This window comes from Chrysemys picta, chromosome 1 (assembly GCF_011386835.1).
Source record: "Chrysemys picta bellii isolate R12L10 chromosome 1, ASM1138683v2, whole genome shotgun sequence".
In the NCBI taxonomy this organism is placed as follows: Eukaryota; Metazoa; Chordata; order Testudines; family Emydidae; genus Chrysemys; species Chrysemys picta.
The window spans coordinates 65,537,144-65,653,231 of NC_088791.1; the positions used below are offsets into that span (position 1 = coordinate 65,537,144).

Here is a 116,088-nt window from a genome sequence, read left to right on the forward strand (position 1 = left end):
AGAGGCAGGGGCGGGGCTGGAAGATGCAGGGTGGGAAGGAGCAGGGGTGGGGGCGGGGTCTGAAGGGCAGAGCAGGGGGTCAAGAACCCTCTGGGGAAAGGACAAAGTCGACGCCTCTGCAGATAGATAAAGACAATTAGAGACCTAAAAACATGTCCAGTGAGCTGTTGAGTAAATTTAGAGGCTAGCAGCATTATATATGACCATAGATAAAAATGACAAATTGAGATCTGCAGTTGCATGAGCCATATTGGAATAAAATTACTCAGCAGTGTCGCAGTGACATATTCTCATCTTAAAATATGTGATGACCAAGTAGCAGGGGCAAAGTGAAGGATTTGCCACATTATGTTTTAAGAAGCCTTTGAGGTATTAAGATTCAAATGCACTGAAGTAATTTCTTTTTGTTTGATCATGAGCTGGTCTAATACCTGATATTTCATATAAAGAAATAGGTGCAGCACTTCAACTCTTTTTAACACTTTTGCCCATCTGGCCAAATTGGAGAGACTGAAGAGGTAGAGAAAATATACCATTTGCTGCACTAATGAATTGACAAGAATTCTTCACAGATGCTGTGATTATGTTTAGTGAAGCATTTTAGATACATTTTGGCATTTTAAGAATTTTATGTACAGTATCAATTTTAATGGTATTTGACTTGAAGAGCAGGGAAATAAATGTGACTGGGAAAGGCATTCTGCTCTCCTCAGGAACCTGGCCCAGAGCCTCAAATGTATTTAGGTGTTGTTCCACTCAGCATTGTAACACCCAACACCAAGGAGGCCCGCCACCTAGTGGAATCTTCAGCCCCAAGCTGGGCACCCAGGCTCCCCATACAAGGAATGGGGAGAGTTAGGTGCCTAGGAAAGAGATCCTCAGAAGCCAGCAAGCTGAATGGGGAGCAGCCAAACGAGCCCACGTGAAATTCTGAGGAGAAAGAGGAGAGGGTATAGACTCCTAGGCAGCTTGCCTGGTGCACTTGGCTGATAGGCCAAAAATAGGCACCTCCGTCCACTCAGGATCCTCAGCTGCAAACCCTCTCCTGCAAACCCTCTCCAAGTCAGGCTGGCCCTTGCCCTAGTAATCAAAACCATCTCTTTCTTAGTCTCCTGCTCAGTACTTCTCTCATGCTTGTCCTATGTTTTCCTGTGCTCCCAGCTCAGCCTTTTGTGCAAGTGCTGTGCTATCCCCCCATGTAATGGTGGCCTACATTCCTCCTGCTGCAGGATTTTGACAGGCATCAGGTCTTAGGCTTGGTCAGAGCATGCCTATGGGATCAGGTCCCACTGGCAAAATAGACAATCCTCTGGCTAGTTTGAGAATCCCGCTTAGGGACCTCCTGGGCTTTAGCATGAGCTAATGGTTGGAGCTGTTCATTACTGTGGGATGGTGTCAGGACTTAGGTGACAGCAAATGCCGACTGGCAGAAACTTAGGCTCCTAGGAGACTGAGGCACCTATGGGGTTAGGCGGCAGCTGAGTGGTGGTTTTGAAAATGTTAGTGGTGCCTAAACAGTGGGCTTAGGCTCCTAAGGAGACAGATAGGCACCTAAATACTTTTGAGCAGGGCCACCCAGAGGATTCAGGGGGCCTGGGGCAAAGCGGGGGAGCTGCGGCGCTTGTACTCACCCAGCGGCGGTCCGGGTCTTCAGCGGCATTTCAGCGGCAGGGAGGCCCTTCAGTCACTCCGCATCTTCAGCAGCACTGAAGGACCCGCCGCCAAAATGCCGCCAAAGACCCAGACCGCTGCCAGACCAGGGCTCACGGGGCCCCTGCGGGGCCCAGGGCCTGGGGCAAATTGCCCCACTTGCCCCCCGCTCTGGGCAGCCCTGCTTTTGAGGATCTGTGCCCTTCTGATTGACAGCTGCCACAGTAGCAACTGGAGAGCCCTGAAGGGGGTCTTTGAAGAGTCAGGGAAATGGATCTCAATTCCTTTGGCCTGTGACATAACAAAAATGGCTTAATAAGGCTCTCAGAACCCATCATGCTGTGTTTTTATATTCAAGAGAATTTCTCTCTTTGTAATCTTGTAAACCTTTCAAAATTGTTCTAATGATTAGGCTTACTGCATATAATAGGTATATAGTATGTGTTATACTTGTTTTTATTCTTGTATAAATAACATTAGGTTGAAAGTTCATACTGTAAATTTACTTAATGTGAAAGACTCTACATATTATGCAAGTTGATCTGTTTATTTCCTGCTGCATTCTAAGTTGTTTTCATTAGTAGACATTGTGAAGATTTCTTCTGATTTCTCGAGGTGAGCAATAGCTTTGTAATCAACAATTTTTATTCCTTAAAAGGTTTCTGGTGCTGCTGTGATTTATTATCTTTAAGTGGGACAACTAAATAGTTGATCCATTTGAGTGAAATTTTAGTCTTTGTGATTTATATGGATCATAATAATTTAGACCATATGTTCCTCTCCAACAAAAAGTAGTGCAAAAGGCTTAGAGAGAAGGTGAGATGCAACAGAAACTCTGATGGCATAAAGAAAGGAAACTTATGCCGCAACATGCCATGGGATAGGAGCCTTTAAAGCCATTGTCTGGCTAGTGAAAGATGTAGAATGTGAAATAGTATGGGTGGAAAAATGCCACATAATTGTATCCAACAGCACCATTCTTATCTACACATAAAAACTCATACCACTAAAACTCTGGACCATCTTAACTTGACCTCCTCAGCAGCTTCTCCTTGGCTCCCTCTATTTTGGTGATGTGTGTTGCACGCTGATGTGACTGAGTAGGCCTTTTCCCTCTTCTGCTATGCTTCTTTCACACACAAAACTTGTAAAGTTAGTTCTACTGTTCTCATGATTTTCCTGGAGGATCATACAACATATGTCTCCTTGTGACAGACTCCTCCACACTGGTTTCTTATCATGCCCCTTTTTTTAATAGTGTGGGACCCATGAGCACATCTTCCTACATTGTTTCTCCAGATAAGACTATGCCCTATAGGCATTTGCAACCCCCACAGGGAGATTGCTGCCTCTTTTTCAAATAATTTACTACAGATGTCTTTATTCCACAGCACACACCAATGAGATCATGTGCCTCATTAATAGCATGTGTGTGGTACAACCAAATATACCAATTTTTTGCAACCATCTTTTGTTACTTCACCTCTACCCTGATATAACACTGTCCTCGGGAGCCAAAAAATCTTACCGCGTTATAGGTGAAACCGCGTTATATCGAACTTGCTTTGATCCAGAGTGCGCAGCCCTGTTCCCCCCCCCCCCCCCCCCCCCGGAGCACTGCTTTACTGCGTTATATCCGAATTTGTGTTATATCAGGTCGCGTTATATCGGGATAGAGGTGTACATCCATTTTTAAAGAAATTAATATGAAGCTCATGTAGCTCTTCATAAATTGATAATTAGTCAATATGTGTGCAGCATTAATCCTCATACACCGCTGTGGTGCAGGTAAGTATTATTAAGCTCATGTTTTCTAGAGTTGGAAACTGAGGCCCAGAGAGATAAACTGATTTTCGCAAGGCAACAAAGTCAGTTAGTGGCCTGCCTTTGGACTAGAACTCAGGTATTCCTGGTTGCTAATCAGCAATTGCATGCCATCAATTTTTAGTCAGGAAAGTTTTAAAAGTTACATATTTCACTGACCTGATAAAAATTCAGAGCCCCTGTGCACACTATATTTGGAGTGGTGCTGAAACCTGTGGATCTAGTCAGGGAAGGTGCAGGGAAGTGGCTCCCCTGCATGTTCTCCAATTCTCCTCAGCCCCATAGAAGATTCTCCAAAGGTAGGGAAAAGGTGGGCAACGGGTGTTCTGTTCCACATGGCATATTCCCTCCTCAAAACTTGTTTGCCCTGTGAGAGCGAATGACTGCTGAAAACTAACCTGTTGCTTGCATGGGTTGCTCTTCTGCCCACTATGGAATATCCCCTCAACCCCGTTGAGGAGGTTCAAGTACAGCAACAGTCAGTCAGAGGAACCCCTGGTAGCAAATCTCCTTGGAGAAGCAGGAAGGCTGGCAGAGTATAAGCCAGGGGCCTCTATATGAAAGTTCCTTGCCTCGCACAGATCCACAGGGATTCATTGATTTGCTAGAAATGGAGCAAATCTGAATATAATCCTCATCTTGAATATAACAACACATCACCAGGGGTTCTGAGAGCCTCATTAACCAGCTCTTATTATCTCCCAGGCCAAAGGAAAGGAGATCTTACTCTTCAAAGACCCCTTTCAGGGCCTTCCAATGGCTATTATGGCAGCTGTCAGCCAGAAAGCTCCTGAAGGGAACAGAATGCCTTTCCCATTCATGCTTATTTATTTTCCCACTCTTCTACTCAAATATTTTTAAAGGTATTACTTGATTTCAATGAGGGTAACTGAATCAGCCCTCAGTAGGGCAGGATTTCAGGGCTCCTCCTTGCTATCAAGTGGATGGACTCCTATCTCACTGTGGATCCATTCAGGATCCTCTGATGCTAAAGGTGTGACATTTTCATTATTGTACCAGCCAGAAAAACCTCCTCACTATTTGCATTTGCCACAATAACATTTCCCTTATCTAGACTGTAGACCTCTCTGTTCCACTTGAACACTTTTCCTAATGTGTGGATAGCTTTGAGGATTCTGCTGCCGGTCACAGTCATGAATGGTGAGCGCAGCTTTTCGAAGCTCAGACTCATTAAAACATATCTTCGATCTACGATGGCCAATGAGAGACTGACATCTCTAGCTATTTTATCACTTGAAAATGCAATTGGCCAGTCTTTGGATCTCTGACTCTGTGCTTTAGTTTGCGAGGACAGAGGCAAGAAAAGTCCCTTGTGAACTAAAGGACCAGGGTTAAAATTCTAAGGCTGTCACCTACTGTAACACTATTTAATACTGCTCCACCCAATGCTGGTGCACAGTTCAATTTCTTGATGTTAGTAGATCTCAGTTATTCTTAAAATTAAAAAGTTTCTATAAGCTTAGAGGAAAATAATTTTTTATTTGCTTATATATGGCATGAATAAATACAGATTTACAGATCCTAGCATGCGAATGTATTGTCTTATATAACATGGATAAATCATGCATGCAAATCGTGCATCAAAGTAATGAAATAGGCTACAAATGCAAAAAAGAAGGTATTCAAAAGTTTAACAAATGGAGGGAGAGGGTGCCAAAGACGCTCCTCACCTGGGGTGCCATTTGGTCTAGGGCTGGCCCTAGATCCATCCCATCTTCCATTCCTTGAAGGCTTTCTGCTTTCTCTTCATAACCTGGTTGAGATGCTTGCTTATCAGATGTATTAGTAACTTTTGGTCATTATTAACCTTAGTCTAACTGGAACTAGCACTGTATAGGTGAAAGACGTCATTTCCTACTTCTAGTAACTTGAGCCATCCCCCATATGGTCACTTATAACAGATGAGCCTCATTCAGATCTCAATTTTGAAACTCCAAATATAAAAAATGTTTTGATATCTGGGATTTTGGTCATGCACATCTCTAATTACATCACAATGGATAAGCAGAATTAAAAACTGAGATCAGGAAGGAAAAGCTCTTACATTAACATTTGTAATAAGCTTTGGAATTCAAAGAGTCACAATTTGATCTCTGATTCTCTTTTGCTCCCGGGGGAGATTCACTATGGCAGTCCTTTACCTGGTACAGCTGAGTTCACGGCATGTGGGGAAGACAGAGTTAAGGCTCCATCCTTTCCTTGCCATGGCCACCCGCTTGCCTCCCTCTATAATATTATTTGTATTATGGGAATACCTATAGGCTGGAACCATTATTGTGCTACACACTGTATATGCACATAGTCCCGTACAGTTCCTACCACAATGAGATTTTAATCTACAAGACTGAGTAAAGGTGGGAAAGGAAACAGGCTCAGAGATTTCCCAAGGTCATGCTGTAGGTCAGTTGCAGAACCAGCAATAGAACCAAGATCTCCTGAGTTCTAGTCCAGTGCCCCATTTATTTTTCATGGTCCACATGCCACCTTTGATGTTTACCTCTCACTGCACTATGACTCAGAATGCAGGTAGCCCACCAAATGAGAGGGAAAAATCTTACTGCCCTCTCCCTTAGTCCATTGCCTAGGCATGCACCATGGGTCACAATTGGATCCTCAGTTATTAAGTTTGTTATGGTATGAGGGTTTCTCTTTAAAGACAGCAAAAGTGGGTGTCTTGGCCAAGCCTAAATGGTATATAAACTTAGAACCTATATAATGAGCTTGCTCTCTCCATGTTGTTTTTCATTAAGATATATGCCCTATATAATGAATTCTTTTTGTTTAAGGCTATTCTCTTGGAATGCTTCAGAATCACCTTCATTTGTCCAAACGGAACTCATGTTCTATACTCATGTTTTTAACTATTAATTGGAAGACAGGTGTTTTACTTTCTTACCAGAGGATAGTTGGTTATTTTAGGACTAATTAACACTGAGACATAGATAGACCAGAAAGTAGATACTAAAGTATAATTCTGAATCCGTTTCAGTCCTAGTTCATTTTGCAATATGGACAATACATGAAATTAAGTAATCATTATTACTTTGAACGTCTATAGTACTTTTAATCTGAGATTACATACTTTAGAATGATACATTAATTTATTGTCACAACATCCTTCTAAAGTAGGTAAATATCATTATTCTCATTTTAAACAATAGGCGAAGTTTTTAACCTATCATTTTCAAAAGTGTATACTAATGTTGGGTGCCCAGCATGAGACATCCAGGACCTGATTTGCTGAAATGTTGAACTCATCTACAACATCAGATGAAGATAATGGGAGCCATTTTAGCTTTGCAGCTATGAAAATCAGGGTCAAGATGCTCATCCAGAAATGCAGATACCTCAAATTAGTGGACACTTTTGAAAGTTTTAGGTCTTGTTCTATTGTTCACTCTAGTCAGATGATAGTAGGTACTGGAGAAAACAGTGTCCATCCTTCTTTGGCCTGAAGTATGGTCTGAGGGTGCCAAGACTAAAGCTAAAATGGCAGAAATTCCAAGGGATACTTGGAAGAGATTTGGAAGAACAACTGGATGAATGAAAATAATATCCTACAATTTAACTATTCAGAGATGTAAACATGAACCTGCCTGTTCCATGTATGTATAATCATATACAGCACATGCTAATTCCACATACAACACAGTCATGATACAGTAGAATGAGCAAATATAGAATAAAAGGGACAGAAATGGCCTACTAGATCAAATTTATTTCCCTATTATGGTACAACATAGTCACACATAGAGGACATATCAGATATTCATCTGAACCTTAACTTTATTTTAGCCAAAAGACAGAGAAAAAAATATGCACAATTGTAATCCTTTTTTTTTTTTAACATTGGAATAAATTATTTTATCAGGACTGTGGTGGCCATTTTATATCCTACAGAACAAAGCAAATATATTTCATGGGCAATGGATAGATTTTGTTGAAAAATATATATATGCCTTATTTAGGTGAGCTTTATCATTTTGTTTCTTTGACATTATGTAATGGAAAATTGCAGAACATAAATTAAACAAATGTACAGTAATAATGAAAGCCCTAAAACCAGAACTGCGTACTTCTGACTTTGTGGAGAACAGAACATAACTATCTTTAAACAATTATCTCACAGTAAGTTACCACAACGTACTGGATATTATTGTAACCTTACTTTCTGCCCTTCTCTGAAAAGCAGTATAATACTATATATTAAAAGACAAAGCTAAGATTTTTCATTTATCTTGGCTAGTCATTTTGCAGTGAAGAAAAAATCCAGACATAAAGGAAGAAGGAGCACACGAGAAAGATGAGAAACCAGCAAAGCACCTTCAGAAAATGTCAGTTTTGTCAACCCCAAAGAAAACATCTATACTGGATGTTTCTATGGAAACTAATGAAGAATGATCATGCAAAACTCTTTCAAGAGATTTTCCCCCATAGCAGGAACATCAACATCACTATATGTTGGCACATATAATAAATTATATTTTCTGCCCAAACTCTAAGCATAAGGATCTCTAAGCGTTGAGGCCTGATCCTACAGGCCTTACTTATTGACCTCAGTAGGACTATTCACATGGGTAAGAGGTCCAGGTCAGGTCCTTACTTGGAAATATATGCATCAACATTATTACTGAATACTACCACAGGATAGTTTCGGTTACCCACAGGTCCCTCTAAATGCTTTAGGCCAAATTCAGTTTTGTGTAACTCACTGGAGTTGCACTCACAAAGATCAATTTATTCCATAACAACATTATAATTAGGGCCCTACCAAATTCACAGCCATGAGAAATGAGTCATGGACCATGACATCTGGTCTTGTGTGTTTTTACTCTATACTACAGAGATTTCACAGGCAGGTGTGAAAGTAAGTTAGGCCACTTACCGGTATGGGCTGGAGGGGGGGGGGGCCCTCTGGCCCCCAGAAGGGGCAGGGCCTCAGGCAGAAGGGGCGGAGCTGGGGGTCAGCATCCGCCAACCAGCCCTTTCAGGCCGCCTGGTCCACACCACCCGGGGCTCCCGTGTTGATTTAAAGGGCCTGGGGCTCCGGACACATAGCAGTGGTGTCTGGAGCCCCGGGCCCTTTTAAATCGCTGCCCCAGGGCAACTGCTCCCTTTGCCCTACCTGTCGGAGGCTGCAGGGGAGGAGGGACAATGGGGCAGGGACATTAAAGCACTGCAGGGCCCTTTGCCGTGGCAGCGCTTTAACGTTGCTGTGCCCATCACCGACCGGGGGGGGGGCAAAAATGTTAAAGCGCTGCCATGGCAAAGGACCATCCTTAAAGCGCTGCTGCAGCAGTGCTTTAATGTCCTTGCTCCTCCCATCCCACCCCCCGTCGGCGGCCCTGCCGGTACGGACCCTACTGGCAGGGCTGCCTGGGCTGGATATGGGCTGGTCTGGGTTCTTACCGGTACAGAGTACCGGCCCGTACCGGCTCACTTTCACCCCTGTTCACAGGTGAGACCAGTGTTTCTCAAACTGGGGGTGCTGAACCAAAAGAGAGTTGCAGAGTGGTCAGAAGGTTATTTTAGGGGGGTCACGATATTGCCACCCTTACTTCTGTGCTGCCTTCAAAGCTGGGCAGCCAGAGAGCAGCAGCTGTTGGCCGGGCGCCCAGCTCTGAAGGCAGCACCCCATCAGTAGCAGTGCAGCGGTAAGGGTGGCAATACCATACCATGCCATCCTTTCTTCTGCGCTGCTGCTGGCGGCGGCTCTGCCTTCAGAGCTGGGTTCCTGGCCAGCAGCCACTGCTCTCCAGCTGCCCAGCTCTGAAGGCAGCACTGTCACCAACAGCAGCACAGAAGTAAGGGTAGCAGTACCACAAACACCCCTACAAAAACCTTGTGACCCCCCCCCAACTCCTTTTTGGGTCAGGACCATCTTAAAAGGGAAATAGCATCCTCCGAGGCCTTGACCCTCTAGCCAGGTCAGAGAAAAAATAGGGTTGCCAACCTTCTACCTGCACAAAACCGAACATCCTTGCCCCACCCCTCCTCTGAGCCCCTGCCCCGTTCCTTCTCCAAGGCTCCACCCCTGCTCACTCCATCTCCCCCTCCCTCTGTCGCTCGATCTCCCCACCCTCACTCACTCACTCATTTTCACTGGGCTGGTTCAAGGGGTTGGGGTACGGGAGGGGGTGAGGGCTCCAGCTGGTGGTGCAGGCTCTGGGGTGGGACCAGAAATAAGGAGTTTAGGGTGTATTGAGGGGTCTCCGGGCTGAGACAGTGGGTTGGGATGCGAGAGGGGGTGAGGGCTCTGGGTGGGGGTACAGGCTCTGGGGTGGGGCCAGGGATGAAGGATTTGGGGTGCAGGAGGGACCTCGGGGCTGGAGGTGGAGCCGAGGGGTTCAGATTATGGGGGGGGCTCTGGACTGAGGCACTGGTTTGGGGTGTGGGAGGGGGTACAGGTTCTGGGATGGGGGTGCAGGTTCCAAGGTGGGGTCAGAAATGAGGGGTTCAGGGTGCAGAAGGGGGCTCTGGGCTGGGGCAGGGGATTGGGGTGTGGGGGTGAGGGCTCTTGCTGGGGGTGCAGGCTCTGGTGTGGGATGGGGATGAGGGATTTAGGGTGCAGGAGGGGGCTCCAGGCTGGGGTTGAGGGGTTCAGAGGGTGGGAGAGGGATCAGGGCTGGGGCAGGGGGTTGGGGCGCAGGAGTGGGTCCGGGGTGCAGGCTCTAGGTGGTGCTTACCTCAAGCAGCTCCCGGAAGCAGCGGCATGTCCCCACTCTGGCTCCTACATGTAGGCACGGCCAGACAGGAGGCGCTGCCCCTGCCGCTCCCATTGGCCGCAGTTCCCAGCCAATGGGAGCTGCAGAGCCAGCACTTGGGGTGGGGTCTGCGTGTGGAGCCCCCTGGCTGTCCCTACCTGTAGGAACCAGAGAGGGGACCTGCCGCTGCTTCCAGGAGCCGCGCGGAGCCACAGCAGGCAGGGATTCTGCCTTAGCCCCGCTGCAACGTCAACCGGACTTTTAATAGCCCAGTTAGTGGTGCTGACCAGAGCCACCAGGGTCCCTTTTTGACCAGGAGTTCTGGTAAAAACTGGAGATCTGGCAACCCTAAGCACCAAACAGTCTCTCGCCTAATGTCCTAACTCAGGTAGACGGCAGACAAATGCAGGCCTCTTGGCCTAAAGTGGGGAGCTGCCACCCCAAGCATGGGCTTGATGGCAGGGGTACTTGGGCTCACCCTATTCCACTGGGTCCCAGTCCAGGCCCTAACTGTGGTGGAGGGCTCTGCCACTCGGTCAGCGGGGATCTCACCACAACACACTAACCAGTATTCTGTCCACAACACCGGGCTATTGTCTGGTGTCCCCAGGCTACTTCCTATGATCCCCTCACTGGGTACCTTCACGTCATGGGTATCCACCATCTCCCTGGGGTACACAGCAGCATTCCCAGCAGCTCCTTGGTGCCCTTGTTGGCTGGCAGCTCTGGCAATCCCTTTGGGTCAGGGGTGCTGGAACAATGTGTATAGAAGTGGTGCTGAGAGCCATTAAACCAAACTGTAAACCCTGTATACAATGGAAACCACTGCAATCCAAGTTCCAGCACCTATGCTTTGGGTCCTCGGTGCTGCAGAAATCCCTCTTGGGAACAAGCCCCAGCAGCAGGCTAGAGGCGTCTGCCTCCTTCAGCAGCTCCAACCCAACTGAGCTGCAGGGCCTGCCTTTTATACTTCCTGTTGCACCTGTTAGTTCCAGTTTAATCTTGCCAAATTATTAATGTAAATATAGTTAAAATAAGTTCTGTAAATCAAAGGCCATCTTGGTCTAGTGAAAGAACAAGGTAGCCTCCATTTTGTGTTGGGTTCTTGTTCCTCTATACCAAAAAAAGGGCGGGAAAATAGGAAGAACGGGAATCTGACCTAGCCCGGCAACAGCTTCCTATAAAGACAGATGAGGGGAGGAGCCAGGGGGCTCTTGAACTTTTGAGTTGTCAGAGGTTCAAGTGTCCAGCTCTCTCTCGTAGTGCGGTACAATCTTGGCACTGACTATTGACCTGCATTAGTTACTTATTAATTAAGTTGGGGTTGTTGGTTGTTTGTTATTTTGGGAAAGCAAACTTCCACACATGAACCTAGTCCGATTAGTTAGCTCAATCGTGCACCCAGGACGACGCAAAGCGGGTTAAGGTGGGAGTTAAGATAGGGATACGTACCTCTCTATTTCATCTGTCATCCACGGTCAGTGTTCATCGCTGGCTTCGGTCATCTGGATTCTGCAGCCTCTTCATCGCTGACGTCTGTAAAGGTAGAATAACATTTTGTATTATAGAGTGCATGTGTGTGTGCCTTTGTGTTATCCCGAATCTCCAGAATCATTAATCCATTCCCCTTTCCCTTCCTTCCTTTCCCCTTAGCAAATAAAGTGGTGGTGTTTATTTTATATTTGTGTGTGTGTGGAGTTCATTGGAGTCAGCTCTTATAGATGGGCTAAAAAGGGGGACTCATCGGAGGATAAATTGTAAGGCTCCCCGAGATCTTCTGATCAGATCAGCCTAGAGAAAAATAAATCCTTACACACGCATCTGCTTCCAGCAGGGCGGGCCTGGCTGCGCTCACCAGTGGTTGGGCGGTGATTCCTCCCCATCAGGCCCGAAGGGTGACCACGCCCTCTTACTACAGGGGCTTATGCTGACTTAAGATCACTTTTGTACACTCTTGTGCTTGGGCTGCTCTGGAAGCTGCAGAGGCCCCAGATCTAACTTAGCCCCAGGGGCCTGTGTAAGTTACAGCAGCCTCCTGGGTGTTCTTTGGGCTACAGAGCTTCCCAGAATCTCCACAGCACTGGGTGCCAAGGCCCCACTCAGGTTCATGCCCCAAGCCCCAACCCTGATATGCTTTCTATGCCAGACCTTGCAAGGGGATCCTTAGAGGGCAGCCTTATGGATATCTCCACAGTGCCTACACCAGGGGAATCCTCCCCATGCTGGAACCAGGGCGTTTAGGGCCCCTTTACAGTGCTTTGCTTTTTAAAGGTAAAAGGTAAGTGATGGGGAGGACCTCTCCCTCAGTCTGTCTCTCCTATCACACTCAGAACATGTTTAGTCAGCGTCCTGAATCTTCTTGTCACTTTTTACTTGTGGTAAAGGGGCAAGCCAGGAGAAGATGAGTGCTGAAATGTACTTGTTTGCACCACTGATCTAGCATACGGGCATAAAACTACCCACAGTCTCTAGCACCATTTTTCTAGCACAGTTCTAGCATGCCCTGCCCACACCAAACAGAGAGAAGTTCGGTCAACAAGCATGTTTAAACCAATGTTGTTGGCCCAATTCCAGCCATTCTGTCAACAAAACCTGGATAAGGTACCTTATGTAATACTATACATAAGGGACTCTATGTATGTTATCATCCAAGGCACCACAGACATTGCCATTTATTAAAAAACATTGCCATATAAAATAACTAAAGCAAATAACAAAGCAAAATAAAGTGTATTTTATTAACAGTAAAGAGGTTTCCTTTCTCCAAATGAAAGAAATTAAGGATAGTTTCCCTTAAAACTATCCTTAGTAACCCTTTGAAACATACTCTGATCAAAATTATAATATTGGCACTGTCTAGCTACTTAAGACATATGAATGCAGAACTATCCCAGAGGAAATTTTATTTAAGTAGAAATGTCATATTTATATTATGATCTTTATTATTTTATCATTTTGCTCAGTTTTTATTTATAACTAGGGGACTCTATGACTCAGGGGATAAGTAATGGTTTTCCAGGGCCTTTCACCTCCAGATTTACAGTTCTAATCAAGGCTAGATTGGCAATGTCTATAAATTGTTACCATCTGATGTCTGTTTGGTCACCTATGTTAATAGAGTTGGTGATTTCGGTCAGTTTTCTAGCAGATGGATGGATGTCTGTCTCACAGCTGGCACCTGTGAGCAAAGAGGTCAAGGATACATGAGCAGTGCCTGTCCCATAGATAGATGAGGCACTTTAATTTAAGGCTCTGTCAGGGGATTGAAGTCTGAACCAGGCAACACCACCCAGTGGTAGGAGTCGATGGTTGGGGTAGGGGAACCCAGGCCCTCCCTGTTCTACCGGGTTCTGACCCTGGACCATGTGAGTAATAGTTTAACTGTGCAGCCAGGTGGGTGGCTGCCCCCATGCCTGCTCCCTGGGCCATTTCCTACCCTGGCTTCAGATCCTCCACTGGCGCCACTGGACTGCATTTGGATTCCCCCTGGAGTCCTCTCTGTTCATGCTCTGGAGGGTTTTCCTCTATCAGTCACAGCCTGTCAGTCCTGGCCCCCAGGGGTGAAGGGCCTGTGGCTGCTGGGCAGTGGGACCTGGTCCCAACCATGTGGAGACCTGGCAGTTTCTCTGCAGAAGCTTGCAGCACACAACTGCTCCACTACCCTGAGCTGCTCCCTTTTGAGCTCAGCCTCCAATGTGAGCATGCCCAGCAGGGGTGACTGGACAGGGCCTTCTGGACCCAAAGCTGCTCATTAACCCATAGTTCACCAGTGTGGAGCTCATGCACCCCATCACAGGCTCTCAATATGATGCTTTTCATGGCATTCACATTTTTTAAAAGATTCTTCTTATTGCCTAATCTTTGTAGTTATTTGCCCTGCATGACAGGCATTGTCCAGGGTACCTACATGACTCAGTACGCTTTGTCTGAAAGTAAATGCTTGGCTTGATTTAATTGTAAGTGTAGTGTAGAAAGGTCCTTAGGTGGAACATGAGATCAAGGAGAATGGATTTGGTAACAGTGCTGGATTATTTTATGCTAGTACTACACTAGATGGCACTATCATTTAAGCAAAATGAACCAAACCATCTGAATTGCCCATTAAAACTTGATGCAGCAAATACTCCTTACAGGCCAGTGCGGGGTGGATGCCCCATCACACTCTCCTTCTATTCTTATAACTCTGTGGGTATATTTAACTCTGTGAAGTGTTTGGGGGTACAGTTTGTATGAAAGGCATTATACAAAATAAGAGTCTAATCTTGCTGCCCTTACCCATATGAGTAGGCCCCCACTGGCTAATAACTTCCCATTCAGTGGGTATATTCCAGACAACTGTTACAATAAGCTCTACATAAGCTTGTGAGAAAACTTTCCCAGTCTTTGCGACCTTGAGTTAGATGCCTGCAAACTAACTACCCCGCTTCTTATCTCTATTATTTCTGCTAGTGTGAGTGAAACTGCAGCCATCTGCTAGAAAGCTGACATTACATTTCTGCTTCAGCCTACTTCAGAGCATGTAAGCAGTTAGCATAGAAGTAGGTGAGAGTTCCCAAGATGGAGTCACTGTGGTTCACAGACCCAGAGCAAAAGAGCTTCATCGGCACTTGTGGCCTTCCACTCTCCCGAGTTACCTGGTAGCTATGCCTAGTGGACCCCAACAATCCCTCCTTTGAGAACACTCAACAAACCTTTGTCAGAGTTTTCTCATACTCTAAAGACAAAATGCGATTAAGCTCCATGCAATCAGGATTATCAATGAGAGGGTATAAGGGAACTTCTGGGGTATGGGAGGTACAAATCTTACGTATGAGCACTTTACAGCAAATGAGCAAAAGAACAAGAACAAAACATACCACAACACCTGTGAGCAAAATGCGAACAATGTTTCCCCCTATATCCCCTAGTTCTCCTAAACCAGGTATCCAACCCCAAAGGGAATCCAAAATAGTGGGTTCTCCTTCCTGGGCCTTCCACTGGTTAAAGGCCCGTTCAGCTGACAAGATGTGCTTGTTAATGTCCTGTGAAAACTCTGGGACATAGGTACAACACTCTTCTCCAATAAGGGCACATACAATTACAACAACCCAAATGCCCAGAAGATAAGAAGAATTGTTGACACTAAACAAGTCAAAAAATAACAAGACCAAATACATAGGCCAGGTCGGCCTTCTGTGAGAAAATAAAACCAATGCTCAGGGTTCTCGCGGGGAGTATGCTGTGACTGTTCAGAAAGATCACAACGCATTCCCAGCGACCCTTACTGTCTTTTGAATAACAGCTTAAGTCCCAAATCGTCGTTAGCAGTCTTCTCCGCAGACTGGACAGTCCACTGTTTAGGAGTGGGCACTGCTTTCAGTCGAGAGTGATGAATCCAGTTCTTGTGTCCTTCGACCTTTGCCGCTGTATGGGTGACAAGCAGGACTGTGTGGGGTCCCTTCCACTTCTCTTGGAGAGGCTCGTCCTTCCAGGTTCGCACGAGAACGGAGTCACCAGGCTGCAGGGAGTGGACCGGAGTATCCAGCAGAAGAGGTTGTGAATCTTTGGTATACCTGTGAAGAGAAGAAAGAACAGCAGACAGAGAGCACATGTACTGAGACAAGAAACCACACCCCATTTCCCATTCCCCTGCCAGAACAGGGGTACCATTCATAGGCCATGCTCTTCCAAACATAATCTCGAAGGGACTAAGCCCTATCCTACCCTTAGGGAGAGCACGAATGCGAAGTAACACAAGGGGCAAGGCATCAGGCCACTTAAGAGAGGCCTCCTGACAGACCTTTGAGAGATGTCGCTTGAGTGTCTGATTTGTGCGTTCCACTACTCCACTGACTTGTGGTCGCCAGGGTGTGTGGAGCTTCCAGGGGATTTGCAGAGCACTTGATATCTTTTGAACAATTTGAGATGTGAAGTGTGTTCCATTATCAGATTCCATCCACTGAGGAAGGCCGAAGCGAGGAATGATCTCCTTGACAAACTTAAGAGCCACTGTCTTGGCAGTGTTGTTGCGACATGGGAAGGCCTCAGGCCATCCGCTGAATCGATCCACTAAGACGAGAAGGTACCTGTACCCTTGGGTTCTGGGAAACTCAGTAAAGTCTATTTGCCACACTAATCCTGGGCCTGGGGTAGGTTCCAGGGTGGCTGGTGGCACTGCTACTCCTGGTCGAGGGTTATTCTTTTGGCAGATTAAACATTCAGCTTGTACCTTTGATGCTAGGGGTTTAAGTCCGGAGGTTAGAAAATATTTATTCATGAGCTGGGTAAGAGCCTCTCTGCCTGCGTGTGTGGTTTGATGCAGTTTCTGCAACACTGGTCGAAGCAAGCCCTTGGGCAGGAGGATTTTTCCCTCTGTGGAATAAAGCCATCCCTCTTTTTCCTGGAGACCGAGACTGTCAGCCAGGTTTCTGTCCTCTTGGGAGTACTGAGGGGCTGCAAGCTCACCCACTGATGGGATGAGGGCATGCATTTGGGCATTCTCCTCAGTTGCTGATTTCAGGGTAGCAGCTCGTTTAGCTTCCCTGTCTGCTCTGGCATTACCCTTGGTTACATCTTGATCTTCCCTTTGATGGGCTTTGCAATGCACCACTGCTACTGCTGAGGGGAGTTGTACTGCTTCTAACAGCCGGAGAATTTGAGACCCATGCTTGACCGGGGAGCCTTGGGCTGTTAGCATCCCCCTTTGCTTCCACAAACCAGCGTGAGCATGCAATACCCCAAAAGCATACTTTGAGTCAGTAAAGATATTAACCCGTTTGTCTTTTGCCAGCTCGAGTGCACGAGTCAGGGCCACTAGTTCAGCAAGCTGGGCAGATGTTCCTGCCGGTAAACTCTCAGCTTCCACGGTATCATGAAGAGACACAATAGCATAACCAGCCCTCCTTTGCCCATCTACAACGGCACTACTGCCATCCGTATACCATTCCAAGTCAGCATTTGGGAGTGGCTGATCTTTTATATCTGGGCGGCTAGAATACTGAACATCTATGATTTCTAAACAGTCATGTTCCTGCTTTTCTGTCTCTGGTAGCAGTGTAGCTGGATTAAGGGAGGGACAGGTCTGCAGGGTGACTTCAGGATTCTCTAACAGCTTCGCCTGGTACCGAGCAACCTGAGCCTGTGTGAGCCAAAGACCACCCTTAGTGTCCAGCAAGGCTCGGACCATATGGGGAACATACACTTGCACAGTTCCTCCCAGTGTCAGCTTTTCAGCTTCCCCAAGCACTAGAGCAGTAGCTGCGACCGCCCTCAAACAGGCTGGCCATCCCTTTGAAACTTGATCCAGTTGTTTAGAAAAGTATGCCACAGGACGTTTCCAGGCACCTAAATAGCTGGGTAAGCATTCCCAAAGCTACCCCTTTTCGTTCATGCACATACAGTTGGAACGGCTTAGATATATCGGGCAAACCCAGGGCTGGAGCTTCCATTAGCTTCCTTTTCAAGATTTTAAATGCCCTGTCCGCTTCTGGGGACCAGTGAAAGGGGTCATGATCCGCTCCCTTAACACATTCATACAGAGGTTTAGCCCACAGTCCAAACTCTGGAATCCATATTCTGCAAAAACCTGCCATGCCCAGGAATGCCCTAAGCCGTTTACGGTTGCTGGGGATGGGAACTTGGCAGATAGCCTCCTTCCTTTCGTTTGAGAGCTGTCTCTCTCCCTGCCTGATGTGAAATCCCAGATATTGAACCTCTGAAAGAGCAATTTGGGCTTTGCCTTGAGATACCCTGTATCCTCGCAGTCCAATAAAGTTTAGGAGACTCACAGTAGCTCTGAGATAAGGGATTAGACCCACAGCAGCAATTAACAAGTCATCTACATATTGCAGCAGGAGGGCTCTGTCTGAATTATCCCACTCCTCCAAGTCTCTGGCCAAAGCCTGTCCAAACAGAGTGGGGGAATTTTTAAATCCTTGAGCCAATACTGTCCAACAAAGCTGCTTTTTAACCCTTCGTTTGTCTTCCTTATGCCTTGCAGTATTTTGCAGATCTCACAGTTGCTTGGGCACATTCAGGCCCCCCTTTCTCTTGGTTGTCAGCCAAGTCTTGGCTGTGAACAATGTCCTTGGATGGCCTGCTAGCTGTATTTTCCTCTCAGTTAACTCATTCTGTTCTCTTTCCTTCTCCCTTTCTCGGCTTCTTCTAACTTCCAAAGGAACCTTCCACTCTTCACTCATACACCTCTTCTCCAACCATTAACACATACTCATTGCCATCATACACCTTTCCAGTAACATAACTTCTGTACAGAGCTTTGAAGCAACAAACCAGGACGAGCACACTCACTTCTGAGGATTCCACTCTGTACAACTTCTGGTGTCCAATAGCTTTCCCTTTAAACCTTAAATGCCTTCTCTGTCTTCATCCTTAGCCTTAGCTATAAACTGATTCCACTCCACTTCAGACAACAGGGTTCTCATAAGTATATTACAATCATCCCAGTCAGGCTTATGACTAGCTAGACATCCTTCAAAGATAGAAATGAACTTGCTTGGATTCGTTGAGAATTCTCCTGCCTCTGCCTTAAAAGCAGCTAGATGTACAGGGTTAAAAGGTACATGCGAGTAGACAGATACTATCTGAACTGGCCGTTCCTGAGTTCCTGGACGGGCTACCACACTCTCAGTAATCAACGGATACAATCCCACGGGGGGGGGGGGGGTACTCTCTGAAGCCTGTGGGGGTGGAGGAGCCGAAGGGGACACCGATTCTGGCATTACAACAGTGGGAGGGTTCTGGGGTTTAGCAGCCGTTACTACCGAGCCTGTCGGAGTCAAATGGCACTTGAGCAAAATATCAGTCCTATTTCTTAACACCATAAACGTATACGCATAGAGATGTTCATTCCATTTACCGGTTCTCTGACAAAACAAAAGCAATTGAAGGATCGTGTTGTAATTAAGTGATCCTTCCGGTGGCCACCTTTCTTGGCACTCTAGCTGGTACTGAGGCCAATCAACTGTACAGAACCTTTTCAATTTACTTTTAATCAACTGATCAGATCCAAACACCTTCCAGTTCACCAGAATGCATTCTAAAGGTGTACACTGTACCCTGCCGGCTGTACTCTGTCCCTGCCCCATACCAAGGGAGACTCTGGGCGTCCCCAGGTCACAACAGACAAGTCCCCACTGGACTGTTCCTACCTTATCCAAGGGTCTTGTTCTGCACCGTCACCGTCGCCCTATCAACGGGACCGGTTCCCCACCGTCGCCCGCAGCTGCTTCTCCACTGTCTGTGTGCGTTGCACCGTTGTGCCCTCCGGGGTCGAGCAAACCACGTCTCCGCCGAGGCCCCCGATGAAGTCACCGGTGCGCGCTGGGCGTCGGTCGTTGCTGTAATCCGTCGGCCACCAGGAGGGATCCGGGCAAGGCTAAATTTCAGCCTCGAGCCCACCCAGGGACGCCAAAACTGTTGCCTGCCCTGGGGGCTCGAGGGGACAACAATGGTCCGTCGCCCGGTGTGCTTGGCACCAGTAAAGACACCGAGGGGAGAAAGCAAGCCAAGTTTATTTCAGAGCTCTGAAATGGCACTAGGAGACCAGCATGTCTCAAATCAAGTGCCACAAATACAAACAAATTTTACCTTTTATACTCCAAACTGTTTACATACATCTCTTTGTCTGGCTGTCCCCCTTACCCCTCCCTTCCAGACAACTGTTACAATAAGCTCTACATAAGCTTGTGAGAAAACTTTCCCAGTCTTTGCGACCTTGAGTTAGATGCCTGCAAACTAACTACCCCGCTTCTTACCTCTATTATTTCTGCTAGTGTGAGTGAAACTGCAGCCATCTGCTAGAAAGCTGACATTACATTTCTGCTTCAGCCTACTTCAGAGCATGTAAGCAGTTAGCATAGAAGTAGGTGAGAGTTCCCAAGATGGAGTCACTGTGGTTCACAGACCCAGAGCAAAAGAGCTTCATCGGCACTTGTGGCCTTCCACTCTCCCGAGTTACCTGGTAGCTATGCCTAGTGGACCCCAACAAAGGTGTAGATTATACAACTACCCTAACATCCAAATTGTAGCCTCCTAGCCCAGCCTCCAGTCACACACTCAGCAAGCAGCTTCCCTGGACTAGCAGAGCTGACCATGTGGTGACTAGTCTCACCTAGGGGGCTGGAGGTGAACCCAGCCTGGCTGGGGAAATTTCTCAGCAAACGCTACCAATTGGGACTCATCCGTGGGGAAAGAAAACCCAGGTGAGGGATCAGCTGTCAGGTTCCTAGAGGTCAGTTCTCAAGGGAAACCCTGCTTGCAGGCCTGGGACTCACTAGCTCCCCACACAACCAGTCCTGCCCTTGCCCTGGCTGGCTCCAGCCTCTCCAAAATGGCTTCTCCCCTCTCCTGAACTCTCTGGGAGGGGCATCTCACTCCCTATTGGTTGCTGGGCAGACTCTGAGTTTGCCTTGGCTCCTCCTCCCTGAGCTGCCGGCAGACAGAGCTCCAGGAATCTATGTAATCTCCTTGGGGGTTACACAAATAAGTAGGATCAGGCCCTAAAATTGTGTCATACTGTATACAGAGTATACATTTGTATATTGATTTAATATATCTCATCTAAGGAACTTATCTGGCCCCCATTATTGTAGCACCTGAGTGTACCACAATTTTTTTAATGTATCTAGTCTACAGATAGGGAACTGAGGCAGTGGAGTGATTTGCCCAAGATCACACAGGGAGTCTATAGTACAGCAGACTTGAACTCAAGTCTCAGCCTAGTGCTTTAGCCACTGAACAATCCCTCCTTTCTTCAAAGATTTATGTTAGAACTATATACAAGCAGATAGAATGCACACTTGGTCTGTGTATGCATTCTATTTCAACAAAATGTAGAGCACTCAATTTACATATATAAAGTATTTTGCAAAATAACGACCTAATTCAAAGCCCACTGAAGTCAAATCTTGCTACTGACTTCAATGGCCTTTGGATCAGGTCCTAAATGCTGAAGATCTGAAACGAAGAGGTCTTCTTTAGATAAGTGTAAGAGGCTTTAATGCATTACAGATTCTCATTCCAGTGTATTAAAAAAATTCACTTAGGTATAATGAGCTAATTCTCACTCTTGACATAGATTTCAAAGACTGGTTAAATCACTCCAAGATGCAGAGAGAAGAATCATTCCAAGAGTAAATACATGAAGTACAAATCTTCCCAGAATATATTGCTTAAAATTTAACATGTATAGTGACCTGTCCATGACTAAAGCTGTGGCAGCCTGTGCATCTCAGGACATAAGAACATAAGAGCGGCCATACTGGATCAGACCAAAAGGTCCATCTAGCCCAGTATTCTGCCTTCTGACAGTGGCTAATGTCAGGTGCCCCAGAGGGAATGAACAGAACAGGTAATCATCAAATGATCCATTCCCTGTTGCCCATTCCCAGTTTCTGGCAAACAAAGGCTAGGGACACCATTCCTGCCCATCTTGGCTAATAGCTATTGATGGACCTATCCTCCATGAACTTATCTAGTTCTTTTTTTGAACCCTGTTATAGTCTTGGCCTTTACAACATTCTCTGGCAAAGAGTTCCACAGACTGACTGCGTTGTGTGAAAAAAATACTTCCTTTTGTTTGTTTTAAACCTGCTGCCTATTAATTTCATTTGGTGGGCCCTAGTTCTTGTGTTATGAGGAGTAAATAACACTTCCTTATTTACTTTCTCCACACCAGTCATGATTTTATATTCAATCATATCCCCCTTTAGTTGTCTCTTTTTCAAGCTGAAAAGTCCCAGTCTTATTAATCTCTCCTCATACGGAAGCCATTCCATACCCCTAATCATTTTTGTTGCCCTTTTCTGAACCTTTTCCAATTCCAATATATCTTTTTTGAGATGGGGCGACCACATCTGCATGCAGTATTCAAGATGTGGGCAAACCATGGACTTATATAGAGGCAATATGATATTTTCTATCTTATTATCTATACCTTTCTTAATGATTCCCAACATTCTGTTCACTTTTTTGATTACCACTGCACATTGAGAGTATATTTTCAGAGAACTTTCCACTATGACTCCAAGATCTCTTTCTTGAGTGGTAACAGCTAATGTAGACCCCGTCATTTTATTTGTATACTTGGGATTATGTTTTCCAATGTGCATTACTTTGCATTTATCAACATTGAATTTCATCTGCCATTTTGTTGCCCAGTCACCCAGTTTTGAGTGATCCTTTTGGAGCTCTTCGCAGTCTGCCTGGGACTTAACTATCTTGAGTAGTTTTGTATCATCTGCAAATTTTTCCATTTCACTGTTTACCCCTTTTTCCAGATCATTTATGAATATGTTGAATAGGATTGGTCCCAGTACAGACCCCTGGGGGACACCACAATTTGCCTCTCTCCATTCTGAAAACTGACCATTTATCCCTACCCTTTATTTCCTATCTTTTAATCAGTTACCAATCCATGAGAGGACCTTCCCTCTTATCCCATGACAGCTTACTTTGCTTAAGAGCCTTTGGTGAGGGACCTTGTCAAAAGCTTTCTGAAAATCTAAGTACACTATATCCACTGGATCGCCCTTGTCCACATGCTTGTTGACCCCCCTCAAAGAATTCTAGTAGATTGGTGAGGCATGATTTCCCTTTACAAAAACAATGTTGATTCTTCCCCAACGAATTATATTCATCTATGCGTCTGACAATTTTGTTCTTGACTATAGTTTCAACCAGTTTGCCCAGTACTAAAGTCAGGCTTTGTAATTGCCAGGATCACCTCTGGAGCAGCAGCGGGAGTCCCGGGCCTCCCCTGCCCAGCACCCGCGGCACCCCTGCGCCACCCTACCCCAAGATTTAGTCAGAGATATATAGTACAAGTCATGGACAGGTCATGGCCTGTGAATTTTTGTTTACTGCCCATGACTTGTCCATGACTTTTACTAAAAATATCCATGACTAAAATGTAGCCTTACCTATAATACATTAAAAGAGTTGGAGGTCTCATTGTAGTTCCTATTGGAGAGGTGTCCCAATTACAAAACTATCGCCACTATTGACATTAATTGGCATCCTCAACAGACAGATCAAGGAGAACATAAAGATTGAACAACACACTCACCTCTAGGTCAGGGTTGAGAAGTATTGCCAATCTCAAGCTTTCAAAAATCTTGACTCAAACCTGACAAATCATGAGATTTATTTGCCTTCTGGATTTTGAGTCCTTAGGATTCACATTTTCAGGTTTTTGTCTACAACCATGAGGTCCAGAAACTTTCAGTTTTCATTTAAAATAAAGTGAGTGCCACATAATCTCATGACTCCAATAGCTGGAGCTTTATACTAGTGGGGCAATGTGAGACAGCTCTTATTGTTATGCTGTAGTCTGAAGTCCTTTGGCCTGAATTCTCAGTTACACTAATGTTGCTTATACTAGTGCTTTGGCTCCTTTATACTGACAGTGTAAAGGTGTAAGTGAGAATCAGGCCCATATATCTCTAGGACTGGCCAAGCAACATCGTTCACAGATGAACGTTACTTGTTTTATAATTCATAGGGCGAGAGTCTGTGCTGCATAATTTAGGGAGCTCTGGAGACCTGTGTCCCTGGGCAGCACTTCCCAGAACTGCGGCAGCACTCTGTGCTGCAGCCCCATTCTTAACATACCCCCATCCACCTCCAGTCCCACCCCCAACATGTCCTCTGCTGAGGCTTGCAAAGGGGTCATCAGAAGGCAGCCTTGCATCTGTCTTCCAAAATGTGTGCACCAGAAGAATCCTTTTAGTTATGGAGCTTTTAGGGCCCTTTTATGCTGCTTCTGCCCTTTTAAACAGCATAAAGAGGCCAGAGATAAGAGTGAGGCTCTCTCCTTGAGCATTATGAACCAAATCCTGAAGTCTTTACTCATTCCTTATTCAGTCAAAACTCCCATTGATTTCAGGGAGAGTTTTGCCTGAGCAAGTATTTCTGGATTTGGCCTCTTCATGTTAGCACATGAAGCTAGATATAAAAAGCAATCACAGAGTTGAGTCCCAAAGAGCAGCAGCAGAAGAAAACATACTATTTGTCCTAACAAAAAGGACTTCCATTCCATGAGGATTTGATTTTCTGTCCAAGGCCAGAACTAAACTCATTACTCTTCTTTGCACTAGTCTGTGTATCATTCTGTCTACAGTCAAAGCCAAGACACAGCAAAAAAACAGGGAATAATAAAATACTCACATACAAAACTAGGTTGATCTGCTATGTTAATTTGGCAAAGCCACAGCATGTGCTTTCCATTAGCTTTGGAGTTTGGGATGAAATGTTTAGCATGTCCACATGTATGCTGTATACTCTAGATGGGGTGAAAAGCTCTGTCCAAAGTTTTAAGCTGTATTCATTTTTATTTGACACCTTCTATTACATGCCATTAATAGCCATCAGGATTTAGATCAAAGTTAACTCTCACTGATAGGAGCAGTGTTGCAGGTGGGGAGCAAAATGATGCCAACTAGAGGTTATTTCCAAGACCTATCTTGCTGGTACAGGCCAGAGATGAAGCTGCACCCATGCTATGAGTTGCACACTACTGCTCCTTTATAGGGTTCTGATCCAAAACTCATTGAAGTCAATGGAAAGAAATCCCACTGATTTCAATGGGCATTGGATCACATCCCAGTGGAGCAGTGTGCTACCTTTCCTATCATGTGCTGCAGGTATCAGCACACACTTCAGGTGACCGTACACCTCCTAAGCAGACTGCATTGCCTTGAAGCTGTGGTGTGCAGACCAGCCTGGTAGCCAGTCTCCCTCCCACTTGATGAATAGAACACTAATTTGAAATCCTGTCCAGATGCTGTGGACGGTGAGCTCCCTAAACCCCATTCTCTCACTAGTGTACTCACTTAGCACCTAATTCCTCCACATATTTCCTTTTGATCATGTATTCAGAAGTAAATTAATTAATACAGTGAGCGATGAATGTTGAAAGGGTCCTCAGCACAGCCTCTAAAATCACGTGCATGATTGAAAACATTTTTGCACAGCCATGGCAGTGTTTCGGCACCTGGGAAAATGTAAGCATGGGAAACGGGGGGTAATTATAGCAGCAGCTGCTGAAAACAGAAGCCAAAAGTTTAAGATAGCCCTTTATTTTTTGCTTTCAGAAACTAAAAAATTGTACGCCTGGGAAATAATGTAATTTTCCCAGTTTGAATGGAACATGAAACTCCAACCTTTAATAAATAACTGTACTAAAAATACATATATTTTTCTACTCAGCAAAATTCATACAATTAACACACCTCACTAGGTAATTTTACTGGTAGACTATAAACAGTTTAAGTGAAAATAACAGCTCTACATTCAAGGCTTTTGTAATTCTGTATCAAAGAAATCTAGAGAAGCACAGAGTGATTTATAAAACCCTGAGTATTTATATTAACCCTGAGTAAAGACCCGAGAAAAATTAAGTTCAAATCCATCTTTTAATTTATTAACCTGTTGGCCAACATCTTCCAGGACTTGTCTACATGGGGTAGGTTTACCAATTATACTGGTAAAATTATACAGGTATATTTAAATTGATATAGTTATACCAGTATAACTCCTGTAGGCACTCTTATTCAGAGTGATTCAGGGAGGGGTAGCTTAAACAGCTCCAAAGTAACATAAGATAAACCAACAATCATGGACTAAGAGCGTCAGCATGGGCAGTTATATATCTCAGTTTAAATTCAGATCTTAGCTTATAGTTGTATAACGTTCCCGTGCAGACAAACCCTTGATTGCAATATAAAGCGTATTTTTTAGGACAGTCATCCATAAGTCATTCTTTGCACATTGCAACTTTCATTAATTTCATTTCAAGCTTGGGGTGTACAATTAAATCAGTATAAGGCCCTTAAGAAGACAAGTATAAAACTTCCTTTCCTCATAGTGTAAACTCCAAATGGCTAATCATTTATGTGATATTATTTTTATCATTCTCACTCTCCCATCCCGCAACCATGGTAACATTTCATCATATAACAGAACACTGTAATAGTATCACAAATTCAGATGGCCAATACAATGCAAAGGAAAAAGTCTTGAATTCTTTGTTGACCCTTGGAGTTGCTAACAATTCACTTTAGTAATGTACAAAAAATAATAGATCAACCTCTTTCTATGAAAGAATGAGATACAGCCTTAATATTTGTAAGCTTCCCTTCCCTGAATCTGGAAAAAATAAAATCTGAGGACACTCTCACTTATATTTTTTCTGCTTAGAGGGCATGTGGCTAATTGTTCCAGTTTTGCCTGTAGTCCAATTTTAAGTGCCATAATTAACAAAATAACAAACAAAAGAAACAACTATTATTTGTGTAGTTCACCTAATAGTTTTGTTTATTTTCTCATTATACGATATATAATTATATTGTTTTCCTCTTATCTACTCTGATACTCAAACCAGACAAAATATTTTAATCTAAGATAAAAGGATACCGTTAACAATACATCCAACAGAAATTGCATAATAAGAGTTCCCGTGTTCTAGAGATATCCAAGTAGTAACTCAAGAACTCAGAAATTTCAAACCAAATTTGAGTGCACATATCATATAGTTTATTATTTAACCAGCAAATAGACTAAATAAATGACAGGCAAAACCAAAATACATGCCTTCCAAACTCTTCAAACACAGAAGGACATCATCTATCTACAATGGCACATGTGCTTCTGTAACAGATCTGTGGCCACAAAGGACTTCATTATTATATAACAAAACAGACCTCTGGTCCTTCTGCAAAAGAGCTTGATCTTGCAAGGTGCTGTGTGCCCTCAACTCAGTTGGCTGCATTCTGGTGGAAAAGGTTGGCCTTCTCTTTAGTGATATCAGCATTTACGATATCCCACTCTGTGATTCAGCGACCAAAGAGCACATACCAAGAGGAGGTATAGATTAGAGCAAGACTGAGAGTCAGGTGACTTTCAGGGTAATTTTTGCTGGCAGCCCTGTGAAAAACATAATGAAAGCAACGTAATTGATAGTCTATGGAAAGATCCTGAGTGTGTCTCCAAACAGAAATTAAATTAAGTGCAGTAGAGTACACGTGGATGAGATGATCAAAATCATGTATCCTTGATTATTTCTTTTTCTACTACAAGCTTTTTTTTTGAAAGGCAGCTGCTATAACAATTTTTGGGACTTTCATTGCTAATCACATTATGACCATACAGTTACTGAGATGACTACAGAAAAGTCACAGGATGCATCAACTCTATCCCAATATTAAATCCCATCCCTGTACAGGAGCGCTATACAGGTGAAACACAGGTGGGGTACAGGTTTGGTTCTAAGTGATTTGGAACACAAATTGGATTTTAATTTATTAAGCATGTAAGTACTTAATTCCTAGCCCCAAACTTCTTATTAGCGTATTAAAACCATGAATGCAGCTAGGTATAGGCCACAGATGCATTCCATTTTCTTTGTGATTAATTTTGTACTGATTTTTATAAAGAAATAGTCCATAAAAAGATGATATTACATAAACATAGCACATCAGTGTGGGAGTGTCAACAGGGTGACTGGCCCCTTTAAGAGGGAGTGAGGTTCAGTGCACCTGACTGATTACCCACTGCCCACTAGGGCTTAAGGGAAGGTACCTGGGCCTTATGAAGGGGGAAGCAGATGCAGCTGGTTGGCAGATGCCTACAAACACTGCAGGGTCTAGGAAGGCTCCTATGGGGCACTGAGTCAGCAGGGGGAAGGCACCAGCAGGGAAGGCCTGTGGAGAAGGCCAAATTCCAGGCAAGAGGTGTTGGAAGAGCAGGAAGACAGACCCTCAGGGAAGAAGGGCTGTATCCAGATTGGAACTGGAGCAGAAGAGTCACTAGTGTTAAAACTCTGACCCTCAAGTGGGGAGCTGGGCCAATCTGAAATTGGGATGAAGACTTTGTAAATCTGAGTTGGTTTTTTTTCAAGATTTTGTGCAGGGATAAATAAACTGGATCCCAGAAGGGGTAATATTTTGAATATCTGGCCTGGGTGAATTTCTGGAGGGGCCAAGCCTCAACAGAGCCATCCTTGGCCAGCAGCTGGTGCTACAGGGCAGGCATGCCCTTTGACAGGGGTTACAATAATAAAAGAAGAGAAGATATACATAAAGAAGGGACTAGAGGGGGAGGGGGTTAAGTGAAATGGAGGTCTGGCATTCTTCTAACAGTCTCAAAGGTTTTTAGTTTTTTTTTTTATCGAAACATACCTAGAAACAGGATCCAAACTTCATATAACTGATCTCTAGCGTGAGAAGCTATTCTTTCATTGGCTGCTGACTCAGACAGGTCTGAATGCCACTGCACTACTCTGGGCATAAGCCTACTCCTTTATCTTTGTAAAATGAACTTGGTGATCATTGCAGCCCTCAAGAACCAAAGTTTTTGTGGAGGAGTTAAATCCAGTTTACCAGGTAAGTATCCTAGGATATAATTTTCAGCAGAGGTTTGGCTGCTGACGTCAAGTGCAATTTTAACTCTGTCTCTCTCTTTTTCACAGCTGCCTGATCATTGGACAGTTCCATAGCATATGCATGGGTCCCATTTTCTGTAGAACAGTACCAACAAACCGAGGAAAAGGCCTTCATCTTGTGCAACCTTTACGACATCCAGTATATTTTGAATAAAATCTCTTGTTGTATGTAGCATAGCCAGAGAGCCACAGAAGCGTTTGTAACATTGTGCAATATGCTCTGCCATGCGAATACTTTTAAGGGCTTTGATAAATCCCCTTCCCATGCTTTCACAAAGTACTCTAGTCTAACTGAGTTTTTCTTTATTAATAAGCATACATAGCGGCCTGAGGTCTGGGGAGTTTATGAAGCATTTATCAAGTTCTCAGTAGTTTGAGGCCTCTGACAATCCTAGTAAGTCTGGGACAAATGGATATGTTAGTAAATGTCTTAGTTGTAGGTAATGCCATTCTGCTGAGGGTGGCAGGTTGGAGCACTGCTTTAGCATAAAAGGGACAAAGCTCTCATCACTGACTAATTAGGAGACCCATATGATGTCCTTGCTCAGCAAATTCTTCAAAATTATAGTTTTTCCCCCCAATGTGGAAGTCCGGGTTGCCCCACGTAGGCACCTCTGCAGGAAGGAGAGGATGAAGCTGGTACCTCGTAGCTAGAACAGTCCACACCCTTTGTGCAGTCACCACTGTAAGCACCTTATTGTTCTCTATTGAACAACAAGAAGAGCCAAGCAGAGCCCACTGTGGTAGGCATTGTCCAAACACAGACAAAACCCACAGTGGGAATCCGGTGTTTAGTACACAGTCAACTTTCACCCAGGTGGGGAGGTAGTAGCATGCTGGAAACAGTTTGACAACTGTGTCATGATAAAAGCACAACAGTAATTTTGTAGGTCTGGGAACTTAAATCCCTCCCTTGTCCATAGGGAGGTGTGTGTTTTGTTTTGTTTGTGTAAGCAGGGAAATGGTCCCGCTATTGTGGGGAACTTTCCTGGCTTCTGCACTACCCCAGTGAAGTGGGCTAGCGAAAGGATCTGAGTCCTTGCTCCCACTTCCTTTACCCAGAGGCCTCCCTGCCCTTGAGGACTCCCCTTCCACTCTCCTGTCTGGCAGAGTCCTCGTAACCCCAACAAGGCTGGGTCCAGGATTCCTGGGGGGCTCGACCCCCAACCCTGCTGTGGTCACCCAGGACAGGGGCTAAGGTGTCCCCACTCCGGGGTACTCTCTCTGCACTGGGCACCTCCCTGACCCACTTGTTGACGTCACTAGGCCTCACCCTAGGTAACTCGGGAGGGTGGAAGGCCACTAAGTGTCAATGAAGCCTTCCTGCACTAGGCCTAAGTGAACCAAACTCTATCCTTCCATGTTTAAACTCTAATCAACCTCAAAAGCCAGGTGCAATTGGAATATGTAAGCAACCAGTTATCTGTGTGCAACCTCCTGCTCAAGCGGTAATAATGAGGCCTGCACGTTTCTGGCTGAAGGGAAAAAGGACAAGATAACGGTTTAAAGAAGTTACTAACAAGCTAGGCTTATAGCTGCCAAGAATGACTTAACTGCTTAAATGTAATCGTTATTTGCTTAGTAACTATTACCAGGGACGGGAGGGGTAGAGGAAGGAATGGGTGGGGAGAAAGGGAGGGCTAGAGGGGAAAGGGGGGGGGGGTGAGGCTTAACTGCAAAATGTATGCAAAACAGAAGAAAAACTGTTCCTGTTAGTGTGCTTGATCTGAGATGTGCCTGTCTCCTAGCACCGCTTTGGGATCCCAAATAAACTTTGGTTGCTTCACCCCCTGGTGTGTTTATTGGCACGAAGCACACCGGGCAACGAACCCCGCTGTTGCTTTGCCTCGGGCACTCTGTGCTGGCAACACACTGATCATTTCATACAATTTAAAGCAAATACAAGTTGTTTAATTAACAATTAATTTTAAAAAAGAATAAGGAAAAATGGGAGAGGTTAAAGGAAAACACATCACCCCACTCTGTGGCAGGGAACATCACAAACAGTGTCTCTGGAATGTCAGGGCAGTTCGCAGTCTGTTCCTTGTAGGTCCCAGGCTCCTTCTCAGGCCCTGGCTGTGCTGCAGAGACGCTGTGGGTCGGACACTTGCTCTGGCGGTGGCCACACGCTCTCAGGCTCTAGGTGGCAGGATCCTTTTTTCCAGCATCGCCCCTGCCCGATCGGGGTTATGATCCCCCTCCAAGTCTGGCCTGCAGAGCCTCTTGGCTGAGGCATCTCCCTGCGCTGGGCCTGCTGCCCAGGGTCCCCCTCACTCTCCTCAGCTGCTCACCGCACCCAGCTCCGGACTGCTCCAGCCCCAGCTCCAGCTCCACTTGGCTTCAGCACGGCTGCTGCTGTCTGCCTTCAGCTCCCTGGGCTGCTTCTCTGGCCCCTCTGGCTCCGGTTGCTACAGCTCTGCTCCCAGGACAGGTCTGCTCTGCAGGCTACTTCTGTGACTCTGCTCCCAGCTCTGACCTGCTTCCTGGCTGCTTGTCTGGCCCCTCTGGCTCTGGTTGCTGCAGCTCTCCTCCCAGAGCAGGTCTGCTCTCTCTGGGCTGTGCTCTGGCTTTGGAGCTTCAGCTCTACTTCCAGCAGTTTAGCTCAGGCCCCTGCTCTCTCCTTAGCTCGGCCCCACTCTGTCTGACCCAGGCAATTCCAGTTCACACGGGACCCCCCGGCCTCCTGATTCTCTGATTAGCCTGCCCGCCCTGTCAATCAGGCTGATCTGGAGCATTGGCCTCTCCCCATTGTTCCTGGGGACTGTCAGTCTCAGGCTCCTGATTTGCCATCGACCCTTCCCCTTTTAGTGCTGGGAGCTAGCCAACCAAAACACCCCCACTGAATGTTAGTAAGGGGCAACAGTCACCTTACATTTGCTTTCAAATAATAGTGGTGGCTGTTGACCAGGGCTACCTGGGAAGGCTCCGGTATGGAGGAATATATAGAGGTCAGCTACCTAGCCAGAACATAGAGAAGCTTAGGCAGAATATTCATTTAGTGTTAACCCTTCCCTTAACTCCCCTAGTGGGGTACCTCACATTCAGCCACTGAAGAGAACTGAATTACATGTCACAAAACCTAATAAAGGCTAAACTAGGAGCAGAAGAGAATCCAGAAAAGAAAGTTATCACAGTCACTGGATAGTTTCATATCTGCAAGTAGGGCAGAATTTGATAACGCAGAACTAATACTCAAGACATTCAGAGAACTCTCTGCAGTTTTTACTGAATTTTCTCTGTCCTGTGCTGATTGCAGCAAACAGCCAACCCTTTCTCCCGCCTTCCCAGTCTCTTGACTTCAGCTTCGCTCCACACTTGCCCATCTTCTGCCCTCCCCTTCACCCCCCTTCCCTTTTCTTTCCATGTAGGTTATCCCATCCTACCTAAACTCACCCCCATAAATAAAATCCTGGCATTAATGGCATGATTTCATCATATTGTTCACTCTGCTTGTATTTCTACTCCTGTGATGTCTTGTCTATTTAGATTATAAACTCTTCAGGGCAGGGATAGTTTACTACTCTGTTTGTAAAGTGTCTAGCACACTGGGGCCCCTTTCTTGGCTGTCCTTTTAGGCTCTACTGTCTGTAATAAACATCATTAATAATAAAGTTTTCTGCAGGCTAGTTAAAAAGACTTTCTGCTTCTTGCGGTTTTTGAAATAGATGCTTGTCCTCACCAATCCGGACATGGAACCAAGCTGGAAACATAATGAAATATTTGAGCCCTTGTTGCTTGGCAAGTTCCCTAGCCCCACTAAAGGCTCTCTCTTCTACCACATCTTTTGCTAAACATGACAAATTCTCATTGCATAGTGTCCCCCCAACAGTGTTTTAAATCATGAGCTAGCTGCATTATTTCTGCTTTTAGAGTGACTCAGAAACTTGACAATTAATGCATGAGGTTTGGTATTTGGGGCTTGTATAAGAGCCAGGGACTTATGTGCTTTTTCTAGCAGAAACTCAAAACCATCTGGTAACCTAAGCCCTTCTGTAAGGAGCTGGGGGACAAATTCTAGGGTTTTGCCTTGCTCTGCTCCTTCAGGTACCCCTACAATTCTCAGATTATTATGACAAGATCTCCCCTTAAGGTCTGCCCATTTAGATTTTACAGAAGATGTCTTTAAGGCTTCTCTTCACCTAGTTAGACAGCCTTGTACCTGACCCTCCATTACTTATATCTTGCTTCAGCCATCCTGTTGGTGCTTGCAGAGTGGAATCAATTGACATAAGAGTGGATGGCATAGTGGCCATTATGGTCTTGATTTCTAAAGTGTCTGCAGCAGCAACTCTTTTCAGCAGGGCCATCATAGACTCAGTTCCCTCGCTGTCAGCCATATCATTCAGGAGCTTGGGAGGTGCCTGTTCTCATCTTTCAGCTGCTTGCAGAGCCTGCAGTGGTCAAATAGCTGCTTACAGGCATGTAAACGGTTTCGTGGTACCCGATTCTTTGTTTGGGGAGAGTGCAGGAATCAAGTGGCAGCTCAGGATGGAAGTGGCTATCAGTAAATGGCTCTGAAGCTCAAGGGATCTGCTCCTCCATACCACACAGTGCCCCTGGGGGCCCCAGGGAATACCATTTTTAATATCTGAGTGCATCACTTCTTATAGATTTAGTATACTTATTTTTCTTCTTCTTCATCAAGCTGCTCATTACCATACTGCTTCAGTTCCATATCTAACCACATATGTTGGGCTAGTGATTATATAGGGTCAAGGTCATTCCTGGTGTAACTCCATCTGCTTTAATTCCAAACAAAGAGGTTGGCTATCATCATATATCATAACCACCATTAAGGGCAGACCTAAAAGAAGAACAGAAACCAAAACCAAGGAGGACACTGACTTTCTGTTTCTTGAGGCCCTCCAGAATGCCACTGACAGTTCTCCTGGGTAAACAGAACGAACATATGCCCTCTGAGAAAGAAAAGCATTAGGACCAGCAATCAAAACCTCTGGGTGTCAAACTCACTTCAGTGATTGAGCAGGCAACTGCAGAAGGAACTGCTCTGAAAAAAAAGAAGTGGATATGTATGAACAGAAAACCAAGGTTCAGAGAGTGACTATTGACGGATGTCCCAAAAGAGGCAAAATAACCATCTCATCTGGCAGGAGAGTTCAGGTAATTTATCTTGACCTCCATCCGAGACAAGTCCCATTGGTAGTGTTACCTTGTTTGATGTTATATTTGATCTGTATTTCATTAAAAGGAAAAACCAGTAGTCACTAGTGGATATTGTTCAGTTGAATGGAACATATAGTTGTCACCGCAACATGTGCCATTGATATAATCCTTTGTAATCCAACCCAGGTCACATTATAATCTAAACCAGAACAACCCCCACCTTTTTCAGCGTCTTAAATAAATAAATAAATAAATAAATAAATAAAATTAAGCACCCTGCCGAGGTCTCATTATCTATCCAGGTTGACATTCACCTCAGAGTCCAAGCAGGTCTGGAAGTCTCTACTACTTTATGCCCCCTACCCTCAGATTTCCAAAAGGAAGGAAATACCCAAAATTGTTCAGCCTCATCCCCACTTTCAGATTTTTTTCGACTAAAAATCTATCATCATAAAGGATACCATGTACTCTTCAGTGCTATGACTAGTCAGTTCCAAGATGATCAGACACAAAGGGAGAGATCATAAGCAAAAGGTGGGGAGAACATTTTTATCCTCTTCTGCTTTTGTAAATTAAAAGAAAGTCATGGTGAAGAAAAGGCTTGGAGTTTTCTAACAAGAAACATAAACATTACTACTTAGCTCTTACATAGCAACTTTTTGTTGAAAGAACTCACATAAGTATAGTAATGACTGTGTAATATCAAGCAAGAGTACAAAAATACCCATTTTTGGTTTAGAAGTAGATCAAATAAATTTGGGCAGACCTAAATGTTGCTGGAACTTAATAAGATGGCCCAAAGGCTATGTTCATTACACATCTACTTTTCTGATGGCTTTAACCTTTTTTCTTTTTTAATAGCTTTCACTTACATATTGCTGAAAGTCCTAATTTAAAGGGAGCTGCGTTCCTGGAAGAGCTGGAAATGAGCTTTATAAATAAAAATGTATTCACTGTGTGTGGTGTGGGGAAGAATGTTGCATGCTTGTAGTTTTCTGAATATGACCATGTGAACGAGCCATGCAATATCAGAGTTCAGAGGAAGTTTTAGATATTAATGTTACTATTATAATACTGTAATTTCAGTAGTGCTTATGTCAAGGCTGCTTCCCCATTCTGAACTTTAGGGTACAAATGTGGGGGCCTGCATGAAAACTTCTAAGCTTAACTACCACTTAGATCTGGTCCGCTGCCACCACTCCCAAATGTGCTAATTCCCTTCCCTGGGTAGCCTTGAGAGACTCTTCACCAATTCCCTGGGGAATACAGATCCAAACCCCTTGGATCTTAAAACAAAGAGAAATTAACCATCCCCCCTCCTACCTCCCACCAACTCCTGGTGGATCAAGATCCAACCCCCTTGGATCTAAAAACAAGGAAAAATCAATCAGGTTCTTAAAAAGAAGGCTTTTAATTAAAGAAAAAGGTAAAAATCATCTCTGTAAAATCAGGATGGAAACTAACTTTACAGGGTAATCAAACTTAAAGAGCCCAGAGGAATCCCCTCTAGCCTTAGGTTCAAAGTTACAGCAAACAGAGATAAACACTCTAGCAAAAAGGTACATTTACAAGTTGAGAAAACAAAGATAAAAACTAACATGCCTTGCCTGGCTGTTTACTTACAAGTTGGAAATATGAGAGACTTGTTCAGAAAGATTTGGAGAGCCTGGATTAATGTCTGGTCCCTCTCAGTCCCAAGAGCGAACAACCCCCAAAACAAAGAGCACAAACAAAAGCCTTCCCCCCACCAAGATTTGAAAGTATCTTGTCCCCTTATTGGTCCTTTCGGTCAGGTGTCAGCCAGGTTACCTGAGCTTCTTAACCCTTTACAGGTAAAAGGATTTTGGAGTCTCTGGCCAGGAGGGATTTTATAGTACTGTACACAGGAGGGCTGTTACCCTTCCCTTTATAGTTATGAGGGTACACATAGTTTATACAGGGTTAATATATTATTAGATGGTAATAAGCATGTTACACTGGTCTACAATTTTTGAGAAGTCGTCTGCTTCAGAGATAAAATGTGCTATTATGTATTTTGATGTGCTGAATTCAAATATGACAATTAAAACAACTGATTGGCTACTGTTTCTAAGATATTTAAGTTTTTACATTTTATGTCTATGTGTATTGTGTAGTTAGTAGAGTTTTAATCACAAATTGTAAACCTAGGTCTTTTCATGTGTTTATGGTTGCTTTACATGATAATATTTCACCTGTTCTGTTTATGTAACACTTTAAAAATCAGCAAAAGGGTTATATAAATAAAATGTATTATGAAACAAAAGGCAAAAAACTATTATGTACATAGTTTAGTCCTATTCAGTGTCTACTCGGCACTTCTTGGCTTGTCTCTTGTATTCATTAAATGGAGCATCTCTTGTCACTGTCCAGCAATAGTCTGCAAGCATTGATGGGCTCCATTTGCCCTGATAGCATTTCTCCATTGTTGCAATGTCCTGGTGAAATCGCTCGCCGTGCTCGTCGCTCACTGCTCCGCAGTTCGGTGGAAAAAAATCTAGATGAGAGTGCAAAAAATGTATCTTTAGTGACATGTTGCAACCAAGGCTTTTGTATGCCTTGAGGAGGTTTTCCACCAACAACCTGTAGTTGTCTGCCTTGTTGTTTCTGAGAAAATTTATTGCCACTAACTGGAAGGCTTTCCATGCCGTCTTTTCCTTGCCACGCAGTGCATGGTCAAATGCATCATCTCGAAGAAGTTCACGAATCTGAGGACCAACAAAGACACCTTCCTTTATCTTAGCTTCACTTAACCTTGGAAATTTTCCACGGAGGTACTTGAAAGCTGCTTGTGTTTTGTCAATGGGCTTGACAAAGTTCTTCATCAGACCCAGCTTGATGTGTAAGGGTGGTAACAAAATCTTCCTTGATTCAACAAGCGGTGGATGCTGAACACTTTTCCTCCCAGGCTCCAATGACTGTTGGAGTGGCCAATCTTTCTTGATGTAGTGGGAATCTCTTGCACGACTATCCCATTCGCAGAGAAAACAGCAGTACTTTGTGTATCCAGTCTGCAGACCAAGCAAGAGAGCAACAACCTTCAAATCGCCACAAAGCTGCCACTGATGTTGGTCATAGTTTATGCACCTCAAAAGTTGTTTCATGTTGTCATAGGTTTCCTTCATATGGACTGCCTGACCAACTGGAATTGATGGCAAAACATTGCCATTATGCAGTAAAACAGCTTTAAGACTCGTCTTCGATGAATCAATGAACAGTCTCCACTCATCTGGATCGTGAACGATGTTGAGGGCTGCCATCACACCATCAATGTTGTTGCAGGCTACAAGATCACCTTCCATGAAGAAGAATGGGACAAGCTCCTTTTGACAGTCACGGAACATGGAAACCCTAACATCACCTGCCAGGAGATTCCCCAGCTGTAGTCTGGAGCCCAACAGCTCTGCCTTACTAAAGTTTGACTGCATTTATTTCAGAAGCATTTTGGCTGTAGAGCAGTGTTATAGACATGAGTACTGTGGTACAGATGGTTGTAAGCACATCAATAGGAAGTGTTATAGATACAACCAATTGATCAGCTGGATTCTAACAGTATAAGAGTTGATCAACCACTTTTAAAACATTTATTAACCCTGCATATTAAGGGCACATTTATATATAATTTATAAAGGGTGATGTAGTTGCTGATGAGTGTATGGCTAGGAATTCTCACTTGAGGGATGCAAAGGACTCACCAGAGAACAGAGACATTCTTTAGATCTAAATAGGGCAGAGTCCTTAGTCAGATGTCCCACCTCAGTGGTAGCACAGGCCATTTACCTAGTTTGACCTCCTGCACATTGCAAGCCACAGAACATCGTCCGCCTACTCCTGTAATAGACCTATAACGTCTGACTGAGATACTGAAGTCCTCAAATCATGATTTAAAGACTTCGAGTTACAGAGAATGCGCCATTTACACTAGTTTAAACCTGTATGTGACCCTGCTCCATGCTGCAGAAAAAGGCAAAAAAAACCCAGGCCAGTTTGACCCAGGGGGAAAAATCCTTCCCAACCCCAAATATGGAGGTCAGTTGGACTCTGAGCATTTTAGCAAGACCCAACAGCCAGGCACATGGGAATGAATGCTCGGTTGTAACTCAAAGCCCACCCCATCTAGTGTCCATCACCGCCCATTGGGGATATTTGTTACTAGCAGTTGCAGATCATCTATATACCATTGTAGGCAGTCTCATCATACCATCCTTTACATAAACTTACCAAGCTCAGTCTTGAAACCAGTTAGGTTTTTTGCCCCTCTGGAAGGCTCTTCCAGACTTTCACTCCTCCGATAGTTTGAAACCTTTGTCTAATTTCAAGCCTACACTTGTTGATGGCCAGTTTATAGCCATTTGTTCTAGTATCAACATTGGTGCTTAACTTAAATAACTTTTCACTCTCCATGGTATTTATCTCTAGGATGTATTTATAGAGAGCAACCATATCTCCCCTCAGCCTTCCTTTGGTTAGACTAAACAAGCCAAGCTCTTTAAGTCTCCTCTCATAAGGTAGGTTTTCCATTCTTTGATCATGCTAGCACCTCTTCTCTGCACCCGTTCCAATTTGAATTAATCTTTCTTAAACATGGGAGACCAGAATTGCACACAGTATCCCAGATGAGGTCTCTCCAATGCTTTGTGCAATGGTACTAACACTTCCCTCTCTCTACTGGAAATACCTCTCCTGATGCATCCTAGGACTACATTAGCTTTTTCTCACCCATATCACATTGGTGGCTCATAGTCATCCTCTGATCAATCAATTAACCCAGGTCTTTTTTCTCCTCAGTTGGTGCTCCTCTGATTAAGTCCCCATCTTATAACAAAAATTGTTGTTGTTAGTCCCTAACTTAAGTGCATGACTTTGCACTATTAAATTTCATCCCATTTCTATTACTCCAATTTTCAATGTCATCCAGATCTTCTTGTATGATTTTCTGGTCTTCCTCCGTATTGGCAATACATCCCAACTTTGTGTCATCTCCAAATTTTATTAGCATACTCCCACTTTTTCTGACAAGATCATTAATTAAAATGTTAAATAAGATTGGTCCCAAGATTGAGCCCTGAGGAACTCTTCTAGTAACCTCCCTCCAGCTTGACAGTCCACCTTTCCGTATGACTCATTGTAGTCTTCCCTTTAACCAGTTCATTATCCACCGTTCAGTTCTCATATTAATCCCCATCTTCCCCAATTTAACTAATAATTTCCCATGTGGAACTGTATCAAATGCCTTACCGAAATCCTTAGATCCTTAGATTCAGATCTCCTGAATTTCCTTTGTCTAAAAAATCAGTTACCTTCTCAAAGAGATCAGGTTGGTCTGGCACAATCTACCTTTTGTAAAACCATGTTGTATTTTATCCTAGTTACCGTTTACCTCTATATATTTTTAACACATTTCTCTTAAAATTTGTTTTAGAAACTTGCTCCCTTGCTCCCAGTCACCCCGTATGACTCATTTCTGCCCCACCACACATTGCCAAAACTTCCCAAAAGATAGAACTCTGGATGGTTTTGATTTGCACATCGGGATACCTACCTATGGTGCACCACACTGTGCACTGACACAAGCAATTCTGCTGAATACGTGCAGCGCTGACACAAAAAGCCAAGGATGCATGCGTATGAGTGATATATTAACTGCAGCAGCTTTAAGCTGATGTAACTTTTGTCAGCAAAAGTTTGTAGAGTTGACATGGCCTCAGATGCATTTGGGCACTTAACATTTGCCTACAGGCTACTACAACAGATCAATTTGATACTTTATTTTTTAATTTGGCATCTAATTTCTTCACAAACATTAAGCAGAACAAATGTGAAATGCTGATAAAACATACTTTTAAACAAACTATGCAAAAAATTGGGTTTCAGTGTTTGGTTACATATGTGAGCGAAAGAGACAAAGATGTGATAGAACTGATGTAAATTCCATTCTGTGCCCCAAAGCAATCTCACACTTAGAGGGTGAAGTAATTCCGTTTTTGCTTGTTAGTTCAATTCAAAGCCTGTCCTGACAAGCCTGTCCTGGCTATATCTATTCTGTAGTGGAGGGAATGTTTTGTGCTGGAAAATGTTAGTTAAAAAGTCCTTTATGCCCTGTCTCTTCCTTTGAAATACTACACAGCATATTTTTCCTATTTTTAAAATCAGTGTATGTGGGTGCATCTAATGCTGCCCTCAATAGTTTATTCTGTGCACTGCATTACCTAGAGATGAGAACAAGATTAACATTTTGAGCCCCACCAAAATGCAGGTGTTTGGGTTTGTCCTTTTATAGTGATAGGAATGAGACAAGGAATTCAGATTCAGATGTGATCTTGGACTCCGAGAACTCCTCCTCCACAAAGTTTGGTGTGTCCTGGTCTTGGATTTTGATGCAGGCCCATCTCTAATATTAATATTTCCTCTATGTAAATAAAAATCCACTTTGATTTCTTAAGTTCATGATCCTTTATATTTTTGTACTTACTATGGAGTAGCATATTTCTTTTCTACACTCTTTGTAATGCTGTTTCAGTGAATCCCACATCTAATCTTCAAAAAACATATATTTAGCCCTAAATTGGGCCGCGTATACACGGGTGTAACTCCCATGTAAGTCAAAGGCATTTTTGCCTAGTTATGCCAGGACTGACTTTGGCCCATAGTTTCCCTAGGTCTTCACTACTCACCGGGGATCGATTTATCGCGTCTAGAGGCGCAAGCACAGGCGACGGGGGAGCGGCAGCAGTCGACTCACCGCAGTGAAGACACCACGGTAAGTCAATCTAAGTTGCTTGTGTCACTTTAAGCTCGTGTGTACTCTCATCTAAGTCAATGGGATTATTCATGTGTTTTATCCACAGGTTGTAGGGCCTGATCCTGTGCATTGTTGAGTATCCTTAGCTCCTATTTTCTTGAAAGACTTGAAGATGCTCATCACCTTGCTAAATACCTAAATAACATGTTGAATCAGACTCTAGGACCCTTGAATTACTAGTTCATTTCTATTGTACTGTCTCCAGCTTCATATTATCTTTATTAACCAGATTTGTGCATATAATCCCAGGACTTGATGCAGGCATTTAAAGAAAGGGCAAATTCATGGAAACATTTAATTTGTGATGTGCTGATTGAAGATATGCACCAACCAGAATCAGAAAATTTGAGTTAAGTATCATCAGTGGACATCTTCAGGATAAGTTTTCTTCTTATCTAATTTTTTCAGACATTTGTCGTCTTAGTTGATCCTCTCTTCCTCTGCTTTTCATTTCATTATTTTCCCAAGTAATTTTGTCCTCTTTTTTTAAAGCTTTAGTTCTTTGTGTTTCTCATGATCTGTCATTTCCCCCCTTTTAATAATAGATCCTGATTCCTTTCCTCCCACGGCTGCTCTCCATCACTATGGTAATCAGAACTGGCCTCAAGTCAAAGAGCACTCTAGGCAAATCAAAATTCTGTGCTTCTTCCCCCCTTTCTTCCAAGTTATGGAAACAAAGATACTAACGTGTGAATGGTTTACATGTAACCCTTTATTTTAATAAATAAAAAAAAATCACCAATATAAGAGTTCAGCAGCAACACTTTTTATTTTAATCACAATAACGCTAAATGACACTTAAAAAATTATTCTTTAAAAGAATCATTTTCAATCAAATATTTGTAGGTGGAGTTTGTTTTCCACTGGAACACTGCAAATAAATAAATAAAACCTTATTATTTTTGGCCAAAAAATTGCCCATTGATAGTGTATGCTATGAACATTCCAGTTGATTAACATTGCAAAAATATTTATTCTGTATCCGCAGCATCAAGCAACAAAACTTCTATTTCAATCCACTGCCAAAAGTTTAAAGATTTAATGTGCGATCAAGCATTAACATACTAAGCAGATACAGTGACTGTTACTGAATAAACAGACTGAACAGTTTTACAAATGTCTTTACAACTATTTCAAAAAATCTTCACATACCCTAATGGCCCATGTGTCCTTTTATTTACATAGCTGTACTATTATGTGTTCGCCTTTGTATTTTATTAACAAAATTGCTTTTGTGTGTGAAATAAAAAAAATTACACCCAAAGGATTGGGAAAAAATATGCCTTGGAGATGAGAATAAAGACACAAAACTTGTTTGCATACACTGTAGCCTATAAAATTATACAACTTTTTTTAAAATTAGATTTTAAATTTTAGTTTAACACACATAATGAAAAAAGTAAAAAATCCAATGTGGTCTATTAAACCACTCAACTAGGAATGTGAAAAGCCCATTGTGAATGTTTTATTTCTCTTGAAAGCCCAGCCCAAAGGGGGATTTTTCACCCCAGTTTTTTTCCCCTAGTATTTCCAGCTTTTATCTATTTTTTAAAAATTGTCACTCAAATACTTTCAGGAGCATAAACTGCACTTGAAAGTTTTTTATACTGAAGCATTAGACTCCAATTTCAGTTTGTGAATTAAAACTAATTATCCTAAAAAATTAAAAGGGAAGTGAACAAAGCACTTATAATGCCTCAGACATATTAGGAGACAATAAACAAGTTACAGAAGCATGACGAAGTCTACTGTTAGTTATTGGGGAAGGTGTGCTAGTGGATAAAAAAAAAAAAGCTGGCAATGGATACCAAAGAGAAGGGAATGCATTGAGTTGTGACGTGCTAGAGTGGCTTGACTTGCTAGAACCTAAATACTTCTGGATGGTGGGCAGGGCATCAGATTTTCCCTAGTGTCAGTCTACGGTAAGAAACAAATGTTTCTGGCCTGCAAGAAATGCATGGGGGTTGTTCATATTAGCTTTTATAAATGTGAAAGATATCTCAAGTTAATTGCTAACATCTAGTGAAGACAAGCCCAGTGTAGTTCTATGTAAAGCTGCCTAGCTTGTCTTATTTTTCAGTCTTCACAATGTTGAATTCACTGGGGTTGTTTCTCATTCTACCTGTAATAAATGTGAAAGCTACTGGTTAATGTTGCAAATGGGTGATCAGTGATTACCAAATATCAATGTAATAATTTATCTGATTCAACATGGGTATGGTGGAAGGAAGTGGTAGGGAACGAGCAAGTGAATTGACTGATGTAATAAAACCATTTTTTTTTAAATAAAATGTAAACATTTGTTAAGTAGCAAGCTAGAGAAGACTTGTGCTCATCTCAACTGTGCAGAAAATAATTTTCTTTGGATTCTTCAAATGTGCAACTTAACTGAATGATATTATGTACTGAAATGGAAAAGCAGAACACTGAGTCTGTTGACCCTGCAAATGAGACGTTACTGATGTTCTGATGATCATCATAAAAAAAAAATAGCCACAATGATAATTCAAGTCCCCATTCTAGGCCTTTCAGCAGTTTTTCAATTTCAGCTTCATTCAGAAACTGTTTGTCCTCTATATATGAAAAATGGCAACAATTAGTAGTTAATTATACCATTAAATAAGTGAAAGAGAGATTTGAACTTGATAAGAAAGTTGAAACTTTTTTTATACTAATATCATCCCCCCTCAGCGTGGCACAAAATGAGAAATTTAAAGAAATGGATGAAGCACTCTGTCCTGGCTATACTGCTCTAGCTAGATTTCAGTTCTCAGGTTCACAACTAGATACTACATGGGAAGAAAGAAAAAAAAAGAGTTAAAGGACAGCATGAGAAAAAGCATAAAGATTCCTGAGGGAAAACTGGACTAGCGGGCAATGAGCTGGCATTATTGGCAAGGCACGGGTCAGCAATAGGTTATAAGAGAGGATAGGCAGGGCAAAGCTAAGCAGTGAAAGGTCTTAAAAGTAAAGATAAGATAGCTTTTGTTTATACAGAATAGTTGTCCTCTACATTTGCAGCAATTATATATTGAAATTTACAGTAAGCACGAGGAGGAATTTGAGTAAAATGTAACTTGCATTTTACACAATAAGGGGGCTTTACAGTAATGAACTAAGCTAATATAATAAACTGAAAGAGAAATATGATAAGATACCAGACTGACTAAAGTACATTACTGTCAGTGTCTCAGTGGAACACTGTTCTGAACTACTTAAAGAACTAGTGCCATCAAAGACACACACACACACACACACACACACACACACAAAACCATTCGAGAGAACAATGGATCTTTTCTATTTCTTAGCCAAATGACTGACCCCAATGCAAAGGTCATCGGTTGAGCCCAGAACAGGAAGAGGCTGAAATGTGGTTGATGGAACGTAATCCTGAGTTCCTTCTTTCTCTAACATTTAAACTGAAGATCTAGATTTCTACTGCAAATCTTTGTTTATGAAGGAAGTTAGATCACACTTTGTTGTATCAAAATGATGGAAAACTGTGGAAGCAAAATTCGATAGGACAATTTAATTCTGAATGTTACACTGGTCTACAATTTTTGAGAAGTCGTCTGCTTCAGAGATAAAATGTGCTGTTATGCATTTTGATGTGCTGAATTCAAATATGACAATTAAAACAACTAATTGGCTACTGTTTCTAAGATATTTAAGTTTTTACATTTTATGTCTGTGTATATTGTGTAGATAGTAGAGTTTTAAACAAATTGTAAACCTAGGTCTTTTCATGTGTTTATGGTTGCTTTACATGATATTTCACCTGTCCTGTTTATGTAACACTTTAAAAATCAGCAAAAGGGTTATATAAATAAAATTTATTATGAAACAAAAGGCAAAAAACTATTATGTACATAGTTTAGTCCTATTCAGTGTCTACTTGGCGCTTCTTGGCTTGTCTCTTCTATTCATTAAATGGAGCCTCTCTTGTCACTGTCCAGCAATAGTCTGCAAGCACTGATGGGCTCCATTTGCCCTGATAGCGTTTCTCCATTGTTGCAATGTCCTGGTGAAATCGCTCGCCATGCTAGTCGCTCACTGCTCTGCAGTTCGGTGGAAAAAAAAAAAATCTAGATTAGAGTGCAAAAAATGTATCTTTAGTGACATGTTGCAACCAAGGCTTTTGTATGCCTTGAGGAGGTTTTCCACCAACAACCTGTAGTTATCTGCTTTGTTGTTTCAGAGAAAATTTATTGCCACTAACTGGAAGGCTTTCCATGCAGTCTTCCTTGCCACGCAGTGCATGGTCAAATGCATCATCTCGAAGAAGTTCACGAATCTGAGGACCAACAAAGACACCTTCCTTTATCTTAGCTTCACTTAACCTTGGAAATTTTCCACGGAGGTACTTGAAAGCTGCTTGTGTTTTGTCAATGGGCTTGACAAAGTTCTTCATCAGACCCAGCTTGATGTGTAAGGGTGGTAACAAAATCTTCCTTGATTCAACAAGCGGTGGATGCTGAACACTTTTCCTCCCAGGCTCCAATGACTGTCGGAGTGGCCAATCTTTCTTGTTGTAGTGGGAAACTCTTGCATGACTACCCCATTCGCAGAGAAAACAGTGGTACTTTGTGTATCCAGTCTGCAGACCAAGCAAGAGAGCAACAACCTTCAAATCGCCACAAAGCTGCCACTGATGTTGGTCATAGTTTATGCACCTCAAAAGTTGTTTCATGTTGTCATAGGTTTCCTTCATATGGACTGCCTGACCAACTGGAATTGATGGCAAAACATTGCCATTATGCAGTAAAACAGCTTTAAGACTCGTCTTCAATGAATCAATGAACAGTCTCCACTCATCTGGATCGTGAAAGATGTCGAGGGCTGCCATCACACCATCGATGTTGTTGCAGGCTACAAGATCACCTTTCATGAAGAAGAATGGGACAAGCTCCTTTTGACGGTCACAGAACATGGAAACCCTAACATCACCTGCCAGGAGATTCCACTGCTGTAGTCTGGAGCCCAACAGCTCTGCCTTACTCTTGGGTAGTTCCAAATCCCTGACAAGGTCATTCAGTTCACCTTGTGTTATGAGGTGTGGATCAGAGGAGGAGGATGGGAGAAAATGTGGGTCCTGTGACATGGATGGTTCAGGACCAGAAGTTTCATTCTCTTCCTCTTCCTCGTCTGACTCAAGTGAGAATGATTCTGGTGCATCAGGAACCGGCAGTCCTTCTCCGTGGGGTACTGGGCGTATAGCTGATGGAATGTTTGGATAATGCACAGTCCACTTTTTCTTCTTTGACACACCTTTCCAAACTGGAGGCACCATGCAGAAATAACAATTGCTGGTATGATCTGTTGGCTCTCTCCAAATCATTGGCACTGCAAAAGGCATAGATTTCCTTTTCCTGTTCAACCACTGGCGAAGATTTGTTGCACAAGTGTTGCAGCATATGTGTGGGGCCCACCTCTTGTCCTGATCTCCAATTTTGCAGCCAAAATAAAGGTGATAGGCTTTCTTAACCATAGTGGTTATACTGCCCTTGTGATGCAAAAGTCACTTCACCACAAACATAGCAGAAGTTATCTGCACTGTTCACACAAGTACGAGGCATCTCTGCTCACTTTGGCTAAACAGAAATGTGTCCCTTTGCAAAATCAAACACTGACAAATAAGAGAGCACGACACTGTATGATTTCTAGAGCTGATATAGGGCAATTTGTTCAGCAGAGTGATGTAAGCTTCGTTATGATTGCATCATCCATGACTTCTAGGAATAACATGATGCAATTCATATCATGTATGATGCAAAAAACGGTTACTTACCTTCTGTAACTGTTGTTCTTCGAGATGTGCTGTTCACGTCCATTACACATTAGGTGTGTACGCGCCGCGTGCACGGACTTCGGAAACTTTTTCCCTTAGCGGCTCCCGTCGGGCCAGCAGGGCCCCCTCTCCCGCCAGAGCGGCACCCCGCTCTAGGGTATATATATCCCTGTGTAGGGAGCCAGGGTGGCTGCCCTCCGAACCTGAGGGGAAAGGGCCTTTCCCTCAGCCTGAGTGGGTGGGGCCAGCCCAAGCTCGCTCCACCCCCCGGAAGGGGAGGGGTGGAACAGGAAGTATAAAGGGCGGGGCCCTTAGCTCAGTTAGGGCAGCACCAGGGAGGGAGGCAGACGCAGACCGCGGGCTGCTCCCTTCAGACCCTGCTGCCACGCCAGGGGAGGCCCTGGACCAGTGGAGACCTCACCTGGAGGACGGACTGGGGCTGCCAGGACTGCCCACTGCCGAGTACCCAGAGGAACTGGAGGAGCCAGAGGGGGAGCTGGAGCTGCCAGCAGCCAAGTACCCAGAGGAGCTGGAGGAGCCTGAGCCTGAGGGGGAGCTGGAGCTGCCAACAGCGGACTACCCCGACGCACCGGCGGGACCAGAGGGATTCGGACAAGCAATCGGGTAGGAAGTAGCCCAGGGACAGAGCTGCACAGTAGTGAGTCTGTATTGCGGAAGGACGCCGCTGATCCAGTGGCGGGACCCTCGTCCTGCCACTGCCAGGGCCCTGGGCTGGAACGCAGTGGTGTAGGGTGGGCCTGCGTTCCCCTACCCGGCTGAGTCACGCCGGGACCTTTGCCGGCGCTCCCCTGCCTGAGGGGCGCACTACTGACCTTTGCCGGCGCTCCCCTGCCTGAGGGGCGCGCTACTGACTCTGGCTGGCGGCCGCCCCGCCGCTAATTCCCCGCTGACGGAGGCGTGACCCAAGCCGGCCAGTGACCTCATAGCTCCCCACCGCCCCCTAGCGGGTAGGTGGGCCGACGCGGATCACACCCTGCAGGCCCGACCCCCTTCAGTTCCTTCTTGCCGGTGACTCCGACAGAGGGGAAGGAGGGTGGGAAGTGTAATGGACGTGAACAACACATCTCGAAGAACAACAGTTACAGAAGGTAAGTAACCATTTTTTCTTCTTCGAGTGATTGTTCACGTCCATTACACATTAGGTGACTCACAAGCTTACCATTGGAGGAGGGTAGGAGTCAAGGTACAATTGATTGAAGTACAGCCCTGCCGATCACCGCGTCCTCTCTGGTCTAATGATGGATCATGTAGTGGGCTGTGAACGTATGCACCGATGACCAGCTGGCCGCTTTACAGATTTCCTGGAGTGGAACGTGCGCCAAGAAAGCTGCCGAGGACGCTTGGGCCCTAGTCGAGTGAGCCCGGATCTCCGGGGCTGGTACGTTGGCGAGCTCATAGCACATGCGTATGCAAAGCACAATCCATGCTGACAAGCGTTGTGTTGAGATAGGCAGGCCTCTCATTCGCTCCGCAACAGCAATAAACAGTTGAGTTGATTTGCGGAATGACCTAGTCCGCTCCAGATAAAATGCCAAGGCCCTACAGACATCGAGGGTATGTAGGCTGCAATGGCTAGGGTATGTATGGGGCTTAGGGAAGAACACCAGTAGACAAATGTCTTGCCCCATGTGAAAATACGAGACCACCTGTGGAAGGAATTTAGGGTGCGGCCTTAGTTGCACCTTATCCTTATGAAAAACTGTATAAGGAGGTTCCGAAGTGAGGGCTCTCAATTCCGATACCCTCCTGGCCAATGTGATGGCCACGAGAAATGCTACCTTCCATGAAAGGTGCATGAGGGAGCAAGAGGCTAGGGGTTCAAAGGGGGGCCCCATGAGTTTTGTTAGGACCAGGTTGAGATCCCACGCAGGGACCGGTGGGCACGAATAGGGAAACACCCTCTCTAGTCCCTTGAGAAATCGGGCCACTGTGGGGTTGGAGAACACTGAAACCCCCAACTCCCCCGGATGGAATGCCGATATGGCAGCCAGATGCACTTTAATTGAGGCGGGGGCGAGCCCTTGATGCTTGAGGTGCAGCAAGTAGTCCAGAATCGATGGGACTGAGGCCTGCAGAGGCTGTATGAGATGAGGCTCGCACCAGTGGAAGAACCTCTTCCATTTGGCCAGGTAGGCCGCTCTTGTGGAGGGCTTCCTACTACCAAGGAGAATTTGCTGGACCTGGTGGGAGCACCTGTGCTCTGTCTCGTTCAGCCAGAGAGATACCACGCTGTGAGATGTAGCGACGGTAGGTTCGGGTGGAGTAGGCGACCCCGGTCCTGTGTGATGAGATCGCGATGGAGGGGGAGGGCAATCGGGGCGGTTATGGACAATTCCAGCAGGGTCGCGAACCAATGCTGGCGTGGCCACGCCGGGGCGATGAGGATGACTGCCGCCTTGTCCCTGCGGGTCTTGAGGAGGACCTTGTGAATGAGCGGGAATGGAGGGAAGGCATATCTCAGGCTCCCGCCCCACGGAATTGCAAAGGCATCTGCCAACGAGCCTGGGCTGAGGTTCTGGTAAGAACAAAACTGAGGGCATTGGCTATTGTCCTTGGTGGCGAAGAGATCCACCAGGGGAAACCCCCACCTCTGGAAGATTGAATGTAGGACGTCCCACCTCAAAACCCATTCGTGCATGTGGTAGGATTGGCTGAGGCGGTCTGCTAACCCGTTTTGGACCCCTGGGAGATACGTTGCGATTAGGTGGACTGAATGGGCTATACAGAAATCCCATAGGCGGAGCGCCTCGTGACAGAGGGGAGAGGACCGGGACCCGCCCTGCTTGTTTATGTAGAACATGGCAGTAGTGTTGTCCGTCAGAACTGACACGCTGTGACCTTCTATGGTGGCATGAAAGGTCTGACAGGCGAGGCGAACCGCCCTCAGTTCCTTCAGATTGATGTGAAGCAACCTGTCTTCCCTGGACCACAAGCCCTGGGTCCGCAGCTCCCCCAGGTGCGCCCCCCAACTCAGGTCCGATGCATCTGTTACCAACGTCAGAGTGGGTTGTGGGGCAGCGAAGGGGATCCCCTCGCAAACCTGCTGCTGATCGAGCCACCAGAGGAGGGAGCTCAACACCCGAGCCGGGATCGTCACCACCAGGTCTAACGGGTCTCTGCTGGGGCGAGACGTTTGGGCTAGCCACAACTGCAATGGCCTGAGTCTTAGGCGGGCATGTCTGACCACGTGTGTGCAGGCTGCCATGTGCCCCAAGAGTTGCATGCAGCACCTTGCCGTAGTCGTGGGAAATTGCTGGACGGAGCTTACGACCTTTTGAATGGCCAAGAACCACGACACTGGAAGACTTGCCCGTGCTGCCACCGAGTCCAGGACCGCACCTATGAAGTCCAGTCTCTGCGTGGGAATCAGTGAGGACTTGGGCACTTTGACCAGTAGGCCGAGCTTGCAGAACACTTGTAGAGCCAGCGTCACGTGGGAGCGGACCTCGGCCTCCAACCTGCCCGCGAGGAGCCAGTCGTCCAAGTACGGGTACACGCGCATCCTTCTCTTCCGAAGAAAAGCTGCCACCAAGGACATGCATTTTGTGAATACTCGTGGGGCCGTTGCCAGGCCGAAACGCAGGACCGTAAATTGAAAATGGCGCTGATTGATGGTGAAGCGCAGGAACCACCGGTGGGCCGGGCGGATTTATGCTAAGGAACACTCTCAGATGAGAGACAGAGTTGTTCCAACGCCGCCACGGACGGTAAGAAGGAACTGAAGGGGGTCAGGCCTGCAGGGATATATATACCCTAGAGCGGGGCGCCGCCCTGGCGGGAGGGGGGGGCCCTGCTGGCCCGACGGGAGCCGCTAAGGGAAAAAGTTTCCGACGTCCGTGCATGTGGCACGCGCACACCTAATGTGTAATGGACGTGAACAATCACTCGAAGAAGAATACCAGCTTCAGATTGCATCATTCATTGTTTTGCCTAAAAAGCAAGTACTGTCCAAACCCAGTCATAGATTTATTCAAAGATCCAGGCAAAGATGTATTTTAGTCATTTCTGGTTTAAATTGAGATCCCTTCCCTTTATAACTCACTTATCCTCCGCCATTCCCAAGTCAAGGGTCGTATATACTGACCCAATAGCATATCTTGAAAACTAGAGCCGATCAACAATTTTAAGCATCATTTTCGTTCTCAGTGACCCAGAATTACTAAAGTTTGACTACATTTATTTCAGAAGCATTCTGGCTGTAGAGCAGTGTTATCAGTTTTTAAAACATTTGCACTCCAGTTCAGCATCATAAATCGTATTTCCACATACAGATTTGCCACTACTAAATCTGTATTGAAAAAAAACTTCATAATTAGTCATTAATATTTAAAACATTATATGAAAAGTGTTGACATACCATAATTTAATATGAAAATTGGTTGTTTTACTGTAGTTCCTGCCCTGAGGAAGAGCCTACAATGGGCTCCTGTTGAAAGTTGAGGAAAAGCTTCCCCACTTTAGTATCCCTTACATTAGCAGCCAGAGCGAAAAACAAGGATAGAAATAAAATAACTAAATAAAAGAAGGGACAGCTAGAAAGGAAAGAAAAGAGGGGAGGATGTGAATAATATTTTCTGCCTTCCCTGCTGGTTAAACTGCATCTGAAGCCAAAGAGGAATAATCTCCACTGAGAATGGTGGCTACGCCATTGCTGGGTCAAAGTAATATTTGCACACATTTATAGATCATGCCTCCTAGTCATAAGAATGTCCCTCAAACACTCCTCTCATGGAAGGCCTGATTTGCCCTCTAAATTTTGGGTGGTGAAGCCTGACTTAGCTCAGACACTTTCTAACCCATACTCCTCCTCCTGACGGAATCGCTGATGTGTTCCAGCTGGGTAGAATTTAGCGTTATATTGTGCTGCTTTACTTTTGGTGCTCTGTGTTGAATAATGACTGAGCCAGGGTGATATTTTTCTGTAGCAGGAAAGGAGTTGAAAAGAGAAGCTACCAGTAGTTCCACTGAGAAATTTTATTCTTGTACATTTTTGAAAAGTGAAGACAAAGAAAGAAAAACCTCAGAGGATCAACAGTAAGATCCTTATGAGATCTTCACATAAAAAATGGTTTTAAGCCTAATTTTGGCAAATCTCTCTGTTTCTTACCTTGAAGCCACAGATGCCTGCTGATTTAAGCTGTTAAAGAAACAGTCACTGTCGTCTATATCTAAATTGCAGCCTCAGAAGTTAAGCTTTAAAAGAAATGTTCCCATTACTTGCATCACTTAGTCATGTTATAACATCAACAAATGTGGACGTTTCAAACCACTTGTGTAAATGGCTGTCTAAATTGAATGGAGGGGAGGCTGGAACTGGGAACCATTGAAGGAAATGGGGTGGGGAGAACAGGAAGTCAGATGGTTGGAAGGGAAAAATTCAGATCAGGTGAGAAGCAGGGGGAGATGGCAACTGGGACTGACTGGACAAGGAGATTGGGAGTAGGCACCATCGTGAGGAATGGGTGAAAGGAAGAGCAGAGTCAGATCTCACAAATTGCTGAGGTACAGGTGGGCAGAGGTGGCAAGTTATATTCTCTCATGGTGCCCGGGCTCCAGCACCCACCACCCACTCCCAGAGCCCACACCCTCTCTCCGGCCCCCAAACTCCCTCCCAGAGCCTGCACCCTCAGCCTAGAGCCTGCACCCAAACTCTGTCCCATAGCCTGCACCCCACCTCTTCCCACACACCCTCCCCCCTGCCCTCAAACTTCCTCCCAGAGCCTGCACCCCTCACCCCCTCCTGCACCCACAGGCCCTTCCCCAGCCCAGAGCCTGCACCCAAACTCCGTCCCAGAGCCTGCACTCCCACCTCTTCCCACACATCCTCTCCTGCCCCCAAACTCCCTCCCAGCCCTCTGCACTCCCTCCCAGAGCCTGCACCCCTCCACCCATCCTGCACCCCACCCCGTGCCCCAGCCCGGAGCCTGCACCCAAACTCCATCCCAGAGCCTGCACCCCCATCCCCTTCCCACACACCCGGTCCTGCACCCAAACTCCCTCCTACACCCCCACTCCTTACCCCAGCCCAGAGCCTACAACCAAACTCCGTTCCAGAGCCTACATCCCCTCCCTCTGCAGCCCCTTCCATCCCCAAACTCCCTCCCAGAGCCTGCACCTCTTCATCCATCCTGCACTCCCACCCTGTGCCCCAGCCCGGAGTCTGCACCCAAACTCCATCCCAGAGCCTGCACCCCAGACTCCATCTAAGAGCCCAACTTCTCAACCGTCCTACACCCCAATCCCCTGCCCCAACCCAGGGCCTTCACCCCAGACCTCCTCCCCACACCCAAACTCCCTCGCAGAACCTTAGGCAGGTGGGGGGGTAGGCTCCGAGCGTTCGGGGCACCACCAAAATTTCTACAAACCTACCGCCCCTGCAGGTGGGGGAGGGGAGAAATGGGACTTTCTTTGCAAAGAGAGTGGAACAAGAAGCTGGAGGAGGAGGGGTAGATATTGAGATTAGATGAGGAGCCTGAGGAGACAAGCTTAGGCTAGGAGCCAGTCCAGGGGAGTGTAGTAGAAAGAGAGCCTGAAACATAAGGCCTTGTATTAGAGGCCTGGTGTGTGACCTGAGACCTGAACTAAAATACTGGGCAAGCGCTTTGCTGATAGAAAGCAAGGGTAGCAAAAGTCAGGCTCTGAGCAAATGTCAGGTCCTGCCTGCTTGCAAGTTCACAGAATCTGGCAAGAACAGGGCTGATATTGCAGAAATACACATTCCTAAGAAGTGCTAGGCACAGAGTATTCACGCAAATACATTCCAGAAGAGTAGTACCAGAACATTCTGATATCAAGGATGGTACCAAAAACATTCCCCAAGGATAAGAGGAACACACACTGACACCTTCTAAAAGATAAGGTCAGAATAACAGTGTAATGAATAAAGATATTTTGATTGAATCAACAGGCACAAGGAGATGGGTGATAACTAGCCATGTCAAGGGGCAGTAACTATGTTAGCGGGGCAGTACATAACTTGTTTGTATCAGGATATAAAGAGGCATCTCTGAGAGAGTGTCTTGGTCCAGCCAAGGTGGGAATGGAAACTCCTGCCGTTCACTGAGATGCGTCTATTGTAACGGGCATACATGTCTTAGTATCCTCATAGAGTCTGCCAGGTGCTATTACCGGGCTTTGTCGACAATAAACCTGGCCTGGTGTCTTCATACCTTAACGAATCTTGTGGTCATTGGGCGGTTTGCGCAAAGTCGGCTGTGCCGGCTGTCTGCGCAGAGCTGGGGCAGCACACAGGGAGAACACACACATGCCGCCAAACATCTAACAACACTGTTAACACCTGACTACTGATCTGGTAAGTAAGTGAGCTGTCCTCTATAGGAATCATGATCTAACTAAACAATACAATTTATATATGAAGGCCTCATTTGTAATGTCACTACTACAAATTTCTGTTTTACTTCTGATATACATAGCACTGTGGAACACACTAGAACAATGCCTATCCCAGTATTTCAAAACACTCAGCCTACTATCAGTAATGATACAGAGGGTGGAGCAGTCCAATAGAAATTGTTCTGACAAGGAGTGGGGAGAGGGTGTGTCTGGAAAAAGTCTAGTTGGGGAGTGTGGAGTAGACTAACTGGGAGAAACTAAGATCATGTATACACTACAAATTTTGGTTGATACAAGTTAAATCAGCATAAATCCACCGCAGTATATTGCTCATGCACATGCATAATTGGCTCCTTGTGTTGCCACTGCACGTACTCACCAGGAGTGCTTGTGTCAATGCACAGTGCAGTGCACCATGGGTAGGTATCCCAGTGTGCAATTTGTCATTGTCTAGTGCACTTTCTTAGGAGATTTTGGATTTACCCAGCAAATCACTGGGATTTTGCCGCAGAATATTATAGGAAGAATGAATTCTGAACAAAATTCCATACTTAGGTATAAAGAGGAAAAGAAAGACATGCTATACTCAGGAACCAAACTCTGATTTTACATATGCTGGTGTAAATCTGTTGTGACACTGGAGAAATTACACATTTACAGAGCACTATGACCCTCAGCTAGCAAAACGGTAGATAAATTTAAATGTGTCAAGGCAAATGGAGAAGACTTGCAATATGACACAATGTAAAGTGACACCCATAATTCATCCTCAGTAGATAAATTACACCAACTTATACACCCTTAAACTCAAAGGGTCAAATTCAAAGGTGATGTCTAAGGGACTCAGATCTAAGAGAGCCAATCTAAATTGTAGACTCAGATGCTCCATTAGTGTAGTTTACATATTGGGGCTAAATGAAGATGTATTTACATCTTTGCATTTGGCCCATTATTTTAAATGGTTGAAGGCAAAATGTATATTATACCTTTCTTCCATTCATTTGGGAACTGCCAAGGGGCCCCATCCTGCACAATTTCGGTCGACTGCCATGAGGATAAAGTGCAGTCTTAGGCTTTAGGTCTGCAGTTATGCTAGAGTTACGTTGTCATAAAACACAATTGTAATTCACCAACTGGAACCAGTGCCTGGTTTGTCGTATACTAGGGCAAGATGGAGCAATGAATACTGGGACAAGACGGAACAATCCATATTGGGACATGGTGGATAAGGAAAGTGCTAATTTTGTATAGTTAGTATGCATCTCCAATCCAACAAAAAAGCTATCAGCATTTGGAGAAAATCCTGTTCTGCAACAATACAACAAAAAACACCCTGTGGCAACATTTTGAATGACTATATCTAATGATGAAATGCAATGCTTTGCATTAGGTCATATCAAGTACAAAAATACTTTAAGAGCCAAATAACCCTCTAGCTAAAATTACACCTAAAGAAGGTCCTAAATACAGCTGAAATGGTGCAGGGGGAGGTAGGAAGCCTCTGAAGAGGAGTGCCTTGAATGGGCTCCCTGTACCTCACTGTCCAAGGGTTTTGTGGGCAGGTTGGGGGGGGGGGGGCGATCAGTAACTATCCACAAGCCCAGAGGTTCTCAACCTTTTTCTTTCTGAGCCCCGCCCCCAACATGCTAGAAAAACTCCACGGCCCACCTGTGCCACATTAACTGGTTTTCTGCATATAAAAGCCAGGGCCAGTGTTAGGGGATACCAAGCAGGGCAATTGCCTGGGGCCCCATGCCACAGCAGCCCCCCTAGAGCTACATTGCTCAGGCTTCTGCCCCGTGTGGTGGGGCTCAGGGACCTGAGCTTCAGCCCTGGGCCCCAGCAAGTCTAATGCTGGCCCTGCTTGGAGGCCCCCCTGAAACCTTCTTGAGGCCGCCTGGGGGGGCCCGGGTGAGAACTACTGCACTAGCCAACCCCTTACTCACACGAATAGACTGAAGAGTGCAACAGCCATAGTTCCTATGGCAGGCCAGAGGCTGCCATGGAGCAGTTCCATTTCTCATCATGTCCCATGGGGGTGAGATTCCTTCCCTCCTCATTATCCCAAAATTCTGCTGACTTAGCCTGAGTAAACTGTCTGTGTACAGGAGATGTGCTGGGAAGAGGGGTTGTTCATAAGTGTTAAAGCATATCCAATGTAAAAGGTACCGGAGCTCTGTCATATCCTTGATGTTTCTTTTAGATGAACCAGTATGTTCATAGCTAGACAATAAAATGCTCTAGGTCTGCACATACACCCATGATAGGGGGTGGAGAGAGGAATTTAGCTGTTGGTGGAGTTATGGAAAAGCATGTTCTGATGTCCAAAATGGCTAGAAAACTTTAGTAGTTATCATTATCAGACACGACTGTTGATATTTATCTACTCTAATTTGGTGAATTCTCTGTGTTATCTTCTATAAAACTAATTAAAAACTTTTTGAAGAATATAGACTATAGCAGGAGTGACCAAATCGTGGCTTGCAAGCTGCAATGTGGCTCTTTTACAGTTAAAGTGCAGCTCGCAGAGCCCCCCATGCTCCTGCCCATTCTCCATCTACCAGACCCGGGGAGTGGTGGGGGGGGGAAAGGGCAGCTCAGGACCTCTGCCTTGCAGTGGGGTGGTGGGGTAGAAATGTCTTCCCAGCAGAGATGGGAGGGGTGGGGGGGTCACGGTGCTTCAGCCCTGAACCCCGGCAGGCACCTCCCACAGGGCTGAAGCACCAGCAGGTGCATCCTGCTCTCAAACTTCTGAAAATTGCTGTAGGCGGCTCAGAGAGTCAGTATATTTGGCCACCTCTGGACTATAGACAGACACTCTTTTACTAGATATAGCTTGTAACCTAATTTTGCACTGCATGCAACATGTGGTGTTATCGTTTTAAGTGATTAACTGAACAGATGATATTTAAAGGACAAACGTAAATCCTTATAATAGGCACTGCTTGTACGTTATTGTCACATTTGCTAAACAGTGAGCTCATTCTGATCTCTTTGCATAGGCTCCTTTGGGGAGTTGATTTTTTTTTCTTCGTGTATTTTCAGGCTTCCTTTGTGGGAGGCAGTCAAAGAACATTAAAAATAATAATCTGGTTTACATTAGTTAACACTTTAAGATCTTGTTTCCACGTAGCTGCATACATTATTCTGACATATATTGTTATATAATAATAGGATATAATGAATGGTGACAGAAGTAGCCTGACCCCCAAGACAAATGTGTCCAGTTCCCGGGCTGATGCTGAGGAGCACTCCATACAGCTCAGGACAGGAGGCATCCACCTTTGTGCTCCCCCAATCCTGGACCCATTCTGGTTCCTGATGTAAACCTTAAGGCTTCTCTAATTTATGCTGGTTGAAGAAAAAAAAAAAACATTCCAAGGATGAGCCAGGTATACCAGAGTCACAGCCACACCCTCTATGCTAGTAAGTAGGGTGACCAGAAGTCCTGATTTTATCGGGACGGTCCCGATATTTACTTGTTTGTCCTGCGTCTCGACCGATGTTCAGTCGTGATGCGAATTGTCCCGATATTCTGCACTCCAGCGCACAGGCGAAGGGGGCTCGTACGCCCCACCACCCCCAACTCAGCCCCACCCCCTCCCTGCCCCATTGGATCCCTCCCCAAATCCCTGCTCTGACCCTGCCTCTTTCCCAAGCACGCTGCATTCCTCCTCCTCCCCCCTCCCTCCCAGGCTTGCGCAAATCAGCTGTATGGCGGTGCAAGCGCTGGGAGGGAGGGGGGAGAAGCAGGATGCGGTGAAGGGGAGGTGGGGGTGACCTGGTGTGGTGGGGGGCGGGGAGCTGCCGGTGGGTGCTCAACCTCCACCAATTTTTTTCCTATGCTCCGGCGGCTCTTTTTTTTTTTTTTTCCTCCGCCGCCGGCTCTCATTTGTTTTTTTTTGCTCTGCCGGCGACCCCTCCCCCGGGTCCCGATATTCATGTCTCTCATCTGGTCACCCTACTAGCAAGTGGGAGAGAAGTGTCACAGCAGGCACTGTGGCAGTTCTGCACTTACTAAGAATTACCATGTGCAGGATTAATAATCCAGTGGTTGGCTTTAAGGCAGCTGTGCACCAGCAAAGTGGCACAAAACTTCCCTAACGTAGCAGAGAAGTCAGTCCAAAACATTATAATGTGTTAAATGCCGACAATGTGCTCTGCCCTGCATGACCCAAAATGAAGTCAGTTTCTATGCTAACTTACAGTATCAATCTCAGACAATGGCCCCCTAGATGCATACTGAGCTACCTCAAAACATGTTGCATGTGAAAAAGACAAGCTCTAAAAAAGAAGAGTTCAGCCACATCAAGCTGTGATCTTTAGAAAACCAGAAGCATTAGAAAAGGGTTAACCACACAAATAATTAAATGAAACAAGACAAAATTAAGGCTAACTTGGACCTTCTCTCTCCAGCTCAAAGCGCTCATGAACTGCTGCAGTCTTTGAATTGCTCCACTGAGCCCTGGTCAACATTGAGGGGTGGGGGAAATCAATCTAAGTTACGCAACTTCAGCTACATGAATAATGTAGCTGAAGTTGACATACTTGATCTAATCACCGCAGACGTGGCCATATGATTTAGATAAAGAGACTATAAATTATACAGTGCAAACTATCTAATCAAAGATATTACCACCTTATGAGGTGAAATAAGTCACATACTGCTTTACTTCAGTGCTAAATATTTGCTTCCAGACTACTGACTGGCAAATGAATAGATTTCAATGTTTCAAACTCTCTTCCTCTATTTCTCTCCCAAAATGAGAGAGTTCACTTTATAGCACTATCCTAGAGTGATGTACACTGCTCACTGACAGGACTTTCCTAAGCACACTGTTTACTCAGTTGTCTGCAAAAAGGCCATGCATAATTTGGTGGAACTTCACAGCAAGTTTTTCTTTGGATTACACAACTAATTTTTCCTAAAATGTTTTCATTTGTTTGTTCAGGAACAGCATCATTGTTTACTTGAAACAAATATGTTGATTAAGTGAGATGGAGGAGTTCTGTTGAAACAGATGGAATAGCATCTACATGTACAGGGCAAAATATTACTCTAAAGCCACCAGATTTGGACTCCTTCTTGCCAATTATCTTAAAGTCAGAATATCTAAAGTAAAAATAAATACTATTGTTAATAACAGAATTATAAACACTCTTACTAACAATAATGATATTTACCAAGTATCATAAAGATAAAATCCAATCCTTGAACATGGAGCAATGTTACATTTCTTAAAGCTATCCCGTAATGTCAGCCAGACAACACTTTTACATTAGCTGAAATAACCGAGGTTAATGTATTTAATATGCAAATTAGAAAAAGCACCAATATGCTGCAGTCATATCTTGCATTTGTCAAATTTAGTGAAGAAGTTAACCTGATTCTCAACCACTTTATTAAATTCTATTTTTAGAATTCTCAAATGCACATGAGTCTACAAGGTCATATTTCTGATGGCCTCACTTCAGTTCCCAGTGGTCAAGTGTCCACATTACAAAAAATGCAACTACATTTGGCACCCCTTCTTGATAATCCGAATTGTCTTTGGAGGTTGAAATACCTTTTCATTGGTAGAGGTTGCTCTCATGCTTATTGCTTGTGATATACTCTTTTTGTGGATAAACTCCACACAAAACTGCCAAAGGAGGAGGAGCTCCTTTATAACCATTAGTCTAATGGTTAGGGTACTCACCTGGGATGTGGAAGACCCCCACCTCCAGTAATCCATCTGCCCAATTAGAAAGGATTTGAACAGGAATCTGCCACCTTGCAGGTGAGTGCCCCTCTTTATGCTGGTTGTTCCAATTATAAATACATGCTAATCATCAGTGATTATGCCATCAAGAACTTGCTACGTGCAGGCAGATGACCTGGTGGAGTGATTTAATCTGATACTGAAACCATTGCTGGGAAAAACAAAACAAAAAATAACTAAAAGACTAACAACCCTACCTGAATTTCACTGGGCAGTCTGCTACAAGTGGCTTCTATTTCTCCATTTTCTTATTGCAAAGTTCCCCAAACATCAGCTGCCTTTCAGTTATTCAAATTGCTGAGTGATGGGCGGAAACCGGAACCGCGAGTTTCCAAGAGAACTGGGAAGAAGCAGCAAAACTCCTGGTGGGTTATGAGCTACCTCCTCTGGATTGCTTAAATTAGTTGTGTGAACTAGCCCAGGAACGTATAGAAGAGCCACCAAAATTAGCCAATGGGAGAGGCGGATTAAAGAAGCATATGCTAAACCCAGTCCTTCTCAGAATTCAGAGTCTAAGTCTGGGTGGCAGGGAAGTGTCTACCTTTCCTTGTGATTCACAAACCAGGGAAAGACAGGCGATCAACTGCCTAAGTCGCATGTTGGACCCGATCTGGTAGGTCTGCTCAGAGGCCACCCAAAACAGCCAGAGGAGGAGCAGCCCCCTTATAATCTTTAGTTTGGTGGTTAAGGTACTCACCTGGGATGTGGGAGAGACCGGCTTCATATAACCCCTCTGCCTGATGAGAAAGGATTTGAACAGGAATCTGCTACCTCACAGGTGAGTGCTCTAACCTCTACGTTATGGAAAAGTTTGATGATGGGCTCCCTCAATCTCTTCTAAAATTGTTCCACTTTTAGTTAAATAATTGGATAATTAAGTATGAATTGGGCCACAGAAAGAGTTAGAATGACTATAGCCCAGTGGCTGGAACACTCACCTGAGAAGTGAAAGAGTCTTGTTCAAATCCCTTCTCCTCATCAGGCAGAGCAGGACTTGAAGCAGGGTGTCTCCCACATCTTGGGCGAGTACCCTAATCACTGGGCTAAAAGGTACTGTATAAGGGAGGCCCTCCTTCCTCAGCTGCTTTGTGTGGAATTCACAGTCCCTGAGCTAGTCTACCAGATTGGGCCAGACACACGACTTAGATCTGGTTCATGAATTGCTCTCAGTCTTAGGTGGGAGATAGATGTCTGAGTGCCTAGAGTAAGTCAGCAGTACACATGCTCAGAATCAGAAACATAGGCATCTCAGGAACTTTTACTGCAGAAACATAGGCACCAAGTGACTTTAAACGCCTACAGGGCTAAGCAGCAACCAAGTGGGAGTTTCGTGGATTGTAGTGGTGCCTAACAACTGATTTTAGGCACCTAGGTGCCCAAGTATCTTTGTGGATCCCATCCTTACCCATCATAAAAATCATAGAAATGAAGAACAGGAAGGGACCTCGATAGGTCATCTAGTCCAGTCCCCTGCACTGAGAAAAGACTAAATATTATCTAGAACGTCCGTGCCAGGTGTTTGTCTAACCTGTTTTTAAAAGCCTCTAATGACAGAGATTCCACAACATCCCTAGGCAATATATTCCAGTGCTTACTTACCCTGACAGTTAGGAAGTTTTTCCTAGTGCCTAACCTAAATCTCCCTTGCTGCAATTTAAGCCCATCACTTGTTATCCATAACCACTGAGGACAGGACAAAAATTTATCACCCCCCTCTTTATAAACAACCTATTATGTACTTGAAAACTGTTATGTCCCCCCTCAGTCTTCTCTTCTCCAGACTAAACAAACCCAATTTTTTCAATCTTTCCTCAGTGGTCATGTTTTCTAGACGTCTAATCATTTTTGTTGCTCTTCTCTGGACTTTCTCCAGTTTGTCCACCTCTTTCCTGAAATGTGGTGCCCGGAACTGGACACAATAGAGCCTTTATTAGTGTTGAGTAGAGTAGAAGAATTACTTCTCATGTCTTGCTTACAACACTCCTGCTAATACATCCTAGAATGTTGGGTTTTTTGCAACAGTATACATTGTGGACTCATATTTAATTTGTGATCCGCTATAATCCTCAGATCGTTTTCTGCACAACTTCTTCCTAGGCAATCATTTCCCATTTTGTATTTGTGCAATTGACTATTCCTTCCTAAGTGTAATACTAGCATTTGTTCTTATTGAATTTCATCCTTTTTATTTCAGACCCTTTCTCCAGTTTGTCAGAGTCATTTTGAATTCTAATCCTGTCCTTGTAAGCACTTACAACCCCTCCCAGGCTGGTATCATCCACAAACTTTGTAAGTGTACTCTCTATGCCATTATCCAAATCATTTATGAAGATATTGACTAGAACTGGACCTAGAACAGATTCCTGCGGGACCCCACTAGATATGCTCTTCCAGCTTGATTGTAAACCATTGAGAACTACTCTCTGAGTACACTTTTCCAACCAGTTGGGCATGCACCTTATCATAGGTTTGCCTAGGGTATATTTCTCTAGATGGTCATGTGAGACAGTATCAAAAGCCTTACTTAAGTCAAGATTTATCACATCTACTGCTCCCCCTCCCCATCCACAAGTTTTTTTAACGTGTCAAAGAAGGATATTAGGTTGGCTTGATATAATTTGTTCTTGACAAATGCATGTTGACTATTACTTATAAACTAAGGCTAAGATTTTTTCACGGTTATTTTTAGTAACAGTCATGAACAGGTCATGGGCAATAAACAAAAATTCACGGAGCCCATGTCTTGTCCGTTACTTTACTACAAATAACCAGGGGCAGGGCTAGGTAGGAGGGAGTAATGGAGTCCCATGACGGAGGAAGACTGACAGGACCAGCCCCCTGCCATGGCGGAGGGCACAGCCCCGACTCCAGTGGCTGCGGGGGGGGGGGGCGGGGGAGCCACGGGAGACACACAGCCCCTGCTCAAGAGTTGGCCCAGCTGCGGGACAAGGGTGCACGGCCCCCACTGCAGCCCCTGCCAAACCCCAGCCACGGTGGGGGGTGAGGGGGAGTGCACACGGCCCTGGGAAGCCGTAAAGGGGGGTTGAGAGGGGCTGGGCTCAGAGTGAGGCGCAAACCCAGACGGCATCCTGAGCTTTTATAATGACTTCCGGAAGTTAAACAAGGTATCCCAATTCGATGCCTATCCGATACCACATATCGATGAGCTGGTGGATCAGTTAGGCAAGACCTGATACTTGACCACCTTGGACTTGACAAAAGGCTACTGGCAGATCCCCCTGGCTGAGGACGCCAACGAAAAAAATGCTTTCTCTACATCTGACGGCCTCTTCCAATATACTGTCCTCCTTTTCGGGCTCCATGGGGTCCCGATGACTTTCCAATGGTTGATGGACAGATTACTTCAACCCCATGCCAAGTATGCTGCCACCTATTTAGACGATGTAGTAATTCATAGCCCTGACTGGGAGACGCACCTGGGGAAAGTGGAAGCGGTACTAGATGCTCTTAGACATGCCGGCGTCACCGCTAACCCATCCAAATGTGCAATAGGGCTAGCCGAGGCCAGATACCTTAGGTATGTACTCGGAAGGGACCTGGTGAAACCCCAATGGAACAAAGTGGAGGCAATACAGGAATGGCCCCAATTGATCCACAAGAAGCAAGTCAGACTGTTCTTAGGGATAGTAGGGTAGTTACTCATCACTCACTTCACCACGAGGGCAGTGCCTCTGACGGACCTGATAAGATCTTGGGGCCCAGAGATCGTTAAGTGGACTGAGACAGCGGAAAAAGCTTTCACAGACCTGAGGACAGCCTTTGCAGTCATCAAGTGCTCAAAGCCCCAGATTTCAAGACATAATTCATTCTACAGACAGACGCCTCGGAGGTAGGACTTTCACAGACAGTGTGGGATGAGAAGCGCCCGATCCTTTACCCCAGCCGGAAGCTACTTCCCAGGGAGCAACGGTATGCTGTAGTAGAAAAGGAATGCCTAGCGGTTAAATGGGCCATGGAGATTCTATGGTACTACCTACTTGGGCGGTGGTTCACCCTTGTGATGGACCACGCCCAACTCCAATGGATGCACACAAACAAGGAGAGGAATGCACAAGTGACTAGATGGTTCTGTCAGGGTTCCAGAAAGAGATAAAAAATTATAGTTTTGTTTACTGAAACAAAAGAAACAGCTGTGACAGAACTTAAGCTTGATGGTCTGTGAAGTGAAGAAGACAGAAACAATTATGACACTGAGTACTTAGAGCCAGAGCACAAAAATCTGTCAGAGTTCCAGAAAGATCACAAATTATTAGCTTTGTTTACTGAATGCATAAAAAGAACATCAATGGTACAATGTCAGCGTTAAAGAATCCACACTCATCCAGCAGGGACTGTACAGGATCCTGGAAGAGCTGGTGACAGCACTGCACGAGAAGTTAGAGACAATGGAACAAAATGCAGTTGCGGAACCCTCAGAAAATGAGTCACCTAGCCTCACTGTTTTAATGCTCTAGGACAGTGTTTTATAATCCTGTGTGGAATTCCACAAACTAAATGCAGCGTCAGAGTTTGCTTTGTAAAGTTTCCACTTTTTTACATAGGTTTACATTTCCTGCAATGCCAGTGATGAAGTCCAAATACTAAAATAGACCTGAAAGTAAGCTCATACTCTAGGGTGTGTGATCATAATATTTTCCAAAAGCTGCAATATAGAGGGTCTAGGCTTTTGCTGAGGAAACCACAGCTTGCAAAGTTATCTCCAGTCCAGTCAAACTAGTTTCACTAGTACTCTGAGTCTCCCCTATTTTATTTGCCATCTGTGGAAGAGTAAAGGCAGCCTCGGCAGAGGCCCAGCTGAGATTTCCTTCCTCCATATCACAAGGCCCTGACCAAAGGTACTTGCCTGATGGCTAGTGAGTCTTTGTGTTCTCAGTCATCTTTCCCTCTTTCTCTTAGGGCCACAATACCCTAAAGAAAACCCAATCAGGCAAAATAAATTACACCTCTACCCCGATATAACGCGACCCAATATAACACGAATTCAGATATAACGCGGTAAAGCAGCGCTCCGGGGGGATGGAGCTGCGCACTCTGGTGGATCAAAGCAAGTTCGATATAACGCGGTTTCACCTATAACGCGGTAAGATTTTTTGGCTCCCAAGGACAGCGTTATATCGAGGTAGAGGTGTATAATGATGTGCAGCTGGGAATAGAAAGCCATGGAAAATTAAAAAGTGACAAACTTCCTTGGAAAAAAAAGGCAAGAAAGTGCACTTGGCAGAGAAAATTTGTTCAGGAGCAGTGGACTGACCGGGCACTGAGATTCCCCTTTTCTCTCAACTTTTTCCAATGGTCTGAAACATCTTCCCTTAAAGATATAGCATCTAATAAGACTAGATACTTGTCATTTGCACTAAGGTAAGATATTAATTTAATCAATAGAAAAGATAACCATCAAACTCCAGTGATTGATCCAGAAGCTCATTATTTTATTTAACACTTTCTATTTATGTTAACCTCTCTTTCATGCGTCAACAAATCCAGCTATTAAAACAACTTGGTAATCTTTTCCTGCAATTCTGTACATCATAAATCAAACTATTACACCTCAAAAAATTCCATATGTGACTCAACCCTCTAATTCCAACCCACAAAAACATTTCTTCTGGCCCATGTAGCTGAAAAAGAAATAAAAGCTGATTATAGGTAGGTAACTACTTAAAGCACGGCAAAACTCCCAAAATTATTCAAGGGACCAAGAGTATACTTATAAGGGTGAAGTGCTAGGACTTAAGTGCAATACAAGAAAGTCACAAAATAATATTACTGACCATTTCTAGGAGTACTAGAAAAAAATTATATATATATATGTGTGTGTGTGTCTCTCTCTCTCTCTATATATATATATATCTTCCTACTGTATTTTCCACTGCATGCATCCGATGAAATGGGTTTTAGCCCACGAAAGCTTATGCTCAAATAAATTTGTTAGTCTCTAAGGTGCCACAAGTACTCCTCGTTGTTTTTACTGATACAGACTGATACGGCTACCACTCAGAAAAAAAACTGTATTGTAAAATTTAAACCAAAAATATTGAAAAAAAGTGATTTTTCGCAACAATTCTACTTTGAAATATAGGCACCACTTTTAGCATTCAATAATGCTGCTAGCTAACAAAGAGGAGGCACAATCAAACTAAGAGGTGAGGATCTCAAGGTTTTTTGTTTGTTTGTTTGTTTGTTTTTAAAATACCGAAAGAGTTTAAACAGTCATTACAGCTGGAGACCAGCACAAACAAGAGAGACTATAGTTATGCTGAAATATTCATATGTACCAATTTGATTAACAGAATTCAAATATAAAATACTGTGCAATTCCATCACTGCAGCCAACATACTATATTAAAGACATTTGGAGAACAACTAGAACACATTTCTGTGAATTCCAGTATCTAAATACAAATTAATACACCAATCCGTGGCAGAGAACAGCATAAACCAATTCCAGAATAAAATTTAAGTGAAGCATTGCCATTATCCAAATTCTCTACTGTATGCAGTTTTTGCTGCATGCAGGGTTTGCTGGATGACAGGTTTGTCAGAATCAGGCCAACTCAACACTAACCCTGACTGCTCTAAACCAGTGGTTTTCAAACTTTTTTCTGGCAACCCAGTTGAAGAAAATTGTTGATGCCCGTGACCCAACGGAGCAGGGGATGAGGGATTTGGGGTGTGGGAGGGGCTCAGTGCTGGGGCAGAGGCTTGGGGTAAGGGCTGTGGGATGGGACCAGGAATGAGGGGTTCAGGGTGTGGGAGGAAGCTCTGAGCTGGGGCAGGGCTCTGGGCTGGGGGTGCAGGCTCTGGAGTGGGGCCGGGAATGAGGGATTTGGGGTGAAGGAGGGGGATCCAGGTTTGGGGGGCTCAGGGCTGGGGCAGGGGATTGGGGCACGGGGTTACCTCGGGTGGCTCCCCATCAGCAGTGCAGCGGGGGTGCTAAGGCAGGCTTCCTGCCTGTCCCGGCACTGCGGACAGCCCTGCGCCCTGGAAGCGGCCAACAGCAGCTCTGGCTCCTAGGCAGAGACGCGTAAGCGGCTCCGCACGGCTCTCGCCCGCAGGCACCGCCCCCCCCAATTCCTGGCCAATGGGAGTGCAAAGCCAGTTCTTGGGGCAGGGATAGCATGTGGAGCCCTATGGCCCCCCAACCTAGGAGCCGGACCTGCTGCTGGCCACTTCCAGGGCGCAGCGCGGTGTTGGAACAGGTAGGGACTAGCCTGCCTTGGCTGGGCAGCACCACTGATGGGACTTTTAACGGCCTGGTCAGCAGTGCTGACCAGAGCCACCACGACCAGTGCCTTACATTCCACGACCCAGTACTGGGTCGCGACCCACAGTTTGAAAACCACTGCTCTAAACTGTGCCAGTTGGTAAAGGACCTTGAGGCCATCCACTAGCTGGGGATTACTAGAGAATAACAGTGATCTGACCACATCCCCTTCTGCCCCTGGCATGTTCCCTATGCTGGGATGTGGGAAGAGGGTGTCATAAAAGTCAGCTATGCTGGTCCTACACCAACTGAGAACTCCCTCATGCCAGGGAAATCTCAGCTGGTGAGTTTTGGTTAGTTGCAGGCATTCTTATGCTCCCTGAATGCATCAAAGAATCTAGCTTGTTATTCTTTCTTTTATTCTTTTGTGCTGCTTTGTGAACACTTGGCCATACCGAGAAAATGGCTCTCGCTACGTCATTGCTATTCTTAGATTCCAAGGCTACAAGAGACCATTGTGATAATCTAGTCCAGGGGTGGCCAACCTGTGCCTGAGAAGGAGCCAGAATTTGCCAATGTACATTGCCAAAAGAGCCACAGTATTATGTCAGCAGCCCACATCTGCTCCCCTGCCCCGCCTGCCAGCCACCCCGCCCATCAGTGCCTCCCCTCCCTCCCTGTGCCTCACGCAGGATGCAGGAGTCTCTGGGGGGGTGAGGAGACAAGGGAGGGTGTGGCAGGCTCGGGAAAGCAGGCGGGAAGGGACAGGGACTTGGGAGAAGGGGTGAAGTGGGGGCAAGGCCTGTGGCAGAGGCAGGGGTTGAACAGTAAGCATTGGAAAATTGGCACCTGTAGCCCTAGAGTCGGTGTCTATGCAAGGAGCCACATAACCTCTGAAGAGCCACCTGCAGCTCCGGAGCCACAGGTTGGCCACCCCTGATCTAGTGTGACCTCCTTTATAACACCTGTCATAGAACTTTCCAGAGCATATCTTTTAAAAAAACATCCAATCTTGATTTTAAAATGGTCTATGATGGAGAATCCACCATAACCCTTGGTAAATTGTTCCAATGTTTAATGACCCTCACTATCAAAAATGTACACCTTATTTCCATGCTGAATTTGTCTAGCTTTAACTTCCAGCCAATGGAATGCGTTATTTTGTCTTTGTCTTCTAGATTGAAGGGTACATTATTAAATCTTTGTTCCCCATGTAGATGCTTACAGACTGTAATCAAGCCACCACATTGAACTTTTTGAGTCTATCTACTGAGCTTAACAAAGAGAAAAGTCTATCACTATAAGGCAGGTTTTCTAATACTTTAATCATTCTTGTGGCTCTTCTCTGAGCCCTCTCCAATTTTATCAACATCCTTCTTGGATTCTGGGCACCAGAACTAGACAGGTATTCCAGCAGTGGTCACACCAGTGTCAAATACAGAGGTAAAATAACCTCTCTATTCCAACCTGAGATTCCCCTCTTTGTGCATCCCAAGATTGCATTAGTTCTTTTGGCTATAGCATCACACTCAGAGGTCATGTTTAACTGATTATCCACCATGACCCCCAAATCTTTTTCAGAGTCACTGCTTCCCAGGATAGAGTCCCCATCCTAAAAGTGTGGCCTACATTTTTTGTTCTTAGATGTTTACATTTAGCTATATTAAAACATATATTGTTTGCTTGCACCCAGTATACTAAACAATCCAGATCACTTTAATCAGTGACCTGTCCTCTTCATTATTTAGCAATCCCCATATTTATGTGTCAGCTGCAAACTGTACCAGTGACGATTTCTTCCAGGTCATTGATAAAAATGCTAAATAGCATAGGGCCAAGAACTAATCCCTGCAGGACCCTGACCCTGCCAGCAGGTAGGGGATCTTGGGGGACAACTACTGCACTGGTGGGGTGCAAAATAAACTTTATTAAGAAAATGCAAAAAACAGGGAAAATTCAATAGTGAGGGGTACGGAGTTTGTTAAGGTAGACAATTGGGGAGGGGTTTCTTTTAGTAAATAGGATAGGGGGTTTCAATAGTGGGGTCCAATACAGTGGGGTCCAATACAGTTGGTAACCAATTAACACTGAAGTATAAATGTAACAGGTAGCTAACAGTTCCTATGTAAAAGGTGTGTCACAGCAGCATATAACCAACTAACAGTTATGGGTAAAATGTGTTAAATAACCAACAACTCTAGGTAAAATATGTCACAGTGGTGTAAATGTAAAATGTGAGGTGTGTTAGAGAGAAAAAGGGTAACCAATGGGGTTTTATGCTAGACTAGGGTTACCATTCGTCCGGATTTACCCGGACATGTCCTCCTTTTGTGTGCTAAAAATAGCGTCCGGGGGGAATTTGTAAAGCACTCACAATGTCCGGGATTTCCCCCTCCCCCGGCAGAGCAGAGCGAGCGGCTGGGAGGGCTGCAGGAAAGTCCCGGGCTGGACTCCGGAGCAGCTTCCTCCTCCCACCCCCCCCTCCCTGCATTCTGAGCCGGCCGGCAGCTCCTCCTCCTGCAGCCCGCTCCGGCAGCCCTGTGCAGGGCCAGGGACCGGGTTTTGTGTTGTGCAGGGGAGCTCAGCCATGTGTCCGGCTGGCACAGAGCCCAACACCCTGTTCTGAGCAGCAGGGTAAGGGGGGGCAGGAGAAGGGACAGGGAGGTTCTGGAGGGGGCAGTCAAGAAACGGGGGGGGGGCTTTTGGAGGGGAGTGGAGAACGTTTTGGGCAGTCAGGGTACAGGTAGGGGGTAGGGTCCTGGGGGGCAGTTGGGGGGGGATCTTAGGAGGGGGCAGTTAGGGGACAAGGAACAGGGAGTCTTAGGTAGGGGGTGGGGTTCTGGAGGGCAGTTAGGAGCAGGGGTCCCAGGAGGGGGCAGTCAGGGGACAAGGAGCGGGGGGTAGGGGGCTGGGAGTTCTGGGGGGGAGCTGTCAGGGGGCAGGAGTGGGGAGAGGGATCGGAGCAGTCAGGGGACAGGGAGCAGAGGGGTTTAGATGGGTTGGGAGTTCTGGGGGGGCTGTCAGGGGGCAGGAGTGTGGAGAGGGATCGGAGCAGTCAGGGGACAGGGAGCAGAGGGGTTTAGATGGGTTGGGAGTTCTGGGGGGGGCTGTCAGGGGGTGGGGGTGTGGATAAGGGTTGGGGCAGTCAGGGGACAAGAGGCAAGGAGGCTTAGATAGGGAGTGGAGTCCCGGGGGGCAGTTAGGGGCAGGGGTCCCAAGAGGGGGTAGTCAGGGGACAAGGAACGGGGGGAGGGTTGGGGGTTCTGGGGGGGCGGGAAGTGGGAGGGGCAGGGGCGGGGCTAGGGCGGGGCTCCTCCCGTCCTCTTTTTTGCTTGTTGAAATATGGTAACCCTATGCTAGACTTCAGTAATACAAGTGAGGTTTGACAGCAGCAGGAGCGGGGTGAGCACGTGGGGGAAGGGATTAAAAGAGAGAGAGAGAGAGAGAGAGAGAGAGAGAGAAAGGCAGTGGTAGAGGAGTGAGGTTGGGGGATGGGGGAAAAGAGGAGCACGTGGTGGAGCAGAGACCAAAGGTAGAGGCGCTGCGGAGGGAGATTTAAACTCAGGGGGACACAGAGAGCAGACAGGCTGCAAGTTTAAACAGCAGAGAGACTGCAACGAGTGACTGGGGAGCTCGGGGGGAGACACCGGCAAGCTCGGGGGGGGGAGGTTAGGGCAGCGGGAAGACAGACTTAACCACAATTATACAGAACACAGTAAAATCTTATCTATGATCTAACTTAACCAAGACTACAGAAATTAGCAAGTAACAGAACACAATGCAACAATTTTTTTTAAACCTAACTTACAGAGCACAATACAAACAATTCTTTAAACCTAACTTAACCACAGCTATGCAAAATGAAATGACAACTTATCTAGACTAAGAACCTGATTCTAATAGGTGCACCTTACACTATGCCGCTTCTTTGATCGGAAGGGGGAGCAGTTCCGGAGGGCAGAGTGGTGTGTGCCCAGGGTACAGCCCCGGGGGGTGGGGGGGAGGTGTTAACTCGTGGTGGCTGCAGCAGTGGGGTGGCTGCAAGCCAGCAGCCCAGGATACAGTCCAGGAAGGCACAGCCTAGCAGCAGCAAAGGCGCTGCGGAGCAAGAAACAGATTACAGATACAGACCAAGGAGTTAACTTGGGTCTGTCTGCTGGGGAAACAAGGCCAGCAGCTAGGACAGGGGGAGTTTGCAAGAGGGAGTTCTTACCAATCCCCAGGAGAGCAGCAAGCACAGAGACAGGAACGGCAGTAGCATTGGAGGATGGAGAGAGGACTCGATTCGCTTACAATAATCAGGAGATTTCCAGGCACAAATTTGTTGTTCGTGGGAGGGGAGTTTAAAAACGGGGGGTATGCTCAAAAACAAACGAGAGCAGGGAGAGGGCCCCCCAAAGACCCCAGCTAATCAGACCAGGTGGCAAAGCAAGGACCTTCTCCGAGGTCTGATCAGAAAATGTCCGGCTTTAAAGGTAAACTCAGGCAGTTTCCCACCAGTACTTTTGATTGGCTCCTCTTGACACAGGGGAGGAGAGAAGGCAGGGAAAGGCTGCAGGTAAGCATAGGCATGCCTGGGCATGTTCTGAGCCACAGGTAGGACTCATATGCTTAATTAGTTGGCCACTTCAGGTCTTGCATTTCTGGGCAGCGCCCCCCCCCCACCGAGCCCGGGTCTGAACAAAGGAACCAAACAAAGAAGCAAGAAGCCCCCTCCCTAGGCAGAGCAATGGCTCCAGTTAGTCTGTACAAGCCATTCCTATGAATAGGGCTGTGACTTTAGTTAGCACAATGGCTGGGAGGGGTGGCCACACAGGACAAACAGAGGAGAGGGGAAAAAGGAATGCAGCAGGGGGACAGCTATAACAGACAGACCCAACTGGAAACACACCCATTCAGTGACGATTACCCATTCACAATTACATTTTGAGACCTATCAGTTAGTCAGTTTTTAATCCATTTACCATGTGCCATGTTAATTTTATATTGTTCTAGTTCTTTAACTGAGATGTCATGTGGTACCAAGTCAAACACCTTATAGAAGTCTCTAATGTCAACACTATTACCTTTATCAACCAAACTTGTAATCTCACCAAAAAAAAAATATTAAGCTAGTTCGACAGGATCTATTTTCCATAAACCGATGTTGATTTGCATTAATTACATTATCCTTCTTTAATACTTTATCAATCAAGTCCTGTATCAGCCACTCCATTATCTTGCCCAGAATTGATGTCAGGCTGACAGGGTTATAGTTACCTGGGTCATCCTGTTTTCCCTTTCTAAAAAAATGGCACTACATTAGCTTTCTTCCAGTCTTCTGAGACTGCTTAAGTGCTTCAAGACTTATTGAAAAAAAAAAATCAATATTAATGGTCCTGTGAGCGCCTCAGCCAGCTCTTTTAAAACTCTTGGATTAAAGTTATCTGGACCTGCTGGTTTTAAAATGTCTAACTTTAATAGCTTCTGTTTAACATCCTCCAGAGATATGAGTGGAATGGAAAGAGTGTTATCACCACCATTTAATTAGACTATATCATCTGTTTTTTCCCAAATACAGAACAGAAATGTATATTGAACACATCTGCCTTTTCTGCATCATTACTGATAACTCTGCCATTTCCATCTAATAATGGACCAATACCATTGTCAGCATTCTTTTTGTTCCTAATCTATTTTTAAAAATCCTTCTTATTGTCCTTAACTCTGCTGGCCATAGATTCCTCCTTGTTTCCCTTTGATTCATTTATAAATTTTCTATAGTTCATAACTTCTAATTTCTATGAACTTTCCCTTTCTTCCATTTGTTTATATACACACACACACACATTATATATATTTAATTTGTATAGCTGCCTTCTTCCCTCTAAACCAGTTCAGTTTTTTAACCACCATGGCCTTCTTCTTCAGTTGGGTCTGACTTCATTGAGTTAACTCTGCATTGATCACCCAGGTCTGAGCACCTGGGTTAGCCCAGCCCAGGCGTGAGCAGACACACCACAAAGCCACACTAGAGTTACTATGTTCTCACTGGTGCTGTACGTACCCACCTACATCACTAGGAATAATAGGGACATATCCAGGGCCGGCACCAGCGAAGGAAGCAGGTGCCAGGGGCAGCCAATAGAAAGGGGCGGCACGTCTGGGTCTGCGGCGACAATTCGGCGGCAGCTCAATCGCTCCTCTTCAGTCTTTGGTGGCGGGTCCTTCAATCGGTTTTTTTTTTTTTCCTTCACCGCTTGGGGCAGCAAAAAAGCTGGAACTGGCCTTGGGCATATCCCATGATACTTTGTGCTGCAGTAAGCTGAGCTTCTAAAATTCTTTCCCAGTGAATTGTTGGTGAACTTGTCAGTTCTTCTGGGCATCCAGGGGGAACTGTGGGAAGGCCTTGGAGGACTATCAGCACTTGAGTGATTTAGCCTATGTCCTCACTACAAAATGGCAGGTTACTTCCCTGAGTGAAAGCCTCACTCAAGTTGTAGCCTACAGCCCCAGACGAGCCAATTAGCCTGGGGTTGAAAGTGCCACTAAACTCAGGTGAGAGGGATTTATGTGCATACAAGAAAGGAGCTGGGGCAATGCCTGAATCAGAGTCCAAGTTAATTTGCAGTGAAGATATACTCACAGACATACTTTGAAAGAGCTATAAGTTTAGGAAAGCTGTGTCACAACTCTTCATCGCTCCAAAACTCCAATTGTCATGTCTTTGATGTAACATGCAGATGCACAGAACTTGAAAGTTGCACCCTGTGAGCATGCAGCTTTATTTCCAATTGTAATATCATCAGTTATATGAATTCATTTGAAAGTTTTACTGCTAAAGGTGGTACAAAGACATCCTTCAAATATTGGACCCCAAATTGGGAAAAACTATCTTCTTCTCCCACAGCCTGTCCCTCACTTTCTTGGAGTGCAATGTTGTTACAGTTTATCATTTGTTTTACTGAAAATATTTGAATTCTTCATTATGAGTCATTGCACTTTTTTCCCCTCACTTGTTTTTGATCAGTGCAGGAGATGCATCACATGACAGTCCTGTACCTAAGATTGCAAGATAGAGGAAATTTTCAAATTCAAGGTGAGCTTTGTAAATGGCTCTTCATTTGCTGTAGTGAAAGCATAATCATCCAATAAGTCATAGGCTAGGTCTTCACTTGCAGTGCTGCAGCTGCACTGTTGTAGCGCTTTAGTCTAGACCAGTGGTTCCCAAATTGGGGTTCGTGAACCTCTGGGGGTTCGCGAAATGTTACAGAGGGTTCTCGGGAAAAAATTCCCTAATGGTGGACAGAGCTGTCCCTAGAAACCCAGGGCAGCATGGGGCCAGTAGCCTGGAGCCCCTGGACTTCCAAGAGCTAAGCAGATCAGAACAAGCATATCTATCACACTGAGGAGATTTAAACTTCAAGACTCCTTATAAGAAATGGAAAGGGAGGTGGATATTTTTTGCTGTTTTTAAAATTAAATAGGCAGCTAATATTGTTTTTAAAATTATTATGAAGAACAAGTTTAAGCTTTGTTGTAACGTGCGTTGTTTGCCTGGACTGCTCAAGACCTGAATGCTTGTGTAGGAGGAACTCTGAGTTGGCTTCTTAAATACCTTCATGCTGTTTCACATCTGATACTCCTTGATGAAACATAGGAGCCTTGTTTTATAACAGGCTTATTCAAAGTGATACAAGCTATGAAAGTAAGATCTTGGAAGAGTGTTGCCGTTTTCACAATGTAGTAAAAATACTATAATGATAAATAATAATTAATAATAAATAGTGTGTAATAAGCGTGTCATAAAAACAAATTATATTTCCAAGATCACTGCTTTTATAATTTAAACTCAGGTAAAGGAGAAAATTCCTGGAAATATTCATCTTTAAGAGGGGGTTCGTGAGACACAACATTTTAGTGAAAGGGGTTCACAGATTGTTAAAGTTTGGGAACCACTGGTCTAGACACTCACTTACAGTTACGAGAGGGGTTCTCCCATGGCTGTAGTTAATCCACCTCCCTGAAAGGCAGAAAGATTGACAGAAAAATGCTTCCATTGACTTAGCACTGTCTACACTGGTCAACTTAACTACATGTTCAGGGGTGTGGATTTTTCAAACCCCTGAGCAATGTAGCTGGGCCATTCTAATTTTTTAAGTGTAGACTTTGGCCTCATGTGCAGGGACCTATCTTTTCTATATGTCTGCAAAGTGCTAAGTACACCTATGGTGAAATATAAGTAATTATTAGTGAAGGAGAATATCCAATACTTGTCAATCGCAGTAGGATTTTTATTATCTCTGTAAGCTACAATAAGTCACTAAAGGGCAACATAGTCACCCACACGCATGCTCTATTACAGGGGTGGGCAAACTCTGGCCTGCGGGCTGTGTCTGGCCCATCAGAACTTTTAATCTGGCTCTCAAGCTCCCCCCAAGAAGTGGGGTTGGGGGCTTGTCCTGCTCCAGCCGGGTAGCGGGGTCAGGGGCTTTCTGCGCAGCTCCTGGAAACAGTGGCATGTCTTCCCTGTGGCTCCTATGTGTAGGGGCGGCCAGGGAGCTCTTCACGCTGCCCCCGCCCCAAGCACCGCCCCCGAAACTCCCATTGGCTGGGAACCGTGGCTAATGGCAACTGCAGGGGCGGTGCCTGCGGATAGAGCAGTGCACAGAGCCACCTGGCTGGTGCCGTGCCTCCACTTAGGAGCAGGAGTGGGGACATGCCGCTGCTTCTGGGAGATGCTTGAGGTAAGTGCCGTCTGGAGCCTGCACCCCTGAACCCGCACCCTCCCCCACCTCAAATCCCTGCTCCCACCCTCTGAACCCCTTGGTCCCAATCCAGAGCACCCACCTACACCCTAACCCCCTCATCCCCAGCCCCACCCCAGAGCCTGCACTCCCAGTTAGAGTCCTCACCCCTCCCTGCACCCCAACCCCCAGTTCTGTGAGCATTCATGGCCCGCCATACAATTTCTATACCCAGATGTGGCCCTCAGGCCAAAAAGTTTGCCCACCCTGTTCTATTATATCACAACATGTTTTGCTCTCTCTTTGGGGCTCCACAGTTCATAAATATTTCCTTCCTGCAAGACCCACACTAAAATGCTGTCTTCACTGAGGCTTCAGATTTGTCCTTCTGTGGACTCTTAACACACCAAATGCCACCAAATGATTGTTAATGATACATGGTATCCACCTGAATTTTTCTGTTTATGCCTTTTTCATAAAGGATGCATTGTCCGTTACAATGCTGGCGATGATGCCGAAATCAGTTCCCAATAAAATCTATTGACTACAATGGAGATAGTATCTGGCCCTTAATAATGACTTGTACCACCGTTGTGAATGAAAGGGATTGCATAATCTTAAAATGTGAGAAGGCTGGGATTGTGTAACACATGTGCCTAACAGGGAGATATCTCTTTAAGAGACCCACTGGGGTGGGGGGGGAGGTAAGAATGAGCTGTGTCTGGCTCATTGTTTTTTGTTTGTTTGTTTACATTCTTTAACATTTGTTTATTTGTAATGGGACAAACTGTTAATCAAAAATATGTATTAAAAATTGATATTTTGTTTGTGAAAAGGCCCAATCATACAACTCTTAGATGCATGCAAGTCTCATTGAATTCAGTGGCAGTTTGGCATACACCAAGACCGCAGAGTTACATAGCATTAAGGAAAACAAAGGGAGAAGAGTGTTATGGAAATACTGATCATGATATTTAGAAAAACCATGTGATTAGTGCCGCTATATTAATGTGATCCATATAACTGCTATTCTTCAGAAAAATTAAGGATTTTGATTAGAGTTCTTTTAAACTCACTATTCCCTTCGTACTGTGTGTGTGTGTGTGTGTGTGTGTATGTATTTTTTATGGCTACAGGAGGATCACTCTCCTGTAGCCATCTGGTCCAACCCTATCACAAAATATATATATATATATATATTTTGTGATAGGGTTGGACCAGATGGCTACAGGAGAGTGATCCTATTGGGAGCCAGAAAGTGACCGCCCGCCCACTGCTAAAGGACCTCCCCCCAGCCTAAGGGGAGGATCCACAGGGCCTGGAAGCTCATTGTTCCTACTGGGATCCAGGAAGTGGGCAGGCTCACCGCTAAAGGATTCCCCCCTCCCCCCCTCCCCCAGCCTAAGGGGGGAATCCACAGGACCAGGAAGCTAATTGTTGCTGGGCAGATTAAGCACTCCACATGCAGAAGCTTCTGGAATTGGGTGTGGTAGTTTTGGGTCTGCTCCAATAGGTTCCCTGTTGCTGGAGTCAGACTCCATGAGGGCAAGCAGTCAGGGCAGCTGCTTTGCAGAAGGCCATGTGCCCTGTGTGAGTTGGGAGAAGCTGAGCCCAGGAGCAGAAAGCAGACTGTTGTCCCTAACTCTGAAGCATTTTGCAGCAGGCTATTGATACGCTTAACCCTCTAACAGGGAAGCATGGGAAATGCTAATTATAGCAAGGGGAAATTGGGAGGGAAAAATAACTTCTATTTTAATTGTAGGCTTTGAATGTTTTGATTTTAGCTAAACTGATCTAGTTAAATTGTCTCAACTAGTCTGATTCACCAACTTTTCTTTAAATGTAGTAATGGAGAAAGTCATTTATATTTTCTATTCTCAGTTTTGTATTTTCTTGTAACAGGGTTTTCTTTAAATCTATACACTTAACAGAGTGATTGGTTAATCAGTTAGCTGACTGGCTAGCAGTGATTTCAGCAGAGGAAGAATCTGCATGGATTCCAACTGAAGATTCTTACAAGCAAGTGGAGGGAAGATGTTGTTTTAGACTCAGCAAACTGTATAGATTTGGTAATCAAAGACTAACTGAGACTTAGATGAACTAAACCTAAGCTTTTGGGAACTTTCAGTTTCTTCTCACTGTATTTCTGTGGGGACTGGACTGTTCAGATTTTAATTTGTTTTCTTTATGTATAACTGAAGATAATTAACTGCGGATTATAAAATAGCCATGTCATGCTGTAAAAATTAGATTATTTGTTTATCATAAAATTTTATAAAGTTATTTAATTAAATGCATTTGTTTAGTTCTTTTTGGGACTTGAATGTGGGGAGGTTGACCCTGTGCAATCCTTGCTGAAAATCCTTAGAGACTGAACTATGGGTCTCCAGCTACTTTCTATGGGAGTTTTTTTGTTTTTGTTTTTAAGGCACTGGAGACGGGAACTGAAGTGAACTCTAGTCCACACAAAGGTTACAACTGCATGACATCAGATGTGATTTTATTTGTTCCAATCAAGTTAAGTAATTACACCTATGTTATTTCACCATGCTGTTTGCATCCTCCTGCTCTACCTCAGTTATGTATTTTGATATTTTTTTTATGACTGTCAATAGAACTATGACCTACTATGAGCTAGATTCATTACAGGGTGAAGAAATCTGCCTTCCTCCCGCACTCACTTGAATCGTGAAATTAGGATAATTTTTCAAGCAGCCCTGAAACTAGAAACTTCGCTGTTTTACATCTTCATTTTTTAAATGTTTGATAAACTGAATTGCACAATACAAATACTTTGATTAAAATAGTTTTAAATGATTTTTAATCAGATTTGACAGCTTTTTATTTAATCAAAGCAGAGAATTTTCTTCTAATAGAAATGTAGGAATTGCCATTCTAGATCAGACCAATGGTCCATTTAATCCAGTATCCGGTCTCTGACAGTGACCACTACAAGGTACTTCAGAAGAAGGTGCAAAACAGAATCTGGCAAGAACAGGGCAGTGGGCAATTACAAAAGATAGGTTTATGCTACTGCCATTTTACTTTCATTGGAAGGTGTCACAAGATAGAGGCCTTTAAAAAAAATTGGCATATCCCAATTTCTGAAGCATGTCTCTGAAGCATGTTTTAAAAGAAATCTTGATGCTATCTTAATTTTTTCTTGGCAGGTTCTTTGACTTTCCTATGTCAGGCTCTTTCAGCCTCAGACTTTAACAATCATTATAAAAGGTGTTGAAAATATTGAGGAAATAGATCTTAAGGCTGACATCTCTCTAAATCAAGCAAATTACACTTGGTCCAAAACAAGAGAAGTATTTAATTCTGAAGAAATAATTCAATCCTTTTCAATTTTATAGCCAGAGTTGGTAGCACTGCATATAGTTGAAGTTGCCTGATACTTTCCACTATAAGATCCCATTTTCACTTGCTCATAGCTTTGCTAAACTTTAAGTGCTTGGGCTGAAAGTTTCCATGCTGGGTGTCTGCCATAGGCTGTTTTTTGTTTAGTTTAGTTTAGTTTAGTTTGTTTTGAATTTTCAGCTAAAATGGGTCAGCTGTTTCCAAGAATGAAAATGGGGGAAACAGAAAATACACCATTTTGCCCATGTTAACAAATATTATTACAACTGCCATGCTGAGAAGCTCTAGCACCTCAATGCTTTTGGAGCAGGGACTTGAAATTTGGCTGGACATTGGGGTGGTGGAGAGGAAAAAGAAATCACACTGGTGCCTTGGGATAATTCAGTCAAATTTGGGTAAATGAGGAGTTTTTGAAAAAAGTCTCAGTTCACAAATGTTCAGTAGAGATCTGTTGGAGTTGGGCCACCAAATTCTTTGAGGATTTTTCTGTATGCACTGAACATGCACCATCCCAGGAATGCAGAGGCTGAGCAGGACTTTCCCTGTAATTGCTTCTTCCAGCTCCTGAGGGCTACAGTGGCCCCAGGCAAAGGAAGTGAGAGCAGGGAGACTCTTTTCTGTGCTGTACATACTCCCTCTGCTGACACCAGCCTGGAGAGATGGAGGGTTGGATTTTCATTGTTGCCAATTTTTGCAATTTTATTGTAAATCTTTCAATATTTGCTATTTTTCTTAAAGTCCTAGCTCCTGGAGAGATGTGATTGGGTGAGAATCTCAGTTTTCATTTTTTTATTTAAAAAAATAGTACATTTCTAGTCCTCATGGTTGTGGCAAAAAGCCTGAAATGAAAATATGATTCAAATGCACCCAAAGGCTCAGAAACCATATGAGAAATAAAAACATTAAACAAATCTTATGATTTTAAAGCTACTATTGTGATTTTGGGGGTCAGACTTATGATTTTTGAACACTTGGTTGGAAATGTTGTTACTCCTACAGAAAAATATGTATATTTTACAGGGCTATATTGATCACTGTTAAAATACAATGGGCCTTAGACAAATGTAAGTCACATTTTAATAAAGCAGTTAGAGCGTGCATTTGTTGTGCATTTAAAAGTTGCACACTAAAACTCACACTGACTTCAGTGGATGGAATGAAGGATCGGACCCTTAATTGTAGAATATTTGTAAAGCATTTTAAAGATGAAGTCATAAGCATCAAGTCGTCTTTTTCTTGTAATAACCCAGTTATTTGAATGACTATGTTTGGTTCATTCTGCCGATTAAAAATTGTCAGTAAAACTTTATATTACTAACTAAAGTAAATTGTAGTCCCTGCAATTAAAATTTAGGAGATTTCAGAACATAATACTTATATAGAACTTTTCATCAGTAGTGCTTAAAGGCCCAGATCCTCTAAGGTATTTAGGCATCTAATTCCCACTGAAATCAAGGGGCACAGGGCAAATGTTATCCCCATTTTATAGATGGAGAAACAGGACAACTGAGAGATGAAGAGATACGCCAAAGGTCAGTGGCAGTCAGGGACAAAACCCAGGATTCCTGCTGACGTGATGTATGAATTAATTTTTAAAAAGGCTAAATTTTTAGCCAAAAATTACAAACATAGGGATATACATAAGGAAAAGTATTCCAGTCTGTACAGGAGTTTGCCGGGGCTCGACCCGCTCTGGGGCGGCGGGGAGCCACACCGACTCACTACCTGCTGGGGCTTGAGTGCTTTGTCTGGCTGCAGGGTCTCGCCCGGCAGCCCTTGCAGTCCTGAAAGATACAGGAAGCCCGACCCTGGCTCAGGGTGGGCACCAACATTATGGCAGGGCTCAGACCCTTAGTCAGGGTTGAGCAACAGTAATAGGCCTGAGCCTCAACAGGCCTGGGAGAGGGGGAGACTGCCACCCACAGGTGGGTGGCAGGGGGGACGCAGGCCCTCCCTCTCCACTGCGTCCCACTGCCCTACCAGCAGCAAAAGACCCGCTGTTTCGTCAGTGGGGATCCTGGCCGCAACATACTGACATCGCCTCTGGCAGTGCTGCAGCCAGACTGGGGTCGGCTGCCCCCAGGCTACTTCCACATTCCCCCTCTGGGCCTACCTGGGTGCTGGCATCAGCCTCGGGGGGATCCTGGACCATGGGTTCATCCGGCCAGGGGTTGTTTGGCAAGTCTGGGAGCGCCTCCGGATAGGAGGCGCAGGGCAGGCCCGGCGGCTCCTCAGGGTAGCGGGCGCAGGGCAGGCTATGGGGAGCGTGAGTGCATCTCCCAATAAACAAGAGTATTTTAAAGTCTTCCTATGAGAATGCCTGTTGCATGTCATTGCAGAGTTGGGGTTGGGATACAGCAAATACTCTGTTCTCTCCTCGCTCCTTCACTTGTGTCTTTCCATTGTAAATGCATCAGGCAGGAGCCTGATCTACAGTTGTACAATGCCCTGGACATTTACAGAACTAATGATTACCACCAAATTTAGTCTTCAGTGAAGGATTTGTCCATACCAAGTTGCAGGTTTTAAACATCAGTTATTTTTACTGTAGCTCTGTTTGTGGATGTATGCTCTGTTTTTGTTTTTTTAACAATGAGAATGGTGTTTGCTTTTCATACTTACATAACTCAAATCGCTGAAAAGAATTTGCTCAAATTTAAACAAACACCAAAGCACATTTAGGCAGACCTCAAGCATGGACATGGACAAGTTCAACCCCAAAAGGTAAATGTTATGAGCATGCAAGAACAGAGGCTTACATGAAAAATAGCCTGCCATTTTATCTTTAGCAGGCACAAACACACGTTTAAGGGGACTACTCGTAGTGTATAAAGTTAAAGGTTTAAGTCTTTGCAGGACTGGGGGCTAATATTGTATTTCAGATACCTGTATGGTGATCATCTGTAAACTATTAAAACTTAAACAAGTAACTTTTTAAAAGGGCTTCTTATGGGGGAGGGAAGCAAAAGGGGAAGAGGAGAACCTGACATCACACAAATGTTGACTCAAAGACATTTTAAAATGCATGCAGTAATATATGACATGTCTATCTACAGCAGCTAGCAGGTGTTCGCTTTTATTTTCTCCTCAGAGATATAGCTTGTAATAAAACTTTGTGTACACACACCACACCCCCATACACATTCTATTTTAAAGTTTCATGTTTTCTATTCACCCCCTCAACATTTACATTTTTCCATTAAAAATCCTCTTTATTCTTTTTTGTTGTTTAACTAAATCCTTGCCTATTTTTAAGTATATCAAACACCTGTGTCATAGAGGAAGGTGTATCATCCACCTTCTGCAGCTGGAGAAACTGAGGCAGCAGCCACCCCGGACTGCCCCTCTACCTCGTGCGTCTCTCACCAGCCCCCTTCCCGCCCCACCCCATGTGACTGGCGAGTAGCTTTTCCTTTTGAGAAGAGGGATTTGGTGGGGATCACTGGCGTGAAAAGGCTCAGCCATGGGCTTGTCAGAACGTTGCACTCAGCGGGATGTCTCCAGCCCCTGAGCCTCCCATTACCCTGCTCAGCATTTCAGGCTGGTGGCCACGGCAGGGACCCTTTCTGCTGAAGGCTCAGCTGCCCCCTCCAACTAACCTTTCCTAGAGCAGATGAGACCGTCCATACCGCCCGGCTGCCTCCCGCAGAGCCTCAGGAGACAGGGAGACAGACCCGAACCCTTCTCACCCCCGCCCTCCCATGGGCGGGCCTCGGGGACCTGACTGGACGGCTCCTGCGTCAGTCAGCGGGCAGGGCACGGCCCCTGGGGGGGATTACACCGCCTGCGCCCGGACTGCAGCGCTTGTCCCGGGAGGTGCGGGCGCTGCCGTTGCTCCGAGCCGGAGCCATGCGGGTAGGAGCGCGCTCGGGGATGCTGCTGCCGGGAACTGGGGGTGGGGACGCCTCTCTCAGCCCGGGCGGGGCAACACCGGCACTGCACCCCTTCCCCGGCTTTGCCTTCCCCGGCGGGCTAACGGACACCGGCCGGCTTCAGCCCGGCGTCTAGAGCGAGGGGCGGTGGGACAAGGAGGCGCTGAGCCCCTGGGGCCCGCGGGCCGCGGCGAGCGGGGCTCCGTCCCCCGTGTCACACGGCGTCTCTGTTTGCTTCCAGGAGGCGGGCAGCCTGTGCCTGGCGCTCCTGCTCCCGGTGGTGGCCGGGTTGGAGTTCAGCTATCACCACAGCGAGCAGCTGGAGACCTTCCTGAAGGAGGTGCACCAGCAGCACCCCTCCATCACCGCCCTGCGCAGCATCGGGCGGTCCGTGGCAGGTAGGCTGCTGCCGGGCCAGCTCCAGGGCAGTTTGAGAGCTGGGGGGGCAGGGGGGGTCTGTCTGTTATAAAGCATTTGAAGAGCAGCCAAAATAAAAAGTCAGACAGTGTAAAGATGTTTATCCGTATGTTAATTCATTAATCTATGACGAATGGCTAGTGAAACCCACGTCTGATCTAACTGCACCTCCTTGACTTATGACTTCTAGCCAAACACTAAATAATTCTCAACTCAGTATTTTGTGCCCTGGAGCAGATGCTTTGATATTTGACATACTCAGGTAGTTGATTGCAGTACAAGTAAAGAGCTTGGCGACTACTCTATTTTTGTAGTGCCTAGCATCTGTCTACTTAAATCTGCCCCTTCAGCGAATTGTGTGTGTGTGTGTGTGTGTGTGTGTGTTTAAATTTAAATTGTTACTACAGCTTGAGAGACGCAAAATTCCTCAATGCAGCATTTAGTACAGTGTATATTAAACCACGATGTAACTTCTCCTTTGAAATATTGCTCTGAAGTTAGACAGTTCCTGGGCTACAACTTCAAAAATAGAGCTGATTCCAGTACACCTCTACCCGGATATAACGCTGTTCTCGGGAGCCAAAAAATCTTACCGTGTTATAGGTGAAATATGTCACACTTGCTTTGATACGCCGGAGTGCGCAGCCCCGCCCCCCCCAGCACTGCTTTACCTGAATTCGTGTTATATTGGGTCGTGTTATATCGGAGTAGAGGTGTATTTTTAAAATGGGTGTAAGATGTCCAACTTACTAAAAGTCCAAGCCAGTCAGAGCTACAACAATGATATTGTAATGTGTATTTTCTAATTTATGGATAACTTTAAAAGATATATATTCTTCCTGGATTCACTCACTAGTCCAACAAATACAAGACTGTAAAAAATACTTAGGTGCTGAAATCAAGACTATTGTGTCCCTCATTTAACACCGACTCTCAAACTCTTTGGGAAAATATAGCCAGTTACAGCTTGAGGCTTCTGCCTTTATGTAGATAGATTAGCTTGATTTATCTTTTAGATTTCAGCACTGTCTAAGATACACATAGCTGTGCCTGGGTTTTTTTATTTAAAGAAATTTAAAATCTCAGTTTAATAAGGACATTAGTGCGCACCTACATTTATGCATGTCTTGTCAAGTGTTCTGAAAAGAAATTTATGTACAGTACTTATCATTTGATCAAGGAACAATGAAATTATTCTAAGAAATACGGTATAAAGTTAGAGATGAGGAATTACATTCTTGAGAAACATCTGTTCACATAATCCTGATTAATCTGTTTTTGCTTAAGCAAGAGCAATTGTAGCAATGATCAAATCTATGATTGTGTTCTAGATAAAGCTGCATCATTATAGGCAGATTAGCATGAAGAATTATAGTAGCTAGAGTTGCTCTTTCATGTATGGTTAAAAATAAAGGTAAATGTGTGACTTCATATTTTCTGACTGCAACAGTACTTGTCTGGAAGAGAATTTGATTTTTAAAGTCCAGTCTCTTCTGTTTTGGCTAGATATCAATCATCATTGGTATTAACTGTGAAAGCAGCTGCCAGACCACTCACTCTCTCTTGATTTAAGGAAATAACTGATCAGCAAGTAATGTTAATGCACTTTTAATATTTGTATCTTGAGGGATTTTAACTGTTAAATATAGAGCCAAATCCTGCCTTCATTGCCATCCCGGGACCGCACAGGCTTCTGTGTGGCGAAACTAAAGTTGAACTTGGACCCTCTCACAAGACTAAACTTTTCTAACTTAAGTGCTTAAAATATGGCCCCTAAATAAATATTTAGGCACCTGAAAAATCAGATCCCTTCATTTTAGAAGAACTGAGCACGCACAACTCCCATTGACTTAAAACCCTAAACTGGAAATGCACTTATCCTTTGTCAGTGAGCAAAGATTACCAAGGATTTTGGCATCCCTTTTCCCTGCTCTGCTTAAGCACATGGGAGAGGTGGGAGCCAAAAGTGTTGTCTCAGGAGCGCCCCCCTGCTCTGCCTGCTAAACTTTTTTCATTTTGCATGATGGGAGAAGCACTTTGCTCCCTGCCCTTCCTAAGCACTTTAAGCAGAGTAGTGAAAGAAGTAGATAGGCACTGAACAATGTATCAATCCCACATAGAGCAGGGTGGGGCAGACAAATGGAGAAGATCGGGAACCCGGCAGGAGAAGACAGCAGTATTGCATTTTTCATCCACCACAAGTATTTGGAGGAGTGGGGGGAAGTGGTATCTCAGGCCTTGGCTACACTTGCAAGTTGCAGCGCTGTAAAGCCGCCCCCAGTGCTGTAACTCACTCCCCGTCCACACTGGCAAGGTATTTGCAGCGCTGTATCTCCTTGGTTGCAGCGCTGCATGTACTCCACCTCTCCGAGAGGAATAGCGAGTGCAGTGCTGCCGCTGCAGCGCCAGTGTGGCCACCCAATGCACTGTGAATGGCCTCCAGAATTATTCGACAGTATCCCACAATGCCTGTTCTAGCCACTCGGGTCATCAGTTCAAACTCTACTGCCCTGGCCTCAGGTAACCAACCATGTGACCGACCCTTTACATTCCCCGGGAATTTTAAAAATCCCCTTCCTGTTTGCTCAGCCCAGCGTGGCGTGGAGTGCTATCAGCGAATCTTTCCAGGTGCCCATGCCTCCACGCGCCAAGTGAGCCCCAGCATGGAGCAATGGCGAGTTGCTGGACCTCATCAGTGTTTGGGGGGAGGAAGCTGTCCAGTCCCAGCTGCGCTCCAGCCGTAGGAATTACGATACCTTCGGGAAGGTATCAAAGGACATGATGGAAAGGGGCCAGGACCGGGACGCCCTGCAGTGCAGGATTAAAGTCAAGGAGCTGCGGAATGCCTACCGCAAAGCCCGCAACGCAAACGGCCGCTCGGGTGCTCCCCCCGCGATCTGCAGATTCTACAAGGAGCTAGATGCGATACTTGGGGTTAACCCCACCTCCACTCCGAGCACCACCATGGACACGTCAGAGCCGGTGTGGTGGGGGGGAGGAGGAAGAGGAGGAGGAGGAGGAAAATGGGAGTGGTGGTGGTGGGCCGGATGGAGACACCCCAGAATCCCTGGAGCCATGCAGCCAGGAGCTCTTCTCGAGCCAGGAGGATGGTAACCAGTCGCAGCAGCCGGTACTTGGTGGAGGACAAACAGAAGAGCAGGTTCCCGGTAAGCATTTTTTTTTTTCCCGGGAAGGAATTTTTTCGGTGCGGGCTCTTTGGGAGAGGAGGATTAAGCATGCATGCCTAGATGTGGAGTAGTGCATTGATGTGGTTTATCACATCGCGGTAATCAGCCTCGGTAATCTCTTCGAATGTCTCATCCAGAACATGTGCAATGCGCTTGCGCAGGTTTATAGGGAGAGCCACCGTGCTCCTTGTCCCAGCCAGGCTAACGTGTCCACGCCACTGTGCCGCGAGGGGCGGGGGGACCATTGCTGCACACAGGCAAGCTGCATATGGGCCAGGGCGGAAGCTGCATTGCAGTAGAAGACCCTCCCTTGCTTCCCAGGTCACCCTCAGCAGCGAGATATCGTCCAGGACAACTCCTGTGGAAAATGTTGGGACAGTGTTCAGTGTAGGTGCCCCCTGAAGCTGTTGGCTCTCCCCAAGGCACAGAAACCCAGAGGACAGTGCAGCTCTGAAACAATCAGTCCCCATTACTCACCATTTTGAGGCTCCCGTGGGATATGTGTGCTCTGTTTCGGACGGGAAAATTATGCTATTGCGTAGACCCTGTGTGTTTTCTACTCCTTAAGTGCGGGGGGAATCATTACTCTGTCAGGTATAAACAATGCTGCCTCTGTTAAATGTTACGTTTTGCCTATACAGCTGCATCAACCTTGAGACCTCAGCCGTCCCTCTTATCACCTGCTCAGAGATTGCAAAGACTCAGGAAGAGACCGTGAAAAAGCAAAGAAGACCTGCTGCAAGAAGTGATGCGGTAATCTATTAAAGAGAACGAGAAGGCACAGGACTGGAGGGAGAGAGAAAGCAGGATCTGCCAGGAAAACGCAGCGCACCGGCGGCAAAGCACTGATAGGCTCATCAGCATCCTGGAGCGCCAAGCAGATGCTAACCAGGAGCTGGTAGCCATGCAGAAAGAGAAGCAGTACCGAAAACGCAAACGCCACCCCCCCTACAGCCCTTGTCCCAAAAATTTCCATTGTGCCCCACTGTCACCTCCAACCCACTTTCCCCAACTTCCGTGTTCTTCATGCCACCCGCTGCCTCAAACACCAGTATCTTCAGCACCCAACCCTGAAGACCATGACCCTTACCCTCTGCACTCAACTCAACATCACCATGCAGTATAGCTGCCCTGAAGTGCAGCACTCACTGCACAGCACACCAGACAGGACATACACGAATCTGTGATTGTACTGTTCCCCACTCCACTTCCTTGTTTCTTTTCAATAAATCATTTATTGAAAAGAAAAAAAAATTGATTCTTTGGCTTTGAAAACATTCTTTATTATTGCATAAAGTAAAAGACTCCTTAGCCTGGGAAATAAACAGGCACTGCAAGTCTGCTTGTCTGCTAAGAAGACACTGATTCCTAAAGATTGGAACTACTGCACTTCACTCCCGTGCAGGGCACCAGATATCACTGCTGGTTTTCAGCCTCAAATTGCTCCCTCAAGGCATCCCTAATCCTTGCAGCCCCGCGCTGGGCCCCTGTAATAGCCCTGCTCTCTGGCTGTGCAAATTCAGCCTCCAGGTGTTGAACCTCGGAGGTCCATGCCTGAGTGAAGCTTTCACCCCTCCCTTCACAAATAGTATGGAGGGCACAGCATGCGGATATAACCGTGGGGATGCTGCTTTCGGCCAAGTCCAGCTTCCCGTACAGAAATCGCCAGCGGGCCTTTAAACGGCCAAAGGCACACTCCACAGTCATTCGGCACCGGCTCAGCCTGTTCCTTGCTGCTGTCAAGGCTCCCTGTGTAGGGTTTCATGAGCCATGGCATTAACGGGTAAGTGGGATCTCCAAGGATCACAATGGGCATTTCAACTTCCCCTACCGTGATCCTCCGCTTGGGGGAAAAAAGTCCCGGCCTGCATCTTCCTGAACAGCCAAGTGTTCCGAAAGATGTGTGCGTCATGCACCTTTCCAGGCCAGCCTGTGTTAATGTCAATGAAACACCCACGGTGATCCACAAGCGCCTGGAGAACCATAGAGGAATGCCCCTTCCGATTAACGTACTCGGATCCTTGGTGGGGTGGTGCCAGAATAGGAATGTGCGTCCCATCTATCGCCCCTCCACAGTTAGGGAACCCCATTTGTGCAAAGCCATCCACTATTTCCTGCACGTTACCCAGAGTCACGGTTCTTCTGAGTAGGATGCGATTAATGGCCTTGCAAACTTGCATCAACACGATTCCAACGGTCGACTTTCCCACTCCAAACTGATTTGCGACCGACCGGTAGCTGTCTGGAGTTGCCAGCTTCCAGATTGCAATAGCCACCCGCTTCTCCACTGGCAGGGCAGCTCTCAATCTCGTGTCCTTGCGCCGCAGGGTGGGGGCAAGCTCCTCACACAGTCCCATGAAAGTGGCTTTTCTCATCCGAAAGTTCTGCAGCCACTGCTCGTCATCCCAGACTTCCATGACAATGTGATCCCACCACACGGTGCTTGTTTCCCAAACCCAAAAGCGGCGTTCCACGGTGCTAAGCATGTCCGTGAATGCCACAAGCAATTTCGTGTCGTACGCGTTACGCGTCTCGATAGCATCGTCGGAATCCTCACCCTGACTCTCACTGTCACTTTGGATCTTAAGGAATAGTTCGATAGCCAAACGTGACGTGCTGGCGAGACTCGTCAGCATACACCTCAGCAGTTCGGACTCTATTTCCCGCAGACAGATTGCGCTGCACAGAAACCGTTGAAAGATGGCGCCAAAGGTGGACGGAAAGAAAGGGATTTCTGGGATGCGAAGCGATGCATCACGGGGCATTGGGACAGGACCCAGAATCCTCTGCACCCACGCCCCCTTCCCACAACCCACGGCGCCAGAATGGGAAAAGGTGCTCTGTGGGATAGCTGCCCATAATGCACCGCTCCCAATAGCGCTGCAATTGCCGCAAATGTGGCCACGATAGTGCGCTAGGCAGCTGTCAATGTGGACAGACTGCAGCGCTCTCCCTACTCAGCTGCACAAAGTCAGGTTTAACTCACAGCGCTGTACATCTGCAAGTGTAGCCAAGGCCTGAGGTTTGGGTGGAGCAACAAGGTCCTTTAATTCTCAGCAGCCAGCAGAGGATCTCATCCCACTTCCAGTAACAACAGTTAGAGACCTTCTCACATGACCACTAGCAGAGATAACTGGCTTCCAGAATGCGACAGCAGCAGCAGTGTGTTGCATCATAGCAGGGCTGAGGGATGGGGTGCTGGGGCTCCTGCTGACCAGGAGTGAGCAGACCGGGAGTGAAGCCAGTGCTACCTGACCAGGCCATGGTGAGGACGCTGGCGTAGCCCGAGGGGCCCGAGCTGCTGGACAGGAAGCGGTGTGGTGAGTGAGTGCTGGACAGCCCCAATTCTGGCCTGCCGCCCAGGCCCAGCCACTGGCTGCCGTCCCTGAGCACACTGCGCCCCTCAGGCTGCCTGAGCCGGACACCGTGGGCCAGGTGCTGCTGGTGAGCAGAGCCCTGCGCGGTTGTAGCCACATCCAATACACTATCTGCAAAAATGGTCTGTGGATATGAAGTGGATAGCCATGGATTTGCAGGACTCTACTAATAATTCTATCTAATCTTGTAGTTACAATGGCGTATAATAAGACCTTATACCAATCTAGTAAAAAATAGGAAAACAAGTTGAGGTAATGGGAGGAGGAGGAAAAGGGAATATTTTTCATGCTGTTTTTCCAGATCCTGGGCTAGATAAATTTAACATCTTTTGAAGGTGCACAGACCGCATCAGTCACTGTTAATTCTACCCTCTTCTGTGCAAAATCTACCCTGGTTTACATTTCCTTCAGTGCAGTTTAAGTCAGTAGGTTTGCATGAGGTTTAAGTTAGGGGAGAATTTGGTCTTTATGATATGATTTTTAGATCCACATGTGGCATTTTGCATTATTTTAGACATGATGTTTGAACATGTAACTTTATTTTTATTATTATTATTATTATTATTACCCTATTTTATGCTCAACGCTGAGCTTCTGAAAATCAGGCCTTAAGATTTACACAGACATCTTTCTGACTGTAAAGTGACAGCTTCCTAATTTTAATTGCTCTGTGGGCCAAATTCTTTCTGCACTTACAGTACCATTAATAATGGGAACTGGTATAACTCAGGGGAGAATTTAACCCATTATCTTTGGTGTCTGTTTACTTTGAATAAGACAAATTCTTCTGCCACACTTAGCTCACTTTTCCAAAGTTATGTAGTGCTAGGTTCTATTCTGCCTCCTGGATCAACAAATTTTATCAGCTAAATTCTGATTGCAGAATTTTTTTACTGGCGATGAGAAAGAACAGAGTTTGTTATTTTAAATCCCAGGCTGATTTTGCAGTGCTTGCAGTTGGAAAAATTCTGTCTGACAAATTATATGGCACTCATCAATAATAAATGCATAACTTCATCATTTCATTTTTAGGATAATATTTTCTACTAACTGCAACTTATTTATTGAATAGTTAATTTATTTCTAGAAACCCAGCACTTACTGTTGCACTGAATTAATGTTCTTATATGATCCTTAGATAAGAACATAGAACATAAGAAAGGCCATACTGGGTCAGACCAAAGGTCCGTCTAGCCCAGTATCCTGTCTTCTGACAGTGGCCAATGCCAGGTGCCCCAGAGGAAATGAACAGAACAGGTAATCCTCAAGTGATCCATCCCCTGTTGCCCATTCCCAGCTTCTGGCAAACAGAGGCTAGGGACACCATCCCTGCCCATCCTGGCTAATAGCCATTGATGGACCTATCCTCCCTGAATTTATCTAGTTCTTTTTTGAACCCTGTTATAGTCTTGGCCTTCACAACATCCTCTGGCAAGGAGTTCCACAGGTTGACTGTGTGTTGTGTGAAAAAATACTTCCTTTTGTTTGTTTTAAACCTGCTGCCTATTAATTTCATTTGGTGGCCCGTAGTTCTTGTGTTATGATAAGGAGTAAATAACACTTCCTTATTTACTGTCTCCACACTAGTCATGATTTTATAGACCTCTATCATATCCCCCCTTAGTTGTCTCTTTTCCAAGCTGAAAAGTCCCAGTCTTATTAATCTCTTCTCATATGGCAGCCATTCCATGCCCCTAATCATTTTTGTTGCCCTTTTCTGAACCTTTTCCAATTCCAATATATCTTTTTTGATATGGGGCGACCACATCTGCACAGAGTATTCAAGTTGTGGGCGTACCATCTATCCCTCTTAATAATGCCCAACATTCTGTTTGCTTTTTTGACTGCCGCTGCACATTGAGTGGATGTTTTCAGAGAACTATCCACAATGACTCCAAGATCTCTTTCTTGAGTGGTAACAAAGAATTTAGTGTATAGGTGGGATGACTGAAGAGAGAGAAGCCAAAGTTATAGCTATTATCCTAAGATTATGTACTGCAGCTTTGATTGGGATTATGAAGGATATTTAACTGTAATTGAGGCACCATTCTTAAACAGAATATTGATCAGCCCAAGAAGGCCTCACTGTGTAATGAGTTCCACATGATGGAAGGGTCCATCCTCACTGAGCTCATCGCATGATTGGGGTCATAATGACTAAACAAGCAATGTATCTTTGTAGGGACTGATTAGTAAGGTTACACATTGCAGTTCTTTAAAACAGAGATATGTGTAAAGCAGTAATACTGCATTTCACATGCATAATGTGGCCAAAGTAGATATTGTATCTTAAACTTGCAAAATGTACTTCTAAGCATATGTACAAAAAACCCTCCACACTAAAGAGATAATCAAAAAGTTGTCCCAATATCAAGGACTCTACCAAATTAAAGAAATCAGTGAAATTCCCATTCCCTCCCTGTGCAAGCAGAGCAGACTCATTGCATGTCCTGAAAGTCAACACCAGCTCGTTTGCAGTGTTGTTGTAACTGTGTGGGTCCCGGGTATGAGAGAGACAAGGTTGGCGAAGTAATATCTTTTATTGGACCAACTTCTGTTGGTTGAAGGTAAAAGCTTTCGAGCTAACAGAACTCTTCTTCAGCTTGTACCTCCCACCAACAGAAGTTGGTCCAATAAAAGATACTTCCTCATTTACCCCATCTCTAACAGCAGCTCTGACAGACCAATGGGAAGAATGAATTCTGGGCTGAGAATGCCCTGTTCCCAGTCCCTAGACATTTAAATCTGAGGGTTGGGCATCTCAGCAGATATGCTGTCAACATGAAACAAGGAGAGGTGGGATCTAAAGAAGATGTACATAGTGGAAACACCAACATTAATTGCATCTGGACATGAACTGGAAGCCAGCAGAGACTATAGTACACAAGTGTCATGCAAGAAACACTTATAAAGGAGCAGGCAGTCATATTCTGTACAGGCTGCAACTTCAGAGTGGTCCTCAGGTGTAGCTCTCCAAGCAGAGTGCATTGCATTAATCCAGTCTGAAAGTGACACAGGCATGGATAACTGTGGCAAGACATCAGAGAAGAAAGGTCATAATCTCTTAATCAAGAGCATGTATGTTTGTGGCTGGCCACAGTTTCTTCTTATGAGCCAACAAAGTTACCAGTGATCTAGTAGGAACCCTAGATAGCTCACCTTACTAACAATGCAGACAAACACCCTATGTTGCATAAGCAGATACCCAGAACAGGTGACAAAATGCATGTTTTCCCTGAGTTGGCCATATAGCCCCAATCCCCAGTTAAGCACTTGGAAAGCTAAAATACTTCACCATCTGGATCTAATGTAAAGGAAACAAAGCTGATTGCTTTTTGCATATTGATGGTCTAAGACCCAAGTAGTCCCATTTTCTCCCCCCAGTGGCTTTACATACATCCAGTAGAGATTTGACAGGACAGAACTTATCATCCCATATGCAGGCTGTGCAGCCAGAAGAGTGGTGGCCCAACACTAGTCTCTGTGTTGTCAAACAGAAAAGTACCACCCCATCTAACCTTGTCAGTATCAGCAAACATGTCAACAAAACACGTCAACCTCTTGATCAATGGTATCAAAGGTAGCCAATAGATTCAAAGAAATTGGCATGGGTACTTGATGCCTATCCATCACCAAAAGGAGAAAATCAACCAATGAGACTTAGGTTGTCTTTATGCCATAGCCAGGTCTAATTCTAGATTTAAAGTGTTGTAGAAGATCTCAGGAATGCAGGTGTTTGTGGAACTGATTTACCTCAGCCTTATCAATGACCTTCTAGAAAAAAACAGGTTAGAATAGGATGGTGACTGGAGAGATGACCCATGTCAAGATTTCACTTCTTATGCAATTGCTTGTTTGAGATACTGGTACCATTCCTTCCCTGAGAGAGTGTTGACTGTCTCCACCAATAATAGACCTACAGTTTCTTTGCTTAATTTTTAAGCCAGCCATGAAGGGGATAAAGTTGACAGACATTGCATGATGGGAAGCTTATTTTCTCCTGAAGTTCATATAAGACAGGAATATTGAGAAACATCTAGTATTTATTGTTTGGCATATGTAGTTTGGCAGGGACTGTGTTTTCCTATTTGTTTGAAAAACACCTAAATACATTGTAGGTTGCAATATAAAGTGGTCAGAAACAAAACACTGTTTCATTGTGGTGCTCCTAATGTGTATTGTATCCACCTGTTGTTTCTTGATTTACATTTAGGCTTTGTCTACACTGGCAAGTGAAAGACAAACTTTTGTTATTCAGAGGTGTTTTAAAAACAAAAACACACACACACTCCCGAAAGACAAAAGTTTTGCTGACGACAAGCACCAGTGTGAACAGCGCTTTGTCCTGCCGACAAAGTTAATGCCACTCATTGGGGGTGGAAGTTTTTTGTTGGCATCAGAGCTTTCTTCTGCCAACAAATAACGGCTGCACTGTGTGCCACTGTGTAGTGGCACAGCTGTGTCGCTAAAAGCTGCGTAGTATAGACATAGCCTAAGTCCCTCACCCTAAGAGTTTAGTCTTTTTGTTATGCATTTGTCCACTGTCTAGCACAATGGGCTCCTGTTCCATGACTGGGCTCCTAGGCACAACTGCATTATACATTGCAGTATTATTGGGTAGTGGCGAATCAGAGTCATTGCCCCTTTATTCACCTCCATAAATAAATATAACAAAAAAGATAATTTTTTAATTAAAACCAAATCTGTAGTTGGATCCCATGTTACTTTCTACCTCCTGCAAAGCGGAGTGTGCCTATAGCTCTCCAGTGCCAGGCAGCTCTAATTGCCTCATTGAGTAGAGAGTTTGTAAAGAGAGAAATCACCCACACTTCAAAAACAGAGTGGCCGAGACACTGCCCTTAGTTTATAGACTTGTATAACCACCACTCAGTAGAGCAAAGGCCATGTCAATCTGTTTCAGCTGTGTAACATTTTGACTTTAATAGAGGTACTCTGAATTTATGCCAGAGTAACAAGATTTGGAAGACTTTCAAAGTGTAACTGAGGCCCGATGTTGAGGGGAAAATATTCCAGTTTGTTCAGTAGTTTCTAATAAGTAACACAAACGTATTTCTTTCCTGGTAACATACCATAATGGCATAACCCTATATCTTTCCTTAGTATTGTTACTTTGCCATCACTCTAAAAATGTTGCAGACTTGTGGATCTTACAAGGTCTTGATAATAGGTAAATAATCTTTGTATGAATATAGTTAAGATGAGCAAAATTGCAGTACCCCTGAGAGAAGAAGTTAAGTCAACCGAAGCCCCAGTATAGACACTAATAGGTCAGTGGAAGAATTCTTCCATCAACTTAGCTACTGCTTTTCGGGGGGAGAGATGGAGGGTATCTATGACAACAGAAAAAATCCCTTTGGTCTCTGTAGCAAGTGTCTACACTACAATGCAGTGGCATAGCTGCAGCATTGGATCTGTATCTGTACTGCTGTAGCGGTTGTAGTGTAGTCATACCCCCCTCCCCTTAGTTTTAATAGCTTTTATCTTCTCTTTAACTTTGGTGATCAAACCATATCCATTCATAGTACTTTACATCCATTGATGTTCTCCAAATCTTCATCCAGCTGAATATTTTGAGACAATTTATTCAATTAACAAGACATTCAGAATGTACTTCTGAACATCCCGTTAATTGAATCCAGTTCAGAAACAATCCAATACAGAAACCTATCGTGAGTCTCTGAACATTTTCTTCAGTAGAGAAAATGGTGGTGTTATCAGAATACCCCACTATTCCTCCTCAGTTGCACTAAGGAAGTGTAATTATCTTTTAATAGTGCTTTGCCTTTCTATAGCACCATCCATCTATGAATTTCAAATGCTTTACAAACATTAATTAAACCTTATAACACCACTGAGAGACAGGTTTTATTATCCCTGCACTACAGATGAGGAAGCCAACAAATATTAAATTTGTTTTCTGTGTGAATTGTTCCAGTTCACACAGAAAAATCTATGGCAGACCTTGTAATAGAACCCAGGGACCGAGTTCAGCCATGGCGTAAGCAAGCGCAAACCCTGCTGGAGTCAATGGGAGTTGTGCCAGAATATGCCAAGAATGAATTTAGCTCTAGATCTCCTGACTCCTTCCAATTCCACTGCTTTAGCCGCAGTGCTAAATGGCTTTGTTTTAGGCATTTTGGAATCCGCATCTAGGTGGGACAAGCCATTTAGCAAATGAGTTCAAACTTAGAATTTATTTGAATCTAATGAATAACTGTTCAAAAAGGGGGAAAAAAAACAGGACACAAAGTCTAGTTATTTGTATTACAGTACCACCAAAGAGTCCTAATCTGAAAGTACATCTGCACAGCAGCTGGGAGATGTAATTCTCAGCTTGAATGGATGAACGGGCGCTACTTCTGCTCAAGCTAGCACATAAAAATAACTGAATGGCCGCGGTGGCTTAGGCTAGTGGTTTGAGTACAATCCTGCCCAACCTCCTGATTATATATTTGGGTGGCTAGCCCAAGCCACTGCCCATGCCACAGTGGCCACACTGCTATTTTTAGGCACAGGCTAGCATGTGTATGTCTACCCAAGATGTGTATGTCTACCTCGCAGCTGCTGTGTAGATGTACCCATAGAACGAGACCTTAGTGTGCTAGGCACTGTACAAACACAGAACCAAAAAACCATGTTTCTCTATAGCATCCATTATTAAAAGTAGCTAAATGCTGTGTCTGGTGAAAGCTCCTCATCACACAGCCATCTCAACTATTACCCATATGTGTGTGCCCCATAAAAGCAGTTCTTTAACTTTAAGACTGATCAGTTTGTTAGTGAATTTATGGCTGACTGTTAAGGGTTTTTTTGTTTTGTTTTGAAGAAAAAAATCCACAGGGAACAATGCCTACTGAGAAAATGATGCGAATATTTTCCCCTTGATACGTGGTGTGAGTCACATTCCTGTATATTAGAAGCTTACCTTCTGTTGTTTCATTTGACTGCTTAATACAGACATGGCTTTTCTCTCCTGTCACTGGTCCTTGATAGCACATTTCCCCAAAAATTTATCTTGAGCTGGTATTTCACAGAACTAGTTAGACATGACACAAGATGCATGGATTACATAGTTATTCAGGTTTTCAGTGTTCATTCTAAATGGAACATTTTACACATCAATGGGCTCTGAATCAGGCCCTCATAAAAGTGGGGCATTCTAAAAATTGTTATGATGTTTTAGTTGAACTTTTGCCCACTCTCCCCAAGGATAGATGTACTCTCCCCTTTTTCCTGCCTCTTTCCCTCTAGCTTTATCTCCCCTCCCAGCTAGCATTGCTCTGGTCTTTGTCAGTGCCCCTGGCATACAAGTGCATGTTAACAAGATTCCAGATAATGCATAAATGTTAATTTTAAAACCAAATGGGTAGGTGAGTTTGACATATTAACAGCCTTATGAAATCTTGTCATGATGTATTCAGTGTGTGGCGGGAGGGGAAAGGAGTTAAAAACAGAGGAAAAAGACCTTTAAGACTTGCCTAGACTAGACTAAAAGGTGGGTTGTTTTTTGTTTTATTTTAATATATTTATTAGCTCTTTAAAACCATTGGCTCTAGGCTGGAATTCACCTCTACAAGCCATGTTAAAACAAAACTTATCCTGTCTACAGCAGACTTTTAAGACATGTTAGTTAAAACATTTTAGTGAATACATTTTAAAATACACCTTTTAGGCCAATATTGAAATGTACTGAGGGATTTCATTAGACTGATTCTTACATTTGAAACCGGTAGTTTTGTAGGGCCTATACATATCTCCTATACCTATTTGTAGGAAGAAAAAATACAGCAATTTACCTCTGGTAATCATTTAAGTGACTGTAATAACTTGACTCAGACACTTGAGGACTGCTAAGGATAACAGATTGTGAGAAATACAGGGTGTTACCTGGCTCTAATTGTTTCATGATGTATTATAGACTGTTTTATTGGCCTTTGTAGCCTATCAGTATGACTGCAATTTTTATGTGCATGATTTATAAAGGTTACATTTTGTTGTTTTGTGTCCCCTGTGATCATGGTGAGTAAAGCTCGTTAGGAAAGTCCCCTCTTCACCCCAAACGTAAAACAGTTTTGTTTTCATTTTGTAATTGGGGGGAGGGGGGCAATGTAGAAAGCTTTAAAAAAATTGATTTGGGGTTTTTTTGACAAATGGACTTTTTTCCACAAAATGTGGTGGTGTTTTTTTCCCCAAAAAATCCATTTTCAATTTAAAATGTTGATGGAAGATTTTCATACAGTTCCAGTTGTGAATCTAAACTGGATAATGACTTTATCAAGAATATTACAATGGGAAGCATGTCCTCTTAAAATGGTACTTACAAGAGGAGACTGTAATTGTTCCCTTCTAAATATGGAAGTGCAGCTTGCATATCTTTATCTAAACAAAATCAGCCTCTGTGGGCCACCCTTTTGTATTGAAGATGAGGGTGACTACAGGCCATATAGTACTCCCTAATCTGCATTTGTCCCACAGACTGCACTTTGGCCATCCGTTATAGTAACATAGAAAAGCAATATTGTTCACTCAAGCATAAGGGAGAGAAAAAACCTAACATGGCAAAAACAAACCATGCCCTTCTATTTGTGTAGAACCAACATCTATTTTAGAAATATTTAGGTTATCAGTTTTTAAATGACCAAGACTGAACCAGTTCAAGCTCTTTAAAAAAAAAATCATCCAGATCATGAAAATGGAGTAATTCAAAACTAGCATATGGAAAAATCCCATTATCCCTTTTTGAGATAGAAACAAGCCTGGAGTGGATCTCCTAACTACATCCATGTACAGGCATGTCAGGCTGCCCCTCCTGTCTGCTGGGCTTGGGAGCAGCCAGGGATTTTAAACGTACAAAAGCCTTTTTCCCCCCATAAGCAAGGTCCTTACAGCTCTTTATGTCTTCTTTGCTGATCAGAACAGAATGAGCAGGCAAAGCAAGTGGATAGTACAATTCTCACCTGTGAACCAAAACACAGCTGGTGAAATTAACAACCCCAAAAGTCTTGTGAAACTCAAAAACAATACATTTTATTTTAGCATGCATTTTTATTTGTGCCAATATCCTTAACTGATGCTAGAAAGTAAATATGTAATGTCTGTAAAAGAACTGGGGTTTAACAACATGGAACAAACAAGGCAGGGCAATTTTTTTTCTCTTATAAAGTGCCACTTCCTGGAGTGCTATAGTGGAGTTCCTAGTGACTCAAATAAAAGTCTGTCATGGAACAATATTTCTTCTTCTTACAGCTAGCAAGTACACTGATAATTCAGTGGGGGTAGAATGAGATAGTCCATTTGTGGGTCACTCCTCACTGGGGGCACATTAGGTCTGTGCTCCATGATCTGCTCTGCCTTTAAACTCATTTCCATGGGAAATTAATGGTGTTGATTTTTCTTATAAAGCCCTGCAAAAGTTATGTTTTGGTTATCTCAGACTGGCTCTCTCCCAGTGCAACACCACAGCATGTGAAATCAGCTGAGACACCAAAGAAACACATACACTCTGGTTTAATCATGAAGTAATTTTCAGTGAAGGGTCCTCCACTGTGAAATTAGCTTCAGCCATCACACTGCCAGAGCCTAGATTTGTTGACCTTCAGGTCACACTACAAGGTCCATCTGTTTTTTGTTGTTGTTTTTTCATACCTGGATGGAGATGGGATGAAAGCAATATGTGGTGACTTTTTTTAAAGCTGTTTGCATGACAGTGATCTTATTTGTGTATTATGTTTTTATAAAGCATGTACATGCACCCACTTAGACACATAAAGTATGTGAGCAGAAACTAAATTGGAACCTGTACCTACACATTGTTTTGTTTCAGATCCTCCTGTTTGTCTTCATTTCTCTTGCCTTTAAGAGGAGAGCAGTGTTTTTATAGTTACTGATCAGGGCGATGAGGTGCCTGCTCCAAATGGCTAGAACAGCTGCTTTCTCTCACCCGGTCAAGCAATGGGGGGAAGAAAACAACTGCATTTTCTAGACCACTGCCAGAAGCCTCTGTCCATCTCTGGACTGCTCACAAAGCCACAAGGGTTTTCTCTCTGTGGCCTTGGCTACACTTACCCGCTAGTTCGGCGGCTGGCAATCGAACTTCTGGGTTCGACTTATCGCGTCTATTCTGGACGCGATAAGTCGAACCCGGAAGTGCTCGCCGTCGACTGCGGTACTCCAGCTCGGCGAGAGGAGTACCGCAGAGTCGACGGGGGAGCCTGCCTGCCGAGTGTGGACCAAGGTAAGTTCGAACTAAGGTACTTCGAACTTCAGCTACGTTATTCACGTAGCTGAAGTTGCGTACCTTAGTTCGAATTAGGGGGGTAGTGTAGACCTGGCCTGTGGAACGCTAAAAGTGAAGCCGTTGCTCCAGGTGGATTCCCTTGTTAATCCCCAGCTCTGTGTTTAGGCCACTGAGGTCTATATTCATATGTGTCTCTCTTTCAGTGAGCATGAATTGAATCTATTTTATTATATTACATCACATACAGTTACAATTTTTACTATTCTCCTGGGAGCTCCAGGGCCAGATCCAGCTTTTTTGCCGCCCCAAGCGGCAAAAAAAAAAAAGATGAGCGGCGGCACTTCGGCGGCAGCTCAATCGCGCCGCTTCTTCGGTGGCAGTTCGACAGCAGGTCTTCCCTCTCTTCCTCTTCGGCTGCAATTTGGCTGCAGCTCAAGGAGGAAGAGAGGAAGTGAGGGACCCACCGCCGAATTCCCGCCAAAGACCCGGACGTGCCGCCCTGATACCGGACGGAATGCCACCCCTTTGAATTGGTCGCCCCAAGCACCAGCTTCCTACGCTGGTGCCTGGAGCCGGCCCTGGGGAGCTCACATATTGCCTGTCTCAATACAAATGGTCCTGAGATGGCTATTCTTGGTAACACAAGTCAGAAGTTGACAAGTCACTGGAGAGTAGAGGCCTAGATTTTTTTCGAAAGGCTAGTTTCCTTTTTGTGGGTGGAAATAGAGTGATTAGCTGTACAAATGCTGACTGTGATGGATTAGTATGTCTGCATGTACCTATATCTATCTTCAAACTCCATGTTGTTTTGTGAGGGATAATTTGATTGTAAACCTGTTCTGTGCCTTCACCTGGGCTTTGTAGGCACCTGAAACACACAGGTAGTGTCAGGAGAAATATTGGACCTAGCAGAGGGCTAACAGTGGAGAGTGGATGACCCTTGGACAAAAGCCATGATCCACAAAAGTACTTAGGGGCCTAAATGCCAGTTTTAGGCTTCACTGCGATGCTCAAAACTCCCCCCAATCCCTGCAGAGGCCTAGCTTACTTGTTGCCTAAGTTTTCAGGGTAAAATTTCTCTCAGCACCTAAGTTTCTGATTCTGGGCTTGCACATTGTTGCTACCTGTAGGCATCTGGATGCCTGTCTCCTACCTAAGCCCCAGAGTGAGCTACCAATTAACGGGAGATAGCCGGTGTTCATCTGCCTATCTCACCTGTGACACCTGATCATTAGGTGTGCTCGGAGGCTGCCTAGTGGATTATAGTCCATTCAAAATCTGGCCAGAGGAAGAGGAGGTGGCTGTGCTGCCAACCTTATAACTTTTTAGTCCAGTGGCTGGAGCACTCACCTGGGATGTGGGAGACCAAGTTAAATTTCCCCCCGGCCAGAAGGGGAGAAGGGATTTGAACATGGATCTCTCATCTCTTTTCTTCTCTTCAGGCAGGGGGGAAATTGAACCTGGGTCTTCCACCTCCCAGTTGAGTGCTCTCGCCACTGGGCTACAAGTTATAAGGTGGGTACCACTTCCCTGGGTCTTCCACCTCCCAGTTGAGTGCTCTCGCCACTGGGCTACAAGTTATAAGGTGGGTACCACTTCCTTTTCCCTCAGCTGTTTTGTGTTGAATGAGACAGGGGCCTAACTCATTCCTGCAAGAAACTGCTTAGGTGAGTCAACTGACTCAGGCTTTCACTCTGGGGCTAAAAATAGCAGGGTAGACAAGTGGGACTGGGCTCTGAAATCCAGAGAGTCTGAGCCCAAATATCTGCACTGCTATTTTTAGCCCCATAGTGCAAGCCTGAGTTTGGGTGCAGAAGGGGGCTCAGTGCTGAGGCAGAGGGTGGGGGTGCAGGCTCTGGCCGGTCAGTGCTTACGAGCTCCCGGAAGTGGCCATCATGTACAGCTCCTAGGCTGAGGGGCCAGGGGGATCTGTGCATTGCCCGTGCTTACAGGCACTGCCCCCGGAGCTCCCATTGGCCCAGCTCCCATTGGCACTCAGACCTGCATCTAGGAGTTGGACATGCCAGCTGCTTCCGGGGAGCTGCGCGGAGCCAGGGCAGGCTGGGACCCTACCTTAGTCCTGCTGCGCCACTGACCAGACTTTTAGCGACCCAGTCAGCACTGCTGACGGGAGCTGCCAGGGTCCCTTTTTGACTGGGTGTTCCAGCTGAAAACCGGATGCGTGGCAACCCTCTGGAGGCTGGGGCAAGGGGCATGCTCTGCCCACCCAGGGACACAATGGGCGGTGGGAGGGGGACACCCTGACATCAGCCCCCGCCCAGCTCTGCACAGGGCTCTCAGTCCCAAGTGGCACTCCGTGGTGGGGGTGGGGCAGGGGTGGGGCAGCAGATGCAGATGGGAGCAGAGCATGGCTGCATCTTCCCTCCTGCTGCAAACTTCACCCATATACAGTAAAAAATTTTGGGAGGGGGAGTTCTCCACCTTCCCTGCCACCCCCCAAACCTCCCTAAATGGCATCCTTGATCTGGGCAGAAGATCTGGCCATTGCCAAAGGAAACCAGCTCTTCCAAGTGGGCTGGTAACAAAGCAACAGATCACCTGATGGAGGAACTGAGACTGACCAGGCATATCACTTGGCAGAGGGGATTAGAAACTATAAAAGGACAAGGTCTCTCAATGACTAGAACAAGAAGACAGGATTGAACAGGAGGAATGGGTATGGTAGGGCAGAACCTTGCAGTCTCTAAACAGACACTGACCAAATCCCAAAGGACTGTTGGAGTGGTGAGGAAACTGAGGCAGGGATTTGTGTGCAGGTTTTGTTGTCTTTCCATGTATAGTTCCTTGGCTTTTCTATGAGTAAAGTGTGATTGGTTTAGAATTCTTTTTGCAAAATCTCTAGGTTCTTGCTTCAACTACGCATCCCTGAAGAAGTGTTAAACTATAAAGCAGAATACCCCTGGGGGTCAAGCTCTGGAAAGGGTGTTCTTGTTCTTGAGTGACTGGGGTGTCTTTGGAGGCTTAGGGCAGTTGAACTGTGGGGTGCCATCAGGGCCGGCTTTAGCAGTGCAGGGCCCCACGCCGGGACGCAAATTGTCTCGCTCCCCCGCCCCAACTCCGCCCCGGCCCTGCCCCAACTCTGCCTCCTCCCTGCCCCATTGGATCCCTCCTCAAATCCCTGCCCCCAGCCCCGCCCCCTCACTGCCCCATTGGATCCCGCCCCAAATCCCCGCCCTGGCCCCGCATCTTTCCCAAGCACGCCGCATTCCTCCTCCTCACCCCTCCCTCCCAGGCTTGCGCTGATCAGGGGAGAAGCAGGACGCAGCTTAGCACCCCCGCCACCCCCCGCTCCGCCGGCAGTCCTGGACATTGCGGGACCCTATTCCGGGGAATCGGCCAAATCGGCTTAAAGCCGGCCCTGGGTGCCATTCCCTGGAAGTAGTATCAGACAGAGCACGTGCTTGAGAGGCCACAGGCTGTGGCTGAAGCCTTCTGAGGTCTGGGGGGATTGTGGAAGCACATAGATCCAGTGTTTGGATACAGCCAGAGCAGCCTGGTGAATATCCATCAGGGAGAGCTCAACCAGGTCTGTGATGGACACTAACATTTGTACCAGAAGTTATTTTTAAGAGAAAATCGTCTTCCTGAAAAGGGAGATCAGGTTGCAGTCCCTCTAGAACAGTGGCTCTCAACCTTTCCAGCCTTTCAGGAGTCTGATTTGTCTTGCATACCCCAAGTTTCACCTCACTTAAAAACTTTGCTTGCAAATCAAACACAAAAGTACTAGTGTGTCACAACACACTACTACCAAAAAATTGCTTACTTTCTCATTTATACCATATCATTATAAAACAATTGGAATATAAATATTGTACTTACATTTCAGTGTATAGTATATAAAGCCATATAAACAAGTCATTGTCTGTATGAAATTTTGGTTTGTACTGATTTCGCTAGTACTTTTTATGTAGCCTGTTGTAAAATAGGCAAATATCCAGTTGAGTTGATGTACCCCCTGGAAGACCACTATGTATCCCCAGGGGTATGCATACCCCGGTTGAGAACGACTGCTCTAGAAATCTAGACTATACTGTCATTCACTAATCCTTTCATCAATCCTCCACACTAGCTCACTGGGCCTTGAAGTATTCATTCATGACTGTTAGTTTGTCTATGGGTGTCTAGAGAGATGGATCTACTTGAATAAAGGTAATCCTAGGGTAAGACACCTAGGAACTTCAAGCATGGCTAATGGATTCTTTCACATGTGCTTTCATCTAGTCACAGGGATACTCCTGGTACAAGCTCAGACCACAATGGATTGTATATTCATAAAGAATTGACTGGGTGTGGTAGTATTTTGCCAGTTGTGTTTTCCAATCCTGGCAGCACAAAACTAGGTTAAAGTACAAAGCTCACTTTGATACACACTAACTTCAGACTGATATCTCAAAGCCAAAGGGAAACAAAGGACACTAGAATGTGTCTCTGAGTGTGACAAAGAGCTGTGTTATACCATTTGTTATAGGCAGCCACAGTGCTTAGAATTTAGTTACTGTAGAAATTGTTAAAGACAAGTTGTCTTTGCTAAAAGACTGTCATGAATACTCCTTAAAGGATATGAGATCTTGTTTCCCATTTCAATGACAGAATCTAAGAGCAGCTGTTCAAATTAAAATGTTGTTGTTTCTGGTTCATTTAGTTATTTAGGACTATGTTCGTATGGATCAGACTTTTTAAATTCCAATTTAAAAACATCTCTTGTCATTTTCACAAAATTCTGCTAAATAAGGCTAAACAGTGACTGAATTCAGAACACCAACATACTTGCGATGATATCTTGAACGTAGTGCTTCCTGTTTTAACAAAACAGGTTGTTCTAGATATTGTTGACTGCCAACAGCATGGTTGTGTACAGGAAATAAAGAGTCTCTTTCCCAGAGAGCTTTAACTATTCATTAGGGCACTGAAATGGTCTGACATGGATCTGTGATGGTTGAGGCATCTGTAGTTTCAGTTCATTTAACTCCAAGGATTCCAGGACATGCAGTGCGGTGCAGATGCATGCCTGTGTTACCCATGAAGTAACATTAAACTTCATGTTAATCTATTTGTTAATTTTCATTATGAAGTGCTATGCTCAAACTCATTCTAATCCTGTTGCCCTGGCCAGTGTAGATCACACCAAAAACTCATTTGTTCTTAATGTAATGAGTCTTCGCTTGGCAGCATTTGATCAGTAAATTTCAAACCTGTGTAAATTAAAAAAGTTAATATGGTGGTAACTCTTGCCCTTAGCAATTTTTCTGTACTAAGCACAGAGCAATTTCACACTTCTCACAAAAAAGGGCAATAGATTATAACTCCTACTATGTATTGCTAGAAAAATCACATGTACGTTTAAGAGCTCTTCACTTGTAAAAAGTACGGTGTTGGTTTTTCTTAGCAACTTGCAATCCCAGAAACAGAACTAAGTAAACAGGCTGATTAAAGTAGAGATACAAGGCTTTTTGTTGTACATAACAAGATCCTGTTTAGCCTTAACTTGCCTTTTCTATGTAACTATGGTGTTCTGTTCCCATCACCAACCAGTGCTTAGTGATGGAATTGATTATTACATGATAGGTATGTTTTAAAACACACCTGAATCAAAAAAATCATATTGCAGAGATTGTACTACATGCAAGCAATTTTTACTGCTGTTATGCATTGAAGGACATACTTGGTACAGGTATAGTAACTGGCATTTGTGCCAGCATTCAAGTTGGCTATGTGGATATTTGAGGGAATACAGTGCTATTCCTTACTCTAAAGGAGCTGAATTACTCTGGGCCTGGGCACCTCATAATTAAACAGAGGATACAATATATAAAACTATTTAGAACTTTGACGTGCACCGTAGCCCTGAAGCACGAGTGCCTCTACTTGGAGTCCTAATGGACAGCCCTAAGATGTTACTCTGGTGGATGTGGAGCTGCTGTGTAATAATTTCATGAATGCTGTATGACTTAAACCCAATATAGGTATACAGTAACTAGTGGAGTTTCCCCGGTGAGTGTATTTGGTTTAATAGGGGGCTGTTGGAAAAACAAGCAGGAAGGCAACACAAGCTAGATAAGCAGGTCTCAACGCATACTTGGTGGTGATTACAAGACAATGGCTGAGCTATGGGGTAAAGATGCTACTTGCAGGTCCAGCCAAAGTTACACACGCTGTCTTGCCAAAAGTGGGACTGAGAGAATAAAGGGTTGCTAAATGGTTACAAAGAGACTCTGGAGAGAGTGAGGGGTGAGCTGTTCTTTCAGTGAAACCGACTGACAAGAACAGAGATCCCCTGCGGGAGTGTCTGAAGCAGTTGTGGCTGCCAGGGGACGGTAAGCCTTAAGGAAGACATAAGTTTTAATATTTTAAGATCTTTTTCTCTGGAATGCTTTGGTTCTAAATAAATAGTACTGTGTTTTTAAAAAGGCTGTCTGGTCAGCAGGGCCATCCTTAGCTATTCTGGGGCCCTACGCAGCCCCGCTGTGGGGGGGTGGGGGGGAAGCAGGCCTCTGCAGGCGGGGGCTGGCTGACTTGGGGGACAGGAGAGAACCGCCCCCCCAGCACTCACCAGCGGCACCACTGGGGCTGGGTTGCTGCACTTCACGCCACTGGTGAGTGCAGGCCCGGCCCCGCTTCAGTCCTCGGGAGTGGGGGTGGGGCTGGGGTGGAGCAGGGGTGGGGGCCGTGGGACAGGGGTGGGAGCTGGAGCAGCACGCAGCTGCGCAGCGCACCAGGTAATTTGATGCCCCACATTTCCTGGTGCCCTACGCAGTTGCATATTTTGTGTATGGGTAGGGACGGCCCTGCTGGTCAGTGAAGGCCGCTGATCATTGTTCTCAAGGAGTAGAACTCCAGGTACCAACCATGACTCAGGCTTGTGACATAATCCTAATTAGCACCTGAGACCCCATCTGAGAGTGAAGAATCAAATGATTCCACCTGGAGCGAGATGACTGCTGGAGGCCTGATACCTGAGAAGGGCTGCACTCAAGATCAGGAGGGGTCAGAGGTGCAGTTATCCTGTTAACTGTGGCAGTTATTACAAGCATTTGCAGCATATCAGTCACTGAGATGTTTGAGCCCTTTACATCATAAGATCTAAAACAAGTTGTCTGCACCTGGCAACCATAGATGGTGTCTATCTCAAAGCTATAGCACATATCCGTGAACTTCTATGTTTTGTACAAAGCATTTTATGGACTGCAAAGGTGATAGGACTTCCAACTAGTCTCGTTGTCTTTACCTTTCATCAACCTTTTTCTGCTCAGAGCAAGCAGTTTTCACTCAAAAGTGTGTTGGTCTATTTTGAAATAACATAACCCTACTGAGATCTGGTTGTATCACCAGTTCTGATGCATTAAATTGTTTGAAATTTCCTGTCAGATGAGTTGTTGCCGCACTCTGAATGTTGGAACTTGGCCTTGCCCCTGTGGTGCTACTTGTTTCATATTTAATTAGTACAGCAAAAACAGGAATAGCTGTTATATCTCCTTGCTGTAATGGAAGCCAGTAAGTACACTTCTAAAAACAATTGTGCAAAAGAATAACATACCAGTCAGAGCAAAATGGAGGATTGTTGCATGCCTCTACTACAGGGGTCGGCAACCTGCAGCACGTGTGCCAAAGGCGGCATGTGAGCTGATTTTTAGTGGCACTCTGCTGCCAGTCGGGATCCCGGCCGCGAGCCCTGCTCAGCCCACTGCCTGCCTGGATGGACAGAACCCCAGGCCGGAAGTGGGTTGAGTGGGGCCGGCGGCCAGGACCCCGGCTGGCAGGGGCCGGCAGACGGAACCCCAGACTGGCAGTGGGCTGAGCGGCTCAGCCCGCTGCCGGTCTGGGGTTCCGTCCGCCGGCCCCTGTAAATGTAAAATGTATTACTGACACGCGAAACCTTAAATTACAGTAAATAAATGAAGACTTGGCACACCACTTCTCAAAGGTTGCCGACCCCTGCTCTACTATCTTATAAATCATGGCTTTAACTGTCATTTATCCTCTATTGCCATGCCCTTTCACTGTTGATATCTAGCCCTTGAATGTGACAAATATATTCCCAGATGCTTTGCAAAGTCCAATATGACTGGCAACAGAACATGGTCCTTACGTTCCAATGGTCTGTCAGAAAATGCTGTTTTTAGTCTGTCTTCTCATTTTCTCTGAATACTACAGGCTGTTTAGAACAACAGTGAACAACTACTAAGAGATTTTTCCCTTGAAACGAAACAAAAAATAAAACCCATGTATTTTTTTTCTGATGGCCGATCTAAAAGTCTTACGTTTCTTCATGGGATCTTTCGGTCACTGTATTCAAGCACATCTCCATTGCATTCTGAATGTCATGTGACATACCTGGTCAGTACATGACGGCTCTAGCTGAAGAAGAGTTCACAGAAGTTCATTTTCACAGAAGTTGGTCCAATAAAAGGTATTGCCTCACTCATCTTGTATTGGTCTCTCTCTCTCTAATCCTTCTGAAATCTTGGATGACTAATGCAGGCATTTTAGCAATTCTTTCCTAACTCCTCCTCGATAACAACTTTGCTATAATCCCCAAATAATCCTTCATGGCCTACTAAAACTGAAGCATCTGGTGGAGTGACCGCCTCAGACAAATATTGGTGGAAGTGACTGTCGCACCTCAGCTTCTTTTGTGGGAGTTCCTCTGACGTCAGTGTCAAGTGTCTGCATTGTTTCTATACTAGACTCCCTTTCCCTCCCTCCACCCACTGTTCTCTGTGCAGGAATGTCTGCTACTGCTATGATTAACTTTACAAGTGGTGAACATCTTTCCATGGGGATATGCATTACTTTTTAAAATCAAACCTTTGTAACTGTAACAAGGTTCTTTATAATCTGGAAGGTGCTTTACCCAACTATTTGGTTAGATTAGAGTCAGGTGTCTGTCTGTCTGCAAAGCCATTTCTTTATCAAACATACTGAAGAAACCCTCTGGCTGCATAACAACTAGAGAGTTATTGATAGTGGTTTCTTAGTTCTCTCCAGAACTTAAATCTAGCTGAATGTGCTATTGGGCAATCATTTTGCAGAAAACATTCCCCTAAACCATTTCTGATTCACCAGCTTGAATCGTTACTGGGGACTCTGGCTCAAGATACGGCAGCACAAGTGCATTGCTAAGTGCTTGCTTCAGAAAAGCAAGAATAGTATACCTTCCAAGTACCAAAATTATCAATATTACTGGTACAACAACCCCACTTAAGTATTTTGCTAGAAGACAGTTAGGTTCCTCCAGTATAACAATGGAGAATCTAAACCATTATCTTTACACTGATATACTGATTTTCTTAATTATCAGACATTTTAAGTGTTCAGCTACAGCAATGTCCATATCAGACCTGGTTGGCCTCTAGTGCTACCACAATATGTGCATTTAATAATCTTAAGAAGGGCAATTTAGCTTCTACGTTGGTTACATTTATATCTAGCTTCGCTCTCATCTCTTGTTGTTTATATTAGAGTAGCACCCACAGGCCTCAGTCAAGTTTGGGTCACGCTTTGCTAGGCACTGTACAAACCAACAAGACAAGATGATCCCATTCTAATGCAAGACAAAAATATGACAAGTGAGTGTGAACATTGGGAGGATGGATGACGGTAACAGTAGTTTAGTTTATTAATATAGCGTCTTAGCCATAGGCCATTGCATATAATACAATAACTACAAAATATAAAATAGCTTGGTTCAAAGCTTAAGTTTCTTCCATTCTGACACTTAACCAAGCCAGTCTTGCGTTTGTGGCTATGTGAAGAGTCATTAAAGATATGTTTCCACTGCAATAAAAGACCCGTGGCACAGTCACGGCTAGCCCAGATTAGCCGACTTTGGCTAGCAGGGTTCAGTCTGTGGGGCTACAAAATTGAAGTGTAGACATCTGGGGATGAGTATCAGTTCCAGCCTCAGTCTGAATGTCTACATGGCAATTTTATAGCCCCACACCATGAGTCAGCTGACCGAGGTCAGCTGAGTGTCTTTTCTGGCAGTGTAGCCAGACCCTAAAGGAGTAGTTGATGTCTGTTTTTGTTTGGCAGCAAGGAAGGTATTCTCTGCATTTGTTCAATGGATTTAAAAGTTAGGAGAAGGTTATGTGGCTTGTTTGTTTTTAAATTTCAGGTGTAAAAACAATAATTTAGATTTTACTGATATAAGAACACTTTGCTTTTTCTGCTGGATTCCTAAATATATCCATAATCCACTGAATATAGAAATAAAAGCCCTATCTGTTTTTCAAGAGTTCATCAAATACAGCAGGCTGAGCAGACCCAGAAAATTAGTCTGAATCTTTAATGGTAAGTTCAGTACGTCTCAGAGCTGTAAATGACAGAAAAAAAGTAATGGCTCAGCTGATGAGTGTTTATCACTTTAGATGGTTCCCCACACAAACTAAACTCTATTCTAGAAGTCTAAACACTGATGCTGAAAAGATGAGTCAAAGAAGATATCCCCATCTATAAGGTACAGGCAGAGTCAGGAGATGGTCCCCTCCGAATTCTTTATGGGGATATGCTAACACCGTGTGGATATATTTCTACTCATAAATCAATGGAGGATAATCAGTTAGACTCCTGTAAGTGGTAGAACTAGACAGAAAACCACTAAAGTGGTCATTCAGATGGAGGATGAAGATGAATCTGTACTTGATTCGACTCTGGAGTCTGATTTTAACCTTCTGGCAAGAGAGTTTGATCCAAGCCAAAGTTCATTTTGAGGAAACTGAATTGGAAGAGAGACAGATGGGGAAAATTCACAAAATGGGCTCTCCACAGAAGATGGTGTGAATTCTTCTGTTTCTCCGACCACTACGAAGTGCCGGTGGAACCTCGCAGGACTGGTAGAATTAGAATTCGTCCAGTTAAATATAATGATTATGTTCTTGACTTGTCCACTATTCTAAAAACTAGAGATTCACAATTGAGACAGGCCTATTGTACATACCTCTCCTTGTTACTTGACTTTGTAGAACAACAAAGGCAAGATATTGTGGATTGTGTCTCAGGTGCACTGCTGGGACGGCAGTGATTTAAGCAAGAGAGAATGTAACCTGTGTGTCTAATAGGGAGATATGTCTTTAAGAGACCCATTTCGGGGAGATAGGAGTGAGTAGTGTCTGGATCATTGTTGCTGGGCAGATTTAGCACTCCACATCGAGAAGCTTCTGGAATTGGGTGTGGTAGTTTTGGGTATGCTCCAATACAGTAACTCCTCACTTAACGTTGTAGTTATGTTCCTGAAAAATGCAACTTTAAGCGAAATGATGTTAAGCGAATCCAATTTCCCCATAAGAATGAATGTAAATAGGGGGGGTTAAGTTCCAGGGAAACTTTTTTCACCAGACAAAAAATTATGTATTATATAGATATACATACAGTATACGTTTTAAACAATTTAATACTGTTAACAGCTATGATGATTGTGAAGCTTGGTTGAGGTGGTGAAGTTAGAGGGTGGAAGAGGGAGAGATATTTCCCAGGGAATGCCTTGCTGCTAAATGATGAACTAGCACTCGGCTGAGCCCTCAAGGGTTAACACATTGTTGTTAATGTAGCCTCTCATCAAGGCAGCACAAACAGGAGGGAGGGGAGACTGCATAGCAGACAGAGACAGACACACACCCTGTGTGTAGGAGAGAGAGAGAGATGCACACTGCCCCTTTAAGTAAACTGACCCCACTCTTAAGTGCATTGTCTTTTTAAGTGGATCAGGAAGTTGAGACAGCAGCTGCTGCCTCAAGCTCTCTCTGTCTCTCTCTATCCGTGTCCCCTCTCTGCTCTATATGGAGAAGGGGTAAGCGGGATGCAGGAGCAGCGGGGGAGGGGGACACCCTGACATTAGCTCCCTTCACCTTCCCCCCCACCCCCGCACAGCAAGCAGGAGTCTCTGGGAGCATCTCCAAGGCAAAGGGCAGGAGCAGCACATGGCAGTGGGGGGAGGGACAGCTGAACTGCTGATTGATAGCCTGCTAGGTGGCTGCGGCACAGGGAACTTAGGGGAGCGGGGAGCTGATAGAGGAAGCTAATGGGGGGTTGCCGGTCCACCCTGGTTGCAAGCCCCCACCAGCTACCTGCAACGGGCTGCTCTTCCTGCAAGCAGTGGACAAAGCAGGCGGCTGCCAAACGATGTTAGAAGGGAGCATTGCACAACTTTAAATGAGCATGTTCCCTAATTGATCAGCAATGTAACAACAAAACACTGTTAACCGGGACGACTTTAAGTGAGGACTTACTGTATGTACCTTGTTGCTGGGGTCAGACTCCATGAGGGCATGCAGTCAGAGCAGTTGCTTTACTAAGGGCCATGTCTCCTGTGAATTGGGAGAAGCTTCTCCCAGGAGCACAAAACAAGCTGTTGTCCCTAACTCTGAAGCATTTTGCAGCAGGGTTTTCTTTACATCTATACACGTGTGACTTCACTGAGTGATTGGTTAATCAGTTAGCTGACTGGCTAGCAGTGATTTCAGCAGAGGAAGAGTCTGCATGGATTCCAACTGAAGATTCCTACAAGCAAGTGGAGGGAAGATGTTGTTTTAGACTCAGCAAACTGTATAGTTTTGGTGATCAAAGACTGAGACTTAGGTGAACTAAACATAAGCTTTTGGGAATTCTTAGGGTACATCTATACTACTCACCGATCCGGCGGATAGTGTTCGATGTATCAGGGATCGATTTATCACGTCTCATCTAGACGTGATAAATCGATCCCCGAATCGACGCCTGTACTCCACCTCGGCGGAGTCGACGGGGGAGCCACAGCGGTCGACTCGCCCCTGCGAGGACGGCTAGGTAAGTCGAACTAAGATACTTCGACTTCAGCTATGCCAATAGCGTAGCTGAAGTTGCTTTTCTTAGTTCAACCCCCCACACACACAGTGTAGCCCAGGCCTTAGTTTGTGTTTCTGTGGGGACTGACCTGTTCAGATTTTAAGTTGTTTTCTTTATTTAATGTCTGTGGGTTATAAAATAGCCATATTAGTCTGTAAAAATTAGATTTTTATCATAAAATTTTATGAAGTTATTTAATTAAATTAATTTCTTTTGTTCCTTTTGGGACTTGAATGTGGGGAGGTTGACCCTGTGCAATTCTTGCTGAAAATCCTTAGAGACTGAACTCTGGGTCTCCAGCTACTTTTCTATGGGAGTTGGGGTTTTTTTAGCCACTGGAGAAGGGCAATGAAGTGAACTCTAGCTCACCCAAAGGTTACACTTCCACTCAAAAAACCCTATTCCTAGTTCTTCTAGTTATTGGTAAAGATGGATCCTTGGGTTAGACCCACAGAGGGATTTAGGCATTAAAATACATTTTAGAGACCCTGCTACCTAGTGGGAATCCACAGCCCAGAATTAGATGTCCAGGCTCCCTATGCAATGCATAGGGAGTGTTAGGTGCCGAACAGGGATTTCCCTACACCCACTCCACCCTCCCACCCCAGTTTTGTGAACTACTTACATGCAGTGTTGCCAGTTTAGTGATTGTTTGGAAATTTGAATTGAAATTGAAACATTAATACACACTTTAAAAGCATATACAGTGTATGATAAAACACATCTATCTATAAAAGTATAATAGATTTGAAAAGTATAACCATAGACTAGCTTCCTTATACAGCTGTTTTTTATGACAATGTCAGTGCATTCATTTCGGTGATGCTGGCCAACCTAATAATTTCAAATTATGATTTGTAAGCAAAGTCTAAATGAGCTCTCCCTGGCAGCTAGTGATGAGCGAGGGGGGAAAAGGCTTCAGGACCAGACTGTATTTACATTCACACCTAATTTACCTAGGTATCCAGCAAACAGAGCTGCGTTGCCCAAGTAATAGATTTTGCCTGGAGTTGGGTTACAAATCACTTGAATGCAGGGCGGGGGGTAATGTAATGTTCTTATTGTATGAGTAAAGGGCAGTAGAACTGTTCTTAGCCTGTGCTGATTGAGGGCATCAAGAGAGGGTGAGGACAGGTGTTTTGCTTGATGGTCTGCCTGAGTCACAAGTACTATTTGACCAGCCCCTCTCCATTGTTTAAAGACAGAGCTGATTAGGCTCCATAGATAGTCTTTTGTTTTTTTAAATGACCACTACAGCTGAAATCAGGTCTAAGTGCTTAGTCGTGCTGTGGGACAGTGTTTCTGTGGAAGAGACAGCCCAGTCTGCACTAGCAGCGAGGTTCCCCCACTGAGAGCTCAGCTGAAATCACTGAGAGCTGAGTGGAACCTCAAGAGACCACATAGCAGAGGTCACAGTGGCAGGTGGCAGCAGAAGGTGACTGCGCAGGGCCACTGGCAACATAGCGATGGAGTGAACGGTGGCACAATGAACAACAGTGGCCAGAGTGAATAGTGAACAGCTGGAGGAATGAGCAAGGTGCCTTCTTGCCCCCCAGCTGGGAGGTGAACTCATGTGAAAGCACCTCTGAACTCTGAGTCTTCACTGACCAAGGACAACACTAGTAAACATTAATGAGGCTGTTAAGAATGCTGGAGAGACACAGTTCATGCGAACAAACATGGCTGTGGCATCATACTTTCTACTTAAGCAAGAGAGAGATCGCACACACTACAAACTGCAGGCCAATGTTAAATGCATTGTCACTTGTTCATCCTGAAGTTGAACACTGGTTCCGAACAAGACCAGCAAATGTTCATTATATTTCTGCAAGAAACTCAACTGACTGGTTAGAAGCATGCAGTGCAACAGTGAAAGACTCAACAGTTGAAAAAGTGAAGAACTCTCTCACCACAAAAAAGATTTGCATACATGGCTGATGAATGCACTGATGCAAATGGGCATCAAGTATTAAGTCACTGTGTACATTATCTTGATATCCGTGGTAGGCCAGTAGATGCATTTCTAGATGTTCAAGTTATAGAAGACACATTGGCTGCATCTGTGACAACCCACATCTTAGAAGGGTTAAATGCTTGTCAATTGGACTCCAAATAAATGGCAGCTTGTGAATTTGATGGAGCTGCAAACTTCACTAGAAGACATGGTGGAGTACAAGCTTTGCTCAGAGAAAAGTGTAACCCTAATCTCTCCTATACACACTGCAGAGGCCATCTACTGCAACTAGCGCTAGTATGAGCTGCAGACTCTTCAAAAGACATTTTTTTAAAAAAGCTAAAAATTTAATGTCTTCATTATATTCTTTTTTCAGCAAGAGTCCAAAAAGACTGAATATCTTGGAAAACATAGAAGATACACTGGGACTGAAGTTCAAATTAGTCCAACCTGGGAAAACCCACTGGCTTTCTCATGAGCGATCCTTGGCTGTTGTCTTAAAATTACTCCAGCCATTATTACTGGCTTTGGAAAGTATCTACCAAGATGGGATGTATCTAAGCAGTGAGGCTGGTGGATTACTTTTGCTACTACATTCAAAGAAGACTATTGCCATTCTCTCTCTTGTAAGTCTACTGTTGAAACCACTTGGGTCATTAAACAATGCCATCCAGGCATCTGCTACAACAGTAGTAGATCTTTTGTCCAGCAATAGAAAAAGTACTGGAAGAAGCAAAGACTTCAGTCCAGAAGTTGACTAATGAAGGCATTTATATTGAATCCTTAAGTAAAGAGGACAAGAAGTGTTTAAGACAACTGAAAAAGTACACAGACTTGATTCTTAAAAATCTACAACAGTGACTTATACATTCTACTCAACCTCTATGTAGCTTTTATAGGTCCCTGTCCTATAAAACACGGTCAGTTGAGTGGAGTGAGGCACTACCAGCAATGGGGCTGCCATGTGCTCAGGACAGAATAGAGAATTTGAACACAGAGTGGAATATCATACGATGAATGAATGAAGATTTGACTTCAACTTCTTTTTTATCATCACTAGTGGCTTGACCCGATCTTTATGCTATGTTTCCTGGGATGAAAGAAGTAGGAATTCATCTCTTGCTACTCCCAGTCACAACAGCTACAATTGAGTGTTCTTTTACCTCATTGAATTTTGTGTTCTGAAAGAAATTAACTTCTGCCTGATCATGTGAATGATCTAATGAGCATATCAATTGACGGAATGGAAGTATTGGACACACGAGAAGCCACCAAAGATGAACGCACTGCATTCAAGAAGTTAATTAACAGAGTTGTGTAAAATTATAACAAGAAACCAAGAAGGCTGTAGATGTTGTGCTT

General features: G+C 44.8%; 2 long non-coding RNA genes across 2 annotated transcripts; one reads left to right on the forward strand and one right to left on the reverse strand.

Moving 5' to 3' along the window:
• Window positions 1–11,441: 11,441 nt before the first annotated feature.
• On the forward strand, window positions 11,442–87,551 carry LOC135975932 (uncharacterized). Its single transcript, XR_010593147.1, has 6 exons — window positions 11,442–11,743; window positions 73,741–73,809; window positions 77,886–82,675; window positions 82,934–83,090; window positions 85,699–86,276; window positions 86,939–87,551. It is a non-coding gene; the product is annotated as an uncharacterized LOC135975932 (long non-coding RNA).
• Window positions 41,330–82,543, reverse strand: LOC122174679 (uncharacterized). The gene is made up of 3 exons (XR_006176831.2): window positions 82,420–82,543; window positions 72,782–73,772; window positions 41,330–42,701 (listed from the first exon to the last, which is right to left on the reverse strand). It is a non-coding gene; the product is annotated as an uncharacterized LOC122174679 (long non-coding RNA).
• Window positions 87,552–116,088: the final 28,537 nt, after the last annotated feature.